Source organism: Heptranchias perlo, chromosome 10, assembly GCF_035084215.1.
Source record: "Heptranchias perlo isolate sHepPer1 chromosome 10, sHepPer1.hap1, whole genome shotgun sequence".
In the NCBI taxonomy this organism is placed as follows: Eukaryota; Metazoa; Chordata; class Chondrichthyes; order Hexanchiformes; family Hexanchidae; genus Heptranchias; species Heptranchias perlo.
The window spans coordinates 45,594,357-45,716,252 of record NC_090334.1 but is presented as its reverse complement, the minus strand read 5'-3'; the positions used below and the strand labels follow the sequence as shown (position 1 = coordinate 45,716,252).

The 121,896-nt window shown below is 42.2% G+C and overlaps 1 protein-coding gene and 1 long non-coding RNA gene across 3 annotated transcripts; one reads left to right on the top strand and one right to left on the bottom strand.

Annotated features, from left to right (window-relative positions):
* Positions 1 to 399: 399 nt before the first annotated feature.
* Positions 400 to 96,978, bottom strand: ddhd1b (DDHD domain containing 1b). Of its 2 annotated transcripts, none has more exons than XM_067991603.1 (13): positions 95,694 to 96,978; positions 70,518 to 70,691; positions 53,870 to 53,971; positions 52,727 to 52,855; positions 50,897 to 51,044; positions 30,054 to 30,166; positions 27,586 to 27,692; positions 21,038 to 21,297; positions 17,038 to 17,113; positions 15,757 to 15,906; positions 14,152 to 14,425; positions 3,222 to 3,407; positions 400 to 1,302 (listed from the first exon to the last, which is right to left on the bottom strand). In XM_067991603.1, the coding sequence occupies exons 1-13, from the start codon at positions 96,400 to 96,402 to the stop codon at positions 1,127 to 1,129; spliced, it is 2,604 nt and encodes an 867-aa protein (XP_067847704.1). In that variant the 5' UTR covers positions 96,403 to 96,978; the 3' UTR covers positions 400 to 1,126. The 2 variants fall into 2 exon arrangements, with proteins under 2 accessions (XP_067847704.1, XP_067847703.1); XM_067991602.1 differs by having other exon boundaries at positions 400 to 1,305; positions 95,694 to 96,977.
* Positions 95,674 to 101,167, top strand: LOC137326476 (uncharacterized). Its single transcript, XR_010964200.1, has 4 exons — positions 95,674 to 96,018; positions 98,755 to 98,908; positions 100,338 to 100,499; positions 100,663 to 101,167. It is a non-coding gene; the product is annotated as an uncharacterized lncRNA (long non-coding RNA).
* The last annotated feature ends 20,729 nt before the right edge of the window (positions 101,168 to 121,896 follow it).

Below are 121,896 nucleotides of genomic sequence, written 5' to 3'. Positions count from 1 at the left end.
GATTCCTCACTTGCCAGAAAATGATGGCAAATTAAAAAAATATGAAAAGAGTTACATGAGAGTGCATTTTGAGGGGTACAAGAAAGAGTAATCATGCAGTAGGATAAAAGTTTTAAGCTATTTGGAGTTCTCTAAATTTGTCTGATTGTTATATGAATTCCAAAAATAAAAATGCACAATATACAGATAACTAAGGTGTTAAATTACAAGGTTTTGCGAACTGAAAATTACACATTAAAGCCTAAAGGGAAGGAATGGAAGGGGGTTTGAAAGTTCAACAGTTTTACTAAGGAAGGCTTTAAAATGATCTCTGCCCCAGTCCTAATTGGCAGTTATTTTAAAATCGAGAGAAACACCTTTCAGCAGCAACATCTTTGAAATTATACAAGATCAACTACATTGTTGTATAAAACCACCAGGGCTTTTATTGACTGGAAAAAAACCAAAGCATTGAGAAAATGACAATGCAGTGCCTCCTGCACTATACAATAGTACAGTGTAGCTTTCTGTTCCAGCACACAATAAAAAAACATTTTGCATGAACCAGAACAAAAAAATGAAACAAATTAGTGATACTGTATTAATAAAATTATAAGCACCAAAAATACATTTTTATACTTCAAATGTGTAAACAGTTCATTGTTAGCCACATTGCCTAGTTGTCAGACGAGGACTGGTGGTTGGAGGTATAAAGTGCAAACTTTAAGTCAAACATTCATAGTGGGTTATGATCCTAGTACAAAACATTTTAAAAGTATTTGTATATAGTTTGCACATTTGAAACATAAATAAAAATTAATAGTTTTTAAATTATAAGTTCCACCCTAAGTGTTAGTGCCAAACCCAGTTTGCTATAAACATAATGAAGTACTTTAAATACCTGAAATACAGTGAATAATGACAAACTGTTAAGGGGTAGGAAAGGAAAGTGTTCGACTTGTCAAGTTTGAGTATTTTATTTAGAAATAGGTCGATCATACTTCTTCCAGTATTCATTGTTGATTCTAGAAAAAAAAATAAAAAACACAAACAAAACTGCGATTCTTAGTTTTCCATTGCACTTTAAGCAGCAGTACCAATAGTCTCTCTATACAGTTCTTCATTTGTACACAGTGTCCCTTAACAATCAGGTGGTTTCTGGGCGGTCTTCACTTCCAGGTGGTCTCTGTGTGTACAAAAACGAGAGGAGGAAAAGAGCGACGTCTAGGGATGACCAATAAGAAGTGTGTGATGTCACTGCAGACCAATACCTGCTTTCTACAAGGCCCTCCCGCAGTTCATAATCAAGGCGATGTTCTAACTCTACTAACAGAAAAAATAATATTGTCAAGACTTAAGAACTTTCAAGTAAAACAGTCAATAACACAAATTTCACATTAAGCTGACACAATTTCCTTTGACATACATAAGCTGTACATTGCATGCCCATCTAGGTCCCAATTATACCTCGCTGGACGAGGGGGGATAAAATTGACCCCTTATCAAACCTGGGCTTCCGGTCTTCATGGCTTACAGCTCCACCAGGTGGTGCTCCATCACAATTTCCTTTCTCCTTTTCTGATTTTTGCTCTTGATACCTCACCCGAGTGATTATCTTTATATGCAAGTCTGAACAGCAGATGATTTGACTGTGGGAGACATAGCCAAGTCCACCCTGTTATTGTGATGAGCACAAACAACTACATGTAGCAAAGAACTCTACTAGCAAATCAGGAGTGGGAATGTTGGCTAATATTTTCCTCCACTAAGGTCAGTAGAGGCCAGCTGTTGAGCTCCAACTGCTGTCCTGACAGATCAGCTACCTCAATACAGACTAAGGGGCGCGTTCCGGGTGAGCGGGAGGGAAAACCCCACAGGGAGTTCAGCGTGAGGCCCAGCGTGATGATAAAATGTCGCTGGGCTGGAACGATGCAGCCTCATGCCAATCTTAACCGCTCCCATGCACCATTCCTGCTGGGCCAGGGGGTTAAAATCGACCCCTAAGAATCAAACCTGGGCTTCTGGTCTTTATGGCTTAGTGCTCCACCATGTGGTTCCATCATCGCATTTGATAGATTGTGACCGATGCATTATGTTGGGGAAGACACATGAAGACCAGCAAGCTAAACAAGTGCATCATTGACCTCTGAGCTGGCTGAACTGCTCGGGTCACTGGGAGGCAGAAAAGGCAGCAGCCTCAGCCAACTTTATACTGCTATTAGTGGCACTTTTGCCATCAGAGACATAGTGAAACCCACCTCTTTCAGCACCTTCATTTAACTCAATCAGCAGTACAAGACAAAATAAATAGGGCATTAGTTCCGCTTCTATTTGAAAAACTTCAGAAAATGAAGTTTCCTGCATTTTTAATGTTATATATGCAGCATGCAACACTGTCAGAATTATATTACCCAGTGTAGTGGTTCTGATTCTCTGAATGCAAGTTATCCTCCATGTTCCAACGGGCTGATCAGGAGCTCAACAAAGGAAATCACAGGCGCACGGTCCTTTTAAAGCTTTTGAGTGAGATGGCCTTGCAGTCACACAACCCTGTCATTCTGCACCATACAAGAACCATGTCCCCAGCTCATTTAAAAATGACCGTAAAATGAAAATAAACACTTTGCAGTGAAACAACATAAAGCACGATTGACAACCTTCAGCATCAGCTTTCTTATTTCAAAGATTTCCACATATCTCAGGGTAGCTCCATCACTAGTGATGTTACCAACAAAATGATACTCGGGCAGAATACTTCTGTAGCACTGCACCCCATTCACATTTCCCGTTTTAGCCCTGCATTATATTAATCACCAATCTGGGAGGCCGGTGGGGGGTGGGATCGTTTTCAATGCGGTTATATAAATTTAAATAAAACTGCTGACACACATTATGAGATGCTAGGTTCACCTGTTCAATTTTGATGGGACTGGCAGTTTGGAAAGATCTACTTTGGAAGGACTAATTCAGCTAGATTTGGGAGTTCACAAAGTTATAACTATTTATTTTGGACCACTATTATTCCAGCGTCAAAATTTGAAAGTCCAGGAACAGTAGCAGACCAATTTTTAAAAATAATTCTCCATATCCCTTGCAAATTGCTAAGTTCATGGAAAAACACCAATTTAGCAACTATAGCACTTCATTTTAGCAATACAGTATGAAATACAATAGGAAAAATGTCTTTGTAAATGTTTTTACTTTGCAAGAAACTTTAACAAATAATACTTGCATATACTAACCTGTACCATACAAAAAGCCAGAGTTATTGCGTGACAGAATCCTTGGACTCAATTGAACTTCAGTTGCCTTCTTCTCTTCTACAACTGTTACTTCCTTGAATTCCTCAATGACCGGAGTAGTAACAGTAGAACGTGTGAATCTTGCAAACAATATTCCACCAATACCTTTTCCTATGTGTGCAGCTCCTAATAGCAACACAAAAATGAGAATTAGGTAAAGATGGGAAAATGTCTTACTTTCTGAAAGATGTGTAAAACCTCACAATAAACTAGCTTTTACTGACCGAGAAACTAGGCTTACCATTTTAATCAGGAAATAAAGCTGCTTGTAGAATATTTAGTTGTTAGGCTCAAGGAATGGTTTGGAATTGCAGATTAAAAAGCCTCAAGTTTGAAACAATTGCAGATTAAAACACTGCTCATCAACAGGTACAAAGGCACAAACATTACAGACAATCCATTTAAAGGGTGATAAGGAGTCTGGGCCACTGAGGTCTGCAGAGTTTGGGCAGGTGGATTTAACAGCTGACTTACAGGCACAAAAATCAAATGGTGGACTAAAATTTAAAAGTCAAGAATTTAAAAAATATTTAAATTCAATTTTGAAATTTCCCTCACCAATAGTGAAAAGTAGGAAGGATAAAATCCCGTTGTGCAAAAAAAAAATCAAGCTAGTGATGGTAAGGCAGAAGCAGTTGATACGGTCAACCATTTCTTCCTCTGCTGTCTTCTGGTTCTTGAATAAAAATAGAGCAAATCCATGAAATATGAGGTTGCAAGCGCAAAGACAGAGTACAGATTAATGGCATAAGGTTCCAGCATAAAGTCAACATAGTCAGGATGCACGATTAGTTCCTGCAAACCAAATTCTGGCTTCAGAGAAGCATAGTACTAAGGAAAATTCTTATCCAGTCTGAGTATTTGTTTCAAAAGAGTAATATGCTTTGAAATGTCAATGATTTGTGCAACAGAAATGCTGGAACTGGATATGCAGGGCATTAGGGCATTTCATAAAAGACACTGAATGCTTCAACATTCACTCCCTTTAGTGGTTGGTAACGACTTATAGAACTCAATATTAATTTCAGGTTGCTGTTCTAGAAAACTGAGCCAAGTTCTTTTTCTCTGGAGAGTAGGGCAGAGCATTACTGAATTCAGTATCCCGGCGCAGGGCGCCAACTGTGAGGTTCAAAGTTCTCATCCTTGACTGCATGAAAAGCAACACTAATTTTTAAAATATTTGTTCATGGGACGTGGGCATCGCTGGCAAGGCCAGCATTTATTGCCCATCCCTAATTGCCCTCGAGAAGGTGGTGGTGAGCCACCTTCTTGAACCGCTTCAGTCCATGTGGTGAAGGTTCTCCCACAGTGCTGTTCGGTAGGGAGTTCCAGGATTTTGACCCAGCGACGATGAAGGAACGGCGATATATTTCCAAGTCGGGATGGTGTGCGACTTGGAGGGGAACGTGTAGGTGGTGTCGTTCCCATGTGCCTGCTGCCCTTGTCCTTCTTGGTGGTAGAGGTCACGGGTTTGGGAGGTGCTGTTGAAGAAGCCTTGGCGAGGTGCTGCAGTGCATCCTGTAGATGGTACACACTGCAGCCACAGTGCGGCGGTGGTGAAGGGAGTGAATGTTTAGGGTGGTGGATGGGGTGCCAATCAAGCAAGCTGCTTTGTCCTGGATGGTGTCAAGCTTCTTGAGTGTTGTTGGAGCTGCACTCATCCAAGCAAGTGGAGAGTATTCCATCACCCTCCTGACTTGTGCCTTGTAGATGGTGGAAAGGCTTTGGGGAGTCAGGAGGTGAGTCACTCGCCGCAGAATACCCAGCTTCTGACCTGCTCTTGTAGCCACAGTATTTATGTGGCTGGTCCAGTTAAGTTTCTGGTCAATGGTGACCCCCAGGATGTTGATGGTGGGGGATTCGGCGATGGTAATGCCGTTGAATGTCAAGGGGAGATGGTTAGACTCTCTCTTGTTGGAGATGGTCATTGCCTGGCACGAATGTTACTTGCCACTTATCAGCTCAAGCCTGGATGTTGTCCAGGTCTTGCTGCATGCGGGCACGGACTGCTTCATTATCTGAGGGGTTGCGAATGGAACTGAACACTGTGCAATCATCAGCAAACATCCCCATTTCTGACCTTATGATGGAGGGAAGGTCATTGATGAAGCAGCTGAAGATGGTTGGGCCTAGGACACTGCCCTGAGGAACTCCTGCAGCAATGTCCTGGGGCTGAGATTATTGGCCTCCAACAACCACTACCATCTTCCTTTGTGCTAGGTATGACTCCAGCCACTGGAGAGTTTTCCCCCTGATTCCCATTGACTTCAATTTTACTGGGGCTCCTTGGTGCCACACTCGGTCAAATGCTGCCTTGATGTCAAGGGCAGTCACTCTCACCTCACCTCTGGAATTGAGCTCTTTTGTCCATGTTTGGACCAAGGCTGTAATGTGGTCTGGAGCTGAATGGTCCTGGCGGAACCCAAACTGAGCATCAGTGAGCAGGTTATTGGTGAGTAAGTGCCACTTGATAGCACTGTCGATGACACCTTCCATCACTTTGCTGACCATTGAGAGTAGACCGATGGGGCGGTAATTGGCCGGATTGGATTTGTCCTGCTTTTTGTGGACAGGACATACCCGGGCAATTTTCCACATTGTCGGGTAGATGCCAGTGTTGTAGCTGTACTGGAACAGTTTGGCTCGGCTAGTTCTGGAGCACAAGTCTTCAGCACTACAGCCGGGATGTTGTCAGGGCCCATAGCCTTTGCTGTATCCAGTGTGCTCAGCTGTTTCTTGATATCACGTGGAGTGAATCGAATTGGCTGAAGACTAGCTTCTGTGATGGTGAGGATATCGGGAGGAGGCCGAGATGGATCATCTACTCGGCACTTCTGGCTGAAGATGGTAGCAAACAATAAAATATGTTTTTCACTTTGTGGCACAATAAACTATTACTTAGCTTGATAGAATTACATGTTTTAAATCATAATTATAAATCAGTCAGAATAGCTGCACTACTATTCTTTCTGGTCTCTATTCTTTTGAACAGAACTCATTCAACAAACACCGTGTCTATAATGCCATCTGGTGGACTAAAAGTGTTATTATGGGATCATTGGAACATGATTTTAATTGTTTCGGACCGTTCGTAACCAACTTTGCTGCAAGTACATGACACTTATATGTAAAAGACGACTTCACATGGCTCCAATCATATGTGGCCTTGCCCCTTCCTATCTCTAACCTACTCCAGCCCTACAACCCATCTCTCAAACTCTCTCTTCCTCTGACTTCTTATGCAACCACCCCCACCCTCTTTATCTTACTATTGGTGGTTGTGCCTTCAGCCGTCTAGGCACCAAGTTGTAAAATTCTTTCCCTCTCTCCCTAAACCCATCTGCCTCTCCACCTCCCTTTCCTCCTTTAAGACCCAACTCTTTGGCCAAGCTTTTGGTCACCACACTTAATATCTTCTTCTTTGGCTCAACATCCAGTTTTGTCTGACTACGTCTTTGAAGCACCTTGGGATGTTTTTCTATGTTAAAGCTGCTATATAAATGCAAGTTCTTCTTGGTGAGGAGATTATCTCAAAAAAATTAGAAAGAACAGTAAAACATTCTACAAATATATAAGTAAAAAGATAATTGTTAAATGTGAGGCGGGACCAGAGAGGAGAGGATGCAAAGTTAGTAGAGGATAAATAGTAATTGGTGGGGATACTTAACCAGCACTTCACACCAGTGTTTAAATATTGGATAAGAGGTAACTCCTGAATTGGTTAAAAGTGAGATGAGAGATGTCATAATAAGTAAAAGGAATGTATTGGAGAGGTTATTTAAGCTTAAGGAGGACAAAGTGCCAGGATCTGATGAGATACATCCAAGGATCCTGAGGGAAATGGGGAACAGCAGAGGTCCTAGAAAATATGTTTCAGGGTCCCATTCAGTGTAGATATGTACCAGAGAGTGGCCAATGTAATATCCATTTTCAAAAAGAGAGGCAGAGCATACAAAGATCATTACAGACCAATCAGTTCAACATCTATGGTGGGGAAAATCTTGGAATTTTTCATTAAAAAGATGAAAATATTAAATATTGAGATGGAGATAATAATTAGAAACTGCCAGCATGGACTTCAGAGGGAGTGGTGTCCAGATTTGCAGATTATACCAAAATAGGAGTCATCGTAAATAATTCTGAGGACCAAAGAAAGTTGCAAGGAGATATTGATAAGATGGTGGAATGAGCAAAAAGTAGCAGATGGAATTCAAGGTCAGTGTAAGGTGGTACATTTTAGTTAAGTAAAATTAAAGTAATAATTATACTTCGAATAGGGGAAGGCTGGGTGATGTGGAAGAGCAGATAGATTATGGATTCAAGTTCATAAGACATTAAAAGCAACACCTCAAGTGGATAAGACTGTTTAGACCATAGGAGATAGGAGCAGGAGTAGGCCATTCGGCCCCTCGAGCCTGCTCCGCCATTCAATGAGATCATGGCTGATCTGATTTTTACCTCAACTCCACTTTCCCGCTTTTTCCACATATCCTTTGACTCCCTTGCTGATCAAAAATTTGTCTAACTCAGTCTTGAATGTAATCAATGACTCAGCCTCCACAGCCTTTTTGGGGTAAAGAATTCCAAAGATTCACGACCCTCTGGGAGAAGAAATTCCTCCTCATTTCCGTCTTATATGGGCGACCCCTTATTCTGAGACTATGCCCCCTAGTTTTAGATTCCCCCATGAGGGGTAACAACCTCTCAGCATCTACCCTATCGAGTTTAGCTAATGGAATACTGAGTTTCTGGCAAGAGATATAGAATATAAAAGTTCAAGTATAATGGTGAATCTATATAAAGCTTTAGATATTAACATTGCTCCTGGGACAGTAAGATCACAGTGGCAGGGGGTTCTGCATGCAGGGAGGATGTTGAGGCAATAGAGAGGGTACAATGCATTTTTCTGCTTCTTTTAAGGAAATACAAATACAAAGAGACACTTGAAAATTGAGGCTGGATTTGTTAGAATTTAGGGGTGGAATGAGGGCCACTTCAGCATCAAGAGGCTCATATATTGAAGTGGAGCATTCAGCCACCTCACATACACCTGCCATTCAGGTTGTGCTTTGGGGAAGCAGTAGATTCAGCGTACAAGGTGGGGGAAAAGCATAAACTGGTACTAAGCTGCCAACACTGCAGCTAGAAAAAGTGGGAAAACATTGCATTTTGGGAATAGAAATTATGGTAGCAGTAAAGCTGAAGTTTCTGCAGACATTGCTTGTAGGTAGTATTGGAAAGGGTCTTGATAAGTGGCTTCAAATAACTGTCAGAGAATGGTTGCAGCACAGAAGGAGGCCAATCCACCCATCGTGCCCGTGCCGGCTCTTTGTAAGAGCAATCCAGTTAGTCCCACTCCCCCGTAACCCTGCAAATTTTTTTCCCTTTAAGCATTTATCAAATTCCTTCTTGAAAGCCATGATTGAATCTGCTTCCACCACCCTTTCAGGCAGCGCATTCCAGATCATAACCAGTCGCTGCATAAAAAGGTTTTTCCTCATGTTGCCTTTGGTTCTTTTGCCAATCAACGTAAATCTGTGTCCTCTGGTTCTCAACCCTTCCACCAATGGGAACAGTTTCTCTTTATTTACTTTATCTAAACCCTTCATGATTTTGAACACTTCTATCAAATCTCCTCAACCTTCTCTGCTCTAAGGAGAACAACCCCAGCTTCTCCAGTCTATCCTGGTAATTGAACTCCCTCATCCCTGGAACCAGTCTAGTAAATCTTTTCTGCACCCTCTCTAAGGCCTTCACATCTTTCTTAAAGTTTGTTACCCAGAATTGGACACAATACTCCAGCTGTGGCCAAACCAGTGTTTTATCAAGGTTCAACATGACTTCCTTACTTTTGCACTCTATGCCTCTGTTTATAAAGCCCAGGATCCCGTATGCTTTTTTTAAAACCGCTTTCTCAACATGTCCTGTCACCTTCAAAGATTTGTGCACATATATCCCCAGGTCTCTGTTCCTGCACTCTCTTTAGAATTGTACCATTTAGTTTATATTGCCTCTCCTCATTCTTCCTGCCAAAATGTATCACTTCGCACTTGTGTTAAATTTCATCTGTCATGTGTCCACACATTTCACCAGCCTATCTATATCCTCTTGAAGTCTATCACTATCCTCCTCACTGTTTACTACACTTCCAAGTTTTGTGTCATCTGCAAATTTTGAAATTGTGCCCCGTACATCCAAGTCCAAGTCATTAATATATATCAAAAAAAGCAGCGGTCCTAGTACCGACCCCAGAGAAACACCACTGTATACCTTCCTCCAGTCCGTAAAACAACTGTTCACCACTACTTTTTGTTTCCTGTCACTTAGCCAATTTCGTGCCCATGCTGCCACTGCCCCTTTTACTCCATGGCTTCAATGTTGCTGACAAGCCTATTATATGGCATTTTATCAAACACTCTTGAAAGTCCATATACACAACATCAACCGCAGTACATGAATGCATCTTTCTGTTGGGAAAAGGGGAGATGTTCCCAGGACTGTTCATGGAGCTTGCACAATAGGTATTTGAGAGGTTTGTCATGTGAAATTTGTACAAATTTGTACTTTTACTTCCTCTTCATGCTACTGCTGACTTTCAGCCTGATCGCCCTGCCGCCCTTGGCCACCTTCTTTCTCCTTCTGTACGTCCATGAGTAGTCCTCTTCGAAAGGCAAAGTTGCAATGCAAGCAGCACACAACAATCCTTAGTGCTCTCGCTGGCCTATATTGTAGAGCCACCTCTTTCCCACTAACCGACCCAAAATGGACCTCAAAATGCCATTTGTCCAGTCTGTGATCATTCTGCTGGCCAGTGGACTGCATTTTACTGCTGCTCAGCTGGAGTTTGTGACAAATGTACCAGTCACAAGCCCTGGTTGCAGAGAGTATCTTAGATCTCCAAGGAGCCACCAAGTGTGCAAAAAGTTGGCTTCCTTATGGCTTTAATAGGGGCAGGAATGGCAGCTCAACATTCCTGGTTACAGCGTTTTCAGACGAGATACAGCGGGGGGATAAAAAAGGAGGGGGGGTGGCAATATTGGTTAAAGGAACAACCAATGAGGAGGGATGATATGTTAGAAGGATCATCAAATGAGGCCATATGGGTTGAGCCAAAGAACAAAAAAGGGGCAGTCACACTACAGGGAGTGTACTATAGAACCCCAAACATTCAGAGGGTGATAGAAGAGCAAATATGTAGGCAAATTTGTGCAAGAACAATAAGGCAGTAATACTAGGGGATTTCAACTACCCTAATATTAACTGGGATACAATCAGTGCAAAAGGTATAGAGGGTGCAGAATTCTTAAATTGCATTCAGGAGAACTTTTTTAGCCAGTACGTAGCAAGCGCAACAAGAGAGGGGGCAGTTCTGGATTTAGTTTTAGGAAATGAGGCTGGGCAGGTAGGAGGAGTATCAATGGGAGAGCATTTTGGTGGTATTGTTCATAATTCAGTTAGTTTTAGCATAGTTATGAAAAAGGACAAAGATAGAACAGGAATTAAAGTACTCAATTGGGGAAAGGCCAATTTTACTAAGCTGAGAAGTGATTTAGCAAAAGTTACTTGAAGGTAAATCAATGTCAGAGCAGTGGGAGGCATTCAAGGGGAAGATTCAAGGGGTTCAGAGTAAATATGTTCCCACAAAGAAAAAGGGTGGGGCTGCCAAATCTAGAGCCCCTGGATGTCAAGGAGCATACAGGGTAAGGTAAGGCAGAAAAGGAAAGCTTATGTCAGACACCGAGAACTCAATGCTGCAGAAAGCCTAGAAGAGTATAAAAAGTGCAGGGGTGAAATTATAAAGGAAATTAGGAAAGCAAAGAGAGGACATGAAAAAATACTGACAAGTAAAAGAAGGAAAACCCAAAAATGTTTTATAAATACATGAAGAGCCAAAAAGGTAACCTACGTGCGGAGGCGGAAGATGTGGTTATAGTTCTTAATGAATACTTTGCGTCTGTTTTCACAAAAGAGGGGGATGATGCAGAGATTGTAGTTAAGGAAGAGGAGTGTGAAATATTGGATGGGATAAACATAGTGAGAGAGAAAGTATTAAGGGGTTTAGCATTTTTGAAAGTAGATAAATCGCTAGGCCCGGATGAAACGTATCCCAGATTGTTAAGAGAAGCAAGGGAGGAAATAGCGGAGGCACTGACCATAATTTTCCGATCTTCCTTGGCTACAGGCGTGGTGCCGGAGGATTGGAGGACTGCCAACATTGTACAGTTGCTTAAAAGGGGAGGAAAGGATAGACCTAGTAATTACAGGCCAGTCAGTCTGACCTTTCAGTGGTGGGCAAATTATTGGAATCGATTTTGAGGGACAGCATAAATAATCATTTAGAAAGGCACAGGTTAATCAAGGACAGTCAGCATGAATTTGTTAAGGGAACGTCGTGTCTGACTAACTTAACTGAGTTTTTTGAGCAGGTAACAAGGAGCATCGATGAGGGTAACCTGTTTGATGTAGTGTACATGGATTTTAGGAAGGCTTTTGACAAGGTCCCATATGGCAGACTGGTCAGAAAAGTAAAAGCCCATGGGATCCAAGGGAACGTGGCTAGTTGGAACCAAAATTGGCTCAGTGGCAGGAAGCAAAGGGTAATGGTTGACGGGTGTTTTTGTGACTGGAAGGCTGTTTCCAGTGGGGTTCCGCAAGGCTCAGTACTAGGTCCCTTGCTTTTTGTGGTATATATTAATGATTTGGACTTGAATGTAGGGGGGCTTGATCAAGAAGTTTGCAGAGGATACAAAAATTGACCGTGTGGTTGATAGTGAGGAGGAAAGCTGTAGACTGCAGGAAGATATGAATGGACTGGTCAGGTGGGCAGAAGAGTGGCAAATGGAATTCAATCCAGAGAAGTGTGAGGTAATACATTTGGGGAGGGCAAACAAGGCAAGGGAGTACACAATAAATGAGAGGATACTGAGAGGTGTAGAGGAACAAAGGGACTTTGGAGTGCATGTCCACAGATCCCAGAAGGTAGCAGGACAGGTAGATACGGTAGTTAAAAAGGCATATGGGATACTTTCCTTTATTAGCCGAGGCATAGAATATGAGAGCAATTATGACGGGACTAGATAGAATGGATAGGGAGGACCTATTTCCCTTAGCAGAGGGGTCAGTGACCAGGGGACATAGATTCAAAGTATTTGATAGAAGGATTAGAGGGGAGCTGAGGAGAATTTTTTCACCCAGAGGGTGGTGGGGGTCTGGAACTCACTGCCAGAAAGGGTGGTAGAGGCAGAAACCATCAAGTGATTTCAAAAGTACTTGGATGTGCACTTGAAGTGCCGTAACCTACAGGGCTACGGACCAAGTGCTGGAAAGTGGGATTAAACTGGATAGCTTTTTTTCAACCGGCAGACATAACGGGCCAAATGGCCTCCTTCTGTGCAGTAACTTTCTATGATAAAAGCATTGTAGCAATTCCCAGGAAGCCTTGCATGATTCATTACTGCCAGTTAGAAGCTAGCTGCACTTCGGTCGAGTGGAAACCTTTTCTGTTGCTGTAGTTTACAGGATCAAACGGAGCGCATATTTCCACATTTGTGCAATAAATGACTCCCCGCACCTTTGGGAATCCTACAACTCTAAAACTGAAGTGCACTCTCATGCTAGTGCTGGGAGGTCCATGGAGAGCCTGATGTAGAGGCTATCTTGAACAAACAATGCATTGTTAATTACTTAATGCATCTATGTATAGTTTTGGCTAATGTTCGAGGTCGTCAGTTGTAGCCTGAAATGCTTCAGTCACAAAAAATTCTGGCGCTGGTGCCTGTGACGGAGGTGGTCTGCAGGACAGGTCTCAGCACGTGGCACAGCTCTTGAATGGCTTTTCTTGTGAAGTGTGGTCTCTGAAGACATTGCTCTGGGACAGGTAGAGGTTCAAGTGCGTTGGTCTGTATATCCTTGTGTGAAAGTACTAGCAAGTAGGTGCCAAATACCTCTGGTGTTGCCTGAAAAGCCTCGCCTCCCTTCATATGTTTTTTGGAGGAGGATGACAAAACATATGGAGTGGGATATGCCCAAGGGAATAACCACAATTCCCTCTGTTGTTTCACAGATCAATAAGCTAATCACATAGCAAACAGACACAAAGCCCAATGAGGCTGCAATGGTTAGGCGAAAGAAAAGCAAGACAAATGGTTCAGTAATGTATTTTTGTCACAAGACTTTCCTCTGTACTTGCAATGATCCTTTCAACAACTTCCACACTGGTGTGGCCACCAGTACTGGATGCATGTTTTATAGGAGCAGATTCGTGGCAAACAAGCAATCCAAGTTGCAAAATTGGGTGTCTGACATCAGGATCTCATTTACTTATTATTTAAATTTGGTCTTCCACCAACTTCCAGTAAAAAATTACAAATACAATTTCCATGGGTGGGGATTTGGCATAACATGGACCTGCTCAATTTTGTGTTCCTGCCCTATTACCACAACTCGGAAAATCCAGAACATGTTCTGTACTGCTCCAAAACACACAAGTGGTGAATTTACCCACTGTGCTACCAGGGAAATACTGACTTTGAAAAATACCAAAATGGCAAATGCACCAATATGCTTGCCGCTTAGATTTCTCATTCTAAAATGAACGTCACCAGTGCCAGGGAACAAACAGGCAAGCAGGTCAATACAGCCACTTTTCATAAAAAAAATTCTTTAAATTGTACTTTTTAAGGGAGGATGTAGAAAAATTAGTATTTGAGTCACTTTAACTGTTATACAAGCCCTATGATGCAAATACATTAAATGCCAATAATAAATGCATTACAAGATCCAAAATATAAATCTGATTTGATTTGTTGCATCCTCTCCACAGCTATTTAATGCAGTTTAAAAATAAACAGATATACTTCTAATACCTCACCCATTATACTTGCTTTCCCTAGGCTGGTTATTGATTCCCCATAATTTCGTCGAGGCATGACAGGTGAGGTACTTGGACTTGATACATTTTCCATTTCTGTGTTTGAGGTAGCTGCTGAGGGAGCCGTTGAGGGATTCATCGACTCTTTGGCTGGGTTGATGTAGGTTGGCCTCATGTCATCATACTTTGTTAAGACAGTTGTGTTGTACCAATGGATCTGGAGGGGTGCAACATTACTGTAATGTTTCAGGATCAGAGGTTCTAGTCGATAGGCCTACAAGTAAATCAAGATATCACACTTGTCAAGTCTCTGACTCATTTCATTTTTCAGTGGTTTGTACACTTGTCAAAGTAGCAAAACATTACGGAGAAACTACTGCGTATGAAAAACTAGTTAAAAATGAATCAAATGACAGGCTAAATGGAGGATTCAGATACCTGTTGCCAATAAATATCACAGAAACCAGTGAAGCCAAGAGAGCATACTTTCTAATTTTTTTAATATACTTTTTGCTCATCAAGGTAAGGGATGTCCATTCAAGGGAATTATTCTTTGAAATTAGCATTCTTTGCCTTTTGCTCACCCACTGCCATAATCAATATTCCTAGTTCAGACGCTGAGGCATGGACTAGATGCAGCGTAAAAGTTTCTTCAACCAACAATGCATCTAAATCCAACCTTGAAAGAGCACCCTATTGTGATGTGAATTTATTCATTTCCCACACCAGACATCCATTTACTTTCTCTGATGGATTGTCAATTTAGTGCCAAAATATTGGCAGTATTTTTCTTTTACTTATATCCAGTAGGAACTCGGTTAAGAGTGCCTGTCATTTCACTCAGAATCCTGACTGGCAAAGAGGGCCATTAGTCTAGTCTGTATTGTAACCCAGGTCATAAAGTAAAACAAATGTTTAAATCACTGCACCACCTGGGAGACAAGAGTGTGTTTTTTATTTAACTTTTTCTTATGCTAATTACAATACGGAACATAAGAAAGAGGAGCAGGAGTAGGCCATATCGCCCCTCGAGCCTGCTGCGCCATTCAATAAGATCAAATGTAACAATTTCTACTTTGGGCACCCAGTACAGTACACTTCTAGGTCAAATATAGTAGTATGATGCAGAGTGAAGCTCCCTCTAGTCTGCTTCAGATCCAGACAGAAGAACACCCCTACTACACCAGTATGATATTCTTCTAATTTCCAACCCCAGCAATCTTCTATTTTATAGGACCTTCACAGCCACATCAGACAAGATTTTCATCCCATCAACACGTGCTAGATTTGAACCAAGGCCCAAAAGTGAAAGGCTAATATATAACCCGCAGTTCTGCAAGTATGCAAGTGATTTTTTAGCTTACTGATCATTATGTACCTCACCACTACTCAATTCCTCTCCGACCCCTTATATATCTAACTGTGTAGTTATCAATGGTATTGTGAAGGCCTGGGAGCAAGTTGCTTGCCTTCTTGGCTGGGAAGGAGGACACAAAAAAGGAGGTGGGAAGGAAATTCACTTTCATTGCTATTTATATTATTACTTCACAGTTTAAGAGACTGCAAACATGGCTAAGGTGCATTACATATAGAATGATAACTCACCACAGGGTCAGTCGGGTGAAATATATTGTACAACCGGCCACAGATACTTTTCGGTAGAATGTGATCCTGCTGACCACTATTTTGAGGACGTATGCCGCGCAACGCTAGGAAAACAGCTAGTGGGGAACCCATGCAGAAGAAATTTTCAACCTGAAATAAAATTAAATATATTTTTCGGCTTTGACAAATAGTATTTAAAAACCAATGGCACTAAACAAAGCAGAAACATCTCATCTATTAGGAATTCACAATTTGGGATTCGTATCCTGAAAATCACGATCATGATGATCACAAACATTCTGCACTAAAATGAAAATTCAGCTGGTCACATTTCAACATTGGAATGGATATTCTTATTATTTTTGAATTTATGTATACTCAACATTACTGTGCAACTTTTGTCCAAATCTCAAATTTAAATAATCCAAAGAACCCAAAACCGTTTTTCTTTCTGCAACAGCAAAAACCGAGTTGCACTGTCCAACAAGCACGAGGAGCTCACGGACTACTTTGTCACTAAGTCTGAGGCCATCCATTCAGCCAGCTCTGCTCCTTCCCCTTACTCAGCAAGCCAAATCTTCCCCAAGGCTTCCTCCTATCCTAGCCATGACCACGTGTCTTTCTCTAGTCCTCTTAACCCTTGATGGCTGGAATCAGGACTATAACCAGTGTCAGACCAATAGCTGAAGTATAAATGCACCAGAAGTATTCTGAATTCCATGAATGCCCATGACCAATGAAAAGCTTTAGTGGTAGATAGAGTGAACCTCAAGAATAAAACATTTCAGGTATCGCTGATGTCTGCAGCTGTTATCAGATAGTGTGTAAAATTGTCTGCACTGTGTTGTAGCCATCTTATTTGGTAGGTCCTCATTTTTAATTGGTGGATTTTAAGGATTTGTTACCCGCTGCAGTGCCTACCATCTTAATCTGGAGAATGGAAAAATTCACACAGCAGATACTTTACCCTTATCTGCAACCTTAAACTCAAACTCAGCAGAGCTGAAATTATGATTGAGGGGAAATCGTTGCAGGCAGGGTGCTTAACAGAAACCATCAAAAAACATGCACTGTTATAGCACAAAGACGTACTGCACCAGTCACCAAAAGTATACCAATGTTGAGAGCAATACTGCTAAATTTTCAAAGGGAACTTAAATTATGATTTTGGTCTATTTTCTTTTTTTGTTAACAAGGGACAGGAATATAAAGTCCTATTTCACTGAATTTGAGGATTATGCAAACTTTAATCGCAGGTAATGAATCTACTTCTAAACTCACCTTAAATTTCAAAGCAGGTAATCTGAATGGAGCTGAAGCTTTCACTTGAAGTAATTGGTGCTCTAATTTTTTTAATCTGTAAAATGAAATTTAAATATCAACGGATACCTAGGTAGAAATGTACTGTAAAAATTTATAATTTTTTATATAAAATCCGAATTTTATAAAAGCACCTCTAATCTTCAGCTGCATTTTTGTTCACTGCTGCCAGTTGCTATGCCACCAGGAATTGTTACAGTTGGATATTAAAATAAATATATCTGTACCCTTTCCTTACGAATATCTGAGACTTGGTTAGCAAATACAGTCCAATATTTATATTTAAATAGAAACACAACACATGTACAAACCCACACATCCCTTTCCTTGCCTTAAGGCACCTTCTTGGTAAAATCTAGACATATCACTGTTGGCTTCATACTTCTGACTGACATGCTCTGCCACAACATGATAAGTTTGCATCAACTGCCCTTACAGCAGTCATATTGCCAGAAGAAACATTGCAGTGCAAGAAAAGTAAAATCAAAGAGCACATCACTCTGGGTCATTTCAAACACCTTCTAAATGCCGACTCCAGGGCGGTCGATAAGAAACATCGGCGATCAGTTGCCAGGAATGGGGTATATGGAAAGGAGATCTAGAGGAGGCAAACAATTAAAACAAACGGGGGAAGGTGTGGCAATGAGTACCTCTTCCCCCTACAGATTATCAAGTGTTTCTTTTTGTTACTTATTCTAGATTTGTGACGCAGTACTATATATTTATTTTAATGTATATATCCAACTATAACTATTCCAGGTGGCAAAGCAAGTCTCAGGGTGAAGTAGGAAATGGATGAGTTGGGAGATGAGTTGAGGGAGGAGGGAGAGAGACGAGAATGAAAGAGAAGGAAGGGAGCCAGGAAAAGGGAAGGAGGAAGATGGAGGCCGCTGAGGGCTGCGATTCAGGGAATGAGCAATGCCATGACTAACTTTCTAAGAAAACTTCCTTCATCGTATGTTTACCGGCCTTACAGAATTTTACAGAACACAATAAGGCCAGTCAGTTTATTGCACCTGTCCCTACTTACTGAAAGAGCTATCCACTTAGTCCCATTCCGTGCCCTTTCCCCATACATTACATTTTTCTTTTAGAAATATTTATCCATTTCTGTTTTAAAAGCTTTTCCAGATTCTACCTCCACTCCTGCTTCTGGTAGGGCATTCTATGTCCAAACAACCCTCTGTGTAAAAACACTTCTAACCCTCTCATTTCATTCTTTTGATGATCTTAAATTTATGAACTCTAGTTACCAACTAACTGACCAGTGGAAGTAGTTTTTCCCCAAATTTACCTTACTAATACATGGGTAAGATGGGTATAGAGGGATATGGGCCAAGTGCAGGCAATTGGGACTAGCTTAGTGGTATAAACTGGGCGACATGGACATGTTGGGCCGAAGGGCTTGTTTCCATGTTGTAAACTTTTATGATTCTATGATTCTAATACCCTCCATAACTTTGAACACCTGCATTGGACGTCCTCAACCTTTTTGTTTTAATGAAAAAAGCTCCAGTTTCTCTAATTTTTCCTGAAAACTAAAGTCTCTCATCCTTGGTATCGTTTTAATAAATATGTTCTGCACCATCTCCAAGGTCTTGACAACATTCCTAAAGTAATGTACCCAAAACTGGACACAATATTCTAACTTGGCCTCTAGGTTAATATCATTTCTTTGCTTCTGTACTTCTTTGAATGTCACACATAACCTACCTTTTACAAACGTACGCCCCATTTATAAAATCTTGGATTGCACAAGTTTGCTTTTTTAAAAAAAACAGCTTTATCTACTTGTCCTCCCACTTTAAAATATTTGTGTATCTGATCCCCAAGTGTCTCTGCTTTTCCACATTTCCTCCTTTATTTCCCCTCAAAATTTACCACCTCATATTTCTTTACATTAAATTTCATCCAACATCTATCTGCCCAATCTACTAACCTGTCCATGCCCTCCTGAGTACTTAGACTCCTCCTCACAGTTAACCATGCTCTCCATATTTGTGTCTGCATTTTTGATACCATGCCCCCCCAACACCCAAGTCCAGTTCATTTAAATGTTGGGAAGAACAACGATCCCAACACTGGCGCTTGGAGTCTGCTCCAGTTCTTCCAATCTGAAAAACATCCATTAACCACTACTCTGATTTCTAACCTTTTGCCTTCCCCATCAATGCTGCCACATTCTCTAACACCTGAATTTGATCAACAAGGCTTATATGTGGCATCTAATTAAATGCTGTTTGAAAATTAATACTGTATTTCCTTTATCAATAGTTATTTCCTCAAAGAAGTCTTTTGAATGTCATACATAACTTGCCTTTTACAAATGCCTGCTGGTCACCCTTAATTAATCCATGTCTTTCTAAGTGAGTTTTAATTTTATTCCATGTTATGGTTTCTAGAAGCTGTCGCACTATTGATGTTAAGCTGACTGTTCTGTAGTTACCTGGTTTATGCTTTCTCTCTTCTTGAATCGATGCATTACATTGGCAACACCAACCTTCTAGTATAATTTCCATATCCAAGGATATTTGGATGATTCTGGTCAAAGCCTGTTATTTCCTCTCTGATTTTCCAGTATGCATGCCATCAGGGCCATGTGCTTTTTTCACTGAGTTCCACAAACCTTTTCAATGCTACTTCCTTAACTATAATTATCCTATCTAATTTCTCCATCTCCTCCTCTTGCATCTTTTCAATCTTCTGTGAAAAACGAGGAAAGTACTCATCTAGTATCTCCGCCATTCCTTCAACCTCCATTAAAATATTTCCATTTTTTTGTCTCTAGTTGGTCCTATCCTTTCAGAAACTATTATTTTACTTTCATAAAATCCTTTACTATTTTGCTTTATGCCACCCACTTCTGTGAAAATGTAGTAGCCAACCCTGGGCTCAGTGGTAGCACTCTCACCTCTGAGTCAGAAGGTTGTGGGATTAAATCCCACTCTAGACTTCGGCACATAATCTAGGCTGACACTGCAGTGCAGTATTGATGGAGTGCTGCACTGTCGGAGGTGCCGTCTTTCGGATGAGACGTTAAACCGAGGCCCCCCTGCCTTCTCAGGTGGACATAAAAGATCTCACGGCACTATTCGCAGAAGGGCAGCCGAGTTCTCCCGGTGTCCTGGCCAACATTTATCCCTCAACCAACACCCAAAACAGATGATCTGGTCATTCACTTCATTGCTGTTTGTGGGAGCCTGCTGCACGCAAAATGGCTGCTGCGTTTTCTACACTACAACAGTGAAGCTGAAGTATTTAATTGGTTGGAAAGAGCTTTGGGACGTCCCGAGGCCATGATAGGCACTATATCAATGCAAGTTCCTTCTTCTTTCTATCAGGCTTTTATCCATTAGGGAAAAATGAAATGCTTCATTCTGCACCTTTTATCTTGGTGCCAACAGAGAAAGGGCAGGAAAATGCTGGCACTAAAGACAGATACCAGTGTTGGCAAAATTATCTGAGGAGTTGATCTCAAGTTTGTCTTTGCATCACATCACCAGCAGCTTAACTCACGCTAAGGCTACTTTTAAACTTTTTTGTTTTTAGAAAAAAAAACCTAGGCTTTATAGCCATCAGCCTTGCACTCTACCGGCTTAAAAGATCAAATGTTTCCTCAACTCTTCTTGATCAGAATAAAGCAACTGCAGTTAAGCCAATAAACATTTTTTCACATGCATCTGACAACAGGTAGAGTGAGCTCTGTCTTCTCTTCCCCCTCTCAGTCTAAATTTATGTGTTTTTTGGAAATCTGATCACCTTTGCTGCATCCTGGCTAAGCAAACAAAATATAGAGCCTTTTTCCCACATTAAGCAATATAAACCAAAAATTCAAAATCACCATTGCCAAAAATTCTCTGAACTGAATCAGTAATAAACTTAGCACCTGTATGTACCCAATTTTGGTAAAACCTTGGCTAGGCAGCATGATGCTAACTTTCCACCATCTATAAATCCTTACCGTTCTTTAGTCTTGAGAATTTCATCCAGAAGCTGACGTTCCTCAAAACTCATGGAATTCTCTGTCATCTGCTCTTCCTCCTGGACCATTTGGTCATAAAATCGCACTGGATACCATCCAGTCATAATATCATAAGTAATTACACAGCCGAGCGAATGGGCTACTATTGAAACCTTCCCACCATGGACTTCAAAATCTGGGTTCCGAGAACAGAAAAGTGCATATAACCGATTTAGCTCCAGCTGAAGACCTTTCACAATCTGAGGTAAGAAAAATATAAAAGCACATAATGATCTGACTAGCTTTCACCATTGTATACATAAAACTGGATTAAAATACATTCATACCCACATTATGAGTACACATGTAATTCAATGCCAATGTAAATTTGGATAATTCTGAAAAGATATACATACACAGGCCATTCAACCTCTCAAGCCTGCTCCTCCATTCAATTAGATCATGGCTGATCTGTATCTTAACTCCATCTACCCATCTTGGTTCCGTAACCCTTAATACCCTTGCCTAACAAAAATCTATCTCAGTTTGGAAATTTTCAATTGACCTAGCTTTGAAAAGGTAGGGAGGGGGGGGGGGAAAGAGAGAAAGAGAGTTCTAGATTTCCACTAACCCTTGTGTGAAGAAGTGCTTTATGACATCACCCCTGAATGGCCTAGCTCTAATTTTAAGGTTATGCCCCTTTGTTCTGGACGCTTCCAGGAAATAGTTTCTCTCTATCTACCCTATCAAATCCTTTAATCATCTTAAACACTTCAATTAGATCACCCTTTAATCTTCTATATTCAAAGGAATACAAGCATAGTCTTTGCAACCAGTCCTTATAATTTAACACTTTTAGCCCCAGCATTATTCTGGTGAATCTGCACCGTATCGCCTCAAAGCCCGTACATCCTTCCTGACGTGCAGTGCCCAGAAATCTCTATTCCTTCATTTAAGTCATTTACAAATATAGTGAAAAGCTGAGGCCCCAGTACAGATCGCTGAGGGGCACCACTAGCCACATCCTGCCAATTTGAGTTCATACCCATTATCCCCACTCTCTGTCTCCCACCTCTTAACAAATTCCCTATCCAAGCCAATAGGTTGCCTCCAATTCCATGTGCTCTCATTTTTGTTAACAGTCTTTTACGTGGAACCTTGTCGAATGCCTTCAGGAAGTCCATAAAAATAACATCCATAGACACTCCTTTATCTATCATGTTAGTTACCTCCTCAAAAAATTCAACTAGGTTCATTAGACTTGACTTAGCCTATACAAATCCATGCTGGCTCTCTCTGATCAGCTCATATTTGTCCAAATGCTCAGTCACACTGTCCCAAATAACAGATTCTATTAACTTCCCCACAACTGACGTTAGACTAATAGGCCTATAATTTCCTAGTTTATCTCTCTTACCCTTCCGAAAAAGTGGAGTGACAATGGCAATTTTCCAATCAAAGGGGACAATTCCTGAATCGAGTGTGTTTTGGAAGATCATGACTGTTGAGTCAACAATTTCCTCACCTACTTCTGAAAACCATTGGGTCCTGAAGATTTGTCTGTCTTTAATAACGTTAGTTTCTCCATCACCAGCTTATTTTGAAAAAAAACTTATATTGAATCTACTATTAATTCCTCCCCTTGATTTATTTTTAGTTTTCCTTGTACCGCTGGTATTTTATCCTCAATCTCCACTGTGAAGTAGCTACAAAAGTAGCTATTTAGTAAGTCTGCCATTTCCTGATTTTCAATTACGGTATCACCTATGCCTGATGTGGAGATGCCGGTGATGGACTGGGGTTGACAATTGTAAACAATTTTACAACACCAAGTTATAGTTTAACTGAACAACGTTCACCTGAGGAAGGAGGTAGCCTCCGAAAGCTTGTGAATTTAAAATAAAATTGCTGGACTATAACTTGGTGTTGTAAAATTGTTTACAATCACCTATGCCTGTCATTAAGGGGCCCACATTACTCCTAGCTACCCTCTTTTAAAATATTTGTAAAAACTTTTAGTGTTGTCTTTGATATCCCTCGCAAAACTTTTCTCGTATTCTCTGTTTGCGGCCCTTACCACTTTCTTTGTATCCCTTTGTTGTTCTTTATATTTTTTTCAGTCCACGGGATCTCATCTGTTCTTTGCCTTGGTACAAGCCCTTTCTTTTAGTTTTATACTATCTCTTACTTCCCTGGTTGACCAAGGTTGCTTAATTACACAAGTAGAGCTCTTGCCCTTTAGGGGTATGTACTGGTCTTCTATTCTACCAAATACTTTTTTGAACACCTCCTACGGTTCATCCATATAATTTAATCAGTTAGTAGTTCTACCCAAGTCTGTTGTGGTTAATTTCTGCCTTATCACTCCAAAGTCAGCCTTACTTAAATTTTAACACCTTGGTACGTGACTCATCCTTTCTCCCTCTCAAACCTAATAACGAATTCTATCATATTATGGTCACTGTTAACTAGGTGTTCCCTTACTGTTAGATTATTGACTAATTCAGGCTCATTACTCATTATTAAATCTAAGATGGCCTGTTCTCTTGCTTCAAGAACATATTGTTCCAGAAAATGTTCCCGAATACACTCGAGAAATTTGCTGCCTTTGGGACTCGAGCTGTTCTGCTTCTCCCAGTCTATGTGAAAATTAAAGTCTCCCATTATAACTACTCTGTTTTTGCAACAGTCAAAGCAATTCCATACATGTGATGAAAGCAGCAATTCATCCAGCAGTGGAATTTATAATTGATTATAACTGGATTCAAGCAGTGTAAAACCATTTCAAAAAATTGTCACAATCCAATAAATTCCTAATCCAAGTTTAATAATACACTAGCTAAAAATTAATTTGATACTCTGTTACTTCTACCTTTGCCTCAATTAATGAACAGTGCTGTAATGACCACCAACAGAATACAAGAAACCTTCTATGTAAGCTGTTCAGTTAAACTATAACCAATTAGTTATAGGATTAAAAATTAAGGCAGAATACCTGCCCTGGTCATCAGTAATTTAACTGGAGCTAATACACCAGTACACATTGTACAGTTTACAGCCTGATCTAAATGAAACCAATGGGCAGATTTAAAATACACCATGGCATTTCCTAATCAGATAAGATGATTGCTTGTGTAATGAGCTCTATAAATGAGCAGGTCTAAAAGTTCCAAAGAAAAATGGTCATGTTGCCTTTTTTTTCTAGCTAGTCTCACTGTCGAGAATGTGGTTTTAATAAGCTACAACGCATAATGATGTTATGCTTTGGAAGGGCAATAGCTTTGCACATCATGCATAGAATAATGAAATCTGTCAAAAGATGTTGCAATGCTCCTGTCACCACCCTGAGACACAAAAAATGTGGGGAAAAAAATCATGGTGGCGGGGCACTGCTCTGATTTGAAAGTCTGAATTCTGCATTAAATACTAGGGCATCTCCTGCAACAAAAAAGTATACTTTATTTAGAACAAAAAGTTGCCACTTTTATTTTTTTCTTCCCATCTAAACTGTTCTTGTCTGATAGGCACCTTAAAGAGAGCTTGGTTAAAACAAAGTTTTAAATTACTGAGGTTACAAGTCAGTTGTTTGTGTACACACAGGCATGCACACTTCATCGTTTGTCGAATATCAAAAAGGAACAAAGGGTTATAAATTTGTCTGGGGTGGTAGTGCATTGGCTGTCCAACACGCACCCCCCCCCCCACCTCCGGCTTGATATTCAGTCCTATTAAATTCAATGTAACTGAATATGCAAATCAGCGTATAACAGGCAGCCCAAGGCAATACCGCCCAAGGTAAATCTCTACCCCAAAGAGTCTGACGATGCACTCTTACCAAGTTTGCATCCTACTCCAGGATAATCTTATGTCACATAGTAAGCAAAGACTCACCTCTGTTATCAATACTTCCACCCCTTCTACATTACAAATACAAACCTTCAAACCTATACCCCTATTTTTTCCCCCAGGTACACTGATAATTCCTATTCACCAACTTTTAAAAAGGAATCCAAAAGGATAGAGTGAGAAAATTACTGGTCAAGTCTGAAACTCCAAATTATTGAGGTGCTGCATCATTTCTTAGATATGGGGTCATGAATGTATGCTTCTTAAAAAAAACTTTAACAGCACTTTATTCAAAAGGCGCTGCCCTTACAATTTCTACCCATCTCCCCAGCTTGCTGGTTCTCCCTATAACTAGTCCTTACTGAATTGCAGCAGTTTCCCCTTTTATTTACATTCACGCTGCACTCCACCTTTTCATACATTGCACAGAATGGACATATATAACTAGGTAGCCCTGAAATTCCATCAATTTGATGTCAAGATGCTGTCGGGTTCTTTTTTTAAAAAAATATTAAATACACACAATTTAATTGCTATCCCTAGCATTGCCAGGACTCCCCATCTTAAATCACAATCATATTTTTATTACGTATTTTTAAAAATAAATGTTACACCTCATCGGCAACATATAGGGGTAGGAATTTGTCTTTGGTAGTAGCACAAATCAGCCGGTATCGCACGGGGTGCCTATTATAGGCCCTGCCCAATATTCATTCCCACAGACTTCAATGGGACTGAATATCAGGTGGGACGTATAACAGACTCCCCATGCGATACCGGCCGATTTGCGCTTTCTACCCCATTGTTCCCTTACCTACAAGGTTAAATAAAATTGAAGACTAATCTGCAAACTAAAATCATAACTAACAGAATTTTTTTTTCCAGTTCTGACAAAGCATCACACCAAAAATTTGCTCTCTCTCAGGTGCTGTCTGACCTGTGACACATCTCCAAAATTTTGTTTTTCAGAATTATCTGCATTGAGCTTTTAAATACATAAAATATATTTTGAATACTATTAGAAATCTACAGATGTACGAAGGGAAAGATGGAATCTTTCAGGCTGCACGTTTAAAAAAAAATACACATCGACCCAATATGAACTCCAAAGAGGTGCACTTATGAAGCTTCCAGTTCTGATCAATTCATTTTAGAATATGTCTTTACCTTACGCCAAGCCAATCCCTATTTAAATTCCAAATCTAAAGATTAGCTGTATTCTTGCAAGATCTTTACCTAAATACAGCTTAAATTCAGAGAAAAGGTCTGCTGCAATATTGTGGAACCTTGAACTTGAACTGCAAAAGGAATTTTATTTCATGTACTCCCAACATATTTATCCAGTTTCAATTGCATCTGTTTATTCTCCCTCTTATTGAGCCAATACTTCAGAGCCTTGAAAATCAAGGCAGAGACTTTTCCTATTGCAAATTCCAGTTCTTACTGCTTTAGTCCCAACCATCCCTCCAATATCTGACCTAAATAGTCTTGTACGCTGCTTGCCTTAATCCTTGTCAAGACTCACACTACAATACCTCTTGACTTGGTTTATATCATTTTTCAAAGTTACTGTTTATTGGCTTAAGTTGACTCAGGCGCTTGTTATGTACTTGCATTTAAGTTGTGCAATACTACTATTGTGCTATGTGTGTACATACTTTTCCCTTATTTTTCTTTATTTGTATTTTTCCCAATGCTTTCCCCTCTCAATGTTGCAGCTTTTGCAATATTAAAATATTCCACAAGAACAAAAACGATATAAGATAAAAACAAATCATAAGAACATAAGAAACAGGAGCAGGAGTAGGCCATACGGCCCCTCGAGGCTGCTCCGCCGTTCAATAAGATCATCGCTGATCTTCGACCTCAACTCCACTTTCCCGCCCAACCTCCTTATCCCTTGATTCCCCTGGAGTCCAAAAATCTATCTATCTCAGCCTTGAATATACTAAACAACTCAGCATCCACAGCCCTCTGGGGTAGAGAATTCCAAAGATTCACAACCCTCAGTGAAGATTCCTCTTCATCTCAGTCTTAAATGGCCAACCCCTTATCCTGCGACTATGCCCCCTAGTTCTAGACTTTCTCAGCGTCTACCCTGTCAAGTCCCCTCAGAATCTTATATCTTTTAATGAGATCGCCTCTCGTTCTTCTAAACTCCAGAGAGTATAGGCCCATTCTACTCAATTTCTCCTTGTGGGACAATCCTCTAATCCCAAGAATTAATCTAGTATCTTGATACAAGAAAAACAACCAAGATAGCAACAGGGAGATCACATATCAAGCTCTAACTGTTGACTTTCAAGCAGCCAAATTGATACCTTTATTTTACCACACTAATTGAGGGACTTCAGAATTTGTATGCTGTTTACAACAGCCTAAATAACTCAAAGCATTGCAACCTGACAAACAGCTGATAACCATACAAGGATAGAGATTATCTATCAGATTTACCACAAAATATAACCGAAATGGCATTCCACATCCCCTAATCACATTAGTGGTGATGCATACTTGGTCACCAAAGAATAGAATACATTTTCTTTGTGAAAACTACAGTGAAATTTAGTACTGTACTCAAAGAATTAACTCAAGACCTTACATTATGGCTTAAGAATAAACTGTTATTGTTATGCCTACTTAAAACCTAAAACTATTTAATGTACTTCAGTATTTATAACAAGGCCACAAAATAGACATACCTCATCCCTGTAGAGGGGGCTAGTGTAGTACATGATATCCATAGCACTGCTGTTTAACATGTCTCGAAGCCCACGTACTTTATCTGGGGTAATAGATTCAACAGTATCTAGAAATATAAAAGTTTAAAAAAGGTCCATTTTCATTAATTCAGTATGACAACTTGTGATTCCACAGGTCTACAGTAATAGGTTTGAGTCCAGTCCCGAAGGCAAGGACTTGTACTGGGTGTAGTTATGTGACCATTGGCAGTCTCCAGTACCTTGCCCAAGTGGCCATTCTTCATGTGTGATGCAAATAGTGAATGCTGGCAGTCTATTTCTGTGTCTGTGTCTGTGTGTGTGGGGGGGGCGGGAGGGCGGAGGAGGGAGGAAGAGGGTGGAAGTTAAGTATCACAGCGAAACACAACCTGGTACTCATTTGACACACAACTCACTTTCCAGCACATTTCCAGACAGTGATCAGCAGCAGAGCTTGGACTATATTTTCCCTTCCCTTGCCCAGAGGTTCTGATGCCAGTTCTAGATCCCCCAACATCACCTCAACTTAGATCAGCTAACTCAGCACAAATGTGAGACTGCTCTTTCCTGGTCTGTATAGCTCAGTATCATACCAGTATTTACCTACTGTGCTACCAGAGGAGCTCTACCACACCTTTAAGATGATAGCTCCCTTTTAACCAGTTTTTTTGTAGGTTGGAGCAAGTATGTAGTCAGCAGTTAAATGAAAAATATTTTGGTTAAAATGTGTTTTTAACATCACATTTCTACTGATGAAAAACTATGATTTTAAGCAGCACAAGAGAACACTTGTGTTTGTTGGTACTAGAATAGAATGCTCCTTCATTTACATTATTGTTCAAAGACACGGTCATACTGACAATTCAAGTGGCAGCCACTACTTCTCACTGATGGAAGAATTATTTTTGCAAGGAGTATTTTAGGCAAAACAAGCTAGTATTGCTGGTAATGTCCAAAATACATGGGAAAAAGTCCATAAGCCCCAAACTTCTTCAATGTCGTCTGCTGTGGCACAGTGGTGGCGCTCTTGCTCATGTCTGAGGCAGAAGGTTGTGTTCTGTCTCTCTTTTTCTCTCTAAATGGTTGGGACTTTTTCTCCTGTTGTCGGTATCTGTTTACTTGTCCCTCATCCTTTCTCTCCATTCTTCTGTAAAGCAGTCCTTCTATATATCTCCTCTATATGTCTCCCACTCTTTCAGGGGCAGGAATGAAATCATTGTATGTGAAGCGTCTTACGGTTTGTATCTGCATGTCTGTTAGAATGCATGCCTGTCATGCAATCCCTTCATTTTTAAGAAGTTTTTGAATATTTGCTTATTTCTTTCTGATCTTTTCCTCCTTTGATTCTTAATCTTTTCTTACAAGAAATATAATTTGAATATTAGAAGTGGATTTGAGAGTGTTATTTTACGTTGGCTTCTTCTGAGCTACAGCTGGAAATTTATAAGCACCTGCCAATCTGTAAACTTCCCTCACCAACAGTAGCTGACCTGTAATTGAGCCAAGGATATGCCTATTTACAATTAGACTTTGTGATCTTAAAGGGAAAGGCCGAGTTAGGCACAGCTACAGCGTAGCAGCAGAATAATATATAGTACATTACATGATCTAACGCTCCTATGGTTATAGAATAGTACATTATCTGTTTTACTGTGAGCAATGCCACTGGAGATGCACTACTTCACTATTTAAATTCACTGTGCTTAACTTTCCGGAGAAATGTGTTGAGTCTGGCATGTCAGAGGAGTTGGGATTTCAATGCACAGTTGTACTCAGATGGGAGATAAAATGAGATGAGATGAGATGAGATTAAATTTGAGTCAAGCATAGGAAAGAAGATGAGTGGACCAGGCTCTGGCTGTTTGAGATAAAAGAAACGAAGCACTAAAATTAACTGATAGAAAGCTGAAAATAAAAAAAAGACAGACTTTATATTTATATAGCATCTTAACAGATCTGAGAAAGGTCATAAAGCACTTCACATACACTGATTTCATTCCCCCCGCCTTGCCAAGAGTGCTGGGACTGCTTTGCTCGCCACTGTGTGCACACCAATATCCCACAAAACACCAATGAGATTAATGACCAATTGATCTGGTTTTGGTAATTTTTGAGCGAGGAATGTCAGCCAGAACAGAAGACCTCCCTGGTTCTCCAAATTGTGCCATGGGATCTTTAATAGCCACCTGAACCCCAGGAAGCCACACACAGGACCATGATTCCACACCTATAACTCTGACAATTCCCTCAATTCTGCACTAGTCCTGTAATTTGAAAAATTATAAAACTGGCAGATACTTGTAAATTTCTCTATTTTCTCGTAAATTCACTTCTAATAATATTACTTCGATGAGATACGAGAGTATGTAATAAAATCATACAAATTCCAGTTCAACCCAGATCTACAAGAACCTATTATCCAAATGGTACCCCTGTTTACATTTAATTACCCCCATCCAGGCTGAGTTTCGATCTCCACTCCACAGGCAGAAACTCAACATATTCCAAATTTGTGGCATAAGGAAAGTGCTTTTCTTCAACTTTCCTTGCAGCTTCTCGCATCCTACCAAGTAGAACAGAAAGAATCTTATGTGAAGGAGTAAAATGTGTTAGGAATAAAGCAAACATGTCATGCTGCCATCATGGTTTTAAATTTTATATATTTTTAGGCTTTGGTCGTGTTTGAGAAACAAAAAAACTGTAGTGTATGGAAGGTTACTTTATTCTATTAGCTTAACAGGTAGTGCAAAACATTTACAAAAACTACATAGGATCCTTGTGTACTGTATTTGAAATGATAATGCTTCAACTGGTTAATAATACAAGTCTGCAAAAATCTGATTGAAGTTCTTTTTGGGTGATTATGGTAAAAAGGGATTTTTGCCTGTTTTAAAGAAAAATTTGTACAGCCTTGTTGCTAGAAACATCCTGCATGGGGTTAATTATGGATTTCTGTAAGGTAGGCTCTGCATTGTGCAGAAAATACACATTATATTACAGCAGATGAAGGTCAAATAATGTGTATTGGGGCGGTGGATCCAGAAACAAAGGCATTCTCGCATACTAGACATTCACTTCCAGTCATCATTGATAGATCATGTGGAGGAAATAAATAGTCCTGCCATTGTCAAAGATTGCCTTCACTGCCTCCTCAGAAGTGCTTTGAGAACCTTGCTGCTTGAGGTACCATTCTATTCAGTTCGAGACCAGCATGGCACAAGAACATATTGAATGGCGGAGCAGGCTCGAGGGGCCGTATGGCCTACTCCTGCTCCTAATTCTTAAGATCATGGCTGATCTTCGATCTCAACTCCACTTTCCTGCCCGATCCCATATCCCTCGATTCCCCTAAAGTACAAAAATCTATTTAAGTCAGCCTTGAATATACTCAATGAATCAGCATCCACAGCCCTTTGGGGTAGAGAATTCCAAAGATTCACAACTCTGAGTGAAGAAATTCCTCCTCATCTCAGTCTTAAATGGCTGACCCCTCATTCTGAGACTACGCCTCCTAGTTCTAGACTGGCCAGTCAGGGGAAACAACCTCAGGATCTACCCTGTCAAGCCCCCTCAGAATCTTAATACGTTTCTGTGAGATCACCTCTCATTCTTCTAAACTCTGCAGAATATAGACCCATTTTACTCAATCTCTCCTCAGAGAACAACCCTTTCATCCCAGGAATCAATCTAGTGAACCTTCATTGGACCATCTCTAAAAGTAAGTATATCCTTCCTTAAATAAGGAGACCAAATCTGTGCACAGTACTCCAGGTGTGGTCTCATCAAAGCCCTGTACAATTGTAGCAAGGCTTCCTTACTCTTGTACTCCAACCCCCTCGCAATAAAGGCCAACACACTATTTGCCTTCTTAATTGCTTGCTGCACCTGCATGCTAACTTTGTGTTTCTTCTACGAGGACACCCAGATCTCTCTGAACACCAACATTTAATAGTTTCTCACCATTTAAAAAGACAGTCAAACTACGAGACACCTCTATTTTCCACTAAAACATTTCAAGCAACTGATAAACCTGCAACTGGCTGCTGATCTGGGGTAATCAGGAGAAATGCAACCAACTATATACTTGAAAAGGAGGTCAGAATGTATATCTATGAAAAGCCTGTTTCAGTCTCAAAGCCAACAACTAAAGTCAGTGCCAGTTAGCGAGTGCTAATTCCCTAGATTCTAGAACGGTCCCAGCAGATTGGAAGGTAGCAAATGTAACCCGCTATTCAAGAAAGGAGGGAGAGAGAAAACAGGGAACTACAGGCCAGTTAGCCTGACATCAGTCGTCGGGAAAATGCTGGAATCCATTATTAAGGAGTGGTAACGGGGCACTTCGAACATCATAATATGATTAGGCAGCGTCAACATCGTTTTAGGAAAGGAAAATCGTGTGACAAATTTAGAGTTTTTTTGAGGATGTAACTAGCAGGATAGATAAAGGAAATAGTATATTTGGATTTTCAAAGGCATTCGATAAGGTGCCACATAAAAGGTTGTTATGCAAGATAAGGGCTCATGCAGTTGGGGGTAACATATTAGCATGGATAGAGGATTGGTTAACGGACAGAAAACAGAGTAGGAATAAACGGTTCATTTTCAGGTTGGCAGACTGTAACTAGTGGGGTACCACAAGGATCGGTGCTTGAGCCTCAGCTATTTACAATCTATATTGATGACTTAGATGAAGGGACCGATTGTAATGTATCCAAGTTTGCCGACGATACAAGGCTAGGTGGGAAAGTAAGCTGTGAGGAGGAAACAAAGAGTCTGCAAAGGGATTATAGACAGGTTAAGTGAGTGGGCAAGAAGGTGGCAGATGGAGTATAATGTGGGGAAATATGAGGTTATTCACTTTGGTAGGAAGAATAGAAAAACAGAATATTTTTTAAATGGTGAGAAATTGGTAAAAGTTGGTGTTAAGAAAGACTTAGGTGTCCTGGTACAACACAAAAAGATAGCATGCTGAATCAACAGGCAATTAGGAAAGCAAATGGCATTTTGCCTTTATTGTAAGGGGGTTGGAGTACATGAGTAAGGAAGTCTTACTACAATTGTACAGGGCTTTGGTGAGACCTCACGTGAAGTACTGTGTACAGTTTTGGTCTCCTTAACTAAGGAAGGGTATACTTACCTTGGAGGCAGTGCAACAGAGGTTCACTAGATTAATTCCTGGGATGAGAGGGTTGTCCTGGCAGGAATGGCTGAGTAGAATGGGCCTATAATCTTTGGAATTTAGAAGAATGAGAGGTGATCTCACTGAAATAAGATTCTGAGTGGGCTTGACAGGGTTGATGCTGAGAGGATGTTTCCCCTGGCTGGAGAGTCTAGAACTGGAAGGCAGAGTCACAGGATAAGGGGTCGGCCATTTAAGACGGAGATGAGGAGGAATTTCTTCACTCAGAGGGTTGTGAATCTTTGGAATTCCCTACCCCCGAGGGCTGTGGATGCTGAGTCTTTTGAGTATATTCGAAGCTGAGATAGATAGGTTTTTGTAATCTAGGGGAATCAAGGGATATGGGGGATCGGGCAGGAAAGTGGAGTTGAGGTCAAACATCAGCGATGAACTGATTGAATGGTGGAGCAGGCTCGAGGGGCCATATGGCCTACTCCTGCTTCTATTTCTTATGTTCTTCGTTTGAGTTTTCAGTAAGTAAACTACTGTTTAAAGTTTACGTTCAGTGAAAACGCAAGTGGTGTTTTTGTTGTTTTATGTATCCAGGAGGATCGAGAAATATACATCGTACTGTGTTATACTCTTTACTCTTCACTCTGTCTCATGCAAATAAAACCATTTTCTGATCAAAAGCCTGCATCTCGATTTGTAAGAGTATATATCCAGTTCACCTTCTCAAGCTGTCATGATGCATTCCAGTAGCCGGTGTACAGAGTACACTAAACATAAAGTAAGGTTTCGCTGATACAACATCTGGGTCATGCTATGGTCTATCTAGATATTGGGCAGGAAAAGCTGTATTCCAATTGTAGGGAACCTAAGGATCATTTACAGGAGTGGCTGGTGACACTGAACCTGAGAAAATATCTAGGTTAACAACCCAAAAGCATAATATAAGCTAGCATTTCTTTATCCATGCAACTAATAATATTCTGCATTTATATATTTTGATGAAATAAATTCAGATAAAACAATATTTCTGAATGTATTTGAAAAACTACAAATTAAACATGCACATTTAGAGGCGAACGTTTCACGGTTCTCCAACTTACCTCATTCAAAGATACCTAAATTTTGAGGAACCAAACCTCTGATTGTATCAATATAAAATTTATATAATTCCATTAATTTTAATACAAAACAAAAATCAAAATGTTTATTTGCGTAATCATAAAAATGCTTCCCTTTCAGAATGTTGGGCTTGATATAGTCAGTATTACAGTATTTTTACAATTTATTTTTTTACAAATTATTTCAGCCACAAGTGTTTTGGCATACAGTTTAACTGTGTTTTTATCATTTTCTTTATTGTAGCATATCAAAAGAAAAATCTTGCAATAAGAAACCGGAGGGTTAAATGGTACAGCTAATCCTTGTTCCAGATAGGCTGTGCAAACTACAAGTACCCTCCATATATAAACCCTGCATTAAAAATTGCCGAATTCAAATACAAGATATTTGTGGGAACAAAGAGCAGAGATAAATATGCAACGGTCACAGCCTAGAAATTATTTGTGTAAAGGATTACCCCAGTAGGATTTGAGCAAAAAGTGGGAGTGGTTAGCACACACTTCCTCAGTTTACTGAAAATAGAAGGATTCTTTACACTACAGCACACAATACAGATAAAATTGCAATTACACCTATTAATTCCAACATTCTTTCTGCCCATATATTTTGGGCATTGGAACTAAGCCTTCATCTCTTGCAGAGGAAATTCCTCATTAAGCAGCTGATTTTCACAGAAGATTACAGGAGAGACTGTACAGGAAGCACAATGAGGATTACATGCAGTGCTCCCCTGGCACTAGACTTGGTGAGAATGATGAGCATGAGCAGAATGGGAAACCAGAAATGCAATGCAGCACTAAAGACATTCTGTCCAGATGCATTATTTCACTATCCATCAGATATATCATTCCTGAGATTTACTGAAGAACAATGCCCAAGGAAACTATGGTTTAGCAAGGATGCCATGATCAAGCTGTGCCATGTTCTATAGAAGATCTCCAGCCAACATGTGCCATCCAGATGACACTGTCAACGGCCATCAAGGTGACCATGGTCCTCAGTTTCCACTCTTTCCAGGATAGCACTGGGGACAGCTAGAGTATCACCCAGTTCTCTGGCCTTAGATGCACTGGGATGATCGATGCTTTATTCAGAAACCAACATTTTCATAATCATCACTAAGAAGCAGCAAAGGCTTCTCACAGCTAAAAGGAGTAGCCTTTTGGACCCCTGTCAGTAATGCTGTGGCCTACAAGAAAAGGGTTCCACTTTCTCCATGTCTAGCTGGTGTGAGACTACTAGAATCATGCAGCCCAATGATTGGGGAAAAATAAAGGCACCATAGGAGCTGCAGGGGAACCAATCATCTGTGGCAGGCTTATTTGAAGAGAAAGGTATAGTTTAAAAAAAAGCAGTCCTCTTCATAATTGGCTAATGACACACGTGCCAGATATGGACAGAAGCAGAGAACAGACACATGAAGTCCATGCAACCACCAAGGTTAATACGAAACATACCATTGATTTCTTAAAGCGGAGCTTCGAGATGTCTGGGCTGATCAACGGGTGCATTACAGTACAAGCCCAAGATCTTCAAGATAATTGTCATGTGCTGCAGATTCCATAACTTTGCTCTACAAAGAGGCCTAGCGATACAGAAAGAAGAGCAGAATCCAGAAGGTGTGCCAGTACAGGAGGAAGACAGTGAAAATGAGGAAGTAGTTCCTGAAACACTAATGTAGTCAGGAAGACTACTGTGCCAGGCACTAGTACAAAATATATTTAGCTAAGTACCTGAACTGTCCTGTTTAGGAACTGTCCTTTTCACATGTACCAAAGAAACTGGCCCAAAACATCTTCAGCAATACTGTCCTCAGTTCTTCCTCCACCACGATCAATGTCCATCTTTTGGTGTGATGTTGCATTACTCTGCACAATGACAGACATTCTTAGCAGAATGTACAAATCAAGTATACAGAACACTGAATTGAGTGACGTGCGAATGATGTTTGTTTTTCCACAGCTCTTGGCACTTGTGCTTAGTTCCAAAGGCATTATACCTCACTCAGCACTTCTTCTAAGCAAGTCAAAAGAATGTGGAAAGAATAAGTGTATTAGTTAGTTGTAGGGTTTCTGGTGGTCCTCTCAGGCACTTGGGGATGGGGAAAGGCTCAGTCCTTTAAATTTTGTGCCCTTTCTTACGAGAGTCTTGGTGGACAGCTTTGAAACTCCTGCGTGCCTCAGTAAGTCAATTCAACAGCACTTTTTTTTAAAAAAGTGAACAGCCAACTTTCCCTTCCCAGTGCTATTTCAGGCACTCAACTGCCTTCAATTTGCAGTTCACAGCTGATTTAGAAGTTTAGGACTGCCTAAAAGTCCACATTTTAGCCTAAGCCAGCAGGAGTAAATTCTCCCAAAAAGTTTTAATAACCCATAGTTTACGAATGACACCAACAGCAATTTCTAGGCTTATGCCTGGTATGAAGGTGCTTTTTGGAGAAACAGAAATTACTGCTGGGTAAAACTTCCTTTTCACACAGAGTCATGGACAGACTCCATCAGAAGAACTTACATAGAAGGGCTACACAGGAATTAATTAGAAGGGTTGCAACAAATATTTCTTTTTCTGAAATTTTTTAATAAAATGCTCTTCTTCGGGGGTATATATGGAGGGGTGTAGGTGTGAACTATCACGGTAGCTGTGGCTCAGATTTTAGCATGCAGAATGTTTTTGGTAGAATGAGATTTAGGACAAACTGGAACTAAAAGTGAGATTTTCCACAATATGATTGGCAAATAATGAAAATAGAACAGAAGCTTAAATCAATGGGGTAAGAAGAAAATGAGCCAATGGCTCCGGTCATGATGCAGACATCAGGCCCAAGAAATACTATAAAGATAAGGTAAACCCAGATCATTACTTCTCAGTAAGCCAGAAAAGCAGAACCAGAGAACATGAATGGAAATCATAGAATGATACAGCACAGAAGGAGGCCATTCGGTCCATCATGCCGGCTCTTTGGTAGAGTTATCCAATTAGCCCCCTTCCCCTGCTCTTTCCCTATAGCCCTGCAAATCTTTTCCCCTTCAAGTATTTATCCAATTCCCTTTTGAAAGTTACCAGCGAATCTGCTTCCATCACCCTTTCACATTCCAGATCACAACAACTCGCTGTGTGTCGCCTCTGGTTCTTTTGCCAATCACCTCAAATCTGTGTCCTCTGGATCCCGACCCTTCTGCCACTGGAAACAGTTTCTCCTTATTTACTTTATCAAAACCATTCATGATTTTGAACACCTCTATCAAATCACTTTAGTTACGTGCATGGACTGGAGAAGCTGGGGTTGTTCTCCTTAGAGCAGAGAAGGTTGAGAGAAGATTTGATAGAGGTATTCAAAACCATGAAGGGCCTGGACAGAGTAAAGAGAGAGAGAAACTGTTCCCATTGGCGAAGGGGTCAAAAACCAGAGGACATAGATTTAAGGTGATTTGCCAAAAGAATCAAAGGTGACATGAGAAAAAACTTTTTTACACAGCGAGTGGTTGTGATCTGGAATGCACTGCCTGAGGGGGTGGTGGAGGCAGATTCAATTGTGGTTTTCAAAGGGGAACTGGATAAGTACTTGAAGGGAAAAAATTTGCAGGGTTACGGGGATAGGGCGGGGGAGTGGGACTAGCCGGATTGCTCTTGCAGAGCGCCGGCATGGACTCGATGGGTCGAATGGCCTCCTTCCGTGCTGTAACCATTCTATGATTCTATAAATCTCCCCATAACCTTCTCTGTTCCAAGAAGAACAACCCCAGCTTCTCCAGTCTCTCCACATAACTGAAGTCCCTCATCCCCAGTACATCTCTTCTGCACCCTCTATAGGCCTTGACATCCTTCCTAAAGTGTGGTGCCCAGAATTGAACACAATACTCCAGCTGAGGCCTAACCAGTGTTTTATAAAGGTTTGGCATAAACTTACTTGCTTTTGTACTCTATGCCTCTATTAATAAACCCCAGGATCCCATATGCCTTTTTTTTTTAAAAACAGCTTCTCAACTTGTCCTGCCACCTTCAAAGATTTGTTACATACAACCCCAGGTTTCTCTGTTCCTGAACCCCCTTTAAAATTGTACCATTTAGTTTATATTGCATCTCCTCATTCTTCCTACCAAAATGTATCACTTCACACTTCTCTGCGTTAAATTTCATCTGCCGTGTGTCTGCCCATTTCACCAGTTTGTCCACGTCATCCTGAAGTCCGTTACTATCCTTCTCAATGTTTACTAAATTACCGAATTTTGTGTCATCTGCAAACTTTGAAATAATACCCTGTATACCCAAGTCCAGGTCATTAATATATATCAAAAAGAACAATGTTCCGAATACTGACTCCTGGGGAACACCCCTCTACACTTCCCTCCAGTCTGAAAAACAACCCTTCACCACTACTCTCTGCTTTCTGTCCTTTAGCCAATTTCATATCCACGCTGCCACTGTCCCTTTAATCCAATGGGCTTCAATGTTGCTAACAAGTCTATTATGTGGTACTTTATCAAATGCCTTTTGAAAGTCCATATACACAACGTCAACTGCATGACCCTCATCAACCCTCTCTGTTACTTCATCAAAGAACTCAATCAAGGTAGTCAAACAGAATTTGCCTTAAACAAATCTGTGCTGACTTTCATTTATTAGCCCATATTTTTTCCAAGCGCCAATTAATTTTCTCCCGTATTATTGTCTCAAAGTTTCCCCACCACCGACGTTAGGCTGACTGGCCTGTGGTTGCTGGGTTTATCCCTCTCTTTTTTGAACAGGGGTGTAACATTTGCAGTCCTCCAATCCTCTGGCACCACCCCCATATCTAAAGAGGATTGAAAGATTGTGGGCAGAGCCTCCGCAATTTCAACCCTTACTTCCCTCAGTAGCCCATCCAAGCTGGGTGACTTTTCTACTATGAGTACTGCCAATCTTTTAAGTACCTCCTGTTTATCTATTTTTTTTTATTCGTTCATGGGATGTGGGCGTTGCTGGCGAGGCCGGCATTTATTGCCCATCCCTAATTGCCCTCGAGAAGGTGGTGGTGAGCCGCCTTCTTGAACCGCTGCAGTCCATGTGGTGAAGGTCCTCCCACAGTGCTGTTAGGAAGGGAGTTCCAGGATTTTGACCCAGCGACGATGAAGGAACGACGATATATTTCAAAGTCAGGATGGTGTGTGACTTGGAGGGGAACGTGCAGGTGGTGTTGTTCCCATGTACCTGCTGCTCTTGTCCTTCTAGGTGGTAGAGGTCGCGGGTTTGGGAGGTGCTGTTGAAGAAGCGTTGGCGAGTTGCTGCAGTGCATCCTGTGGATAGTACACACTGCAGCCACAGTGCGCTGGTGGTGAAGGGTGTGAATGTTTAGGGTGGTGGATGGGGTGCCAATCCAGCCGGCTGCTTTGTCTTGGATGGTGTCAAGCTTCTTGAGTGTTGTTGGAGCTACACTCATCCAGGCAAGTGGAGAGTATTCCATCACACTCCTGACTTGTGCCTTGTAGATGGTGGAAAGGCTTTGGGGAGTCAGGAGGTGAGTCACTCGCCGCAGAATACCCAGCCTCTGACCTGCTCGTGTAGCCACAGTATTTATATGGCTGGTCCAGTTAAGTTTCTGGTCAATGGTGACCCCCAGGATGTTGATGATGGGGGATTCGGCGATGGTAATGCCGTTGAATGTCAAGGGGAGGTGGTTAGACACTCTCTTGTTGGAGATGGTCATTGCCTGGCACGAATGTTACTTGCCACTTATAAGCCGAAGCCTGGATGTTGTCCAGGTCTTGCTGCATGCAGGCTCGGACTGCTTCATTATTTGAGGGGTATTTATCCTAGCCAATATCCTACTACCTCCTCCTTTACTGCGACTTTGGCAGCATCTTCTTCTCTAGTGAAGACTGATGCAAAGTACTCATTTATTATCTCAGCCATGCCCTCTGCCTCCACAAGATGATCTCCTTTTTGGTCCCTCATCAACCCCACTCCTCCTCTGACTACCTTTTTACTATTTATATGTTTGGTATGACTGAAAAGTAAATTTAAAACAGATATCAGGAAGGACTTCTTTATCTGAAGAGTAACAAATATTTGGAATAATCTACCAGGCAAGATACTGGACTGAAAAACATAGGCTGTTCAAAATGCAATTGGATGCCACGATGGAAGAGTTAAGGTAGTGGAGGGAATGAGTTTTGATGGCCCAAGTATTTTATTTTTGTCTCAAAGTTTATGTTTCGTGTAAAATTACTTCGGTGTTGAGCTTTATATTTTCTGCTAACTGGATATTTTAAAAAAAAATCAACAAGGTTCTCCCCTGCTGACCAGCTGTAACACAATACAGGTTTAGAGCTAGTAGAGTCGGAATTAAAAATTAAAAAAAAAAGTGTTATATAAATGCAAGTCGTGGTTGTATTTTATTCCATAAACTTATTAATGGCTCTTTGTACACAGTGCTTGAATAAGAGTTTGATGTATAAGTATCTCCAGATTCAGATATAATATTGGCCCAGAATTTGCTGTTAAAATAACAGTGAGGATAACGACACTCACCTTTATTTATGTGCAAATCACACAGCAACTTCAGGCGAGGGCAGATGAGCAACTAAACACGAAAATCGGGAAGTTGCTGTCAGAGATGCACCATGCCTCCATTAGCATCTCGCTGTCCAACTCACCATTCAAATGTATTGAACGACATGAAGTTCCTGTACTTGGATGGTAGATACGAACTAAACACGCCACAGAAAGTTAGGGTTTGTCCATTGCACTCTAAGAACCCATTTTAATGCCCATTATTATATGTGTTAATTACTGCCAAACAACCTCTGTGGCACTAAAAATTAACTATTACAAATGGGGAGTCTCATTCCTTCAGGTTTTAAATGTTGTTGGAGATTTTAAAATTAATTCTTTTTTTTAAAACTTTGCCTGTGTCTCTTTTTTTTCCCTCTCTTAATCCAATCTTTCTTTCCCTTTCTGTACTGGATTTGACATTGAATTCACTATTCTAATTTACACTTCCTTGTTCAGACTCTGCACTGTTCATTTAATAATCCTTCAATCTGATTGGTAAAGGAGATTGCCCTGTTGCTTGCCCTGTTCACACAGATCCCAGATGCCTTGTAGAAGGCACTACACCATTTCCATCTCACTTCCAGCAACTTCCAGTGCAAAACCTCATGGAAATTAAATGGGCAAGGGCATGTCTAACTAACGGCAGGCGCCATTCGTTGACCGGCTACAGAAAATTCTGGGCCAATCCTTCACACTACTTCAGTGCTAGTATGTTGGAAAAGTAGGCTTCAGAGATCCAGTAGGGTTAACAAATTAACACCACTATTTTCTAAAATTTTAATCTTTTCCATTTCAGAAACTTCTGTTCAATCTACTGCAAAACAAGAATGACGATTACTAACTTATCACTTGTGCATCTGGGCCAGTCAAAAAAATAAGCAACGAACACTACATTTTCACAACTGCTCATTTTTGCTGCCTTTTACTAGAGCAATTCCTTTCACTGAGGGGGTTGGTGATCTTTCATGTCACATGATGTATAAATGGCAAATGGCCAAAATCTTGCTTTTTTATTTCCCATGAAAGTTTTAAATATCAGCTAATTGCTGCAATAAAAAAATTGCATCTGCTTGGTGGTGGATAATTCAACAACTAACGGGAGGAGGAGGCGCTGCAAACATCCCCATCCTCAATAATGGTGGAGTCCAGCACGTGAGTGCAAAAGACAAGGCTGAAGCATTTGCAACCATCTTCAGCCAGAAGTGCCGAGTGGATGATCCATCTCGGCCTCCTCCCGATATCCCCACCATCACAGAAGCCAGTCTTCAGCCAATTTGATTCACTCCACGTGATATCAAGAAACGGCTGAGTGCACTGGATACAGCAAAGGCTATGGGCCCCAACAACATCCCAGTTGTAGTGCTGAAGACTTGTGCTCCAGAACTAGCTGCGCCTCTAGCCAAACTGTTCCAGTACAGCTACAACACTGGCATCTACCCGACAATGTGGAAAATTGCCCAGGTATGTCCTGTCCACAAAAAGCAGGACAAATCCAATTCGGCCAATTACCGCCCCATCAGTCTACTCTCAATCATCAGCAAAGTGATGGAAGATGTCGTCGACAGTGCTATCAAGCGGCACTTACTCACCAATAACCTGCTCACTGATGCTCAGTTTGGGTTCCGCCAGGACAACTTGGCTCCAGAGCTCATTACAGCTTTGGTCCAAACATGGACAAAAGAGCTGAATTCCAGAGGTTAGGTGAGAGTGACTGCCCTTAACATTAAGGCAGCATTTAACAGTGTGTGGCACCAAGGAGCCCTAGTAAAATTGAAGTCAATGGGAATCAGGGGGAAAACTCTCCAGTGGCTGGAGTCATACCTAGCACAAAGGGAGATGGTAGTGGTTGTTGGAGGCCAATCATCTCAGCCCCAGAGCATTGCTGCAGGAGTTCCTCAAGGCAGTGTCCTAGGCCCAACCATCTTCAGCTGCTTCATCAATGACCTTCCCTCCATCATAAGGTCAGAAATGGGGACGTTCGCTGATGATTGCAGTGTTCAGTTCCATTCGCAACCCCTCAAATAATGAAGCAGTCCGAGCCCGCATGCAGCAAGACCTGGACAACATCCAGGCTTGGGCTGATAAGTGGCAAGTAACATTCGCGCCAGATAAGTGCCAGGCAATGACCACCTCCCCTTGACATTCAACGGCATTACCATCGCTGAATTCCCTACCATCAACATCCTGGGGGTCACCATTGACCAGAAACTTAACTGGACCAGCCATATAAATAATGTGGCCACAAGAGCAGGTCAGAGGCTGGGTATTCTGCAGCGAGTGACTCACCTCCTGACTCCCCAAAGCCTTTCCACCATCTACAAGGCACAAGTCAGGAGTGTGATGGAATACTCTCCACTTGCCTGGATGAGTGCAGCTCCAACAACACTCAAGAAGCTTGACACCATCCAAGACAAAGCAGCCGGCTGGATTGGCACCCCATCCACCACCCTAAACATTCACTCCCTTCACCACCGGCGCACCATGGCTGCAGTGTGCACCATCCACAGGATGCACTGCAGCAACTCGCCAAGGCTTTTTCGACAGCTCCTCCCAAACCCGCGACCTCTACCACCTAGAAAGACAAGAGCAGCAGGCACATGGGAACAACATTACCTGCACGTTCCCCTCCAAGTCACACACCATCCCGACTTTGAAATATATCGCCGTTCCTTCATCGTCGCTGGGTCAAAATCCTGAACTCCCTTCCTAAAAGCACTGTGGGAGAACTGTCACCACGCGGACTGCAGCGGTTCAAGAAGGCGGCTCACCACCACCTTCTCAAGGGCAATTAGGGATGGACAATAAATGCCGCCCTCACCAGCGACGCCCACATCCAATGAACGAAAAAAAAAGTATACTAGTACAAGGTAAAAAGCATCAATTCTAGTAGTGGCTGACAAGCCGTTATTATGAGAAATAAAGTTCCACATGCTGGAGATATAACAGAAAAATTAGGATTAACTTTGTTTTTATCTTTTTTTAAAAAAAAACTTGCATTTATATAGCACCTTTAATGTAGGAAAATGTCCCAAAGCGTTTCACAGGAGCATAATCAGTCAAAAATTGACACTGGGGCAAAGACAGAGATATTAGAATGGGTGACTAAAAGCTTCGTTAAAGAGATAGGTTTCAAGAAGTGTCTTAAAAGGAGGAGATGTGGAGAGGTTTGGGGGGGAATTCCAGAACTTAGGGCCTAGACTGCTGAAGGCATAGCCACCAATGGCGGTGCGAAAGGAGTTCGGGATGCGTAAAAGTCCGGAATAGGAGGAACGCAGATATCTTGGAGGGTTGTAGAGGAGGTTACAGAAATATGGAGGGCTAGGGCCATAAAGGGATTTGATCATGAGGATGACAATGTTAAATTGGAGGCCTTTGGGGACGGGAGCCAATGTAGGTCAGCGGGAATGTGGGTTAGGATACAGACAGCAGAATTGATGAGCTGAAGATTATGAAGGGTAGAACATGAAAGGCAGAACATGAAAGGCCGGCAGGAGAGCATTGAAATAGTTGAGTGTGGAGGCAATAAAAGCACGGAGGAGGGTTTCAGCAGCAGATAAACTGAGGCAGAGGCAAAGATGGGAGACATTATGGAGGTGGAAGTAGGCGGTCTTTATGATGGAAAGGATGTGGGTTCAGAAGCTCAGCTCAGGTCCAAACAGGATGCTGAGGTTGCGATCAGTCTGGTTCAACCTGAGACAGGTGCCTGGGAGGGGGACAGAATCCGTGAGAGGGAATGGAGTTTGTGGCAAGGGCCGAAGACGATGGCTTCGGTCTTTCCAATATTTAATTGGAGAAAATTGCCACTCATCCAGGGCTGTATGTCAGACAAGCAGTCTGTAAGAGTGGGTCAAACAGATTTAACACAAACAGTAAAATAAAAATCCGAGCCCACAAAGTAGGAGAGAAAATTAAAACTAGAAGAGGTATCATGTGGGTAAAAGAAAAAAATTAAAAAGTAGATGGTTCAAGCATAAAAAAGTAAATCAAATCAAATGAGGAAGGAAATAAATAAATGAGAAGAATTCTGTGGTTTAGCAATACTTTTAAATTTGTTTGAAGGCGGCAAGTGGTTGGAAAGTATAGTTCCTGATAGAAGAGGCACTGCACTCCCTACAAGTCCATTCTACATATTGATTGCTGTGTAAAGAACTTCTGGGCATCACTCTGAAATTTCCCTCCTGCTATTTTGTATCCCCTTGTCCCATAGTCATGGTTTAATTTGAACATATACTGCAGATTTACCTTTTCCATTCCTTTTATTATCTAGTATGCCTCAAAGAAGCCCCTTCTCAGTCATCTCCTTTCAAGGCCTGTACGTTTCTGGCCCAACGAGGAAGGAGGCATTGCTGGACTTGGTTCTGTGGAATAAGGCGGGCCAAGTGGAGCAAGTGTCAGCGGGGGAACATTTAGGGAACAGCGATCATAGTATCATAAGGTTTAGAATAACTATGGAAAAGGACATGGACCACTCTAAAGTAAAAATACTCAATTGGAGGAGGGCTAATTTCAGTGGGATGAGAACAGATCTGGCCCGGGTAAATTGGAATCAAAGATTGGCAGGCAGAACTGTAATTGAACAATGGGCGGCCTTTAAAGATGAGATGGTTCAGGTACAGTCTAGGTACATTCCCACGCGGGAGAAAGGTAGGGCAACTAAAGCCAGCGCACCCTGGATGACAAAAGAGATAGAGAGTAAGATGAAGCAGAAAAAAGGGGCGTATGACAGATGTCAGGTTGATAACACAAGTGAGAACCAGGCTGACTATAGAAAGTTCAGAGGGGAAGTGAAAAAGGAAATAAGAGGGGCAAAGAGAGAGGATGAGAATAGACTGGCAGCAAACATAAAAGGAAATCAAAAAGTCTTCTATAGGCATGTATACAGTAAACAGGTAGTAAGAGGAGGGTTAGGGCCAATTAAGGACCAAAAAGGAGATCTAATCATGGAGGCGGAGGGCATGGCCGAGGTACTTAAATGAATACTTTGCATCTGTCTTTACCAAGGAAGATGCTGCCAGAGTCTCAGTAAAGGAAGAGATAGTTGAGATACTGGATGGGCTAAAAATTGATAATGTGGAGGTACTGGAAAGGATAGCTGTACGTAAAGTAGATAAGTCACCCGGTCTGGATGGGATGCATCCTAGGTTGCTGAGGGAAGGGTAGAAATTGCAGAGGTACTGGCCATAATCTTCCAAACATCCTTAGATACGGGGGTGGTGCCAGAGGATTGGAGAATTGCAAATGTTATACTCTTGTTCAAAAAAGGGTGCAAGGATAAACCCAGCAACTACAGGCCAGTCAGTTTAATCTTGGTGGTCGGGAAGCTTTTAGAAACAAAAACCAGGACAGAATTAGCAGTCACTTGGACAAGTGTGGATTGATTAGGGAAAGCCAGCAGGGATTTGTTAAAGGAAAACAGTGATTAACTAACTTGATAGAGCTTTTTGACGAGGTAACAGAGAAGATTGATGAGGGCAATGCGGCTGATGTGGTGTATATGGACTTTTAAAAGGTGTTTGATAAAAGTGCTGCATTATAGGCTTGTCATCAAGATTGAAGCCCATGGAATAAAGGGGGCAGTAGCAGCATGGATACAAAATTGGCTAAGTAATAGGAAGCAGGGATCGGTACTAGGACCACTGCTTTTCTTGATCTCATTTAATGACTTGGACTTGGGCGTACAGGGCACACTTTCCAAATTTGCAGATGACTCAAAACTTGGAAGTGTAGTGAACAGTGAGGAGCATAGTGATAGACTTCAAGAGATATAGACAGGCTGGTGAAATAGGCGGACACGTGGCAGATGAAATTTAACCCAGAAAAATGCGAAGTGATACATTTCGGTAGGAAGAACGAGGAGAGGCAATATAAACTAAAGGGTACAATTCTAAAAGGGGTACAGGAACAGAGAGATCTGGGGGTATATGTGCACAAATTGTTGAATGTGGCAGGACAGGTTGAAAAAGCGGCTAAAAAAAGCATACAGGATCCTGGGCTTTATAAATAGAGGCATAGAGTACAAAAGCAAGGAAGTCATGATGAACCTTTATAAAACACTGGTTCAATCACAACTGGAGTATTGTGTCCAGTTCTGGGCACCGCACTTCAGGAAAGATGTGAAGGCCTTAGAGAAGGTGCAGAAGAGATTTACTAGAATGATTCCAGGGATGAGGGACTTCAGTCACGTGGATAGACTGGAGAAGCAGAGGTTGTTAGAACATAAGAACATAAGAAATTGGAGCAGGAGTAGGCCAATCGGCCCCTCGAGCCTGCTCCGCCATTCAATAAGATCATGGCTGATCTGATCCCAACCACAAATCTAAAGAACACAAGAACAGAGATGGTTGCGAGGAGATTTTATAGAGGTATTTAAAATCGTGAAGGGTGGAGACAGAATAGATAGAGAAACTGTTCCCATTGGCAGAAGGATCAAGAACCAGAGGGCATAGATTTAGGTGACTGGCAAAAGAACCAAAGGTGACATGAGGAAAAACTTTTTTATGCAGCGAGTGGCTATGATCTGGAATGCACTGGGTGAGTAGTGGTGGCAGATTCAATCATGGCTTTCAAAAGGGAACTGGATAAGTACTTGAAAGGAAAATATTTGCAGGGCTACAGGGATAGGGCGGGGGAGTGGGACTAGCTGGATTGCTCTTGCATAGAGCCAGCACTGACACGATGGACTGAATGGCCTCCTTCCGTGCAGTAACCTTTCTATGATTCTAAGACTAAAAACAGTTCAAGTTTCTTTACTCGATATTTGCTAGGGATCAGTTTTCACCTCTAGAGCTTGAAAGTCTCCCTGGTGTGTTACTGAGCAGAATTGGACAATGACTGTGTAGTGTGACCAAAGCACAGACAACTTCCTCACACTTGAACTCTACTGTTTTGGCTACACAGGTCATCATTCCAAATGTTTTATTGATTGCTGCTCTGTAGTGATGGGACATGTTGAATACAGAGTCTACTAAATCTCTTTCAACTTCACCTGTAGCTATTTCACTCATGGAATATATAGGACACCTACTTACCATTGAATCATTGAATGATTATAGCACAGAAGAAAGCCATTCGGCCCATCGAGCCCGTGCCAGCTCTTTGTAAGAGCAATCCAGTTAGTTCCATTTCTCTGCTCCTTCCCCGTAGCCTTGCAAATTTTTTCCCTTCAAGTATTTATCCAATTCCTTTTTGAAAGCCACAATTGAATCTGCTTCCACCGCCCTTTCAGGCAGTGCATTCCAGATCACAACTACTCGCTGCGTAAAAAAAGTTTTCCTCATGTCGCCTTTGGTTCTTTCGCCAATCACTTTAAATCTGTCCCTTCCGGTTCTCGACCCTTCCACCAATGGGAACAGTTTCTCTTTATTTACTTTATCTAAACCCTTCACGATTTTGAACACTTCTTTCAAAGCTCCTCTTAACCTTCTCTGCTCTAAGGAGAACAACTCCAGCTTCTCCAGTCTATCCATGTAACTGAAGTCCCTCATCCCAATAAATCTTTTCTGCACTCTCTCCACGGTCATCACATCCTTTCTAAAGTGCTCCAGTTGTGGCCGAACCAGTTTTATAAACGTTCAACATAACTACCTTGCTTTTGTACTCTATACCTCTATTTATAAAGCCCAGGATCCCGTATGCTTTTTTTAACCGCTTTCTCAACCTGTCCTGCCACCTTCAAAGATTTGTGCACACACCCCCAGGTCTGATTGTTCCTGCACCTCCTTTAGAATTGTACCATTTAGTTTATAATGTCTCTCTTCATTCTTCCTGCCAAAATGTATTACTTCGCAATTCTCTGCATTAATTCATCTGCCATGTGTCCGTCCATTCCACCAGCCTGTCTATGTCCTCTTGAAGTCTATTACTATCCTCCTCAGTGTTTACTACACTTTCAAGTTTTGTGAGATCTGCAAATTTTGAAATTGTGCCCCGTACACCCAAGTCCAAGTCATTAATATATATCAAAAAAGCAGTGGTCCCAGCACTGACCCCTGGGGAACGCCACCAGTCCACTTCCTCCAGTCCGAAAAACCAACCATTCACCAGTACTCTCTGTTTTCTGCCACTTAGCCAATTTCGTATCCATGCTGCCACCGCCCCTTTTATTCCATGAGCTTCAATTTTGCTGACAAGCCTATTATGTGGCATTTTTCAAATGCCTTTTGAAAGTCCATATACACATCAACCGCATTGCCCTCATCAACCCCCTCAATCAAGTTAGTTAAGCATGATTTGCCTTTTAACAAATCTGTGCTGGCTTTCTTTTATCAATCCACGGTTGTCTAAGTGACTATTAATTTTGTCCCAGATTATCATTTCTAAAAGCTTCCCCACCACCGAAGTTAAACTGACCAGCCTGCAGTTGCCAGGTTTATCCTTACATCTTTTTTTGAACAAGGGTGTAACGTTTGCAATTCTCCATTCCTCTGGCACCACCCTCATATCTAAGGAAGATTGGAAGATTATGGCCAGCACCTCAGCAATTTCCACCCTTACTTCCCTCAGCAACCTAGGATGCATCCCATTTGGACTTTAAGTACAGCCAACCTTTCTAGTATCTCCTCTATCAATTTTTTAGCCCATCCAGTATCTCAACTACCTCCTCTTTTACTGTGACTTTGGCAGCATCTTCTTCCTTGGTAAAGACAGATGCAAAATACTAATTTAGTACCTCAGCTATGCCCTCTGCCTCATGCATAGATCTCCTTTCTGGTTCTTAATCAGCCCCACCTCTCCTCTTACTACCTGTTTACATGCCTATAGAAGACTTTTGGATTCCTTTTTATATTAGCCACATGCAATACTTCCACTGTTCTACCCACTTACATTTTATCTAACTCATTCTGTAAGTGCTTGGCTCTTCCTCATTCACCTCCCATTTTCAGATTGGTATCACCTCCCTCCTACTATTTCTCTGCCTCTTCTCTCGTCTGACCAGTTGGCATTGAATTTCTGAATCCAAGCCATTAATGTAACTGAGAAATTGTTCCATATCCATTGGCATGAATTGGAACAATGAGCTATGGGAAACACTATTCATGCCTCACATTAGGGGAGTTCTACACAATAGTCTATCGAGCAGTTTTAAAGCATAAAAAATGGTAACAAGGGACATCTGATACCAATAAATGAGCAGTTGCCTTCAATGACATTTTAAGAGATTATGGAACAATATACAAATGGTCTGACCAGCGCACTGTAAAGGCTCATCATCATATTATGGGCCAGAAATCCCGAAATAACGGAGGAGCTCAACAGCGCTCTCGGTTTTCAGTGGCGAATTGAAGGAGCAAGTTCCCGCGTTTGCACATGCGCAGTAAAACGCAGAAACCCGGACCTTGGTCAGAGTGGTTTGCCGGTGATATGACAACTTCGAATTAAAGGGCTACTGCACGCTGCAATCAGAGAAATCATTGAAAAAGTGCAAACTTGCTTATCTGCCCAGCTGGAAAGTAACTAATTACGCCACCAAACAGGTACACTTAAAAATACCAAGTCTAAACTAAGTTTTAACAGCGCGGTAAGTCTTAATGACTGCCAAACAACTAAAATTTAATTTAAAGAAATGCGGTGTCTCATATTAGTCCTTATTTTAATAGTTTTTGGTCATTAAAATTTTTTTTTAAGATTAAAAATTAATTTAAAAAAAATATTTACAATGACATATAGAATGTAACTTTAAATGAATGAAGTCTGCTTGAGCAATGCAGCCTGAATCTGTGGGCGTGACCTCTCTTCCTGACAGATTTTGTGAGCCTGTCTTCTCTTTCACTTTTCCAGCTGCACGGCAATTCACGCTGCTCAAGGGCTGGGTTGATAGCACACATTTTTCTTTAAAGTGAAAATTCAAGCAATTCGACGCCGCAGAGCCCGCAGGAAGTATTTTCATTAATCTAATTCGCAGAAGCTGTGGTGAGCGTTGCCTCATCGCTCGGAGTGATTTCTGGCCCAATAGTTCAGTTGAATGTACTTCATCTTAAATAACAAAACCCTACTGCTTGAATTCCTCCCCCACCCACCCTACTCATCAAAAGAGTAATTAGATGTTACATATCCAAACAGCGAGATTTAACAAAATAAAATGCGTGATTCTGGTAATCTGACTACCGCAATACAGTAAGTTTCTGAACTCCACCGTATCATTTGTTTGAAGCAATTCTGTGGGACATTACATAACTTGGACTCTATTTCTGTATGAGCTGAGAGAGAACATTGTTTTCAGAACATTGTTTGAACCTACATAACTATAGCATACCACCAAATTAAACAGACCGACTGGCCAACACTGATGCCAACCGGTGTACTGGTTAGCAACCATTTTGGTCACAGTTTAAAGTGCACTGCTGAAACAAATTTCCAATAAACCTTCTAAATCAATGTCCATTTGTCAGTAACATTCTGTACATTACTAAACACATTCTTAATTCTACATTTCTATGAATAATTTAGTTCTTCAGTTAATCCATAACTTGTGGTCGTAGTAATGGAGAAGTTACTTTGTAACGTAGTACTTACATGCCTGTGTTTTTGATAATACGTCCTTGGTCCATTTTTTGTCCTATCCCATGCACAACAAAGACAATGTGGGTAGGGAGGGGAGGTTTGTCTTCTAGTGAAGATTCTTCCACATATCCTCTATGAAGTCTAGTCCCACTACTTGATGCTGTATTGACAAAAACAGACATTATTTGTGCACATGTAGCTATATGTATTGTTTCAGTACTAAGAATCTGGCCATTAAAAGCTTCAAGCAGGCACATTCTCCCACCTACAAAGCTATATGGTAGCTGTAATTTAAGTTTATAAGTGGTAAAGCTGCTCTACAAATCTCTGGATTTATACATATTTTTGAAAAGATGACATTAGAAATATAATAAAATCTCAAACATTTTTCTCTATTTTAATTCTGGAATTTCTCCTCTCACATTTTCTCAACATTGTCTACAGTACTCAGAAAATCTTCTGATTTCATTGGAAGGCTGGACAATGTGACGTGCCTTCATGAGAGCCAACAATGCATCTCCTGCATTTGAAGGTGTTGTGGCAAAATAAATTGGCTCCCATTCCTTCAGTCAATTAATGTGCCTTTGGTTGTTGTGCCAGTAAACCTTACTAAAATTATAGCAGTCATGATGGATAAGTCAGAAGTGGCTGAACTTTAAATTGGGTCTTGCTTGGTCCATGGGGATTTCATAGAATCATAGAATGGTTACGGTGCAGAAGGAGGCCATTCGGCCCATGCCAGCTCTTTGTAAGAGCAATCCAGTTAGTCCTATTCCCCCGCTGTTTTCCCGTAGCCCTGCAATTTTTTTCTCTTCAAGTATTTATTCAATTCCTTTTTGAAAGCCACGATTGAATCTGCTTCTACCACCCTTTCAGGCAGCACATTCCAGATGATAGCTAATCGCTATTTCCCATGTTGCCTTTGGTTCTTTTGCCAATCACCTTAAAACTGTGTCTTCTGGTTCTCAACCCTTGCACCAATGGGAACAGTTTCTCTTTCTAAACCCTTCACGATTCCAACAATTTATGTTTAATTATAAGAGGCCATCCAGGTCACTGAGGATCAAAACCTCTTTCTCCAAGTTATTTTTCTCCAATTTGCCAGTCCATATATCAATTCCGTCCAAGAAAATCAAACAGGTGAGCTGCTTCAATGCCTCCATCAGTGCTGCTCTGAACTGCTACTAGGCAGTATGCAACAACAGTTTGTCAATGAGCCCTGTGATAATTTTCTCTGGGTAGACCAATCTGTGGTCAGTTACTGAGAAGTGCAGGAAAGCAGGTTGGAATAATTCAGCCAAGATCAGAAAGCAATGATGAAGAAAAACCATAGGTGTGAATACAGGTACTGCAATCCACTCCCACACTGGGCTGCCTAAGATAGCAACAGCCTAGTTGAACAAGGCAGCTGGCTGTTATTTTCACAATTTACATGTGCAAAGTGATGTAGCACCCGTGGAAAAATTATTTCAGAACTACAATACAATATTGTGTTAATTTTACAGATACTGTTTGACTCTGGTTCCTAATTATCTAAGCTCTTGCTTACAATACACTTGAGAAAAACATTGACTGTGATCAGGGATTGTGAAATAGTCAGTAATTGTACAATTTCATTCTTCTCTGAAGGTCAAAATTGACTCATATGTCAACAGTTAAAAACATGTTCAACATCATTATTCCTTTAAAAATAGTTTTAGAAATGAAATTCAAGTTATATTATGTAGGCTGTGAAGTCTAATGTTCATGTGTAATTTTAGCTTATTAACCATATCTCAAGAAATTCAGAAAGACTAACATTCAGCAATTAATAAAGCAAAATGTTTTTTCACCATACTGTACCTTTGGAAAATCCCAGTTTCTGGGTAACTGTCCTGGCAATTTTGGACGTGGTTGTGTCACTGTACAGGTAAACCTCATCCACGCTGTACCAGTCCACATGGTTGCGGCTGAGCTTTAAACTATGTATAGCTGTGACCGATAAACATATTTCAAAAATTAATAAAACACAACCTTCCACAAAGGCACAAATTTGCCTGCTCTATAGAAAAGGTGACATGTAAAATAAGAGTTAATTTTGAATAGTGAAAAAGTGTTAAAAATGCATGCAATAGTGATCAGGGGGCATGCAAAATCTAGAGGCTAATTAGTAAATAAATACAGGCAAGAGGAAGCACTTCATGAACTGTTAAAAGGTTTTAGGTTTCCTGTACAATAGATTAGAATTGTGTTAGGTCAAAAAATTGCTTTACCCTTCATTAGTTCTGGGGGCAGGAGGAGTGGGAAAGAGAGAAGATAGAACAAGGACACCCTTCCCTGAAAGACTTACTGTCTGAACACAGAGCTCAGATGGTGAATGTACTCAGGTGGTAAGGCAGAGGTTACTGAAGACAACTTGTGCGATGGAAAGTGTGTTTTAGTACACATTGGAGCTAATTGTCCAATTCTGTCAAAGTTTTCATGGCAGCACAAAATCTCTAGCTGTTCATTTATTTTACAAGACCACCCATAAATGACTTCCATCCCAAGGACTGGCAACGTTAAGTGATCAATTATAAACATTTCGGCTTGAACAGTTCATGATGTGCAGCTCTCAGTTTGTAAAACATTCATGCTAATTCTTAAGGAACTTATTTTACATTTCCTAGTTCTGCAATACTATTTGCCCTTCCTACAAGATTACTGGTGGAAACATGCACTAAAAGCCAAAGAATATGTTTTAGTCTATTTGCCAGCCACAATTTCCTAGAGGTTGCAACTGAAGCACATAATAATGAATTTATAGAGCAGGTTTTCTATGGCCACAGCACACTAATTTGGTGGGGGGGGGGGGGGGGAAGGGAGAAAGAGAGGAGAAATGATTACAAGTTCAAGAACAATCCTACTCTGGGTACCATCGCAGGTTCAGGAGGAGAGGAGTGTAAATACTACTTCAAAAGCTCTTCTAACCAATAGCAAAGTTGCACAGAGTGATCTATACTATACCTTGGCAACGCTTTCTTTTGTTACATGCAGTGTCTGCACTTCCCTTATATCCTCTCCATTTGAACAGAAAGGGAAGGTAGAAGGGAGGGAGTTGGTAGAAAACTAACAAAGTAAAAAAAGTGAGCTTCATGTGTTTTGTGATCACTCCACTGATCTTCAGAATGCAACGGTCTCGAGATCAAAATACATTCTAGGCTTTCCAACTAAAAGGTTTTTACGTAGTTAAAAAATACTCTTTACACCATATTGTTGTACTTGCACTGTAATCCTGAATGATTTCTAAAGAGTTATGTGAAAATTAAACACAAATTAGATCTTATCCACAAATGTAAGGGGACAGAATTTGACATTTGCTTCATGACTTACATCTGTTTTATGCCCATACCAGGGTTGCCATATTAAGATTTTAACTCTGCAATTTCCAGGTCACCAGCAACTGTCCAGACACTGGTTTCTTGAGAAGTTGCATAACTGTTAAAGTTAGAGATCTCTGCTTTTTACAATAGACTGTAGTCAGATACTATATAATCAGCACACCAATGGCTCAAATTTAATAGCACACCTTTAGTCACCTCCATTTCAACTTCTGTAAATAGTTTCTGCTTAAAGAAAGGCATTGTATCAGCTTACAACTGTCTTGTCTACTGCAAAAATCAGAATAAGCAAATAAAAACTTATGCTGAAAGTTTTATAGAAAGTACTAATCTATTCAGTTAGAGCAGTTTATTACAGATTATCCATGGGAATCAATAGCCAATTTCTTTACTTTCATCAGCAGCCAGGTTCTTAAAGACCTATGTTATCAAGTTAGCTGATCTTTCAATATACCAAGTACAATATCTACTCACATTTAGAGATAAGAATTTGCACTTTAAAAAAAAAACAGGCTCTAGCTACTGGCTGCCAGCATTGCATGAGGTTTCTCTCCTTCCTTCTTCCCACCTCTCCCCATCATTTTGTTAGTCTCAATGAAAAAAAATATTTTTGAAGTTTTGCAAGTTTTTGAATAGAACTACATCTGACATGGTCACTGAATTGAAAACTGTCGGCGAAAATGGTTTCGAAAAAAAAACACACCCAAAAGTGTTAAGGGAGATGCTGTTGTCTCCCCTCACCCCCAACTTACCTGAAAGAGACTGTCCAACTTTAGAGCTCATCTCTTCTCAAGACTTAGGTTATTAATGTAGGATTCCTGTGCAATCAGAAGATAGGCAACGACTTCAAAAGGGACATCTCAGAAAATTTTGTAGGTGTTGGAGATTACTTACCTTGCTAAGGTGTTTCATTCTTCAAATGAAAACATTGGAGAAAAGTCACAGGAACTCTATCCCTTTAAGATATCATTCCATTAGTACATAGCACAGCTTTTTGTTTTCCTGGGCTACAACACAGTTTTCACCCAAGGCAGAAGAAAAAAAAACTGACAAGATGTTGCAACTTAGTAATCATCCTCTTCGGCACCAGTAAGGAATTCCATTTCAGAAAAAGACAGAATCAAAGAACAAGCTAGACAGAACCAATGTTTCAGTACAAAGTACTCCTCTCTATACATAAATCATTGAAAGAAAAATTGAAGGTGGTATAAGAACATAAGAAAGAGGAGCAGGAGTAGGCCATATGGCTCCTTCAGCCTGCTCCGCTACTCAATAAGATAACGGCTGATCTTCTGCCTCAATTCCACTTTCCCACCCTATCCCCATATCCCTTGATTCCCTTTAGTGTCCAAAAATCTATCGATCCTTGAATATACTCAAGGACTGAGCATCCACGGCATTCTGGGGTAGAGAATTCCAAGGATTCACAACCCTGAGTGAAGAAATTTCTTCTCATCTCAGTCCTAAATGGCCAACCCCTTATCCTGAGTCTATGACCCCTAGTTCTAGACTCTCCAGCCAGGGTAAACAGCCTCTCAGCGTCTAGCATGTCAAACCTTCTAAGAATTTTACACGTTTCAATGAGATCACCTCTCATTCTAAATTCCAGAGAACATAGGCCCATTCTACTCAATCTCTCCTCATAGGACAACCCTCACATTCCAGGAATCAATCTAGTGAACCTTCATTGCTCCCCCTGTAAGGCAAGTATATCCTTCCTTAGGTAAGGAGACCAAAACTGTACACAGTATTCCAGGTGTGGTCTCACCAGAGCCCGATATTATTGCAGCAAGACCTTTTTACTCATACTCCAACACCCTTGCAATAAAGGCCAACATACCATTTGCCTTCCTAATTGCTTGCTGTACCTTCATGTTAACTTTCTGTGATTCATGTACAAGGACACCCAAATCCCTTTGAATACCAACATTTCTTAGTCTCTCACTTTTTAAAAAAAATTCTGCTTTTCTATTCTTCCTACCTAAGTGGATAAATTCACATTTCCCCACATTATACTCCATCTGCCATCTTCTTTCCCACTCACTTAACCTGTATATATCCCTTTGCTGTCTCTTTGCACCCTTTTCACTTCTTACTTTCCCACCTAGCTTTGTATCATCAGCAAACTTGGATACATTATACTTGGTCCCCTCATCTAAGTCATTGATATACATTGTAAACAGCTGAGGCCCAACCATTGACCCTTGTGGCACCCCACTAGTTACAACCTGTCAACCTGAAAATGACTTGTTTATTCCTACTCTCTTTTCTGTCCATTAACCAATCTTCAATCCATGCTAGTATATTACCCCAAATCTTGAGTAACAACCTCGCGTGGCACCTTATTGAATGCCTTTTGAAAATCCAAATATACTACATCCACTTGGTTCCCCTTTATCTACCCTGCTAGTTACATCCTCAAAAAACTAATAGATTTGTCAAACACGATTTCCCTTTCACAAAACCGTGTTGACCCTACCTAATCATATTATGATTTTCTAAGTGCCCTGTTACTACGTCCTTAATAATAGATTCTAGCATTTTCCCTACTACTGATGGTAGGAACGGTTTAAAAAAATGTGGAGCAGTCTTGAAGCGGTTACTGTGGTGATAGAGGTGTAGAAGATAGTAAACAGCATGGAAAAAAATTAATCTGCAACAGAAGTTTAAATTAAACCATGACAGTAAGATAAGGTGGACAGATGCAAACTAGCTAAAGGCTAATTTAGAACTGTTAGGAAATTCCACTTCACACAAGGAATGAACCTGTGGAATAAATACCAGGTAGGTGAGGGGAAGCAAAAATCCTGGAATCACCCAACAGTTGAATGCTGTGATGGGGAACTGTAGGTTCTTGCTGGATGAATGAGCCAAGGTGGGTCATGATGACTATTCTCATCGATCTTATCAATAGCTTGAAAAAACTAGACTGCATAACCTGTGACCTAAGTTGTAGGTAGTTGTGTAGGTCCTATTCATCTCATGGATACCTTTCATATCCAATTGATTGTAATGCATTATCGCACATTTGTAACCATTTCAGGTTTCCTAACGCTTTGTTTTGCCCCCCCCCACCCCCTCCCGCTAATTAAACAGCTTTGAGGGAGGCTGACTGATGTAACGTTGGTAAAGTCTTTGCATTTGTGGAATTATTAACATAGCTCTGGTTTTGGCAGCGTTGGCCATTTCACTATTTAAAAGGAACGACTAGCAGGATGGAATTTCTAATAGTAGACTGCCATACTTCTGCTGTGGAAGAACGAAAAGCTGTGTTGAATTCATTTCCTCTTATGGTTTGCCCATTAGTTTTTTTTTGTGATCATTACGACAATTTACAAGAGTAATAAAACCAGATACAAAAATCAAGAGCAGTTTTGGGGGCCACCTATGCTCTGTATACCACCTGGATTAACCCTACATTGCAGTGCCTTTTTCTTGCTCAAGATATTACTTCGTATTCAATGGCCTCAGAGCATTGAGAAGTTTGGAAAGAGGACCTACTGGATGAAATGTGCCTGGGCTAGCACGGTACATTGGTTATCAACAAAAGGAAGCAGTAACTTAAAAAAAAATTAAAAGCAATTTTTTTTTAAAAAAGCGGTGATTAGCATACTTGAATCCCAGGTGATGACAAAACATTTGGGAGTCTGCCATACAACCTCTCGAAGAGGTCCATAGCTCAGTTTCAGAATGTCACACAGCATTGCAGGTAATAATTTTTCCTTGCAGAATTCAATGGTTCCATTTATGGTTTCTCAACATCTCTGCACTCAATAGCCCAAGTGTGATCCCACACTCACAGGGAGTATAGGTTGAAGTCTCAGGGGTAAAAAGTTGTAGCCCTATCTACAATTTGCACTCCGTTGAGCATGTCTTCCCCCTTTGGGAAAATAGGATCATTGAATTAACCCTAGGACCTTTTCGATTTAGTTTTAAAGCACAAATGAACTTTGGTGCAACACACACTTTTGAATAATCATTGGAGTTAATAATTTTTCCACAATTTGTTACTCAGAACGTATCAGTTATAAAAGGTGGTCGCTCTTATTCAAAGGATTAAATCAAAAATCTGGATACATCACATGCATCCGTGATACCACTGGAATGTTTATCATGCTCATCAGCTGTTATCAAGGAACCACAGTCAAATAGCCTAGGCTTTATTCAGCTGTTAGTAGCTGCCAACTAAGGCGAGCAAGACATTTGTGTTTGATATTGGATTTGTGGGTCAGCGAGTTAGCCTGGTGGAATGTACACTAAAAATAGCTTGGGCACAGTGTGATAGTCAACAGTGTATTCAGCAGAACCAGTTGTAAACTTCTGCATGATTAAGATGAATAGGAACATGAAGATAATCAAGTTCCACTGAATATTTATATGCCAACACCCTGTGTTAAGAGTTGTGGCACCCTTTGTTGTGCTCAAGATTCTTCACTTGCCAATTTATTTTTTCTACCCCACCAGGATCACTGAGGCTAATTGAGTTGTTCCTACCATCACATCAGCAGAGGTAAAGTAATGCAGCCCACACTGTGACTGAACCTGGGCCTTTCCTGTCTGTGTGGTTGAGGTCCACATTGGATAGTGTACTTGGCAAGAAATGCTGAATTTTTAATTCTTAAAACAAAGCTGCTTTTTTCTATACAGGGTCTTCAATTCTCTGAGGTAACTGTCCTCTAAAAATTGTTTTTAGACCTCGGCTATACATCAGTAGATTAGGTCAAAGCCAATTCTACTCGCTTATAAAAGAGGCTAAACAATCAGAATGTTTTCAACTGTAAAAATCATAGCCAAATTAACATTTTGCTTCCCAAAAATATGGATTTTGTTTAAAAGCCAAAATTCTGTGGAAATGTGTAAAACAAATACAATAGATGATGTGTATAACATCATGGAGAATTATCCAGAATGCCTTTAATAGAAACAGCAATGGCATCCTCCCTGCCCACCAATGATTAAAAACTGCAACACTACAAGCTGGATTTCAAAAATTACACAGTAGCAGGATCTGGAAAATAAAGCTATTTAAAAATTTATATGCAAGCAGTCTATAACAAGCTAATTAAAGCCATTGCTGTGCTGACCATTTGGAATTCCTTTTTATTCAGACAAATAGAAGCTAAATAAATGGCGGCAACCCCAGTCTTCTAGTCTTCTGCAATAAAAATACTTTTACCCACAGATCCTGAACAGATTATCTTAAGTTTCCAATTACAGAAACATCTCCCTCCCGTCTTTAAAAGATAGCTGATGATACAGGCAGGCAATCTTTGCATGCAAGCAGATAAACAAAAACAAGTGAAGCATTTATATACAGCACAATTTCACCAACTATCCTGCCTATCCATTGACAATTTTTAAAATGCTGATTTGGTTCATGCTGTACCCATCTTGTATTTAAGCATATTTCTTCGATTATACAGAATTGCTACTATTTAATGCATATTATGCTGTATATGTAAAACAAATTAACATTGCATTGTATAGTATACTAAGAAGTGTGCCCAGATGGCAGTGTGTCCAAGTTATGTATAAAACAATTGGCAGATGCATCAGTGAACAAATATGAGCAATTCTTCTAATTCTAACTCTGGCAGAAATTACAAAATGTGTGGATGCTAAACATTTTCATTTGTGTTACCACAGTAAACTTAATTATCACACGGTTTGAAATATCAGAACTACACCAGATGTTTTCCATCCAGTCATTCTCCTTCTCCATACCATTCTGCAGCTGGATGGGTAGGCAGTCAACTAGCTCCGAGGCATATGCCCCAATCTCTTAGGATCTTCTGCAAAGGTGGGAGTTCTTGAATCTAGTCTTTGAAACTGGAGAATAACGTTAGGCTAATTTATGATTAATGTGCATTTGATATGTTAATCAAGGGAAATACCAGTTCATGCATTAGGAAGGTCACATTTGACCTGGCACATGAACAAACTTGTGGGCAGTCTTAATGTCAGCAAGCACAGGGTGAAGAATGGGAGTTGGATAGTCAGAAGCTGGGTTGGGAGGACATTGTGTAAGCAAGAGGACTGCATTCAGTTCAGCTCACAACCATGCAGGGCACTGCATCTGGTAAACATTCCTATTGTATCCAGTCAACTATTGAAATGACTGGTACCAGCATTATTCTTTTATCTAAATAGTGATATTAGAGTGAAATGTTGGGGGGTGGTGGGGAGAAAAAAAAGAGAAGGTACACCTATTCCTGATTCAGCCACTGTGGCAGATGTAGCGTTAAACTAAATCTGCCACTGTCAGACATCAAGAGCTCAATACTGCAGAAAGCCTAGAGGAGTATAGAAGGTGCAAGGGTGAAATTAAAAAGGAAATTAGGAAAGCAAAGAGATGACATGAAAAAATACTGGCAAGTAAAATTAAGGCAAACCCAAAAATGTTTTATAAATACATTAAGAGCAAGAGGATAACTAAGGAAATAGTAGGGCCTGTTAGAGACCAAAAAGGTAACCAATGTGTGGACGTGGAAGATGTGGGTATGGTTCTCAATGAATACTTTGCGTCTGTCTTCACAAAAGAGGGGACGATGCAGAGATTGTAGTTAAGGAGGAGTGTGAAATATTGGATGGGATAAACATAGTGAGAGAGGAAGTATTAAGGGGTTTAGCATCTTTGATGGTAGATAAATCGCCAGGCCCGGATGAAATGTATCCCAGGCTATTAAGAGAAGCAAGTGAGGAAATAATGGAGGCTCTGACCATCATTTTCCAATCTTTCCTTGTTGCAGGCGTGGCGGCAGAGGATTGGAGGACTGCTAACGTTGTACTGTTGTTTAAAAAGGCAGAAAGAAATAGACCGAGTAATTATAGGCCTCGGTGGTGGACAAATTATTGGAATTGATTCTGAGACAGCATAATTCATCATTTAGAAAGGCACGGGTTAATCAAGGACAGTCAGCATGGATTTATTAAGGGAAACTCATGTCTGGCCAACTTATTGAATGACCAACCCAAGGAGGGTTGATGAGGGTAACGTGTTTGATGTAGTGAATATGGACTTTAGCAAGGCTTTTGACAAGGTCCCACATGGCAGACTAGTCAAAAAAGTAGAAGCCCATGGGATCCAAGGGGAAAGTGGCTAGTTGGATCCAAAATTGGCTCAGTGGCAGAAAGCAAAGGGTAATGGTTGACGGGTGTTTTTGCGACTGGAAGGCTGTTTCCAGTGGGGTCCCGCAAGACTCAGTACTAGGTCCCTTGCTTTTTGTCGTATTTGGACTTGAATGTGAGGGGAGGGGGGGGGGGCTTGATCAAGAAGTTTGCAAATGATACAAAAATTGGACGTGAGGTTGATAGTGAGGAGGAAAGCTGTAGACTGCAGGAAGATATCAATGGACTGGTCAGGTGGGCAGAAAAGTGGCAAATGGAATTCAATCCAGAGAAGTGTGAGGTAATGCATTTGGGGAGGGCAAACAAGGCAAGGGAGTACACAATAAATGGGAGGATACCGAGAGGTGTAGAGGAACAAAGGAACTTTCGAGTGCATGTCCACAGATCTCTGAAGGTAGCAGGATGGGTAGATAAGCTGGTTAAAAAGGCATATGGGATACTTTCCTTTATTAGCTGAGGCATAGAATATAAGAGCAAGGAGGATATGCTAGAACTGTATAAAACATTGGTTAGGCCACAGCTTGAGTACTATGTACAGTACTGGTCACCACATTACAGGAAAGATGTGATTGCACTAGAGAGGGTACAGAGGAGATTTAAGAGGATGTTGCCAGAGCTGGAGAATTTTAGCTAAGAGAATAGAGTGGATATGCTGGGGTTGTTTTCTTTGGAACAAAGGAGGCTGAGGGGAGGTTTAATTGAGGTATATAAAATTATGACGGGACTAGATAGAGTGGATGGGGAGGACCTATTTCCCTCAACAGAGGGGTCAGTGACCGGGGGGGGGGCATAGATTTAAAGTAATTGGTAGAAGGATTAGAGGGGAGCTGAGGAGAAATGTTTTCACCCAGAGGGCGGTGTGGTCTGGAACTCACTGCCTGAAAGGGTGGTAGAGGCAGAAACCCTCAACTCATTTAAAAAGTACTTGGATATGCACTTGAAGTACTTAACCTACAGGGCTACAGACTAAGTGCTGGAAAGCGTGATTAAGCTGGATAGCTCTTTTTCAGCCGGCACGGACACGATGGGCTGAATGGCCTCCTTCCGCGCTGTAACTTTTTATGATTCTATGATGCCCATCATTCATTCCTGCACATTATATCAGTGAAATAGGGTCAAGCTATAGGTAGCAGAAATGTGAAATCACAAAGTCCACTGATGGAACATATTACATGTGACCATCCTCAAAAAGTCAGGACTCCAACTTTGCTCTTCATTTTGTTTGAAGAATTTAAAAAAAAATTTTACAATACTGCGAGAGGAGTTCTAAATTTTTTCTGAAAAACGTCAAATTATACCGGTGTTAAAGTCATTAAAAACTAAGAAAGTACCTAACTTTGAAATCTTTCAAGTTAACATGTGTTTTAGTTTTTCCTTCAGTTAAAAAAAAGTTAAATTACTAAAACATAAAATCTAAGCATTGGCATTTGTGATGAAACTCAAATCCAGCTTTTTAGTGGGTGAGGATGTTATTTGTCTATGCAAAATTTAAAGAGTTCCCATCTTGCACATTTTCTAAACACAAACTGAGAATCTAATAAGGAGTCACTTAGAAAAATTTGCTTAAAATAACTTACTGAGGTCACAAATTAAAAAAGGCACCAAATCTGTGACAGAGGGTACCTCATGGAGTTTGTTGGAAAACCCAGCATATAAAACTGTATCTGATGTTCACCCAATTACACAAGGGACTTTGAGATGATGTCAGTATTCAAGTAAGGTGTGAACATCCATTCCAATGCACAGTTGAGTTGATTCATTACATTCTAGTTCACAAAAAGAATCCAAAAAAGGATTTTCCAGTTTAAAGAAAAGCCAAAAACAAATTAAGAAATTGATGCATCATTTCTTAGAGATGCAAAAATAGAGCAAGTTGATGGTTTGAATTGGGTTCCTTTCATTCTGAGTTTGAAATTCAATTAAAACTAATGCATTGAACACTAATTGACTGACTGCTTTTCCCAGATTTAAAAAAAAAATGTAGTTATGGAGCTGATGAATTGAAGAACCCCCAGCATGACAGGTAGAAAAAGACCTATCCCTTAAAATAATTTTTTTCAGTTTTTGCCAATTTTAAATTTCAGTGATTGAGAAATTGGTTGTATTTTTCTATGGCTTCATTCACATTAAGGTTTTGTGAATTTTTGCCAAATGTGTTGGGGGGGGTGGGGGAGGGGGAGAAACAGAGGAAGAGACGGGGAAGAGGGGTGGGAAACAGAGGGAGAGATGTCGGGGGTGGGGGGGAAAGCGAGACTAGAATTTAAATGATGCACCTTGAACCGAAGCTGTCAGGGTCCTGCAATGTAAAGGAACACTGAGGGGAAGCACTCTCAATACAAAGTTCACCCTCTTCTGCACAATTTTTAAAAACAAAATCAAGTAGATATCTCTTAAAAGACTTCAATTCAGTTCATGCAGTCAGTCAGTTATTTCCCTTCTCTTCAAGGAACTTCCCAAATTTTGTAGGTTAAGGGTGATGAATAAGTGCATTCTGGAGTGGCTGTTGTCTTACCTGCCGATCAATACTCTGAATGAGACTGGATGCCGGAGTTGCTCTGGCTAGGAAAGGTTAGTTCTGGCTGAGTACACAGTATGCATTACTTTGTAGTGTAAATGCTGCTCCCATATCTTTCTTTCTCCTTTAAAAGGATTCTGGATTTGTAACCGTTTCCCTGCAGACAAATCATCTCCCTCAGATTGCAGGTTCAGTATCTCCTCTTTGACAAAACTCCAATGAGGTTACTAACACTCAAGTGCTCAAAAATACTAGAATACCCCACTCACAAAACCAAAAGTTAATTCATTAGAATGTGCAAGCAATCGAAATCACACTGTTGCTCTCAATAGAGTTTCACCATCAACACTTCATTTAAAAAAAGCCATGCTCACTGACATGGTTTGGGATTCTTTGACCATTTCCCCATGGAAAAGACAGACATAAGCGATTTTAAAATGTGTTCTGAGCAAAAGCTGCCATATAGGTGTTAGCTTTTCAGGAGAGCCCATAATGAGTCGTAATTCTGTAAGCGGATGAATGCTAATTAATATGCGAGCTGGAAAGTGGTTTCGTTAAGAGACCAAGTAATAGGCAATTTGTAAACAATGTCCAGTTATTCAGAAACATATCTAGTCGCTTGGTGTTGACGAGCTCTTTTGATGATATCTGTGAGTCACGGACAGGTTTTATTAAAAAAGAAAATCAGGACAGCCACCTAAGAGGGGGTCGAGCTACAGAAGGCTGCAAAGTGAACAATCCACTGCCCTAGGCATCAGGACATGGTACAGCGATCGTGCTTTTATGTTGGGTTAGATAACCCACTGGAATGGGATAGCATAGGTGTGTTCTTTATCTTTGTACTTGCAAAGTGAACAGAAGTTATAATGATTGAGTATGATGATAGACACTTAGGGCCCGATATTAGGAGGGAGGCGGGTTGGCAACAGCGGGGTGGGTGGGTCGACTGGGCGCGTGGGTAATGCGCCCAGTGAAATCGGGGTGCTCCGCATGCGATCGCAGCCTAATTGAAGGTACTTACGTATGCTTCCGGGTTTCCAGTTCCAGATCTGCGCAGCGGGTGCACTGCGCACCCGCATCACAGGCTGTCAGCAGGAGGAGCCCTATTTAAAGGGGCAGTCCTCCAATGCTCCTCCTGCAGCAAACAACCAAATTGGCAGCATGGAGCAGCCCAGAGGCAAGGCTGCTTCAAGGTTCTCAGACTCCTCACTCCAGGTGCTGCTCGATGGGGTCAGGAGGAGGGGGGAAAACGTTTTTCCCAGCGGACGGGAGGGAGTGGCCTGCCTCTGCCACCAAGAAGGTCTGGCTCGAGGTGGCAGAGGAGGTCAGCAGCAGCAGTAACATCTCCTGAACCTGGGTCCAGTGCAGGAAGCGCTTTAATGACCTAACCAGGTCAGCCAAAATGAGTATACTTACGCATTCTCCCACACTCAGTCTTCCACATCACCTCCACCACCATGCAACTCCTTCTGCACTGCCACCACAACGCTCTCGCATCACTCCTCACATCTACTCAACCATCATCCTCACCTTGCCTGCACTTACTCACCGCCCCAGTTCCCATTCGAACACTACCACGCAACCCAATCCTCATACAATCTCATGGCTATGTCTCACATGCACCCTCCCATGCATCTCCCTCACGGTCACCCCCCACCCACACCAATGCATGCAACCGTCACTCAATCATGCCTCTCTGTCTTTTGCCTTGATAGAAGAGATGCCAGAAGGCCCAGGAGAGGGATGGCGGCGAAAGGGGACATGGAAGTGGGGACGCCACTCAAAGCGTTCCCACGTCTCACCCATTGCCCCCCTCTCAGCCAGTACCCGCAATGCTGCCTCCTCTCCAGGTGGCCGAGTCTGCCCCTGCACAGGTGCAGGTGGAGCAGTCTTGGAGGGGCCCTCACGGGCACCGAAACCCAGAGGGCGTCCGCACAAAGCATCTCATCTGTCAGAGCATGGACAAGAGCAACGTGCCACTACCTCTGCTGAAGCCACAGGGGTAGCACCACGTAGGGGTTCCCGTAAACATAAGGCCAAGGTTTTATGAGCACAGGGGATGCATAAGGGTGTATGACAGAATGTCATGTTTTTCATTTAGATTTGTTTCTTTTGCCAACCACATTAAATTTTGTTATCACCACTACTGCCACGTTTTTGAAAATCTTGTCTAGTTTCTGCAATAATTCTCTTTCCTCAGGATCACCATGAAGACCCACACCTGATGCTACCCATTGTGTCACTGCAGAGTGGATGTAGGTGTATTTGCAGGGCTGTTTTGTGCAGACGACTGAGACACGCCAGCGATGACCCCAGCGGCACCCTGGAAGGATCCGGAGAAGTTGTTGAGGGCAGTGGTGACTTTGACAGCGACAGGTAAGGTGGTGGTGCTCGGGCCAGCCGGGAGCAACTCTGCATCAAGGAGGCTGCAGATGTCCACGACTACATGGCGAGTGACTCAGCCTCTGTGTACAGTGCTGCTCAGAGAGGTCCAGGAAGCTGAGCCTCGGTCTGTAGAACCCTGTGGCGAGGGTAGTGCCTTCTGTGACACATCTCTCTCTGCGGTTTCCCTCCCTCCTGCTGTGCAGTTGGATGTGTCACAGCACTGTGCTGTGGAGCTCCACGTGTCTGAGGTGGACGGCGTGGCTGGCGAGGCTGGTGATGCTGTTCGTCCTACGAGGAGGTCATGACTGCAGCTATGGCGGCCCCCCATCCGAAAGATGTACGTTTGAGGGAGTCCGCAAGGTAGGTAAATGTGTCTGCGCACCGGAGTTGAGGTTCCAAGTTGGTGAATTTTAGTGTTAGAAGGAGGGTGGTGCAGGCCAAACTTTGTCCAAAGTGACAGAGTGGCCTCCTGCAATGAGTGAGGGTCTCCCCCCCACATCTGTCAAATGGACCTTTGCAGCTCCCACAGGCTGGTGGCTGCAACAGGTCTGTTTCAACTGGGAGTGTTTCTCCCAGTACGGGAAACACGCTCAGTTAACATGAAAATCCCACCCCTCCTAAAATATCCTCCAAATCAGGTCTGCAAACTACCTGAACTATCAAATTAATTGCTTTAAGTGGGATCCCGCTGGCTTTAATTGCCGGTGGGAGTACAGCTTGAGGGGTTTACGCGCGCATCTAAGCGCGTCATTGGGGAACCCGGAAGTGGGCGTGTTGGAGCCGGGCTCCGGACCCGCCCTGGGAATCCCGAATTTTCGGAGCCCTCCCACCACGAACGCATCTGCTCTGCCATCCTAAAATCGACCCCTTAGTGTTTGATATGTTTTGCCCACTGTGGAATAAAGCAGCATGCAAATCAAACTGAACATCATCTTACCTGGTGATAACTCAGTCCAGCTTTGGAGAAATTGAAGGAAACTTTAAAAAAAAAATTTGTTCGTGGGATGTGGGCGTCGCTGGTGAGGCCGGCATTTATTGCCCATCCCGAATTGCCCTCGAGAAGGTGGTGGTGAGTTGCCTTCTTGAACCGCTGCAGTCCATGTGGTGAGGTTCTCCCACAGTGCCGTTAGGGAGTTCCAGGATTTTGACCCTGCGACGATGAAGGAAAGTGGTAGAGGTCGCAGGTTTGGGAGGTGCTGTCGAAGAAGCCTTGGCGAGTTGTTGCAGTGCATCCTGTGGATGGTACACACTGCAGCCACTGGCACCGGTGGTGAAGGGAGTGAATGTTTAGGGTGGTGGATGGGGTGCCAATCAAGCGGGTTGCTTTGTCCTGGACGGTGTCGAGCTTCTTGAGTGCTGTTGGAGCTGCACTCATCCAGGCAAGTGGAGAGTATTCCATCACACTCCTGACTTGTGCCTTGTAGATGGTGGAAAGGCTTTGGGGAGTCAGGAGGTGAGTCACTCGCCGCAGAATACCCAGCCTCTGACCTGCTCTTCCAGCCACAGTATTTATATGGCTGATCCAGTTAAGTTTCTGGTCAATGGTGACCCCCAGGATGTTGTTGATGGGGGATTCAGCGATGGTAATGCCGTTGAATGTCAAGGGGAGATGGTTAGACTCTCTCTTGTTGGAGGTGGTCATTGCCTGGCACTTATCTGGCACGAATGTTACTTGCCACTTATCAGCCCAAGCCTGGATGTTGTCCAGGTCTTGCTGCATGTGGGCTCGGACTGCTTCATTATTTGAGGGGTTGCGAATGGAACTGAACACTGTGCAATCATCAGCGAACATCCCCATTTCTGACCTTATGATGGAGGGACGGTCATTGATGAAGCAGCTGAAGATGGTTGGGTCGAGGACACTGCCCTGAGGAACTCCTGCAGCAATGTCCTGGGGCTGAGATGATTGGCCTCTAACAACCACTACCATCTTCCTTTGTGCCAGGTATGACTCCAGCCACTGGAGAGTTTTCCCCCTGATTCCCATTGACTTCAATTTTACTGGGGCTTCTTGGTGCCACACTCAGTCAAATGCTGCCTTGATGTCAAGGGCAGTCAATCTCACCTCACCTCTGGAATTCAGCTCTTTTGTCCATGTTTGGACCAAGGCTGTAATGAGGTCTGGCGCCGAGTGGTCCTGGCGGAACCCAAACTGAGCATCGGTGAGCAGGTTATTGGTGAGTAAGTGCCGCTTGATAGCACTGTCGACGACACCTTCCATCACTTTGCTGATGATCGAGAGTAGACTGATGGGGCTGTAATTGGCCGGATTGAATTTGTCCTGCTTTTTGTGGACAGGACATACCTGGGCAATTTTCCACATTGTCGGGTAGATGCCAGTGTTGTAGCTGTACTGGAACAGCTTGGCTAGAGGCATGGCTAGTTCTGGAACACAAGTCTTCAGCACCACAGCCGGGATGTTGTCGGGGCCCATAGCCTTTGCTGTATCCAGTACACTCAGCCGTTTCTTGATATCACATGGAGTGAATCGAATTGGCTGAAGACTGGCTTCTGTGATGGTGGGGATATTGGGAGGAGGCCGAGATGGATCATCCACTCGGCACTTCTGGCTGAAGATGGTTGCAAATGCTTCAGCCCTGTCTTTTGCACTCACGTGCTGGACTCCGCCATCATTGAAGATGGGGATGTTTACAGAGCCTCCTCCTCCCGTTAGTTGTTTAATTGTCCACCACCATTCACGACTGGATGTGGCAGGACTGCAGAGCTTTGATCTGATCCGTTGGTTGTGGAATCGCTTAGCTCTGTCTATAGCATGTTGCTTCCGCTGTTTAGCATGCATGTAGTCCTGAGTTGCAGCTTCACCAGGTTGGCACCTCATTTTTAGGTACGCCTGGTGCTGCTCCTGGCATGCTCTTCTACACTCCTCATTGAACCAGGGTTGATCCCCTGGCTTGTTGGTAATGGTACAGTGAGGAATATGCTGGGCCATGAGGTTACAGATTGTGCTAGAATACAATTCTGCTGCTGCTGATGGCCCACAGCACCTCATGGATGCCCAGTTTTGAGCTACTAAATCTATTCTGAATCTATCCCATTTAGCACGGTGGTAGTGCCACACAACACGTTGGATGGTATCCTCAGTGTGAAGACAGGACTTCATCTCCACGAGGACTGTGCGGTGGTCACTCCTACCAATACTGTCATGGACAGATGCATCTGCGACAGGTAGATTGGTGAGGTTTGAACTCATGACTCTGGATTATTAATCCAGGCCTCTGGATTACTAGTCCAGTAACATAATCATCATGTGCCTAAGTCACAGAGACCCGGTCCAGAACGAGGGAGTTTCAATGTTACACTCCCAGGTCCTGCTACCACACTGGTAGATATAAAGCAGCGGGAGTCAACTTCTATATGAAGCAGGCAAGTAGACTATTTACAGGAGTGACTGAAAGCACTGAACCGGAGTAGGTATCTGCAGCAGACCCGAATTCCTAACAATACTTACAAATTATTTGTGACCATATACCTTTTTAAATGGGGTGCTGATGACAAGACTTTAGTAAAGCAGTAGTGTGATTTTGTATTCCCTATGCGTTCTAATTGAAAACCTCTTCATTTCATTTTCATTAGTTTCACATTTTTAGAATTCTGTTTCCTTGTAAACGCTCTATATTTTCAAACATTGTTCTAGGCTGTGCATGTTGACTTTTCTGGCAGGCGTTGCTTTAAAAAACATTAAAATAAAACTAAATGTATGAATCAACTGGGCCAGTTAAATAGCTGGCTCAGCACTGGCAAAGGTGCCTGGAAGTACGTGACCCACTTGTCTGCTTGGGTGGGAAAGAAGAAAATCAAAATTGATGGGGAAGTTAAAGAATAGAAATTGTAATTTTTTTTCTCGTCACGAAAGATGTTTTGCCGGATAGTTACCAAAATATGGAAGGCAAGAAATTTTATTTTATTCTATTCTTTTCTGTTAATTTAACATGTTACTTTAAAATATTGCTAAAAATAAAATTATCCTCATTCGTCACTGTTATTGGATGTTCATTGCTCTGCAAAGCTTTTAATAAAAGATGTTTACTGAATGTACTGTGAAGTTAGAAGTTAAGGTTAGGGCTGCAGCTCACAAACATGAAATTAGAAATATTATAGTACACACATAATGAACAGCTATTGTGTATCCAAGTAGTCAACAAGGCTGAAAAACTCAAGCCCTTACTTCAGAAAGAATAGATTGTGAAGATGCTGGAATTAGGACTACAGGCTTTCTTTGTCTTACCGTCCTTACTATCCAAAGATTTGACTACATCCAGTTCAAATGCATCCTGCATCTGTTGACCCCGAAAACGCTTTAGGTGTTCAGCTTCAATCAGATCACTGTCTTCCTCTTCCAAAGGTTGCCACGTACCATCAACAAACCACTGGCCACGCATGACTACAACCTTATCAGATTCTGCAAGTCAACGACAACACAAGCGTAGTTAATTGCAGAAAGCAAAATCTGGCATGCTGCAAAATCACTGAACTTTAAAAAAATATATATATACACAGTAGAACATAAAGCAAAATACTGCAGCTGTTCTCTCTACAGATGCTCCCTGGCCTGCTGGGTGTTTCCAGCATTTTAAAGTTTTTTTGTTTCACACTACTGGAACAATGGAAAGGGCAAAGAGAGAGAAGGGAGAGGGAGAACAGGAAAGAAAGTCTGCAACTCAACTGTACAAGATATTAAAAACACAAGACACAGCTATAAGACCATAAGAGATAGGAGCAGGAGTAGGCCATTCGACCCCTCGAGCCTGCTCCGCCATTCAACAATATCATGGCTGATCTGATTTTTACCTCAACTCCACTTCCCCACCTTTTCCCCATATCCTTTGACTCCCTTGCTGATAAAAAATGTCTAACTCAGCCTTGAATGTATTCAATGACTCAGCCTCCATAGCATTTTGGGGTAAAGAATTCCAAAGATTCATGACCCTCTGGGAGAAGAAATTCCTCCTCATTTCCGTCTTAAAGAGGTGACCCCTTATTCTAAGACTATGCCCCCTAGTTTTAGATTCCATGAGGGATAACATCCTCTCAGCATCTACCCTATCAAGTCCCCTCAGAATCTTGTCTGTTTCAATAAGGTCTCCTCCCATTCTTCTAAACTCCAATGAGTATAGACCCAACCTGTTCAATCTTTCCTCATAAGACAACCCTTCCATACCCGGGATCAACCTAGTGAATCTTCTCTGAACTGCCTCAAATGCAAGTATGCCCTTCCTTAAATAAGGGCACCAGAACTGTACGCAGTACTCCAGGTGTGGTCTCACCAGCACTCTGTACAGTTGTAGCATGACTTCCCTGCTTTTATACTCCATCCCCCTAGAAATAAAGGCCAATATTCCGTTTGCCTTCCGGATTACCTACTGCACCTGTATGTTGACTTTTTGTATTTCATGTACGAGGACACCCAGATCACTCTGTAGCGCAGCATTTTGTAGTATTTCTCCATTCAAATAATATTTTGCTTTTTTATTTTGCCCCCCCTGCCAAATTTTTGCCCATTCATTTAACCTGTCAATATTCCTTTGCAGACACTTTGTGCCCTCATCGCAACTTGCTTTTCCACCTATCTTTGTATCATCAGCAAATTTGGCCACAAGACACTCTGTTCCTTCATCCAAGTCATTGATATATATTGTAAATAGTTGAGGCCCCAGCACTGAGCCCTGCGGCACCCCACTAGTTACAGATTGCCATTTTGAAAATTACCCTTTCATCCCGACTCTTTGTTTTCTGTTAATTAGCCAATCCTCTATCCATGCCAGTATATTACCCCCAACACCATGAGCTCTTATCTTATGCAGTAATCTTTTATGTGGCACCTTATCGAATGCCTTTTGGAAATCCAAATATACTGCATCCATTGGTTCCCCTTTATCCACCCTGCCCGTTACTTCCTCAGACACGATTTCCTCTTCATAAAACCATGTTGACTCTCCTTGATTGTATTATGAGTCTCCAAATGTCCTGCTACTACTTCCTTAATAATGGATTCTAGCTAGTATAAGTAACTTTAATTTTTGACCCATTTCAGCATTTCTAAGAGTTCTTAATAAGTGGACTATCACTAGTTAATGTTACCACAAACCAAAACAAGGCAAGTTAAAAGCCAAATAATTGATCTCAGTTGGGTTTATCCCTACAGCTTGTCATCTAGGTTTTTTGAAAATTAGCTATAAAATCCTATTGTTAAGTGGCAGGGAGTGACTCTTCCGTAAATACCACATCCCAACAATACTTTGGCAGTTCTTTTTTGAACTGCTAGTTCCCTGACGAGAGGGGCTGAAAACACATGTCCTCTGCATGGAGGATCCTCCCTTCACTGACTAGTGTAAGAAATTCTGTTTCAGATTTTGTTCTCCATAGTTGATCTATCAATGCTGTAACTGCCAGGGAGATCAACAAAGAAAGTGATGAGGAATCCCTATAAAATATAATCAGTGAAAGGGACTGGATAGTGCAGTTAATTACAGACACTGGCCTTTCATCTCTGCAACCTGGGTTCAAGCTCAGCCCGGACTGTTGAGATGAAAGCTTTCTCTGTTTGCAGGATGCAAGGGTCTTACATGAAATGAGTTTGCATAGTTCCAATCGACATGAACCTAATTGCTAATCTCACTTAGAGATAGCTGATTTGGGAGATGAAATACGTTACCAGTGCAGTTCAAGGTGCTCTTCTGAGGTTGAAGTTCAGACATACTGGGCTCAATTTTGAAATGGTGGCAGGTTAGCAGCAGAGGGGATGAAGGTGCGCGTGGCAAACTCGAATTAAAAACTTGCCGTTTCTGACGCGATTGCAGTGTAATTCACGGTGATTAAAGTACTTTCCAGGTTTCGTGCCAAGCAGCCAGCTGACAGGAGCTTCAATGCGGGGGGCGGGGGGAGAGAAGGGAAGAGAGAAAGAGATAGATCAAGATGTCATCCAGCAGTGGAAGAGAAAATCGGGGGGGGGGGGGGGGGGTGGGGGGGAAATGATCGGAGAGGGAGACATTGGGGGCTGAGAGGGACATCGGAGAGGGAGATATCAGAGCAGGGTGGAAAGGTAGGTTGATTTTGTGTTTTAACTTTGTGCAATGGTTTTTTAATTTAATTTCTTTTTGCCTGATCCGGCCCTTCACGCCTGATTTCACCAGCTGTGAATCAGAAGCTGTGGGAAAGCCGCCCAGGGTAAGTTAAAAATCGTTCTAACTACCTAATATGTCACAAGTAAAGTGCCTTAAATACCTCAATGAGCTACATTTGGTTCTTTAACTATCATCCCACCGGCTTTAATTGCCGACGGGACTTCCGGATTCGGGATGCCCGCCCGCCCGCACACAGGTACGTCCGTGGGAAACTCGGAAGTCGGTGGATTGGAGCCAGCTTCCGAATCCGCTCTGCATTTTTATCTGCTCTGCATTTTTGCAATTTTCGCAGCTCTCTCGCCCCCAAAATTTAAGTTTAAAATTGAGCCCACTGTTTGGGCAAAGTGCATGGAACTATACTTAGCATGTTATTATGCTACATTTGATCTGGGAGATCTTGATGCTAACATTGGATGCTGACAATATTCCATTCCCTTGCACTAAGATCTCTCACAATAACGAATATAAAAATTCACCAAAAAGAAAATTATAATCACAATGTTTAAATAATAAACCATGTGAGAAGCTATTCACGTACCAAATGGAAGAGATCAAACTCCTTTATTCCAGGCTAACCATTTCTATTTTCCCCTTCTGTTTGGTATCCACTGTTTTATTTTCCTTAATGTAAAGCACTTGGAGCCATCTTCCTGTACACCAGCAACACTTTAGAAATGCAAGTTCTTGTTGTTACAGGTTTCAGGAAAATTCTGCCCCTCAGGACTGATATGAAGGGGACCTGTCTGATCAGCACCTGAATCTCACCAAAAATAATGTGTCGAGTTTTTTTTCCCCCCTCTCTCTTTAGTTCTAAATGTCACTTGTTAGTAGCAGAGACAACAAAAGAAGTAAGAGGGAAAAACTTCTATATTCATGTAGTACTTGCATGGGCAGTCATTATTTGTGCAGTGGAGTCCATTTTTTAGTTCATTCTTGTCAGACTTCAAGTGTCTCCAAATCTGCCCATAGGCTGAGAATTTATTCCGGGGCAAACCGAAGTCCAAGCAGTTGATTTAACAGCTGTGTGCCATTATAAATGGAGCACTAAGTATACTGCCTGTTTTGATTATCAATTCAGAATGCAGTGGGAAAAATCCAAATAAAAATATTCCTATTATAGGTAGTCTTTCAAATTTGGCTGATTCTCCCAGAACATTTCCTCTGCTTTGAGTATTCCTGCACCAGACTCAATAGCTTTAGGATGAAGCCTTTTTGGTCCTCTCCAGCTTTTCATGCCTCACATCACTATTGTTTCACACTCATTTTTTGGTTTACAGGATTCTGGGACTGTTTTAAAAGAGGGGTAAGCAGTTCATTTGTCCTTTTTTTCCCCCAAAAAGAATGATCAAGTTTAACGTGGTGTGGGACCCAACTAAACCGAAGGTCATGAGCCAGGTTTACAGCTTTAAAAGGCGTAAATTCAAAGAGATGAGGAAAGATTTAAAACAAATGGACTGGGGGAGGATGTTTAACAACACTTCAGTAGAAAATAAATGAAACACCTTTACAAGAATAATGCTGGACATGTTAGACAAGTACATACCCAAGATCAGCAAGCTCAGACTAGACAATCGTGACCTTAAATGGATTAACACATTAAAAGCGAACTAAGGAGAAAAATTACTTCTACAAATCTTGCAGGGAGAAAGGAGAAGGGGCTTAATGGGATGAATACAAGGTCATGAAAAACAAGTCAAAAGGATGATCAAAGTCAAAGAGAGACCTAGAAAAAAAAAAGCATAGCTGCAGAGGCAAAACGTAACAGTAAAAACTTATTTCAATACTGCAATAGCTGCACTACCAGAGAAGAGGGGAGAAGACTAAAAGATGTGAATGGGCTTGAAACAGAGGATGAGCGCAAGATAGCAAATATTCTGTAATAGAAAGTCTCATATCTAAGTTTGCCGATGACACAAAGATTGGTGGCATTGTAAGCAGTGTAGATGAAAACATAAAATTACAAAGTGATATTGATAGATTAGGTGAATGGGCAAAACTGTGGCAAATGGAATTCAATGTAGACAAATGTGAGGTCATCCACTTTGGATCAAAAAAGGATAGAACAGGGTACTTTCTAAATGGTAAAAAGTTAAAAACAGTGGATGTCCAAAGGGACTTAGGAGTTCAGGTACATAGATCAGTGAAGTGTCATGAACAGGTGCAGAAAATAATCAAGAAGGCAAATGGAATGTTGGCCTTTATATCTAGAGGATTAGAGTACAAGGGGGCAGAAGTTATGCTGCAGCTATACAAAACCCTGGTTAGACCGCACCTGGAGCACTGTGAGCAGTTCTGGGCACCGCACCTTCGGAAGGGCATATTGGCCTTGGAGGGAGTGCAGCGTAGGTTTACTAGAATGATACCCGGACTTCAAGGGTTAAGTTAAGAGGAGAGATTACACAAATTGGGGTTGTATTCTCTAGAGTTTAGAAGGTTAAGGGGTGATCTGATCGAAGTTTATAAGATATTAAGGGGAACAGATAGGATGGATAGAGAGAAACTATTTCCGCTGGTTGGGGATTTTAGGAGTAGGGGGCACAGTCTAAAAATTAGAGCCAGACCTTTCAGGAGCGAGATTGGAAAACATTTCTACACACAAAGGGTTGTAGAAGTTTGGAACTCTCTTCCGCAAATGGCAATTGATACTAGCTCAATTGCTAATTTTAAATCTGAGACAGATAGCTTTTTGGCAACCAAAGGTATTAAGGGATATGGGCCAAAGGCAGGTATATGGAGTTAGATCACAGATCAGCTATGATCTTATCAAATGGCGGAGCAGGCACGAGGGGCTGAATGGCCTACTCCTGTTCCTATTATTTCCTCCAACTATTCACAGCACAGAAGACATGTATAATATGCTCCCACCCTGCCAAAAAAAAGCACCAAAATAAAATTCAGAACTTCAACATAAATGAGATGGAAGTCCTATAAAAGCTGAAAGGACTTAAAACAAATAAATCCCCAGAAATAGATGGTACTTATCCCAGAGTTTTGAAAAAGATTAGCATGGAGATTTGCAAGGCACTGGCAATCTATAAACACTAGGGAGATACCAGTAGATTGGATACAGGCTGATGTAGTACTCATGTGCAAAAAGGGTGATAAAACAGATACAAGCATCTAACGACCCACTAGTCTTCAATTCTGCATAAAATAATGGAATCAATCAGGAGTAAATTTGAAGATTATCTGACTAACGGGTAGAAAAGAATGGGTACTGGTTTGAGGGGATTATGTCAAGGTTGGGGGGGGGGGGGGTTACCGAGTGTCCCAGAACTCAGTATTGGCACTACTGCCATTTCTAATTTACATCACTGACTTGAATTCAGAACCTCAATATAAATTGGTCAAATTTGCAGATGAAACCAAACTCAGTAGGGCAGTGAAATCGAAGGAGGCATTACAGAATAAGCTAAACAAATGTGAGTGGGCTAAACACAGGCAGATTGAATTTAATGCAGACAAATGCAAAGTATTGTACATAAGAAAGAAAAACGGGCAACACAAATACTCTGAATGGTGCTGAAATAGCTACGGTTGAAAGAGACCTGGAAGTCCTTATAGTTTCAACATATCCAGCCAATGCAGAGCAGCCATTAAAACCAATAGAAAGTTGGACAACGTAGTGAAAACAGTAGAATATAAGTCAGAGGAAGTTGTGATCAAACTGTACAGTGCTCCAGTCAGACCATGCCTTGAGTACTGTGTCCCGTTCTGGTCGCTGAGAAATGAGCGAGGCATTCAAGCGCTGGAAGTAATGCAGAGAAGAGCCATGAGGCTGATCCTTAGTGTCAGGGGTCTGAATTACAAGGAAAGACAGGAAACACTTGGAGTTTTCATCTTGGAAAGGAAGCATTGGATACTTGACTTTATAGGAGGTAAAAGATAGCAAATGGTACAGAAAAGGTTAATTCGTAGGATAAAAGGGCCCCAGGTTTTTTTTAAAATTCATTCTCGGAATGTGGGCATCGCTGGCAAGGTCCATTTATTGCCCATCTCTGAGAAGGTGATGGTGGGTCGCCTCCTTTAACCTCTGTAGCTGTTTGATACAACTGAGTGGTTTGCTGGGCCACTTCAGAGGGCAGCAAGAGTCAACCACGTTGATATTGGACTGGAGTCACATACAGGCCACACCAGGTAAGGACAGCAGGTTTCTTTTCCTAAAAGGACATTAGTGAAGCAGTTAGGTTAAAGTTAAGCAGATTGTTAGCATTTACAATCTGCTGACATCATGGTCACTTTTACTGATACTAGCTTATTTCCAGATTATTAAAATTGAATTCAAATTCTCATACTGCCATAATGGGATATGAACTCATGTTCTTTGGATTACTAGTCCAGTAACAAAACCATCACAATACCAATTCTGGCAGCAGAACTGCTTTTCTTCCTGAATTCTGCTAACTTAGCACAGGCATCCAACTTGGGACTTCTAGCCCGTACACTGAGAACCACTCATAATGGTACATTTACCCACAACCAAACAGTGCTGATTTGAAGGTGGGGGGCGGGGGGGGGGGGGGGGAGAAGGGGGAACACTAGGTTTAATAATTCTACTCAATCTCAAGATTTTTTTGTAACTGTTGCAATTCAATAGGTTTCATAGAAGCTTAACAGCTTTTAGCATTAGCATTTGGTTAAATGGAACACGGGTCTTAAAATTTTCAACATTTAACCCTTGCTTGAAAGTATACATGTAGACATTGGATGAGAATATGATCAGATTTAGCCGCAAGTGTTATGCAAACACTCACTGTGTGGGCTCAGACGTAAAGAATAGCTACTTGTCGGCTGCCGATACCTAGAGAACTACATCCTAACAAGAATCCGATCCTTCAGGAAATGAAGGGAGAAAACATGAAAAAATTGGAGAAAGACAAATTTGTAACCTTTGTGTAGAGAAAGGCATCTTGTTAAGGCATCACAATGACGAAACACTTCAAAGTGTAGTTTCAACTGGTTTTGTCAGATTACCACGACATACGACTATAAACAGAATGCATCAAGACTTGTGGTGTGATACAAGTATACAAAGTAAAAATGACCAGGTAACTGATAAACAGGGAGTGGTGCTACTTGGATGTAAACAGTGGTGATCCCCAGGGGTCAATATTGGGATTGTTGATAGCAGATTTCCTGGGCTGGTCATTCCTATAAGTGGTTGGAGTATCTTACATTTAGGAGGGTGCCCATACTGCCCAATATCTAATTACGTGATAATTTTTAAAAATTCGTTCATGGGATGTGGGCGTTGCTGGCGAGGCCAGCATTTATTCCCCATCCCTAATTGCCCTCGAGAAGGTGGTGGTGAGCCGCCTTCTTGAACCGCTGCAGTCCGTGTGGTGACAGTTCTCCCACAGTGCTGTTAGGAAGGGAGTTCCAGGATTTTGAACCAGCGACAATGAAGGAACGGCGATATATTTCCAAGTCAGGATGGTGTGTGACTTGGAGGGGAACGTGCAGGTGGTGTTGTTCCCATGTGCCTGCTGCTCTTGTCCTTCTAGCTGGTAGAGGTCGCGGGTTTGGGAGGTGCTGTCGAAGAAGCCTTGGCGAGTTGCTGCAGTGCATCCTGTGGATGGTACACACTGCAGCCACAGTGCGCCGGTGGTGAAGGGAGTGAATGTTTAGGGTGGTGGATGGGGTGCCAATCAAGCGGGCTGCTTTATCTTGGATGGTGTCGAGCTTCTTGAGTGTTGTTGGAGCTGCACTCATCCAAGCAAGTGGAGAGTATTCCATCACACTCCTGACTTGTGCCTTGTAGATGGTGGAAAGGCTTTGGGGAGTCAGGAGGTGAGTCACTCGCCGCAGAATACCCAGCCTCTGACCTGCTCTCGTAGCCACAGTATTTATATGGCTGGTCCAGTTCAGTATCTGGTCAATGGTGACCCCCAGGATGTTGATGGTGGGGGATTCGGCGATGGTAATGCCGTTGAATGTCAAGGGGAGGTGGTTAGACTCTCTCTTGTTGGAGATGGTCATTGCCTGGCACTTATCTGGCGCGAATGTTACTTGCCACTTATGAGCCCAAGCCTGGATGTTGTCCAGGTCTTGCTGCGTGCGGGCTCGGACTGCTTCATTATCTGAGGGGTTGCGAATGGAACTGAACACTGTGCAGTCATCAGCAAACATCCCCATTTCTGACCTTATGATGGAGGGAAGGTCATTGATGAAGCAGCTGAAGATGGTTGGGCCTAGGACACTGCCCTGAGGAACTCCTGCAGCAATGTCCTGGGGCTGAGATGATTGGCCTCCAACAACCACTACCATCTTCCTTTGTGCTAGGTATGACTCCAGCCACTGGAGAGTTTTCCCCCTGATTCCCATTGACTTTAATTTTACAAGGGCTCCTTGGTGCCACACTCGGTCAAATGCTGCCTTGATGTCAAGGGAAGTCACTCTCACCTCACCTCTGGAATTCAACTCTTTTGTCCATGTTTGGACCAAGGCTGTAATGAGGTCTGGAGCCGAGTGGTCCTGGCAGAACCCAAACTGAGCATCGGTGAGCAGGTTATTGGTAAGTGCTGCTTGTACTGGAACAGCTTGGCTAGAGGCGCAGCTAGTTCTGGAGCACAAGTCTTCAGCACTACAGCTGGGATGTTGTCAGGGCCCATAGCCTTTGCTGTATCCAGTGCACTCAGCCGTTTCTTGATATCACGTGGAGTGAATCGAATTGGCCGAAGACTGGCTTCCGTGATGGTGGGGATATCGTGAGGAGGCAGAGATGGATCATAATGTTGACAATATGTCATCTGAACTGGATCGAGGCTTTCATATGTGCTCCTATGCACTTCTCCAGTCTTGTCAAAGGTGGACTGAGACACCTTGGCAGATGAGGCCAGGTACGAATCATTAAAAGGTGCTATATTTCACAGGCAGCTGAACACACAGTAACAGTAAAAGTATATTTCACTTACTTAACTCAATCCCACTTCTAAACAAAACAAAGATAAAAAAACACACGAAGTGACATCAGCACAAGGGATGGAGCTGTCTGGTGAGTAGCTGATGAGTGTTTTTTTTTTAAGTCTTGTGTATTTCTGTTTATTTGAGTTAGTATCTAATAGTGGCATGGTAGGGCACCTCAGTCTCATCGAATGCACATCCTGTGCCATGTGAGAACTCCAGGACGCTTCCAATGTCCTGGACAGCTATAGGTGCAGGAAGTGTCGTCAGCTGGAGGAGCTCGAGCACCGGGTTTCAGAGCTTGAGCAACAGCTGGTGTCACTGCAGTGCATCCGTAAGGCTGAGAGCTACGTGGATAGCACATTTCTGGAGGTGGTCACCCCACAGCTTAAGAGAGTGCAGGCAGGGAGGGACTGGGTTACCATCAGACAGACAGTTCAGGAGTCCTCTGAGGGCATCTTGCTCTCTAACCAGTATTCAGTTTTTCTGCGGCCGCAGACATGATTCCAGGATGGTATGTTGCCTCCCTGGTGCCAGGGACAAGAATGTCACTGAGCGGCTGCAGAACATTCTGGGGCGGGGAAAAAGAGGATGAACAGTCAGAGGCCGTGGTCCATATTGGTATCAATGACATAGGTAGAAAGAGGGATGAGGTCCTGCAGACACATTTTCAGGAGCTCGGAAAGAAATTAATAAGCAGGACCTCAAAGTTAGTTAACTCCGGATTACTCCCAGAGCCACGTGCTAGCGAGTATTGGAATAGGAGGATAGAGCAGATGAATGAGTGGCTGGAGAGATGGTGTAGGAGGGAGGGCTTTAGATTCCTGGGGCATTGGGACCTGTTCTGGGGGAGGTGGGACCTGTACAAGCTGGACGGGTTGCACCTCATTAGGGCCGGGACCAATATCCTTGCGGGGAGGTTTGCTAGTGCTATTACGGAGGGTTTAAACTAAATCGGAAGGGGGATGGGAACCTGAGCGTAGATTCAGACGGAAGAGAAGCAGAGCTAGAAATGGAAGACAAAAAATTAGTAAGCGAGTTTGGAAGGCAGAGGAAACAAAGGTTAGAAAATAGACAACAAAAGAGTTTGGCAGTGCTCAATGATATATATATTTCAACGCAAGGAATCTAGTGAATAAGGCAGATGAGCTGAGGGCACAGATAGACACATGGAAGTATGATATCATAACTATTACTGAAACTTGGCTTAAAGAGGGGCGGGAATGGCAGTTCAACGTTCCTGGTTACAAGGATTTCAGACGAGATAGAGAGGGGGATTAAAAAAAAGGAGGGGCTGGCAATATTGGTTAAAGAAAGAATTACAGCTGTGAGAAGCTGTTAGAAGGATTATCAAATGAGGCCACATGGGTTGAGCTAAAGTACAAAAAAGGGGCAATCACACTGCTGGGACTGTACTATAGATCCCCAAACAGTCAGGGGGAGATAGAAGAGCAAATATGTAGGCAAATTTCTGAGAAGTGCAAAAACAATAGAGCAGTAATAGTAGGGGATTTCAACTACCCTAATGTTAACTGGGATACAATCAGTGTAAAAGATATAGAGGGTGCAGAATGTTTAAAATGCATTCAGGAGAGCTTTTTTAGCCAGTACGTTGCAAGCCCAAGAGTGTGGGGGGGGCAGTTCTGGACTTAGTTTTCAGGAATGAAGCTGGGCAGGAGGAAGGGGTATCAGTGGGAGAGCATTTTGGTGGTAGTGATCATAATTCAGTTAGATTTAGCATAGTTATGGACAAGGACAAAGATAAATCAGGAGTAAAAGTTCTCAACTGGGGAAAGGCCAATTTTATTAAGCTGAGAAGTGATTTAGCAAAAGTGGACTGGAGTCAGCTACTTGAAGGTAAATTAGTGTCAAAGCAGTGGGAGGCATTCAAAGGAGAGATAATGAGGGTTCAGAACAGGCATGTTCCCGCAAAGGAAAATGGTGGGACTGCCAAACCTAGAGCCCCCTGGATGTCAAGGAGGATACAGGGTAAGATACGGCAATAAAGGGAAGCTTATGTCAGACACCAAGAGCTCAATATTGCAAAAAGCCTGGAGGAGTATAGAAAGTGCAGGGGTGAAATTAAAAAGGAAATTAGGAAAGCAAATAGAGGGCATGAAAAAATATTGGCACGTAAAATCAAGGAAAACCCAAAGACGTTTTATAAATACATAAAGAGCAAGAGAATAACGAAGGAAAAAGTAGGGCCTATGAGAAACCAAAAGGGTAACCTATATGTGGAGGCGGAAGACGTGGGTACGGTTCTTAACGAATACTTTGTGTCTGTCTTCACAAAAGAGTGTGACGATGCAGAGATTATAGTTAAGGAGGAGTGTAAAATATTGAATGGGATAAACATAGTGAAGGAGGAAACATTAAGGGGATTAGCATCTTTGAAAGTAGATAAATCACCAGGCTCAGATGAAACGTATCCCAGGCTGTTAAGAGAAGTAAGGGAGGAAATAACGGAGGCACTGACCATCATTTTCCAATCCCCCCTGGCTACAAGCATGGTTCCGGAGGACTGGAGGATTGCTAACGTCGTATCATTGTTTAAAAAGGGAGAAGGGGATAGACCGAGTAATTATAGGCCAGTCAGTCTAACCTCGTGGTGGGCAAATTATTGGAATCAATTCTGAGGGACAGCATAAATTGTCATTTAGAAAGGCATGGTTTAATCAAGGACAGTCAGCATGAATTTGTTAAGGGAAGGTGGTGTCTGACTAACTCAATTGAATTTTTTGAGCAGGTAACAAGGAGGGTCGATGAGGGTAATGCATTTGATGTAGTCTACATGGGTTTTAGCAAGGCTTTTGACAAGGTCCCACGTGGCAGACTGGTCAAAAAAGTAAAAGCGCATGGGATCCAAGGGAAAATGGCAAGTTGGATCCAAAATTGGCTCAGCGGCAGGAAGCAAAGGATAAAGGTCGACAGGTGTTTTTATGACTAGAAGGCTGTTTCCAATGGGGTGCCGCGGGGCTCAGTACTAGATCCCTAGCTTTTTATGGTATATCTCAATGATTTGGGCTTGAATGTGGGGGGGGGGGGCGTGATCAAGAAATTTGCAGATGATACAAAAATTAGCTGTGTGATTGATAGTGAGGAGAAAAGCTGCAGACTCCAGGAAGATAGCAATGGACTGGTCAGGTGGGCAGAAAAGTGGCAAATGGAATTCAATCCAGAGAAGTGTGAGGTAATGCATTTGGGTAGGGCAAACAAGGCAAGGGAATATTCAATAAATGGAAGGATACTGAGAGGTGTAGAGGAAGAGAGGGACCTTGAAGTGCATGTCCACAGATCCCTGAAGGTACCAGGACAGATAGGTAAGGTGGTTAAAAAGGCATACAGGATACTTTCGTTTATTAGTCGAGGCATAGGATATAAGAGCAGGGAGGTTATGCTCGAACAATACAAAACAATGGTTAGGCCACAGCTTGAGTACTGCGTACAGTTCTGGTCACACATTACAGGAAAGATGTGATTGCACTAGAGAGGTTACAGAGGAGATTTATAAGGATGTTGCGAAGACTTGAGAATTTTAGCTATGAGAAAAGATTGCATAGAATGGGATTGTTTTCCTTGGGACAAAGGAGGCTGAGGGGAGATTAAATTGAGGTGTATAAATTATAAGGGACCTAGATAGAGGATAGGGAGGACCTATTTCCCTTAGCAGAGAGGTCAGTGACCAGGGGGCATAGATTTGAAGTAATTAGTAGGAAGATTAGAGAGGAACTGAGGAGAATTTTTTTCACCCAGAGGGTGATGGGGGTCTGGAACTCACTGCCTGAAAGGGTGGTAGAGGCAGAAACCCTCAACTCATTTAAAAAGTACTTGGATGGGAACTTGAAGTGCAGCAACCTACAGGCCCACAGACCAAGTACTGGAAAGTGGGATTAAGCTGGATTGCTCTTTTTCGGCCAGCACGGACATTACGGGCCGAATGGCCTCCTTCTGTGCTGTAACTTTCTATGATTCTAAGACACACCCTGTCCTTTTCATGTGCTGACTTGCTTATTTTTGGCATTACCTTTCTTTTAGATTACATCTAACTGCAAAGACTGAAAGACTGACCTCCTAGGCTGTCATTTCACCGTAGCACTGAGGGAGTGCTGTATTGTTGGAGGTACCTTCTTTAGGATGAGACGTTTAAATGAGATCGTGTCTGCCCTCTCAGGTGGACATAAAAGATCCCATCGAACTATTCGAGGAACAGCAGGGGAGTTCTTTTAATGTCCTGGCCAATATGTTTCCTTCAACTACCACCATTAAAAAAAGAGCTAGTCATGTCGCTCATTGCTGTTTGTGGGCTCTTGCTGTGTGCAAACTGACTGCTGCGTTTTCCCTACATTACAACAAAAGTACTTCATTGGTTGTAAAGCACTTCGGGACATCCTGAGATCATGAAAGGTTCTATGTAAATACAAGTCCTTTCTTTCTTTAGAGTGCCCTACCAGAAACAGTGGTAGAAGCAGAATCCATTAATTAAAAAAGGGAAATAAATAAATACTTGAAAAATAAAAATGTAAAGTTCTATGGGAAGGGTCTGCGGCTCTTTCAGGTGTTCAGCACAGGTGTTCTGGGATGGATAGCCTCCCATGCTGTAACATTCTATGTTTCTATGCATGGAATTACCATAACACACTACTGACTATGACATGATCAACTTATTGTATGATGTGACAAGCATGATAAACATTTCTACGGGTAAGGCTGAACATAACCCTTTCAGGAATTATTAGATCAGCTCAATTTGTGGATATGCTCATCACAACATACTATTTGACCATGATAAATATATCACCCGATCATCAAAAAAAAACTACATACATAATAGATTTCCCAGGAAACTTCCAATGTCTCCACTTCCCCCCGATATTTTTGACACACTCGTGGAATGGAGGAAAAACAACACTTTGGAGTTGGGGTGGGAGGTCAAGAGAACTTACAATTTTGTAAAGTAGATCAGAGGAGGCGTGCACAAGATCAAAAGGTTTGAAGACTATTATTAAAATGCTACAGATCAAACATTTCAAAAGACACAAATAAATATGCTCCCTAAATACTACACGGTCACCAGAAAAAAACCTTTAATAAACTCCCAAAGCTAGCTGCAAAGTGCCTATTTCAAAGTAAATAAATACTTTGAAGATTATGACAAATCTGGGAGGTCCCAGCATAACAACAGAGGTTGAAAAAGAAACTCACTAGCATCAAGAAAATCTTTACATTAACTAGATTTAAGAATCCAAATGCAAATCCAATAACTTCCCCCAAATGGTCTGAAAATAACAAGATCGCTTAACTATTCATTTCAAAGAAATGAGGGTTGGAAGAACGTTCAAGGTTTTTTCACTTTTGAATGCATTATGGGCTGATCACAGAACGGTTACAGCACAGGAGGCCGCCATTTGGCCCATGCTGGCTCTTCGTAAGAGCAATCCAGTTAGTCCCATTTCCCTGCTCTTTTCTCATCGCCCCGCAAATTTTTTCCCCTTCAAGTATTTATCCAATTCCTTTCTGAAAACCACAACTGAATCTGCTTCTACCACTCCTTCAGGCAGCGCATTCTAAGTCGTAACTACTCGCTGCATAAAAAAGTTAATCCTCATGTTTTTTTAAAATTCATTCATCGGATGTGGGCGTCACTGGCGAGGCCAGCATTCATTACCCGTCCCTAATTGCCCTGGAGAAGGTGGTGGTGAGTCGCCGTCTTGAACCGCTGCAGTCCGTGTGGTAAAGGTTCTCCCACAGTGCTGTTAGGTAGCAAGTTCCACGATTTTGACCCAGCGACGATGAAGGAACAGCGATGTATTTCCAAGTCAGGATGGTGTGAGACTTGGAGGGGAATGTGCAGGTGGTGGTGTTCCCATGCGCCTGTTGCCCGTATCCTTCTAGGTGGTAGAGGTCGCGGGTTTGGGAGGTGTTGTCGAAGAAGCCTTGGCGAGTTGCTGCAGTGCCTCTTGTAGGCGGTACACACTGCAGCCACAGTGCACCGGTGGCGGAGGGAGTGAATGTTTAAGGTGGTGGATGGGGTCCCAATCATGCGGGCTGCTTTGTCCTGGATGGTGTGGAGCTGCACTAATCCAGGCAAGTGGAGAGTATTCCATCACACTCCTGACATGTGCCTTGTAGATGGTGGAAAGGCTTTGGGGAGTCAGGAGGTGTGTCACTCGCTGCAGAATACCCAGCCTCTGACCTGCTCTTGTAGCCAAAGTATTTATGTGGCTGGTCCAGTTAAGTTTCTGATCAATGGTGACCCCTAGGATGTTGATGGTGGAGGATTCGGTAATGGTAATGCCGTTTAATGTCAAGGGGAGGCGGTTAAACTCTCTTGTTGGAGATGGTCATTGCCTGGCACTTGTCTGGCGCGAATGTTACTTGCCACTTATGAGCCCAAGCTTGAATGTTGTCCAGGTCTTGCTGGATGCAGGCAAAGATTGCTTCATTATCTGAGGGGTTGCGAATGGAACTGAACACTATGCAATCATCAGCGAACATCGCCACTTCTGACCTATGATGGAGGGAAGGTCATTGATGAAGCAGCTGAAGATGGTTGGGCCAAGGACACTGCCCTGAGGAACTCCTGCAGCAATGTCCAGGGACTGAGATGATTGGCCTCCGAAAACCATTACCATCTTCCTTTGTGCTAGGTATGAATCCAGCCACTGGAGAGTTTTCCCCCGATTCCCATTGACTTCAATTTTACTGGGGCTCCTTGGTGCCACACTCTGTCAAATGCTGCCTTGATGTCAAGGGCAGTCACTCTCATCTCATCTCTGGAATTCAGCTCTTTTGTCCATGTAATGAGGGCTGGAGCAGAGTGGTCCTGGCAGAAGCCAATCTGAGCATCGGTGAGTAAGTGCCGCTTGATAGCACTGTTGATGACACCTTCCATCACTTTGCTGATGATTGAGAGTAGACTGATGGGATGGTGATTGGCCGGATTGGATTTGTCCTGCTTTTTGTGGACAGGACATACCTGGGCAATTTTCCACTTTGTCGTGTAGATGCCAGTGTTGTAGCTGTACTGGAACAGCTTGGCTAGAGGTGCAGCTAGTTCTGGAGCACAGGTCTTCAGCACTACAGCCAGGATGTTGTCGGGGCCCATAGCCTTTGCTGCATCCAATGCACTCAGCTGTTTCTTGTTGACACGTGGAGTGAATCGAATTGGCTGAAGACTGGCTTCTGTGATGGTGGGGATATCAGGAGGAGGCCGAGATGGATCATCCACTCTGCAACCATCTTAAGCCCGAAGTGCCAACACTTCAACCTTCTCTTTTGCACTCACGTGCTGGGCTCTGCCATCATTGAGAAAGGAGATGTTCGTGGAGCCTCCTTCTCCCGATAGTTGTTTAATTGTCCACCATTCACGACTGGATGTGACAGGACTACAAGAGCTTTGATCTGATCCATTGATTGTGGGATCGCTTAGCTCTGTCTACAACCTGCTTCTTCCACTGTTCCCATGCGTGTAGTCCTGTGTTGTAGCTTCACCAGGTTGGCATCTCCTTTTTAGGTATGCTTGGTGCTGCTCCTGGCATGCTCTTCTACACTCCTCAATGAACCAGGGTTGATCCCCTGGCTTGTTGGTCATGGTATGGCGAGGGATATGCCAGGCCAAGAGGTTACAGATTGTGCTAGAATACAATTCTGCTGCTGCTGATGGCCTACAGCGCCTCACGGATGCCCAGTTTTGAGCTGCTAGATCTGTTCTGAATCTATCCCATTTAGCACGGTGGTAGTGCCACACAACACGTTGGGTGGTGTCGTCAGTGTGAAGACAGGACTTCGTCTCCACGGTGGTATCTCCTACCAATCCTGTCATGTACAGATGCATCTGTGACAGATAGATTGGTGAGTTAGAGGTCAAGTAGGTTTTTCCCTTGTGTTGGTTCTTTCACCACCTGCCGCAGACCCAGTCTGGCAGAGGGATAATGATGGAGGAGTCTGGGATGTTGGCTGAAAGGTATGATTCTGTGAGTATGGCTATGTCAGGCTGTTGCTTGTCTCGTCTGTGGGACAGCTCTCCCAATTTTGACACAAGTCCCCAGATGTTAGTGAGGAGGACGTCGCAAGGTCGACTGGGCTTTGTTTGCTTTTGCCTTTGCCGTGTCCAGTGCTAGTGGTCCGATGCCAGTGGTCCAATGCCAGGTGGTCAGTCAGGTTTTATTCCTATTATGACTTTTTGAGTGGCTTGCTAGGCCATTTCAGAGGGTAGTTAAGAATCAACCACATTGCAGTGGGTCTGGAGTCACATGTAGGCCAGACCGGGTAAGAATGGCAAATTTCCTTCCTTAAAAGGACATTAATGAACCAGATGGGTTTTTCCGGCAATCCGGTAGTTTCATGGTCACCATTACTGATACTAGCTTTTTATTCCAGATTTTATTTAATTAACTGAATTTAAATTCCCCAGCTGCCGAGACGGGATTTGAATTCATAACTCAAGATTATTAGTCCAGTAACAGAACCACTCCGTATCGCCTTTGGTTCTTTTGCCAATCACCTTAAATCAGTGTCCTCTGGTTCTCAACCCTTCCACCAATGGGAACAGTTTCTCTTTATTTACTTTATCGAAACCCTTCATGATTTTGAACACTTCTATCAATTCTCATCTTAACCTTCTCTGCTCTAAGGAGAACAATCACAGCTTCTCCAGTCTATCTGTGTAAGTGAAGTTCCTCATCCCTGGAACCATTCTAGTAAATCTCCTCTGCACCCTCTCTAAAGTCTTCACATCTTTCCTAGAGTGTGGTGCCCAGAATTGGACACAATACTCCAGTTGTGGCCGAACCAGTGTGTTTTATAAAGAGTCAACATAACTTCCTTGCATTTGTACTCTATACCTCTATTAATAAAGCCCAGGATCCCGTAAGCTTTTTAAAACCTCTTTCTCTACTTGTCCTGCCACCTTCAAAGATTTGTGCACATATATCCCCAGGTCTCTCTGTTCCTACACCCCCTTTAGAATTGTACCATTTAGTTTATATTGCCTCTTCTCATTCTTCCTGCCAAAATGTATTACTTCGCACTTCTCTGCGTTAAATTTCATCTGTCATGTGTCCACCCATTCTACCAGCCTGTCTATGTCCTCTTGAAGTCTATTAGTATCCTCCTCACTGTTCACTACATTTCCAAGTTTTGAGTCATCTGCAAATTTTGAAATTGTTCCCATACACCCAAGTCCAAGTCATTAATATATAATCAAAAAAAGCAGCGGTCCTAGTACCGACCCCTGGGGAACATCACTGTACACCTTCCTCCAGTCTGAAAAACAACCGTTCACCACTACTCTGTTTCCTGTCACTTAGCCAATTTCGTATCCATGCTGCCACAGCCCCTTTTATTCCATGGGCTTCAATTTTGCTGACAAGCCCATTGCATGGCAGTTTATCAAACACCTTTTGAAAGTCCATATACACAACATCAACACATTGCCCTCATCAACCCTCTGTTACCTCAATCAAGTTAGTTAAACACGATTTTCCTTTAACAAATCAGTGCTGGCTTTCCTTTATTAATCCATACTTATCCAAGTGACTATTTAATTTTGTCCCAGATTATCGTTTCTAAAAGTTTCCCCACCACTCAGGTTAAACTGACTGGCCTGTAGTTGCTGGGTTTATCTTTACACCCTTTTTTGAACGAGGGTGTAACATTTGCAATTTTCCAGTCCTCTGGCACCACCCCCATATCTAAGGAAGATTGGAAAATTATGGCCAGCACCTCAGCAATTTCCACCCTTACTTCCCTCAGCAACCTAGGATGCATCCCATCTGGACTGGGTGACTTATCTACTTTAAGTACAGCCAGCCTTACCAGTACCTCCTCTTTATCAATTGTTAGCCCATCCAGTATCTCAACTACCTCCTCTTTTACTATGACTATGGCAGCACTTATCAAAAAGTGAAAGATCTCTCTAGACAAGCATATTTCAATAATCAGTCCATTCACATGAGTACAGAGTGCCTGATTGTTCCTTCTATAGCTGGCCCTTCTTATGATGCAAACAGAACACTTAACATTAGATACATTAAATCAACCATTTGTTCGCTTCCTGTTAATTTTCCTCTCCAGTATCAGCAAACTTTGTATGTTAATAAGGTTTGGGTAAAATGAGGTCTTCTGTACTTAGTTGGTTGTCATCTTAAAGCAGCTGCATATATTGGTGTCAGTAGAATCACTAATATCATGATTCTTCCAATTCAAAAAAGAATGGGAGATAGTACTCCTACTACCCCTCCACAGCACATTGAGCATAAACTAAGTGAACTTAAACTTCAACTTTTAAAGTTACCACCAAATTCATTCATCAGACATCAAAGTAGACTCCTTTCTTGTCTCTGCTTAAAACACGTTAAATATTGCGTATTTCCCACTAATAAACATGAATTACCCTGAATGAAGATGTATTCATTTTATTTAAATGTAAACATTTAATGCAGACCCCTTCCTCCATTCTTAAACTAGGCCTTTTCCAGCCCAGTGCAAACTTGGCTGACAAAACTGGAAGCACAATCTTTCGCAGGTACTGTGTCTACATTGTGTTGGTTGCAATATCATGAATGTGATTATATTCAAAATGGGGGACCTGGCAACAAAAGTTGAGGACCACCTTACATTTCAGTGCTGGACCAGTGTTGAGATTATAACGTAATTGTAGTGCCCATTTACAATGATATTTAATATACCAGTAAACTACAACAAATATTTGGGCATTATTAATATATGCAGTAAGAACAATGGCTAGGATTTGTACTTATTAATTACATTTTGACATAAATAAGTGATAAATTTCTAAAGTAGCACTTTTCCTTCTGAATATATGGCAATATTTGAATGTTTACAGTAGCATCTGATCAGAATTTGTTCTTCCCTATTTTCCTCCTTCCATTTTGAAAGAGCCATATGTGAATACAGTGGGTTTATCCAAGTTATACTATAACATTAATGACTGAACATTGTACCTTTATGTGTTAAGCTCATTAGTGATTAGTACTTTTTTTTGAGCTTTCACCACACAAATGGCATATTTCATTAAGGTATGAACCATTTCCACCAGCTACCATCGCTAGCTTGTTTTACATCAAAGAAACTACAGCACAGAAAAAGGCCCAACTGGTCAATGCTGCCGTTTATGCTCCACATGAGCCTCCTCCCTCCCTACTTCATTTAACCCTATCAGCATACCCTTCTCTTCCTTTCCCCCTCATGTGCTTATCTGCCTTCCCCTTATATGTATCTATGCTATTTGCCTCAACTACTCCTTGTGGTAGGTAGTCCGTTCCACATTCTTACCACTCTTTGGGTAAAGAAGTTTCTCCTGAATTCCCCATAGGATTTATTAGTGACTATTTTACATTTATGACCTCTAGTTTTGGACTGCCCCACAAGTGGAAACACTTTCTCTACGTCCACCCAATCAAACCCTTTCATTATTTTAAAGACCTCCAACAGGTCACCCCTCAGCCTTCTCTTATCTAGAGAAAAGAGCCCCAGCCTGTACAACTTTTCCTAATAAGTATATCCTCTCAGTTCTGGTACCATCCTAGTGCATCCTTTGTATTAACTACACCCCTCCATTTGTCCGCAAATTTTGAATTTGTACTTCCGATTCCCAAATCCAAATTGTTAATGTATATTATGAACAACAGTGGTCCCAGCACCGATCCCTGTGGAACACCACTTCCCACCTTTTGCCCAGACAATGAACTTTAACATCCCACAACATCCAAAGACTCTTTGTTTCCTCCCCCACACATGCACAAACCTACATAGACTCCAATTCTAAGTTCAAATGCTAACCATCCTGTGTTCTCTCAGATGAGAGTGCCAAATTAAGGGTAATTTTCTACTGTGGGCTAGTACTCACCAAGAAATGGCAGATTATCCACAAAAACATTCCCATTTGTCGGGGCCAGATTTAAATTCAGGTAACAAAAAGGTGAAAAGCCAGTCTTGCAATCAAGGTTTCCCCCAGCTTGAGGAGAACTAGCTCATTTGTGATTCTGTCACCTGCAAGACAGATTGTGACAAACAACAAACGGTAGGTAATTTTTTAAACCATATGGCATAGAGGGTAAAGGAATTATCCAGTATAATACTAAGCCACACGGACCAGAAGGTCCCAGGTTCAAACCCAGTCTGTAGTTGATCTCATCTGGGCAGCATTTGGAGTGCTACAATTGGCTTCATTAGTCTCTGGGTTAAAGAGAGGAAAGCGTCAGCTAAGGTTCCCACACCTGATTGCTATCTAAATGGCATGTGCCACAGTTAAGCTTGTCATTTTTCATGCAGCATACAACAGTGTGGAGGTCACATAACACCACAGAATCATATATTTCAATCTGCTGATTTTATCAGGACTCACTATGTATTCTGGTTGTCCCATAGTACGTTTTACAACCTTTACTTGACACCAATTTTGCTCAAACATGCAGCGCAGCAAGAGAGAAATACTTTGAGAGCAGGTTACAAGGTTATAAGGTTATAAGCTAATTGATGGGGCTTCAGATGACAAAGCACAAGAGCAAAAATCAAGTGCTTAATTCTGAAAATCTGAACCCAAAGTTTCACAGCCCTGTATTGATTCCATGTTATGTATTTTTGAATAATATGCACTACAGTTGGATTGTGAAAGTTGCAGTATCAGAGATATTACTATGGTATAACTGGATTTAATTCAATTTCTACACCTGATTTTCAAAATTAATAAGTCGAAGAAAAAAAATCCTCTAAATGTCCCACCGCAGATGTCCTCAGTATGTCTGTAATTACAAAATACAGCATTTACTAAAAATGTGCTGCTGGCAGATCATCAGTGCGCATTGGTTTATTTTAGTAATGTGTTTAATTTTAACAGAAGGGTTGCTAGAAAACCTATTTATCCAATATTTCAAATAGCCCTCTTTCCGCATCTAATTCTAAGAAGGGACATTGTTGCTGCACTGGGGGGTTTGGAGCAGGCCACACCAACAGCCTTCTGTCTGCCATTTTGGTCAATACATTAAGTTTGCACTACAGAATTTTGTTCACAAGTGAATGGACATTCTGGAGGGAGATGTGGAGAGGGGCGTTGATAGCTGAACCGCTGGTAGAGTCCACATGGTGAGCGCTGGGAGGGGTAAGTGGGACAGAAAGGAGATTGGCAAGATTAGCCCCCAGCGGTCACGCTCTCTGAAAGTCAGAGTTGGATGGGGCAATTGGGGTTGCTGCTCGTAACCAGTGTCTCAATGCACCCTTCGGAGGATGCTATAGGCTTATCTAAGAGAGAGTCAAGCCTGGGACGGCAGCAGGAGAAGAAAGGTCGAGGAATGCTGAAGGATTGGGGTAGGGGTTTGGGGGCAGAGTATGCGAAAGGGGAGAAATAAAAGGAGGCAAGTCGACTGTGGGGGGGGGGGGGTGCCTGGGAGGGGTGAAGAAAAAAGGGAGAAAAGAGGGGGAAAAAAGGGGAGACAGAAGAAATGGGCTTGGGCCCGAAGCAGCAGCCAAAACGTGCACACGAATGGACACAGGGAAACTCAAGATACATAGGCATGGTTACACAGCAAGATTGGGATAGATATGTCCTGGTAATAAACAGGGAATAGAGAGGATACAATAGGATGGAGTCCAAAGTTAAAGTCAGGAGGTCCAGTGGTGGGATAAAGTTGACGTAGATAGGCGGAGTCAGCTTGGAGCTTTGACGAACTGATGTCCAGGCAGAGGGTGAGTGAGTCCAGAAACTATTTGAAGGGTAGAGTATCAGAGGACGCACTGCTGGAGGTATTTCCGTGGGAACGAAGAGCAGAATCAAATGCGGGGCAGAAAAACAGTGCCGAAGTTGGAGGTCATTAAGATCCAAAAGTGGCAGAGAAATGGACTACGGTCCAGGAGAGTGAATTTCTGGCCAGGAACCACACTGCAGCAAAATAAAGCTGAAGAACCAGTAGGACAGTCATAAGCTCAGCAGGTAACAGCAGTGGTGTGAAATGGGATATAGGCTGGACAAAATTACCTTGAAACTTAAGCAACTGAATAGCAAATCAGTCACAGCCACTGAGTCTTGCAATGTAATCCAGTGGAGTAGCATAGTCTTGGCAGCCGAGAATTCCAGTAATTTGGAAGCCAAATTTGAGCAAAGATCCAGTGCTCACTGATGAAAACAAAAGAGCAAACGTGGCCAAGGGATGGGCAGTGGGCCCAGGTAACTTTAAACTTGCAGCATGAACTTGTAGTTAGGGCTAAAATGCAGCCACTATTAGAGCCAGGGGAACTTAAACAGTGGAAGAGGGGAGATTGGGCAAAGGATGGCCAAGAATAGAGTTGCACAGCAAAGAAGCTCCTTGGAGAGCAGCCAGCCCAGGGGCCATCTTGTCTTCTGCAGGAACATCTCGAGCAGGAACTCAACTCCTAATTACCCAGCTTTCACTTCATGGCACCATTAATTTCTCCCTATTCTCACACTGTGCGCATCATTTTTTTAAAAAACTGTCCTCATCACCCTTCTTCTTAGGAAGCCCACACATTCTATTTTTCTTATTTCCACACCGTGGGGGTAATTTTCAACTTCACTGGCTGGGCGGCAACTGATGGAGCGAATCACCTACTTGGTATAGTGCCCGCCCAATTTTAATTTCCATTGAAATCATTGGGATGAAAATAGGGCGGGTTTTACAACTGTAATCTTGTCAATGTTCAATCCCACCACAACCTTGCTCTACAATCTGGAAGAGCTTCTCCAGTTTTCTCTGCTCCTCTTGACTCTGGAGAGCTGTTTGTTGCCCACTCCTGCTGCACCAGCATCGCTGATCATTATTCCCCTGGCCCCTGGGATTCTCTCACTAAACCACTTTGCTACCTTTGATCACGCATTCAGATTCTCCCCTATTATTTTTCTCTTGTTTACTGTAAACGGCTTGAGACACTCTTCTACCCGAGGAACACTATATAAAATCTGCCTGCACATGTGATCGTTGCCTCCACTTTTGTGTTTCCTGAAAATGATGATACTCAACTGTTTTGAAGCATCATCACTGGATTACTTGACGAGCGGCAACTTAAAGCGGAAAGATGTTCTTGCACACAGCGCCCTAGACCAATGTTAAATTAAAAAACTTAGAGCCTCACTAAAACAGATCTGGAAATTAGGGATGCGAAAACCTAACAGCGGTGCATGAACAACGTAAATGGTTTTCTAAAAGAAGGACAGGCACTAATGGTGCCTTTATATTACAGAACCTCTTCCAGAAGCAAACAGGCAACTTCACAACAGCGGGTCGGTTTTTATTTCAGCGGTTTGACAAAAGACCAGATCCTGATTTTCTCCCAAATATACAACAATCTCCACCCCCCCCCCCATAAAATGAGAAAAGTTAAAGCAGAGAAGCGACACTTACGATGCCAATACACTGGGTAACACTCCTTGACCACGACGTTCACCTCATACAATCCACCGCGGACACACACGGTCTGCACCGTGCCCGCCGCGTACTCCGCCTTGGCCATAATTTTACAAAACTCTCGGTACATGAGCTCAATGCGCAGGGTGTCGTAGCCGATGAAGGGTTTCCACGTCTTCCGGTCCTCCTTGTAGAACCAGCGCACTTCCTCGGAGCCCAGCTCCCCCACCACGTCGTAGCGATGCCGGACGCTGTTGGAGCGGCTCCGCTTCTGGTCCACCGACGTGTCGCTCTCGCTGAAATCCACCTCCGCCGTGTCCAGGTAAGAGATCGACGCGTCCGACTCGGCCGTGAACAGGTCGAAGGTGTCGTCGCTCAGCGAGTGGTACATCTCCAGGCCGAGGCGACCCGAGCGCCGGCGGCGGTGATGGTGCGGCGAGGAACGGGGCGAGGAGCGGGGCGAGGAGCGAGGCGAGGGCGGCTTCCCATCGCTCGGCGCCGGCAGTTGTTGCTGCTGCTGCGGCGGTGGCGGTGGTGGTGACTGCTCCTCCTCCTCTTCCATCCTGTACTTGCTGGAGGCCGGGCTCTGCCTCCTCTTCTCCTCCTGCTGCTGCTCGGCCGCCGCCTGCCCGTTGAGCCGGCCCGGCTCCCACTCGGTGCTGTGCAGAAGCTGCTCCTGCTCCGACTCCGCCTTTCTGCCGCTCATAACGCAGCAGGAAAGCCGGGAGGGAGGAGCAGGAGGACGGGGCGGGGGTGGGGATGGGATGGGATGTGCGGCTCTCCCCCCGCCCGGTTTTTTTTTTCTTCCTCCCCCTCCCTTTCACACGGAAGACTCTTGCGGTTTCTTTCCTCGAGCTCCGCTCCGGCTCAGCCCGACTGTAACTATCACACCGCCGGCAGCGAGTACCTGCCAGGCCAGGCCCGGCCCGGGACCGGCCGCTCGCGTCACAACGCGCCGCACGTCAGCCCCTGGAGACCACAAACAGATCAGATAAGCAAAGGCAGGGCGAGACTCTCCGTCATGATCTTCCCAGTTAAATGAGCGGCCTTTGGGCGGAGGACGGGCCCGAGGCCCGTGGACTGCGGCCTGGGCGGCATCCGCGAACACTGAGGAGGCCGCGCCGACCGGCTAAATTACTGACGTGTACAACAACAACAAAAAAAGCCCCCCCTCCCCCCGGGACCGAGTGAGTGGTCGGACAGGCGGGCGGCTTTCTCTCAATCTTATCACCCAGGCAAGTTGTGGTGTCGGTCCAAGCACGGAAGCAGGCGGCGATTTAATCGCCCGGTATTTGTGGTGAAAGCGGCCCGCCATCAAACCGAGGACGTTCGGTGGGTTGCTGCTGTTTCTGTCATTTCTGCTGCTGCTAAGACTGGCAGGATTATACCAACCCTGACTAAATACGATGATCTCCATCGTCCGAGCCCAGGAGGAACTAATGGAGACATTTCCATGTAAAATAAGTGCAGTGGGCTCAGTAAATTAAACTCTGAAAATCTTGCCATTGATGGACAGTTAATAATCTGGTGAAGAAATATCATTTGCCTAACCACACCTGAAAAAGATGACCTGACTCCTGTTCTCCTTGGGTCACTTGACCATGATATTATGATGAAAGTGGTACCTGATTCTCTTTCTCCCTGATGTTTTAAAAAAAGCTTTTCAAATATGTTTTATAATGAACACAGTGTATTTTAAGTTAATATAGCCACACAAAAATACATTACATGAATTTGTGTTTCTTCAGCAGGCATTCCAAGGATGCCTGTTTCCTCATCTATTTCATTACTGGATAACTTCCCAGCTGGTGAAGATTTTTAACAGACCTCAGCATTATTTGTCATTCAATTTTCTTCACACTATAGAGACTCTTACATTTATACTAGAATGGATTAAAGTTCCACAGGCATTGTTGGCTCTTTAGCGCTTCTCCCAAGATCTTTCTTAATGTAAAAGCTATGCGGTGAGTGTTGGCAACCTATTTAACCAAGGGCGGGACCAATGTTTTACAGTGACTGAATAAGTCAAATTCCATTTTTCCTATATGCGATTCCAAGATTTTCAGCGGTGTTTTGGGGATGACAATCTGGGATTCTATCCATTTATAATTAGCCCATTGGTTTATGGTGCCTAAATAAATCAAATTCAACTCTTATTGGATGGTGTTATGTGATTTTCTTGGATTTTTACCAGTTTTTTGGGATAGTATTCTCCAGTCCTCTCCCATTTTCCTATGCTCTTTGTCCAACTGTGTCCGTTTAGGGTGCATTCAACAACAACAATTTTCATTTATATAGATAGAAACATTTTCTACATTAGAAGTACTAAGTGCTTTACAGAGGCATAAACAAAAAAAGTTGGAAGTACTCAGCAGGTCCAGCAGCATCCATGGAAAAACAGCAGCAGTTAATGTTTCAGGCCTTTAGTCTTTCCTCAATATCAAAAAATGGATGCTCAGCTAAAGGGGGAGATGTTTGGGGGTGAAGTGGGTTTTAAGGAGGGTCTTAAACGAGGAGAGGGAGGTGGAGAGGCAGAGAGGTTTAGGGAGGGAATTCCAGAGCTTAATACGGCTTAAGCAGCTGGAGGCACAGCCGCCAATGGTGGGATAATGGGAGGGGCATGCACAAGAGGCCAGAGTCAGAGGAATAGAGAGTTCAGGGAGGGAGGAAGGGGGAATGTTATACGACTGAAGGGACTTAAAATAATTTTACTTTTGAGGTGTTTCAAGATCAGGAACCAATGTAGGTCAGCAAGGACAGAGGTGATGGATGAGCAAGACTTGGTGCAGAAATGGATACGGGGAACAGAGTTTTGGATGAGCTGAAGCTTAGAGGCTGGAGGTTGGGAGGCCATTGAAATCATATTTCTGGAGATGGCAAAGGTTCAAGACAGCATTTGGAAGGAGAATGTACAATTCTAAATTTGCTGCCGTCATCTCTGTTTAATACAAGCTGGTTCAAATCACTTATTTGCTATTATCGTGTGTGTGTGTGTGTGTGTTTGAGAGAGAGAACATGTAGCATAAAGGAACATTGTACTTGGTGCTTGTTTCCACAGTTAACGGGTGACACTGTCAGCACCTTAATACGGCAACATTTAAAGGTGCCGTACACGAACGTGAGCATGACTGCGCATTTAGAAAGACGAACATTTGGCAATGCACGCTGCATTCTCCTCCTGTGATGGTGTACCAAGCGTACAGCGAAAAACAGTAAGTATGCTTAACAATTAAGATGTTGACATACGTTTGCTCACTTACCTCAGCAACTGTAGGCAGCCCAGCAAATTTCTTAAATCACCATGTGCCAGGTTCAGGTTACAGCTGAGGCAGCATTTATGTGCTCTGTCATATCCATGCTTGCTGCTCTGGCTATATTCTTTATTACAAGATCGCCCTATCCTGCAAACACTGCCATCCTTTTCTGCAGAACCTCCTGAGATTGAACCATCAATGCCTGATTGTTGCGTGGGGTTGTTCTGTCCTTCAACAATTTTTGACATCCTTAAGGAACACAGCTTTAAGGGCAGCCACCAACCTGGTGAAATCCTACTCCAGACCACTGAGGGCTCCCAGTACATCGTGTACTAAGTGCTAGGAGTGTTACCAAAATATTTACATTCGTTGATCTCGCATTATCAGGCAAATTCAACTTGTTGCCTCACAATGTGTGTGTGTAGTGTTCGATGTGCAGCACATTATTGGCTCCAATATTTTTCTCCAGAGCTATTGCCTGTCAGCTGATGGGAGATGTTGCAGTGTGAGCACATGTGTGTATAATTTTCCAGCTTTCATCAGTATGATTCTCACTGCAAGTGAAAGACTGTATGTCCTCCTGTAAATGATTTCCAAACAATGGAGAATTAATTTTCAATTTTTTTCCAGATAATTTTCACATTTTAACGTATTACCAACTGTTTAATCTATTACGCATGCTTTATTTTACTTCAGAGAGCCTAATTTCCATATTAACTGTAAACTCCCAGCATTGGAATGACAGTCTCTGGGAACTTACCATTTGGAGTTCAGAACAAACAAGCTTCTGCAGGCCTGCAGCAGCTTAAAGGAGCCACAACACACAAAATTGTCGCAGAATAAAAAGTTTGCTTCCTTAATAAAGGCCGGTGTGGTTAGCGATATATGGAGGAGGGCTCAGAGGCCCCAGGTTCAAAGATGAATTTGTGGAAGTGCTTTCCTGTGAAGTCCTGCCGAGGGGAAGGCATTGTTTGGCACAAAGCAATGCAGGCTCACAGAGCAGCAGAGTAGCAGTGGCAGGAGATAAACTCTAACATTGCAAGCATAGCAACTCAGTGCTGGAGGAAGTTTAATGACCTTACCAGGTCTGGCAAAATGAGCCTCTCACGCCTTTCAAGAATGCATACTGCCACTCACAATGCCCTCCCCTCGCAATCTGTTTAAGTCCTTGACGTGCTTACCATCAATGCCAAGGAGGCCTTTTACACCTTCAGTCTTTATGTGGAAGTGCTCCTTCATTCACCACCTTACATGCATTCATCCCACTAAAAGTCTCACTTGGGATGTAGCTGTCCTCACCCCCATTATAGTCTGCATACTGATACCTGGCTTTTATTACATTTCATGGCAGCCAAATGTCATTATCACTTTTTGCATTTTTCTAAAGACCAGGCAATGCAATTGCAGCAGGGAGAGACTGGCAACAGGTGGTGGACCCCAAACCTGAGAGATCTCACCCCCTACAAGAAGGAAGCTCTTCAGATTCTGGAGAGTGTGGCCATAGAGGGAGTTGGAGATGGTGAAATAGAAGGGCAGGTGCCAGCTACAGGTTTGTGCTGAATTTTTTCTTCTCGTCCTTCTCATCCTGTAACCAACATTACTTGTCAGCACACTATACCATGGGACTGCCGTGTCATTCCTACTGAAAGTAGCATGTGATTTCTGCTTTTCAGCAACCCATTCTAGCATCTCTTCCTCTTTTCTTCCTCTAGATGTGCCCAAAGAAGAAGCAAAGGAAGAAGAGGAACTAGGCCACTCTGCGTCCAGCCCTGTCAGCACCCCAGAGCACATGCCATCACTCAGCCTTTCCATCCCAAGCAATCAGACCATGATAAATTATCACCTCCCTTATGCAGTGCTACACCAATGACAACTTCAATAAGAATTACATATCCCCTGTGGGAAATAAGGGGGAAAAATCTTTTATAATCATATAAATAACTGATTACAAAAAAGTTTTTGAGGATGTGGGAAGGAGGAGGAAAAAATAAACAGGGAAATAAAAATACTTCCCTCTCAAGAGAATACTGCAAATCCACTATGAGAGGTAAGACAAAAATAATGTAAATAACTGTAAATAAATGGCTTTGGGGAGGGAAGAATAAAGTTATTTGTATCTTTAATGAGTTTTGTAAAGTGGTAGGTAAATAGTATTACAAATATTTTATTTGTGAGGCCTGTACCTTTCAGTTTCATTAAAGTGAATAATATTTTTAACTTGTGTCTTACATTCAAATTCTTTCTATCAAGGCACTTTGGGACATTTCTGAGAGACGTGTTAAGGCAGTTTATAAATGTTAGTTTTTTTTCTTGTGAGCCATGATCTATTGCTTAAGTAAATTTGTAATATCACATCTATGGGCAAATACTATTCATGAGTAACGCCAAAGGAAATCGCCAAAGTAACGCTCTGTCAGCCATGAGAAAGGAAGCCTTCATGAATTTCCTGTGTGTAACTAATTAAAAAGTGATCAAAAGCATTCATGTCAAATAGGAACCTCACAAAGACTGAAACAAGTTCAAAAAAGTTTACATAGCTGCAAAAAAGCTGATAATTCAAAAGCCATTCTGAAATGTAGGTATACGACATGCAATAATCAAATTTTCAAGTCAACTTTGATGTTGGTTCCAAATTTTAGGTAGTAATCAATAGCTAAATGATTTTTGCAGTGTAAGTGTTAGTGAATTGTGGACTTTTATCATGTATATTTCCATTTCAGTAATTTTATAAGACAAGATTGACCCAAGTTACATATTCGTGTAAAGAACATAAGGCCTGATTCAGTAATCAGGCAATCCTAGCAAAGAGCGACACTCTCAAGGACCGCAATCAGGAAATCACAAGCCCACAGCCAGTGTTTTCCCTCCATCTGCAGTCCTGCTCCTCGCTCGGAATACCTGATCGTGGAATCAGGCCTACATTATGTCAATACATTGTGACTAAGGAAACTTTTAGAAATTTTTGAATCATTTGTTCTACCCTTAAAACCCGATCTAGCTATTTTATTTTTACAGACTAGCACTATAATAACTCACTCACACAATCTAAACATTAACTCAACAGCTCCCACTTAATTCATTTAATTTCTGTGCACAATTACTGCTTTTTCTCACTTATCAAACATGATGTAAAATAATTAAATCAAACAGAAACACTAATGTACCACTAGTCAGCTCCACTCACCAACTTGTATGAAAAGTTCCCCCTTTATGCCAGTCCCTGGATTACACATTGGTCCCTCTGCACCAAACTCCCTGCCTGGTTAGTCTTTCTCTCTGTGCCAGGCAATACAATGAGTGAAAGATCCCCTCTGTCCTACATCCTTTCCCAAATCCAGTTTCTCTACCCCGCTCCCCCCCCCCCCAACCCAACTCAGTGCTTAGCCACAACTTGATATTCTTGGACCTCGAACATTTTTACCTGTTGTAGGCTGCTTAATCCTGAGATACTGTTGGTCCCTAAGTGACTGCAACTGCACATGTGCTTGGGCTCCAGTGCACATATACGCAGCAGAAAATTGCAGGCAATTCTGGGACAACCTCAGATGCCAGTGTAGCACCCACATTTTTGTGCATGTGCGCAAACTTCAGTGTGTGCAGGCACAGAAGAAAATTGCAGGACATTCTGAGGCAAACTCAAAAGACTGGCCAGGCAGTCCTGAAGTACTGATTTTGACAGCAAACACCAATATAACACTGCAAACATTATTATTAGTGTGGAGCATTCGGTGAATAAAATACATCCAGAATAGATAGCGTTCTGTGAATATTTCAGATTCATTATAAAAATAATAAGCAAAAGCAAAATTCAAATGTAAATTGTTATGACTCAGAAGTTATGCTATATATGTGTGGCTCAGTTGGTACCACTCTCGCTTCTGAATCAGAAGGTTGTGTGTTCAAGTCCCACTCCAGAGACTTGAGTACAAAATCTAGGCTGATATTCCAATGCAGCACTGAGGGAGTGCTGCACTATTGGAGGTGCTATTTACCATCTCAGGTGGACATAAAAGATCCCACTATTCAAAGAAGAGCAGGGGAGTTCACCTGTGTCCTGGCCAATATTTATCCCTCAACCAACAACACTAAAAACAGATTATCTGGTCATTGTCACATTGCTGTTTGTGGGATCTTGCTGTGTGCAAATTGGCTGCTGTGTTTCCTACATTACACAGTGACTACACTTCAAGGCACCATATAAATGCCAGACTTTCTTATAATGTGGTAATTTTGGTAAGTGCTCTGGGATAACCTTTCTGAATTCAGGCCAGCAGCAAGGTTACTTGCTTGTCACCAACATATGTTGACATTTTCCAACCATTTATTGCAATTTTGAAAATTTAGGCTGATGTGTCGAAGAAAGGACAAAAAACTTAACTTCATGACGTATATCCTATTGCATATGTATGCAAATGATACAATGGGAAGATACCCCAGCACCCAATATCTTTTGGCTTCTAAACTCTTAACACTTTAATATGCCCCTTTATGCCTCTTCAGAGGCAAAAGGCAGTCATCTTGAAATTTTTTAAGGTGGTGATTAATGGGAAACATAATATAAAAAAACACAGGACAAGAAGAGGTCGTTCAGTCCATTGAACCTGCTCCTTCCACTGTCTACCTTACCTATTTAATTCCCTGACAGAAAGTTCTTGGTAAATATTACCTAATCATCAAAGATTCAAGCAAAGTTCCAGAATATTCATCTATCCTCATCTCTCCTGTTCCACCCCTTAGCTTGCTGCCTTCTACAATTAAGCTGATGTCCGTGTAACTTCACAGAAAAATAATGTTGTGAGATAAACACAATGAAGATTGTTAAACAAGTATCATTTTTACCTCAAAACAGAGCTGCTAGCATAGGTACCAACTTAGAGAAAGCAACTGCTCCCCCATTATTAATATTGCAATGGACTTTTATTTTGAGATGAGCTAGATCCAACTTGTAGTCTCCTATAGTCTCCATAACACAGCATAAGAGAGACTGAGATAGAGGAAGTAGCAAGATTGGGGACTGTGGAACACCTAGGAATTATCAGTCATTCAGAGCCATCACGTGTGTGCATTTAAAATCAGAAGACTTCCACATCCTGTGGTGACAGACGGGGCAGGAAATATGAACCCACTGATTAACTGGCTACAAACACAAGGTTCCCGTTTGCAGTTGTAAGCAGACTGATTATGTCCGGTGCAAAAACAATATATCCTCATGAAATGGAAGATGTCTCAAAAGTGCTTTACTTATGGAGGAAAAAAAGCAGTGACTGTTAAGCCAGTGTGGAAAAGGGAAAATGGAGAGAGTTAGGGTGGATGGGACTGAAAGGCATGGTCAAAGAGAGGGGATTTGAATAGGTTTTTGAAGGCAGGGAGGGAGGCTGCAATGCAGAGAGAATTAGGCAGGGAATTCCAAAGGACAGTCATCTAGTGGCTGAACAATTGGCTACCAACTGTGGAATGGATGATGAGGAGGTAGTTAGAGAAGGAGTGAGTGCATGTGGGAATATAAAGCTGGAGGAGATCAGCTATGGAGGGGCAAGATCATGGAAGGATTTGAAAGTGAGAAGAAGAATATTGGGACATAGGGAGTTATTGGAGGTAGGTGAGAATGGATGCAATGGGAGTACAGGATTTAATGTAGCTAAGGACTTGGGCTGCAGCTTTTTGAATGAGTTGTAATTTTCAGCCAGGAGAGCATTGGAGAAATCAAGTCTCAAGATGATGAAAGCATGAATTAGCATTTTTTGGTGGTGAGGGAGAGATAGGAATGGAAACAGGCACGATTACCAAAGTAGATAAAAGTGGTCTTGGTAACAGAGTGGATGTTGGGGAAATAGCTGATATCCTTGTAGCTATGGTAGATCTGCGGGAAAGAATGGCAGAAGGTAAGAACGGGTGAGCTTAACTCCTTCAGAATGAAGCAGATCTAGAAAGGGGATAGAAGACTGCGTGTGTGTGGTGCTGCAGAAGGCTACTATGGTAATATTATAGGAGCTCAGTATACTAACCTGATGCCAGCAAGATGCCACTGACCTAAGTATCTGCCACAGCAATAGCTCTGTGCGAGCCCATGAGCTGCATGGCCTTGTCCTTGTAGGGGTTTGAAGATTTGGATGGCCCCTCCGGTGGCCTGCCTTTGCTGGGTATTGTGTACCAACAGGCAGTTGCTGTGTGTTAGAGGAACTGTGTAGCCATAGTGCAGGATAGGGAGGTAGAAGTGCCATTAACCAGAGTGCAGTGTGAAGGGTTAGTTGTGTAAGTGTTGCTTTAAGGGAGTGAAGAGTATGGTGGTGCCCAAGTGTGGGAAAAGATGAAAGGGAGAGCATGGTGAGTTTGTTACCTTGCCAACCCTGGTCAAGTCGTTGAATTTCTTTTGGCACTGATCTGCAGTCCTGGGAGTGAGGAAGTTGGCAGTCAGTGTCAGCGTCATCTCCCTTCAGGTGGCACGACTGACATTCCTGACCAGCTTGGTGGATTGCAGACCCTGAAGTCTGGGCCTCCTGCCTTCAATCATGTCCAGGAGGGCTTGAAGGTCTTCATCAGAGAAGTTCTGGGTCCTTCATCTGGCTGAAGCCCTATCCTGTTGCCTTCTGGGCACAGATGCCATTGGACTGGTCATAAAGCTGCCAAGATGTGCTTAAGATGTTGGTGAGACATGCTTTGAAATAATCTGAGAAGAAATGAAAGAGAGAAGCGGTGTTTGTGACTTACTGCTTGTTCCCCAGAGTGTTGTTGAAGAGTGCAGGCTAAACACCACTTTCTGGAGACTCAGCTGTTTACACCTGTTTTACACAGGTTTTAGACCAATGCTTGCACCAATAGATATGCAAATGATCATACTCAGGAAATTCTGTGTATCTCCCTCTAGAGTCCAGTGACAGATGTAACACTTTTTTTTAAAGGTGCAACAGCAATGAAATTCTGGGCCAACATTAAGGGCATGTGAGTAGCATAGACACCCCCCCCCCACCCCCCAACTATATGTGGATGCATCCCATGATGATGAGATGTGGAGCTACATTGTTCCTTTAAATGAAGTGTCCTTAAGACTAGCAGTATCCCTTGTGTTAGACAATGTGAGTTTGCAGAATAGTTTTGAGTAAAGAAAGTGATTGTCTGCAGACGTTGACCTTATCAGTTTCCCTGATACCCAGATGTTGAGAAGGAAAGAGTATGAGAAGTAACAAGATGAATGAAGGCTGTATGAATAGTAGAAGATGTATACTGGCAAGAATGCCTAGACATACCTTATATACCTTTGTGAGGTTATTGAAGCTCTTTCTGCACTGTGTGGCAGTGGCATCGAGGCTGATGTTTCAGGTGTTAAATTGCCTAAAGACTATTGGAGTAAAGTGTATGGATTTACACATTGGTATTACTGCCAGATTTGAGTTGGAAATGAAAAGTAATAGCACTCCAGCGCAGCAGGTAATGTGAGAAGAACATAAAACAGCAAATACGTTACATTTGAAGGCCTTTAAGGCTCAAAATCCACAACGACTTCCTTAAAAAATGTCTCCCAAACTTTCATCTAGCTTTCCCTGACTGAAGCCGAAGATCCCTTTAACTATTGCTGGAAATGACTGCCTCCTAACTTCTGTCTACAGTTTCTGGGTAAGAGCAATGGTGGTGGTAATAATCAGGCAGGCTGAAGATTAAAATGGAGTCAGGGGTCTTAATGCCCGATCTGACCCAGATTTGCATATATGTCTGAACCTTCCGCCTGTTTCGGATGGGAACTCTGTCTACTAGAATAGATTGGGATGGATGACAACTCGACGGTAAGTCAGTACTCCCACCAGTTGTGTAGTTTTGGTCCCGCTACCATCCCCTAGTTAAAGCATAAAATGGGTGGTAGTGACATTAAATTGCCCTTCCCATATTCAGGCTTGATGCTGTAGTTGACAGTGTGGTCACTGGTTGTGCCTGTGCCTGTGTCTATGGTGCATATTAGCAGGAGGTGTCCTTATAGCAGATGACACAGCTCTCCATCTGGCTACCTGCTGACCCAGACCCTGTGAAGACAGTTGTTGCCAGTAGATGTGCCAGAGCTGCCAGGTATGGTTGGTGGCCTTGAGTACCCTGTCCAGTTTTGGTCACTGAGGCACAAAAGAAACATTCAGGCATTTGAGGCAGTGCAGAGCAGAGCCACAAGGATGATCCCTAGTGTTAGGGGCTTGTTATGATGAAATACTGGAGAAACTTGGGCTTTTCAGCCTAGAAAGGAGGCATCGGAGAGATGATTCTATAAAAATTTATGATTGTAAATGGAACAGAAAAGGTAAATCTGGAAAATTATTTTAAATTAAATTGTGAAAGTAAGACAAGGGCAATGTTTGGAAAATAGGCTAGATATAGCCTCAAAACTGCTGCAAGAATCTTCTCTTCTGGCACAATATATTTAGTTAGCTATATTCTCACTTATAATGGGTATTCAGTTGAAGTGGCGTTCGAATGGCATAAACTAGTAAAAAGCAAATTTAGGAATGATATCAGGAAGTTCTTGGCATAAACATGGAATGGACTTCCAGATAAAGTAGTGATGGCGAAAACCCTGGAATCATTTACTAACTAATTAGGTGCTGCAATGCGGGGATTTTAGATGAAAAAAAGATGCGCCGGATGGCCTTCCTCAACAGTAATTATCTTGTGGTATCTTGTTGGCTGATCATCACTCTGACATGAGAACATGAGAAATAGGAGAAGGAGTAGGCCATGCAGCCCCTCGAGCCTGCTCCGCCATTCAATAAGATCATGGCGATCACCTACCTCAACTCCACAGTACCATGTGAGGAATAACATGCTGTGATTGGGGTGCTTCTGAAGAACCATCCGGCATAGGGTTTAGTCAGACCTTCATATGTATTTGTGCCATCGGGCCTGCTATTATAATTTACCTTCAGAGCTTGAGTCTCTGCTGACACGAAACCATCTATCAAAGGGAGATCTGGTCATTTCTGTCTGCAGCTGCATGTGTGCGGATACCATCGGGTGGGCACAGAGCTTCTCTCATGCAACCCAACCTGTCTGGCATTCCTTTGGTGGTGCCCTTCTTGTTCCCAGCATTTCAAATGGAGGAATTCCCACTGGGAAACTCACCAGTGTGAGTAATGGTTCTGCAGACAAAAACAAATTGAACAATTGGAAGAAAGTCTTTTTTTTATTCGTTCATGGGATGTGGGCGTCATTGGCGAGGCCAGAATTTTTTGCCCATCCCTAATTGCCCTTGAGAAGGTGGTGGTGAGCCACCTTCTTGAACCGCTGGAGTCCGTGTGGTGAAGGTTCTCCCACAGTGCTGTTAGGAAGGGAGTTCCAGGATTTTGACCCAGCGACGATGAAGGAACGACGATATATTTCCAAGTCGGGATGGTGTGTGACTTGGAGGGGAACGTGCAGGTGGTGTTGTTTCCATGTGCCTGCTGCTCTTGTCCTTCTAAGTGGTGAAGGTCGCGGGTATGGGAGATGCTGTCGAAGAAGCCTTGGCGAGTTGCTGCAGTGCATCCTGTGGATGGTACACACTGCAGCCACTGTGCGCTGGTGGTGAAGGAAGTGAATGTTTAGGGTGGTGGATGGGGTGCCAATCAAGTGGGCTGCTTGTCCTGGATGGTGTTGAGCTTCTTGAGTGTTGTTGGAGCTGCACTCATCCAGGCAAGTGGAGAGTATTCCATCACACTCCTGACTTGTGCCTTGTAGATGGTGGAAAGGCTTTGGGGAGTCAGGAGGTGAGTCACTCGCCACAGAATACCCAGCCTCTGACCTGCTCTTGTGGCCACAGTATTTATGTGGCTGGTCCAGTTAAGTTTCTGGCCAATGGTGACCCCCAGGATGTTGATGGTGGGAGATTCGGCGATGGTAATGCCGTTGAATGTCAAGGGGAGGTGGTTAGACTCTCTCTTGTTGGAGATGGTCATTGCCTGGCACTTGTCTGGCGTGAATGTTACTTGCCACTTATCAGCCCAAGCCTGGATGTTGTCCAGGTCTTGCTGCATGCGGGCTCGGACTGCTTCATTATCTGAGGGGTTGCGAATGGAACGGAACACTGTGCAGTTCTCATGAGAACATAAACGCCAGGAGAAAAAGAAGTAAGGAAAATAGGCCAGATATAGCCTCAAAACTGCTGCAAGAATCTTTTCCTCTGGCCCAATAAATTTAGTTACCTGTATGCTTGGCCAGCACTCCTGAATGCTCGCTTATAATGGGTATTCAGTTGAAGTGGTGTTCGAATGGCATAAAGGCTGGAAAATAACATAGGTAACGTTATTACTTCACTCATGAGTCATTGGCATCTAATTTGCAAGCCCTTGCCTGTTTCAAAATGGAACTTCCTTCACCCATTCATTTGGCAACTAGAAAAGCATGTATTTGTGTTATGGGTCTCCATTTCTTTTTCCTGTACGTAACACCCTATAAAATGGGTCACACGGGGTGTTACAGACAGGAAAGTTGACTCCAATGTCCCTGGGTATGCAAATGATTTGTTACTAAAGTGTTCATTGTTTTCAAAAAATTTCAACAATGGTCCTTTGTACTCTTCATTTTTTGTTGCTGGTGGAATTTACAAGGCTGTACAGCGTGTCTGAATGATTACATCAAGTTACATCGAAACTACTGTTAATTGTATTCATGTGATTTATAGCAATTAGTATTGATTGTATTCAGATGTTGTGTATCAATTGGGGCTCTCTTGTATCCATATATAAGATAGCGTATCTAGGGTGTGGTGTGTGTAATGTAGAGCTCTGTGAATAAAGGCTTGGAAGCAACTGAAGACAAGGATCTAGTATTCTATCCTTCACCACCTGGCTATCCAGCTTATAACATGGTAGCAGAGAATGGTTGCCTAAAGGTGGAGGTTGGAAACTACGTTTTTTTTTGGACTTAAAACAAAACTTGAACGCCTAGTGACCATTGTGGAAAATGGCAGAAAGCAAGTTTAAATCATTGAGGTACGATTTCCTTCCGATGTACTTGGAGCCAGTGGAAGAACGAGGTTGATATGTGGACACGGGACACTACTCTGTCGAAGAGAAAACAAGGCATGGCCTTTGCCTTGTCGCTTTCTGAACGAAGTAAAATCAGAAGTAAGGAATTTTCTGAGATGGATGCAGACCTTTTGGATAATTATGAAGATTTTACCTTTTTAATAGAATTTCTGGATCAAATCTACAAGAAAGATGACCTGTTAAGTGCTTATGAGGCATGGTCAGCATTTGATAGATTTTGGAAAATGGACGGTCGTTCAATGGAAGAGTATATCATGGACTTTAACAAATTGTACAAAAGGTTGACAAAGTTCCAATTGGGAATGCCTGGATCGGTACTAAAGTTTAAATTACTAGATTGTGCGAAGGTGTCTCATATGCACAGGCAACTGGTCCTAACTGGTGTCCAGCTCTCGGAAGAGGAGACTCCTTTGGATCAAATGTCTGCTGCCTTAAAGAAATTCCTGGGGAAACAGTCATTCCTTTCAGCCTTCATGGAACAAATGGGGTCTTCCGCTGTGTCACAAAGAATGGAAGATTTGATGGTTACCAGTTTCGAAATGTTCCAGATACTAAACGCAGGGGCCAATCCAGGTTTCAAAATTTTCAAGAGACCGGACGTAGACGTCGATATGATGGAAGGATTAAAGACAACCAGATTGGTGATGAAAGCAGGTGCAGCAAATCCAGTCATATCAACAGAAGATAAAATTGGGACAGTAATAACAGGTGAATGAATCCCAGGAATGCCCAAGGAAAAATCAGTAGATGCTTTAGCTGTGCCTCCAAGTATTATTATGAGGTGAATTGCCCAGAGCGAAGACGCAGGGTCTTTGAAATGACGCATGAAGAAAGTACTTCTGAGGAAGAGGATGAAGGTAATGAAGAAGAGGATGAAGATAATGATGAATATGAACAGATTATATTGGTCACAAGGAGTTTTAATCCTGTGATGAATGTATTAGTTGCGGATTCCTTTAATTGTGCGATGTTAGTGCACGTACTTCAACTGTATTCGGGGTAGATTGGTTAAAATGTTATCTTGATTCACTAAGTAGTGAGGACCGATGCAAGGTTAAGGAATATAAAAGTTCTACATGTTTTTAGGTTTGGAGATGACAACACCTTGAGGTCACTCAAGAGACTGGTAATTCCATGTAGTCTCTAGTGAGATACCTATGCTTTTGGGTAAACCTTCCATGAAAAAGGCAAAAATGAAACTTGACGTAGACTGAGGCAGTCATTTTTGGGAAATTGGTTGATTTGCAGTTTACCCAGTTAGGGCATCATTGTATCCCCTTAATAAAACCTTATGTTTCTCATCAGCGTGTTAGGCAAGTATTAATGGCATTAGGCAATAAGAATAAGAGAGATAAAAAAACAAATTGTCTTAAAGGTACATAGACAATTTGCTCACCCTACTTGTCAATGTTTAAAGATCCTGCTAAAAGATGCAGGTGTAGTTGATGAGGAATATATGAGGCTCATAGAAGAGATTAGTGAGAACTGTGAAATCTGTAAAAAGTATAGACGGACCCATTGTAAGTGTTCCATTAGCACGTGACTTTAACAAGGTAGTTGCCGTGGATTTAAAGGTGTGGGACAAAGAAAGAATCGTTTTCATCTTACATTTTATTGACCTGGCTACCAGACTTAGTATTTCTACACTAATATATAGTAACGATGAAGAAGGTTATTCTAGATAAAATTATGGAAAAATGGATAGGGACTGGACTTGGGACACGAGCAAAGTTTTTGACTGAAAATGGAGGTGAATTCAGTCGCGCGGTATTCAGAGATATGTGTGAGAATATGAATATAACTGTCATGAATATAGCAGCTGAGAGCCCTTTTAGCGATGGTCTTTGTGAAATGAATCATGCAGTGATTGATAGCATGGTGCATAAAATTTTGGCTGATCAAACAGAATGTAAATTGTCAACTGCCCCAGCATGGGCAGTTCATGCAAAGAATTCTCTTCAGATGGTTGAAGGATAGAGTCCTTACCAACTAGTCGATGGGCGCAATCCCAAATTACCTTCTGTTCTTTGTGATAATCCTCCTGCTCTTGAAGGTACTTCAATTAGTGCCGTTTTTTCTGAGTATTTAAATGCTATGCATACAGGGAGACAGGCTTTTATCAAGGCTGAGGTATCAGAGAAAATTCGTAGAGCACTGAGGCATCGTATTAGATCATCTGCGACAGAGTTCAATTCAGGAGATTCGGTATACTATAAACGAGAGGGTCATAGGAAAGGCCCTGGTAAGGTAATAGGTCGTGATGGTTAGATAGTACTTGTCCAACTGTTACGGTTTATTCCTCACGATTAATTGGAATTAATTATAACATCTCGAACTCTGAGCAGTTGATAGAAGTAAACGAGGCATTTTGTGCCTCAGATGTTCATGATTTTTTTGATGAGATTCCTAAGGTACTGACTGAGGTAGATCAAGGGCTCGACAATGGTAATGTCAATGTTCAAGAAACACATGACAAAGCTATCACATCCACAGAACAATTACCCAAAGTGGTTACACAGGTGACATATGTTCCAGAAGGGACTAATGAATGGAGGGATGCAACAATTTTGGGACTTGCAGGCAAAGCAATAGTAGATTTAAATATTGGTTGAATGTTCAGGATGATGGCCATGAAGCGAAGTCCATGGACTGGCAGAATGGGGTAAAAGAGTGAAGAGTATGAAAGTGGAGTACAAGTAGAGATAGGGAATCCGGAAGTGAATCTCACATCAGAAAACGATCACGAATTAGAGATGAACGAGGGAGATCTCGCAGTAGTAGTCCCTACAGACATAGAAGTGGAAGTAGAGGACATAGCTTGACTAGGTCAGACAATGAAACAAAGACCACAGAACAGTCACATAACAGAACTAGAAGCAGAAGTCCTCACGATTGTGAAATTTTGGTGGCTGCCAATAAACTTGAAGATTAGTGAGTAAGAAGGCAAAACAAAGGGCGTTAGATAGTTGGAAAGAATTTGGAGTTTATTCTGAGGTAACAGATAAGGGACAACCAGCTTTGTCGGATAGATGGGTTTTTACTGAAAAATCCTTGCAGATGGGATATATAAAGCTAAAGCGAGGTTGGTGGCTAGGGGTTTTGAAGACAAACTGGGTGATACAGATGTTCGAGTGGATTCTCCCACTGCTGGAAAGGTCATCTTAAAAATCTTTTTGGCTCTTTTGGCAACATTTTCATGGGAGTGTAGGTCAATTGACATAAAAGCCGCATTTCTGCAGGGCGATACTTTTCAGAGAGAAGCGTTTCTGAAACCACCTAAAGAGGCAACCGATGCAGAAGGAAAGTTACGGAAACTAAACAAATGTGTCTATGGCCTGAATGATGCTTCCAGGGCATGGTATTTTTCGGTGAGATTTGCCAAAAATAGGTTGGTTTCAACTAAAATCAGATCCTGCAATGTTTTATTGGCACCATAATGGAAAACTTACAGGCATCTTCATGATGCATGTTGATGATTTCTTATGGGGTGGTATTGTGGAATTTGAGAAATTCGTCATTAATAAGATTAGAGTAGAATTTAAAATTCAAGTCAAAATCCTGGAACTCTCGACCTAACAGCACTGTGGGAGAATCTTCACCTTATGTACTGCAGCGGTTCATGAAGGCAGCTCACCACCACCTACTCGAGCAATTAGGGATAGGTAATAAATGCTGGCCTTGCCAGCGACGTCCACATCCCATAAATGAATTTAAAAAAATTGGGAGCCAGGCCTTTGGGGCTTATAATACATTGGTTTAGATATTAAGCAGAGTGGTTCTGGTATAACTTTAAATCAACAGTTCTATTTAGAGAGTGTTACTCCCATCCTGGTAAATTGTACTGGGTCAGCACAGAAAGGTGATGTTATATCTAAAGAAGAGACAGCAATTATGGAGCTTGATTGGTCAGTTGAACTGGTTGTGCACTCTGACTAGACCAGATGCTGGTTTTGATGTGTTGGAGTTAAGTACTTCAATGAAACACCCCATAGTAGAGAATGTTATAAGGGCAAATAAAACATTACGAAAATTAAATATAGATAAATGCGTATTTAAGTTCCCATCCTTGGGTGACCCAAAGTAAATGAAGCAAGTTATCTTTAGCGATGCTTCACATGCTAATCTTCCTGATGGGTATTCTAGTGCAGCAGGCTTTGTAGTGTTTGTTATGGGTGAGAATGGGAAATGTCCTTTTTTAGCTTGGGAAACTAAGAAAATAAAAAGGATTATTAAAAGTACTCTGGCTGCTGAAACACTGGCTCTTGTCGACACAGTGGATATGGGATTCTATTTGGCAAATATTTTGAGTGACATCCTGTACAATGGGAGTAATGAAGATAGTATACCTATTGAATGTTATGTAGACAGTCATTCATTGTGGGATAATGTACACTCTGAAAAATGTGAGTGAGAAAAGATTATGAATTGACCTTGCTGGCTTGAAACAAATGCTGGAGAGAAAGGAAATCTCTAAAATTAAATGGGTGGATTCAAGCCATCAACTGTCGGATTCTTTTACTAAAAAAGGTACCATTTAAAACAGACCATTTAACCCAACTGGTCTAAGCCTCTTCCCTCCCTACTTCATCTAACCCTATCAGCATATCCTTTTATTCCTTTTTCCCTCATGTGCATATCTAGTTTCCCCTTAAATGCATCTATGCTATTTGTATCAACTACTCCTTGTGGTAGCATGTTCCACATTCTTACCACCCTTTGGGTAAAGAAGTTTCTCCTGAATTCCCTATTGGATTTATTATCAACTATTTTATATTTATGACCTCCAGTTTTGGACTCCCCCACAAGTGGAAACGTTTTCTCTACATCAAACCCTTTCATTACCTTAAAGACCTCTATCAGATCACCCCGTATCCTTCTCTTTTCTAGAGAGAAGAGCCCCAGCCTGTACAGCCTTTCCTGATAAGTATATCCTCTCAGTTATGGTATCATCCATGTGAATCTTCTTTGCACCCTCTCCAATGCAGCTATATCTTTTCTATAAATTGGAGACCAGAACGGTGCACAATACTCCAATGTTGGCTAACCAAGGTTCTATACAAGTTTGACATAACTTTTCTGCTTTTCAATTCTAACCCTCTAGAAATGAACCCCAATGCTTGATCTGCCTTTTTATGGCCTTACGAACCTGTGTCGCTACTTTTAATGATTTGTGTATCTGTACCCCTAGATCCCTTTGCTTCCCTATCTGATTTAGACTCTTATTATCCAAGCAGTATGTGGCCTCCTTATTCTTCCTACCAAAATGCACTACCTCACACTGATTTATATTGAAATTCATTTGCCAAATACATGCCCATTCTACAAGTTTATTAATGTCCTCTTGCATTTTGATGCTTTCTTCCTTTGTATTAACTGCACCCCCCCCAATTCGGTGTTGTCCGCAAATTTTGAAATTGTACTTCCGATTCCCGAATCAAAATCGTTAATGTAAATTGTGAACAGTGGTCCCAGCACTGATCCCTGTGGAACACCACTTCTCACCTTTTGTCAGTCTGAGTAGCTACCCTCAACCCCTGCTCTCTGTTTTCTGTTTTGTAGCCAGCTTGCTATCCATTCTGCTACGGGTCCCCTGACTCCACATGCTCTGACCTTAGTCATGAGTCTACAAAGTGGTATCTTATCGAAGGCCTTTTGAAAATCCAAATATATTACACCTACTGCATTACCCTTGTCCACTGTTTCTGTAACTTCTTCAAAGAATTCAGTAAGGTTGGTCAAGCATGACTTTCCCTTCTGAAATCTGTGCTAACTATTCTTTATTATATTTTCATTCTCTAGATGTTTTTCTTTTACACCTTTGAGTAAAGATTCCATTATCTTTCCTACCACCAACGTTAAGCTAACTGGTCTATAGTTCCCTGGACTTGTTCTATCCTCCTTTTTAAATATAGGAGTAACATTAGCTGTCCGCCAGTCCTCTAGCACTATTCCTGTTTGTAATGAATTTTTATATAAATGTAATAGTGCCTCTGTTATTGCCTCCCTAACTTCTTTTAATATTTGTGGATGCAATCCATCCGGACCAGGGGGTTTATCCTCTCTAAATTTAATTATTTTATCAATTATCTCCCCCTTTCTATCTTAAATGTTTTTATGTCTTTTTTGATCTCTTCTTCTAATGTCATGTCCACCTTGTTGGTGTCCCTCGTAAATACTGAAGCAAATTCAATGTTTCTGCCATTTCGCTGTCATTACCTGTGAGTTTATCTTGTGCATCCCTTAGTGGCCCTATCCCTTTTCTGATTTTTCTTTTGTTATTTATGTGCCTATGGAATACTTTAATATAAAAAAAAAGTAATGAAACTAGTATTTGTATCTGCAGCCCTAATTGGGGATGAGATTCCCTTGTGCCTTAAATACCTTATACCCATCTGTCTCCTTGTTTTCATGGAAGAGAAGCACATGGGTAAACAATCAGATTTAATGACATCATTGACCATTGGTCACCAAGTCATTTGTCTATATGCAGAAGCTCAGAAAATTGTAAAACCACATTGTGCTACTACTCTTATTAAAGACGTAAAAGTTTTATATTTGTTTCACTCGCCTCAAATATAAAACACTGATGAAGTTACATTTTGGACTGTAGTGTGTGTCTTTGTGTATGTTTGTATGTGTGGTTGTGCCTGTGTAATGGCATGTACACACATGTGCCTACATTACACAATTGTCTGCTGGTCTCAAGTTGATGCACTGGCAGCATGCAACAGATGCGTAACTATTGGTGATGTTGTATGGGTGACCTGTACCTTTCTTGGTCAAGGAATTGTCCACGATGTGGGTAGACCTAAAATACAGAAGAGCAAAAAATTTAAATTTCAAAATAATTCACTGGTGTTAATTTGCCTATTTCTCTTTTTCAGACTACTCCATAAGATCATAGGAACAGGAGCAGACCATTCAGCCCCTCGAGCCTGTTCCGCCATTCAATTAGATCATGGCTGATCTGTACCTCAACTCCTTTTTCCCGCCTTTGATCCATATTCCTTGATACCCTTACCTAATAAAAATCTGTCGATCTCAGCCTTGAAAATTGCTATTGATCCAGCATCCACAGCTTTTTGGGGGAGAGAATTCCACATTTCCACTTCCCTTTGTGTGAAAAAGTGCTTCCTAATTTTGCTGCTGAATGGCCTAGTTCTAATCTTAAGATTGTAACCCCTTATTCTAGATTCCCCCACTTGAAGAAATAGCTTCTCTGTATCTACACTTATCACTTATCAAATCCTTTTATCATTTTAATTAGATCACCCCTCAACCTTCTAAATTCACGAGAACATAACCAACAATTGATGTTGAAGAACTTTAGAAATGTGCTGTGAGTGTGGAATAACTGCAATCACCATTCATCTCGTAATACTTCCAGTTGCATTTGCATTAAGTCAAGCGGCTCATTTCTAGTTTTAAAGTGGTAAATATGATTAATTCAAAATAACTTGTCATTGAGTAACTTAACATTCTGCCAGCAGAACGAGAGGAATGGTGAGTACCTCAGGGCTGCAGTCATCCATTCCAGTAAGCAATATTATAAATAGTTGTAAAACATGCACCTTATCAGCATATCCTTAGCATATACCAACTTATTCTCCAACACATTGGGGAAAACTCACAGACTGGTAGGGCTTCAGTACAGGAAACACTGACGACTGAATTTCACAGATCCTGTGTAAGAGGACAGTTTCTGGTGTGATGGATAATGAGCACAGATGAACCAGGAGTCCTAGGAGCAGACACATAATCACATAATTCTATACTGAGACTTTTTTCCTTGGAGAGTAGGAGGTTTAGGGGTGATCTTATAGAAGTCTATAAAATAATGAGGGGCATAGATAAGGTAGATAGTCAAAATCTTTTCCCAAAGGTAGGGGAGTCTATAACGAGGGGGCATAGATTTAAGGTGAGAGGGGAGAGATACAAAAGGGTCCAGAGGGGCAATTTTTTTCACTCAAAGGGTGGTGAGTGTCTGGAACGAGCTGCCAGAGGCAGTAGTAGAGGCGGGTACAATTTTGTCTTTTAAAAAGCATTTGGACAGTTACATGGGTAAGATGGGTATAGAGGGATATGGGCCAAGTGCAGGCAATTGGGACTAGCTTAGTGATATAAACTGGGCGACATGGACATGTTGGGCCGAAGGGCCTGTTTCCATGTTGTAAACTTCTATGATTCTATGATTCTATTTATTGCAAAAATTTCCACTAACCTTAAGGAGTGTGAAAATGTAAAAATAAGTAGTTTATTACTCCTTGCACTTTAGAAAACACAATTAACCCATAAACTACGGTTTGATTTTTAATTTATTGCTGCTGTGGTTGAGCCATAGGCAACCCCAGATTTTGTAGCACAATTTTTTAATTCCTGTAGCATTCTGTGCAAAATAAAATGCATTATATATGGTCCCTATTTATCTTTTTCCCAGTTTTCTCCCTTCTGAAGGCACCGACTGCCATCGCATTATCTATAGGGCCATAGAAGTTTACAGCACAGAAGCAGGCCATTCAGCCCATTGTGCCTGTGCTAGAGCAACCCAAGATTAATCTGACAGTCCTGCTGTCTTCCCACAGCCTTGTATCTTGTTCTGCTTCAAACATTTATCCAAGTTTCCCTTAAAAGATTCAATATTCTCTGCCTCAGCCATTCCCCATGGGTATTTGCCCGAAAGCTATTACACTATAGCCCCAATCTGCAGGCACACCCATGCTCACAGCTCAGGGGGATTGACAACACTGAATTTTGCAATATAAGCCCTGCTCCATTTTTAAGTAGGCTACAGGCATAGAAAGCTTGCCCAAAGAGCTTGGCTTGTTGCACACTTGGCTGAGGAACACAAAATGTGGTAAGGGAGCAGCTCTTAAAGGGATGGAGCTTGCCAAAAAGGGGGGAAGTTATGACCTTGACAGAAAAGTAGACTAGTTGTTCACAATAGCAGAGCAGAGACATGTGGGCAACATTGCCCCCTTTGTTGCTGAAGAGTTGGACGTGCTGTCGCAGGAGGTGTACCAAAAGAAAGTGGCCCCATTTAGGAGTGAAGTCTACCCTCCGCTAAAAGCAAAGGTGCCAGCTATATGGAGGGAGGCCACAGACCAAGTTAATGCAGTCACACAGCTTCCTCATACCTGGCTGCAAATGAGGATTGATTGCTGGTAGGAGGAGGAAGACGAGGATAGCTGTAAAATTTCATGCTGTGGTAACCTTCACTTCTATGGGAATGGTCGTCTCTGATTAAGATGTTAAGTAGGGATTATTGGGCAGTAGGTGACACAACTTTGTGGCAGTTTCTCTTGTAAAGTGGAGGTACTGAAGACAGGACTCTGATGTGTCCAGGTGCACCTCTTGGGGTAGTGGGGAGTGTGGACAAATGGCTCAGGGCTCATTGCACCTGCCTTTGTTGGCCCTTAATGAACTCCTCTTCCTCATTTCAATTATGCCATACATTTGGAACCTGAAAAGAAACATCACCACCTCTTTGTATGGTGAAATACTAAAGCCAGCAGAAACCAAAAATAATGAAGAAAAATACTGGTGGGAGAAAAAGTCCAAAAATGCAATAACGGAGGATTATCCAGCAAATTCAATTTATTCATGGAGCAAACGGCAGCAGAAGATAAAAGACACAAAAAACAAAAAAAGAAGCATTCTAAACTTACTTTTAAGAGGATTGCAGCAGCAGGCTGTGGACACCTCTGTGACCACTTTTTATGGATGAAGCTTACACTGCGGGCAGAATCTTACCAAAGATATAAAATTCAGCCTTGTATTTTAATGGGCATTTTGCAAATGTTAATGAAATGCCAGTAAAATGGTCCTGAATTGTTGCTTGCAACATTGGTTTCTCATGAATTAGGTGCCTGATTTTTCGATCCACACCTACTGCTTGCAAGGCCTTCCTGGTAACAAGGAGCTGATCAAAATTTCTAGTTATGCTTCAAGTGGTGCAAATGATGAACAGACCAATATTTGCATGAAAACATTCAATAGTTTTCATATAGGGAAATTATGTCAAAAACATCACCCTGGGATGTAATTTTAAAGTTCCTTTTCACACCTTTTTTGGGACGAAAATGGCATTAGTTTAGGGAGAAGGCAGAAAAATGGCACTGCAAAATCAGCCTCCAAGAGGGGTCAAATTCAACAAAGGCAAGGAGGGTTAAAATGCCTACCTCTTAATGTTAAAGGGGATCTGGAGAGGAGCGCAGCCTCCAGTCAAAAGCATCCTGGATGGATGTTGCAGAGAGAGTTAATGATGTCTCACCTATGACTCAAACCTGGAAGCAGATGGCCTGAACCTAGGTGCAGGTGAGGAAAAAGTTTGCTGGACTATGCAAGGTAAGTGAGCTCGCATTTTGCATAAATTACAAATGTTGACTCACTAGCAATCTTAATAGCATTATAGTGTAAACATGGTGTATCAGCACAGCAATGCTGGCAATTGTTTGGTATACCCATGTTTTACTAGTGCACTTTCCATTGCTGCCATCCTGTGGCCCATGAAATGTTTTTAAAATGTTGTTCTTAGAGGATGTGGATGATGCTGGCAAGGCTGTATTTATTGGGCATCCCTTTTTGCCCTGAGAACATTTCAGAGGGCATTAAGAGTCAACCACATATTGTGGACTCGAGTCAGATGTAGGTCAGACCAGGGGTGATGGGTTACCTGGAGAACATTAATGAACCAGTTTTCATTTTTTCTGGTGTTAGCCCACAAATTACCAGATTTATAGATTTTACAACTTGTCCTGGTGGGACTTGAACTCACAACCTCTGGATAGCTAGTTTAGTACAATAGAGACTACAATACATGTGGCATGCAACAAAAACAAAACATGTTGTCCACAAAGGTTCTTGCAAGCTGTATATTCACATACTCATGTAAAGTGGTTTCTGGTCTGAGCACTTGGGACATACACATGCTCTCTCATATTTTAACAACTGTGCCCTTTCTATCTACTTGCAGGAGAAGCCAGTGAATGGAGGCGACCCTTTACTCTTTACAAGGAGATGGCGCTGAAGATACTGAGGTGGAGTCAGTAGAGGAAGTGGAGGAGGTGGTAATCAGATGCCTAACGAAGGTCAAGGCTTTGCTCTTCATTCTTTATTTCCTTATTCACTCACTCATTTATTCCCACATACACTGCATCACAACACACTACAATGTCTTGCCATGTAAAACTGTGTTTCAAGGGGGTCTTATTGCAAGCATCATAAACTATGTTTTCCTCTGCTTCTCTGTGCCCAAGAGGAGGAGGTGGCTGAGCTAATGACTAGAATCAACCAAGCATCTAATAGCACCCTGTGTCACCTACTCCTACATATCAGCACTGATATTTCCACTGCAGGAGTCAGATAATGAGTTGCAGGAGAGAGATTGTGTTGAAGCACAGAGAAAGAGCACATTCAGGTGGAATTGGAGGAGTTGCAACTTGCTCACCAGACAACCAGCCTTAGGGCTCCTTCAGCTGCTGGGCCCAGGTATTCCGACCTCACAGAGCTTGCCTACAAACACAAATTGGTAGCTCAACATCAGAATTCATACAGCCATTTGAGAGTATACCAAGCAGCCTGTATGGTTTGGGGCATCTATGGAGGAATCTACAACCTGCATCTATGCAATGCTGCATGACGGTCCAACCAAACTGCAGACTGCCGTGAAGAACATAGCTACTCCAAGATCCTTCTCAGTGGAGGCCTCTTTGGCCAAGGTTCAAGTCCTATATTTTCAGCCTATACAGATTTTGACCTTCAAAACTGTATGCTGATTATTTCTGTGAACTCCCAGTTTTTGGTCCTCCTGCCACACACTATTCAAGAAGCTGAAGAGGCCATGCAGACAACCTGCTACTCAGGCCTCTAGTAGTATTGCTAGGAGCGGCAGCTAGGAAAAACTGATTCACCTTGTGATTCACCTCTAGACTTAACTATTCCAATGCT

Bases quoted from the DNA above. Each gene is read 5' to 3' on its own strand.
- ddhd1b (XM_067991602.1), bottom strand. From the start codon at position 96,402: ATGAGCGGCAGAAAGGCGGAGTCGGAGCAGGAGCAGCTTCTGCACAGC. The intron at 52,856-53,869 runs GTATAGTATAGA...TATCGGTCACAG, and splicing joins CAAAAGAAAGCGTTGCCAAG to CTATACATAGTTTAAAGCTC. The intron at 27,693-30,053 runs GTAATTAAATGT...TTATATTTCTAG, and splicing joins GAAACTCAGCCTGGATGGGG to ATACTGTTGAATCTATTACC.